Below are 141,697 nucleotides of genomic sequence, written 5' to 3' on the forward strand. Positions count from 1 at the left end.
CTTATTCTCAGAATTCTAAGGTGTGGCTCTGGGCCAGTGTGACACCTCTGTCCAGGCCCCAGTGATACTAAGGATGGGGTGCGCGCTGAAGCCATCGGGTCCCAGCTGTGACAGGGTCCCCCAGGCGGCCCCACCTTTCGCTGCATGTGGGAAACAGACAGGATTTCAAGACTTGTCCTCACTGCCTGTGGAGAGCAAGACCAGGAACTCTTGGGGGAAGGACTGCCCTCGTTCTTCCCCTTTCTTCTGTGGGGCCCTGACCAAACTCATCCAGGCTTGGGCACTTCCTGTCTCTGGCCCTCAGTTTCCTCATCTGTCAAATGATCAGCTGGGCCTTGATATGAAGCATTACACTGTGTGGCTCCAGAGGTGTCTGTGTAGCTGGTACACGCGCGGACGTCTTCTTTATTTCTCTGGTGCCCTCACCTTCTCCTTCTTAGAAGAGGCTGAGCCTCTCCCAGCTTCAGATCGCGGTGGTACCTGGGCCATCTCCAATCAAGCTCCTCAGCTGCTCTGGGAGTCTTGAGTCAGGCAAGGAGCCCCTCTGAGAGCTTCGTGAGGATGAAATGAAACAACGCATGTACAGGCCTCTGTGCTGATATAATAGAGTTGTTATGGTACCAGGGGTGGAAAGGGACTGCCCAGGTTCAAATCTCAGCTCTGCCACTAACTGGCTGTGTGACCTTGGGCACGTTCCTTGAAGCTCGGCACTTCACTCATCTCTAAACTGGGAAAGATGAAGATGATACTGTGTGGCTTAAATTGTATGTGGATTAAATGAGTTAATATGCATGGCGTCTTTGGCACATGGTAAGAGCTATGTGGGTAGTGGTATTATTACACTGTCCAGGAGGTAGTAAGTGCTCTGAGATGTGTGCTGTGCAGAATTGTAAGCAGTTTCCAAACATGCAAATGTGATTGACATGAAAAGTGAGTTTCTCCTCCGTCACCTACTCTCACACTCCAGAAGTAACCACTGAGAATAGTTCAATGGGCCACCTCCCAGATCTTTCTCTAGAAATACACAATCAGCATACATAGAGAGTGTTTCCTCTTAAAAGCATGTTATCATACATACTGTTCTGCAACTTGCTTTTTCACTCAGAGTATCATGGACAGACTTTCATGTCACAAGCTGCAGACATACAGCTGTTGTTTATGCCTCCAGCTCCCTGCGATGGACAGTTAGGCTATTTCCATTTTTTTGATTATGCAAAATGCAGCAAGCAACATCCCTCTTTAGCGTTTCTCATTCGAAAAGGAGTATCCCGAGGGGGAGGGCGGGGAGGGGAGCAAGAGCTGCTCCTTGTTGCTACCCTGGGAGGGTCGAGTCAGAGACGGTGAGGGTTCTGAGTGGTTTCATCGTGTCACCCTGGGAGGACCCCCTGCATATCCCTGAAGGAGGCAGGGGTCTGCCCGGGAGGGTCCCTCCTGGAGGTGAAGACAGCTGGGCACCTTGAGGAGAAGACGATGGGGACTCAGATGCCCCTGGAGCCCCTTTCTTATCATTTCCTTTTTTAAAATTATTGTTATTATTTAAATATTTTTATAAAAAATTTCAAGCATACAGAAAAGATGCAAGACTAGTCCAACGTATATGTATATACCTGCCATTAGATGTAATCGCTGTTGACACTTGGCCACGTGTGTTTTATCCATTTATATTATATCTCTATCTATCTCTAGCCCTATATTTTGGCTGGAACATTTCAAAGTAAGTTTTCAACGTCATGACATATCCCTCCTAAATAATTCAACATTCATCTTATAAGAATATAGACATTTTCCTACATAACCCAAAACCTAAGGAAATTAACAAACATTTCCTAATATCATCTAATAATAAACGGATTTTCAAATTTCCCACTTTGTCCTCCGTATATATACATAGTTTTACAAACAAGGCTCCAGTGAGGTGGGGCTGAGTGACAGTCCTTGGCAAATGCTGATCCTGGTGTGATGACTGGCAGTGACCAGGGCTCTGCAAAACCCGTCACTGCCCGTGTCGTGCTTTTGGGCAGATTAGAAAACAGGCCCCTTGTGGGCACAGCTCACATGCCAGTGCGCCTGGCTTAGTGGAGTCAGGTTGGATTTTAGCCCCAATTCCGACAACAGCACTTTGTGCAGTGTGCAGACTAGGCAACCGCATGTGGCGGCCCTGACTGGGAGGGGTAGTCTGGTCAGTGAGGCAGGGCAGAGAGAGATTCCAGACTGAAAACGAGCAAGGTAGTAGTTAACAGTGGGCTCCCTGCCACTCAGCAACAGCAATGACAACAGTGGCATTTAATGAACATGACTGTGTGCTGAGCCCTGAGCTGAGTGCTGTCCTGAATTCTCCTGTGTCTTCTTCACGACTTGGTGGAATCAGTGCCGGTATTATCTTCACTTTAGGGATGAGAACACAGGCTCAGAGAGGTTCAATTATTTGCTGCACTGCTCATAAGGGGCTGAATCAGGGCTCTGTCCTAGGTCTGTTGGCTCTTGGGACTGTGCCTTAAGGACGGTGGCCCATGTGGCATTGTTAAGGGCCCAGGAGCCCAATTCAGGGCCATGGCATCAGGGGTTCCGTTTAGTAGGTCTGCAGTGGGGTCTGAGCAGTTAGATTTCAAATGAGCCCCCCAACCACTCTGGGGGATCCTGGATCCTGATGTGTCACCCACCCCACGCCCGTAGGAACCACTGGGTGCAGGAGCATCTGGAAATCCAGGACCCCAGCCCTGTCTTGGCCACTGTCGGTGGCCGTTTGCTGACCTTTAGGTCCCCAAGGCAGAAATCCCACCACCTGGAGGTGCAAAGAGCATCAGGAGGCGTTGGGAATTCTGTGACTGGGGCCACAAAGGGTCCCAGTCTTGTCACTCTCCCTCCCTGGGGCATCAGACATGGGGCAGGATTGGTAGGAAAGAGGCGAGGTTGGGCATGACCTACTGAGGCGTCCAACTGTCCTGGCGACTCTGCCAGCTGAGCGGCCCCTGATCCTGAGACAGGCTGGGATCTGGGATCCTTTGCTGCAGTGCTTCCACCTGGACATACCTCTCCTCCACCAACAAAATAGAAAGAAACTGTATGGGACTAAAGATAACTGCGCACATGCACAGTTGGGGCAAATTCTGGACAAAGGATACAAAGAGACCAAAAAAACCCCAACTGCCACTTTTGAAGAGCCTGGAGCAAAAGCAGGGGGTCAGGAGCAGGAGCAGGTACTGGGCATGCCTTCTGCACAAACCCCGCTAGTGGGGTGGGCAAACCACCTAAGCCACCCCTCCCGCCGGACCCCTGGATACATCCCTACCCTCACCCCATATAAGGAACAAGCTCACCCCCCACCCGCCTCAGGGAGCGAGCCGGCGAGGGAACCTGTTGTGTGTTCTTGTTCACCCTGCTGCCGCAGGGCCCCCTAATGAAGCCTGGCCTGGACTTCTTGTCTGGCCTCTGATCAATTTCTATTGATTGGGGAAAGCCAAGAACCCTGCTTGGTAACAACAGACTGGGGAACACGACTTGCCCTGGGCTCCCCTAGAAACGGGGTGATGTTGCTGGCTCCCCTAACCCTGGCCATGACCACACCTGGGGCCTGCGGAGCCCTGGTGCTATGTGGGGGCTGAAGGCAGGGCTTCCTGAAGCCTCCAGCTCATATTCCCTAAAGGAGCAGGAGAGCCCGTAAGGGTGGGAGGGTGGGCAGATGCTGAGGTCTCCGGCCCTGATGCCACCCCGAAAGCCATCCTTCAGACAATGGACGATTTACTACCCCGCCTGCCCAGAAGTTGGCTCACAGGGCTGCGGGTTCTGACGGGCACTCCCTCCTGGCAGAACCCGTTGTTAACTTTGACGAATTTGCTACGGGGCCTCCACACGTTGGGTAGGTGCTGAGGAGGGCTGGGGTGCAGCCTTGAATAATTTCAACGCTGCACTCACCAGCCCACGACTTGCCAGGTTACCTGTTCTCCAGAACAAACATCAGAACCCCGTGCTCTCTCAATTGTCAGATAAAGTAATGTTTGGTATAACTGGGCCTCAGAGAAATCAGGCAGGGCTTCAAGGAGACCAAAAAGACACTTGGATCATGACTCCTTCTGGTTTGTTTGTTTTGGAGGGAGAGGCAATTAGTAGAATTCCTGGCTGTTGCCTGAGCTACGGGGGCGCAGGGCGAGGCAGGGGGTGCAGGGATAGCTCTTCATGGGGCCAGTGGGCGGCGTCAGACTGAGCCCTAGATCTGTGGGGAGGCGGGACCCTGAGATTCCCAGAGAGGAAACTGAGGCTCAGAGTGGTCAGGGGTGAGCCCAGGGTCACACAGTTTGAGGCAAAGCTCCTAAGTACAACTGAGTGGACAGCAGGCATCTTTCCAGGCCACCCCCTGTCCCTCTTCCTGGTGACAGAGCCCTTATTCCCCCTCCCGCCTCCCAGGCTCAGTGGTAGATGCTCAGACCTCATTGCCCAGTTTTCCTCTCTGACTGCCAGTCCGGGTGAACTGCAGTGCCTCAGGCTTCACACCCACTCCCTCACCCTACAGCAGACCCTCACTTGGCCCCTCAGGACAGGCCTGGTCTCTGCTGGGACACTGCTTGGCAATCCCTCCCTGACCCCTCCTGCTGCAGCTTCCTTGGTCCTCTTGTTCCCTCTCCCTTGCCCCAACCTCTGACATAGGCTCTCCCAAGGTCCCTGCTAATGATAATGACATGACATGACATGACATGACATGACATGACATGACATGATTTTTACTGAGACTGTACCAGGCCCTGTGCGAAGTGCTTCCAAGCCTCCTTGGGCCCTCACCCAGCCTTACGTGACGAAAAACTGTCTCTTCCTGCAGCCCAGGGGTTGGGGCTCTGACAATTTTGGAGGATCTTTTGATGGTTTTGATGGTTGGCCAAGTTGTTTCCCCTGAGAGGGAAAGAAATGAAAGTGGTCTGTATGTAAATGAGTGTGTGTGTGTGAGGGAGAGATGTGTCTTGGGCCAGGCCCAACTCCTATGCCCTATGGGAGGGGCAGGAGGACAGGAAGTGAGACCGGGTGCTCCAAGCAGGTGACCATGACCCTGGAGGGTTCCAACAAAGGGACTCTGCTTGCGATGGTTCCAGGGTTCTAACCGTGCAGGTGTGTTTTCTCCTCAACCCCTTTTTTCTCAGAGCTGATCTGGGGGGAGGAGGGGAGCACACGTGCATTTGAATCCACCGTGATCCGATTTCCTGCATCTCCCCGACTCCGCCATCCCCTAGACTTTCCGGAGTCATCCTCGTTAGCGGCCGCGTGATTCATCGTGTGAGGGGATTTAATGCCGCTCGTAAAACACTGCCTGACAATGTTTTCTTTTCCCCCCTTTCTCTCTCTCGGCCCCTCCGCTCGGCAGCCCGGTTTCTCCCCTGCATTTGGCCATATCCATAAAATAAATACATCTAGTGCACAGGAGGAAATGACCTTCGGGTCTGGGGGCCCCTTTAATGGGGCGTGAGCACTGCTGACAGCTCCAGCCTCCCGGCTTTACCCGCTCAGCATCTGAGGCTTTGCCGGGAGCCCGGGGCTTCGGGCGCCTTGCGAAGCCCTCCAGTCACCCGTTTCTCACCCGGCTTTACCTGCTGAACCTCTGCCGTGACTTCCGCTGGTTTTGTGTTTGCTTTTATTTATTTATTTTTTTAAGTAACAAAAGAGATGTATGTTTGTCCTTAAGACTGTAAACAGCAGAGACACGAAGGTCCTCACCCGCACTGTCTCAAGAGAGGCTATGGATTTCTCATTCCCTGTGTGGAGTAGAAATTGCTCGAAGTCCCTGTTGGAATCTCTACCCCAGCTGGAGGCCTGGCTTGTGACAGGCCGCTGGCAAAGGCTGAATGAATGAATGAGCTAATGAATGAATGAGCTAATGAATGAGTGAGTGAATGAGTGAATGAATGAGTGAGTGAGTGAATGAGTGAGTGAATGAATGAATGAGTGAGTGAATGAGAGAGTGAGTGGTGAAGATGTGCTGAGCAGTCTGTCCCCGCCTGGGTATTTCATCCCAGGAGGCACCTGTTCAGCCTTCCTGCTTTGGAATGTGGCCTCACCCATTCCTCTTGTGTGGCCTGGGGCAGTTGTCATTCACTTTTTGGAAATTCAGTTTTTCCATCTGCAAAATGGGCATATTGCCTGCCCAGCGCCCATCCCAGGCCTGTTACGGTCAAGGTAGAAGGCAAGAGGGAACCACTCCATGAAAGATGAGGCGTGAGGACGTCTCCGAGATGGAGCGCTGATGGGAAAATCAAGTTCAGGCCGAGCCACACAGGCTGGTGATGTTCATTATTTTAACTGCCCCCCCCCCAATCTCTCCAGATGAGGAGAAAAATGTCTGGAAATTACTCACCACACCAAGAGCGATTGCTAGGAGCTCCTTAGCTTTATTTGCAATATTTCAATATTTTTGTAACAGAAAGGTATTGAGATTCTACTTTTGTATTGCAAATATTTTAATATATTTGTATATGACTAAATAACAATAATAGTCTCCATTTACTGAACTCTGGCTCTGTAGCAGGCTGTGAGGATCATTAGGGTGCCCATTTTACAGATGAGGAAACTGAAGCCCAGAGGAGTGGGTGACTGCCCCAGGCTCATTCAGCCAGGAAGGGCTGAGGCTGAGTCTGACCCCACACACAGCTGAGCCCTGTGCGAGATTATTAGTCCCTAAGAAGACAACGATCAGAGCAGCCACTGGGCAACTGCCTCGGAAGGGCAGGATTCAGAGCGGCCCCCTCGCACAAGGGGAGAGACAGCCCGAAGACCGTGTTACCAGGGACAGAATTTATGACACCATGTCGAAGAGCAGGGGTTTGGGCATCAGAAAGACAGGTTTGTGGCCCAGCTCTGCCACTTCCTGGCTTTGTGACCTCAGGCAAGTCCCTTCACCTCTTTGGGCCTCAGTTTGCTCACGTTTGGAAGCGATGAGAAAGCACCTACCCGCCAGGCTTGTGTGGATTAAGCGTATTGTGGACATGAGAACACCGTGTAAACTGTAAAGTGCTGCTTATTCGTTCCTGAAGCGAGCATGGAGAACGCACCAGCTTTCATGCCAGGCAGGCCCTTCTCATGACAGATGAGGTCCTGGTCCCCTGAGGTGACCTACAATGCTTGGAACCAGACAATCAATGGGGAAACCAGTGAGAGTTTTCAGGGGTGATGACACGGTGGGGATGGAGGGCTGGGGGTGGAGGGCTGGGGCCGGTGGGATGGAGCCGCTTCAGAGGTTGGGCCCTGAGCGGGTGGCCGGCGAAGGCATCTCTGGGGAGGTGACATCTGACAGAGGCCCAGATGTGGGAGGTCCACGTGTGAAGCTCTTCGCGGAAGTGCCCCGGGCAGAGGGACAGCCCCAAGGATGGGAAGAGCTGGTGTGGTTGAGAGGCGAGGAAGTCCAGGGCGGTGAGAGCGGAGCGAGGGCGGGAGGCATGGCCCGAGTCGGCAGGACTCCTGAAGACTGTAGATGGCTCTTCCAGGGCTGCACATGTGACTCCTCGCCCCCGCCCGGCCGGGGGCCCATTGGGTCGGGCCTGTGTACAGGTCTCAGGAGGTGGGCATGTGTCTGAGGACGTGTGTCCTTTTCTTGAAGCAGAGATAGGCTTCCCCATGCGGCCAGGGGAGAAAGCAGGAGGGCCCTGGGTAGGGCCACTGGGGAGGCGGGAGGAGGAGGCGCCTGCCCAGAGCGCCTGGCCCTCTGGATCGGCTCCAGTGGGAAGACAAGAGGCCAGGCAGCCTTTAAGGGCAGAAATGGGACCTGGGAGCAAAGCAGGGGGATCAAGGGTCAAGAGGAGCCTGATGTTCCCAGATGTGTAGAGATGTGCACAGGACCAGAGAGGAGCCCAGAGCAAGGAGCCCAAGAGGGGTCCAGAGGGAGAGCTGAGGGGGGCCCAGGGAGGCTCTGGAACACATCTCCAAGGCAGGTTTCCAGGTGACCCCGGCAGAGGCAGGGGTTTGGACTGGTCGCTGGAGGTCCCAGATCCTCAAAAAAACCCCAGACGTCTAATGCCCAGCCACTGATCACGATCCTTAGCAAGATGGGTCTTTCCAGAAATGTCATTTTCTCCCCAGGGCAATTGGTTTGATTGGGGGGTGCCCGTGGGACATCTCATGAGGGTGGTTGGTGCCACCCACTGCCCCGCGGGGGTGGCGTCTGACAGTGTCACTCAGGATCCCTGAGCCGTTGCCTCGCCTGGAAGACAAGAGAGCAGTAGCACCCACCCACAGCTTTGCTGTGAGGCTTGAAGCACTAGTGTTTGCACAGCCCTCTGCTCAGCAGTTGGGCCAAAGTGAGGAAACAGCAGAGGCGGCTGTCCCAGTCCTGAGTCCTCCAGTCACAGGACCACGGGCTCTCAGGGTGGAAGGGAGGTCAAAGCATCCGCTCCTCCATCCTGTAACTGATCACTTCCATGGCGTCCTGCTGGGCAGTGCCAGCCTCAGCTTGATCTCCTCTGATGACAAGATGCTCACTCCCCACCCCTCAAGGCAGCTCACTGCATCTTAGGCAGGTCTGTCGGCAGTTCTTTCTGATATGGAGCCCAGCTCTAGACCCTGGGGGTCTCCTCCGTGGGTTCCAGTCCTTTCTCTTGGGAGCGCATGGAGCACACAGCACGTCTAATCCACATGCGAGTTGCAGCTATCTGGGTCTGCTCTCAGGTCCCCCCAGCCATACTCCATGAGCATGTGCCAGGCCCCCTGCTCTTCTTATCTCCCACCTCCCACCCTTCTCATTTGTCCAGATCCTTCTTCCATGCAGGGCTGAGCACAAGACTCTGGCTGCAGAAGGCAGAGAAAATACAGGAGGCTCCGGCATCCTCCGGGATGGGCTTATCTGACATCGTGACCGTTGCCAGCTCTCTCTCTCTCATCCTTTCTTTTCTCTGGGTGTCCTAAAAGCACAGGTACAGCTGTCTGAGGCATGGAGGTCTTAGCCAGAGGAGGGTCAGGCTGAGCCAGCCATGTACCCGGAGACCAGAGGAGACCCCAGCAAACCACGGGCATTTTTTTAAAACTCTTTATTGGAGTATAATTGTTTTACACTGTTGTGCCAGTTTCTGCTGTACAGCAAAGTGAATCATCTGTATTTATACATATATCCCCATATCCCCTCCCTCCCGCGACTCCTTCCCACCCTCCCTATCCCAGCCCTCTAAGTCATCACCAGCCATGGAGTTGATCTCCCTGTGTTATGCAGCAGCTTCCCACTAGCTAACTATTTTACATTAGGTAGCATATATATGTCACTGCTACTCTCTCACATCGTCTCAGCTTCCCCTTTGCCCCCCACCCCGTGTCCTCAAGTCCGTTCTCTACCTCTGCATTTTTATTCTTGCACCATGGGCATTTTTAACTGAAAACACATTTTCTTCTCTCTCATCTTTAAATGACAAAAATGAAACAAGCTCACTGTAAAATTGGGAAGCCGTTCCAAAGTGTGTAGAGTAAAAAGCAAAGCCCTTTTTCATTGCTGTTTCTCCCCAAATCTTAACCTCTGCTAACAGATGGGTGAGACTCCTTCAAGGAATTTTTCTTTCTGCAAGAAAGTAAATCTTTTTTTCCTCCCAAAGGGAGCACTACACATAGTCACCGTTCATTGATCAGGGACAGGTTTCCATGTCAGCACATAGAGTGCAAACTTATTCTTTTTTATTTTCTAAACGAAAAATGAAAAACAACTTTATTAACTGTTCTTAGAACAATGCTGTGCCCGTGGCAGCCATGTAAATAGCATAAAGTGTTTACCATGAAAAACAAATTATTTTCTATCCCACCCTCCACACTGACCCCTGCTCTGAGTTCTCTGCACCCCCAAACACACAAGGGAGGGCAGGTCACACCGTTTGGTCTAACGGCTCCCTGGCTACCCGGGGGCTTAGGGTGTGGGCGTTCCAGGCTTTGTGATGGATCTCCTGCTGGTGTCACTTAGGTTATCTTTAGCTTTTCACTTTTAAACAAGGCTGCAGTGACCCCACCGCACTGATTTATGCTTAGGCCGGCGTGGGAAGCCTTCCCAAGGGTGGACTGGCTGGGCCACAGCAGCGCCAGTTGCCAGTCGCAGTCTGGGTGCCAGTAGACCTGAGACCCTGATTCCTGGGAGGTGGCCGGGGACAGGATCACACAGGAGGGGAAAGAGCACCAGGCCAGGAGTCAGGAGGCCTGGGTTCAGAGAGAGTCACTTCCTGGCACTCGGATGGGAGGGGGCCATGGACCCCTGGGTGAGAGTCACAGGCTTACAAAGGACCTTCCGGATCAGCCTCTATCCATGACTTGTCAGGACAAGTCTCTTCGTGTGGCTTCAGGAGGGACTTGTGTCATTTTGGACCCCATCAAGTAACAGACACACTCTAGGTATTTCAGATAGAGGGACTTAATCTGGGAACTGGTTACCCAGGCTGTGTACGGGAGAGCTGAGAGGCCAAAGAGGGGTGAGGAGTCAACCCAGAGATCAGCCACCGTGGGAAACTGCCACCACCCAGGGGTGGAGGGACCAGAGGAGACAGTGGGGTGTGCAGAGCCCAGGATCCCAGGCTACCTGGTGCCAGCTGGAAGCTTACTGGGTCCAGAGGAAAAGCAGCTGCTGCCGGTGGCCCCACCTGGGACAGACTCGAACCGGGGAGGAATAGTCCAGCTTCTCTCTTCATGCACCCCACTCTTCTCCCCTAGGGTCTCGACAAGGTAGAGCCCAACTGGAAACCGGCTGGCAACACAGCCCACAGGCATCAGACCCCTGCAACACAGACAGGAATGTATTTGAGGCTGGAGGCCAAGCACTGGCCGGTGACTATTTGTGCTTAAATTCTTCAGGTGCTGGGGAGCTCACTCTTTAACTCTAGAGGTAGCAGCAACAGCCCATTTCACTGCCTGCTGAGTACGAACGTTGGCTCAGAATAAGGAAGAAATGTTTGTGACTCTCACCCTGAAGATGAGGATCTGGAGCAAGAGCCCTTTGCATAAGACGGTTGCCTCATGCCTCCTGGCTCCTTCATGCTCGCGTATCTGCCAGGAATGCCCTTCCCACCCTCCACTGCTCAGCTGACTTTCACCCACCTGATGAGATTCTGCTCTTCCAGGAAGCATCCCAGCACCCCCATCTTGGGTGATGGTACCTTGTGCCCGTGCAGATCACCTCCTGCCTCCTTCTCTATTTAGTACTGACTGCATCACATCACTCGTGAATTTCCCTGTTTGTCCACCTGATTCATTGGGGCACAGAGCTTGATGGACACGACTTTGCCACCCCAGTGCTAACCTCCTAAGTGGTTTGCATGCATTCTTTAATTTAATTCTTCCAATAATCTGAAAGTCGGTACTATTATCCCCATTTCTCAGCTGGAGAATCTGAGGTTCAGAGAGGAGAGTGTCCAAGCCCACTCAGCTCTAGGGGGCAGAGCTGGGATTTGAACCTACTTCTTTGGCTGTGAAGGCCATGTTCCATAAGCACGGGGCTGGCCCACGTGGTCTTGCCATGGTACAGCTGGGCAGCGTGGCGGAAATGCAGGGGATGCCTCCCTGGGAACGTTTTCAGTTCAGCACTGGTGACTCGTCCCCCACCCTCCGTCCAAACTCCTACGTCAGTCCCTTACAGACGAGGAAGCCGTTCCCATGGCCACTTCTCCATTCTGAAATGACCAAGAGGCCAGGCTGGGACGGCAGGTCTAACCACAGATTGACAGATGTTTCCACGTGTGGAAGTGAGGTTTGAGCCTTGACGTGTGTTTTCACGGTTCCCTTTTCACTCTCTCCCTTGGGTGATGTGTCTAGTCGTGGTCTTGATGCTCTGATGTGTTTCATGGCTATTGCACACACTCCGTAGACTGTTCTTAACAATGTCTCATTAGCAGAGCACTTTCTAGTTTGCATAGCACTTTTATACTCAGCAGCTCAGTGGATCTTCCCAGCAAACCTGGGACTTGGGCCCATTTGGTAGATGGAGGCTCAGAAAAGCTAAGAAATGACAATGACAACAGTTTGCTGCCCTTTATCGAGTCTTTTATGCCTTGATAAAGTCAAGACACTCAGTTACGCTGCACACAGTATCTCCTTTAATCTTCCAGCATCTATATGAGGTAGACAATATTATCATCCCTATTTTATTTTATTTATTTATTTATTTTTGGCTGTCCCGGCCGGTATGTGGAACTTCCCTGACCAGGGATTGAACCTGTGCCGCCTGCAGTGGAAGTGTGGAGTCTTAACCACTGGACCACCAGGGAAGTTCTCATCCCTATTTTAGAAGTAAGGCAACTGAAATTCAGAGAGGATGACTGACTTGCCCAAGGTTACACAAATCCAGACCTAGAACCCATGTTTTGATTCCTGGCTGACTGTTCTAACCAGCTCTTGAGAACAGCAGCAAAACTGAAAAAAATATATATATTACTGTATTTTAATAAATCTACAATATCATTGAACATAAAGCAGTATTTTATATACCCTAGGAAATAAAAATGCTGTCAGTTACACTAAGACACAGTACTTTATCACTTAGAATTTTTTTATTTCCTACTTAGTAAACGAGCTCTTTTAGACTTAGATGCATATCATATGTGTGTATATGTATAATACATGCATATATGTACGTGCCTACATAAAAGGAAATTATACGACAATAAATTTAGGTGAAATGAAACTAAATTTATATGAAAACAAACCTCTTCACATTCAAAATCTGACTCTGACTCAAATAGGGGCCAAGGCTCGTGCTTTCACACACAACATCATTCTCTGGGCAGGCCATCGCTGGTGAGGCAGAACCTGCTCTCTCTTTCTGTTTTTAAAAACATTTTATTGAACCAAAGCTTCCATATAATAATATGCACGAATCATAAATATATCTGATGAGTTTTTATCTATGTATGTATACATCGCGATCAGTGGTGGGTTGATGGTTAAATATCTAGGAATTTTGCAAACGTTTTTAAACACTTAGCTGCTTAAAATGAACCATAGTGGGAATATTTACGCCATGGAAATTGACAAGTGCTACAGTTCAGGGCTTCCCCCGCCCCCGCCCTCAGAGATTGGTTTCCCAGCACCTCATCGAGTGTAACCACCCTCAGGATCAAGCGAGAGGTTTCCAGCACCCTAGAAGGCCCCTCTGTGCTGTCCCTAGCCCATCTCTACCAAGGAACTTCTCTGAAGCAGCATTTCTTACAAGAATCCACAGATAGGGACTTCCCTGGTGGCACAGTGGTTAGGAATCCGCCTGCCAATGCAGGGGACACGGTTCGATCCCTGGTCTGGGAAGATCCCACATGCCTCAGAGCAGCTAAGCCCGTGTGCCACAGCTACTGAGCCTGTGCTCTAGAGACTGCGAGCCACAGCTACTGAAGCCCACATGCCTAGAGCCCGTGGTTCACAACAAAAGAAGCGACCACAATGAAAAGATGGCGCACCACAACAAAGAGTAGCCCCCGCTCGCTGCACATAGAGGAAGCCTGCGCGTAGCAACGAAGACCCAAAGTGGCCAATAAATAAACAAATTTATATATATTAAAAAAAAAAAAAGAATCCACAGATAGACTGAGAGCCAAGGGTCCTTACACTGGTTTTGCCTTTTGTGGCTCTTCCCACGTTTGATTCCCGCGTGAGGAATGTGGCTGAGCACGTCTGCTTTACCGCCTCCCCTACCCTCTACCCACAATCAGTTGGTTCCTAGAGATTAAGAGAATACTCTTCAATTGTCTCCAGGGTTTTCTTCCAAACCACAGAAACCCATACAAGAGAGCTGGGCAGGCAATAGTGACTCCATCCAGAGGACCCCTGGCCAGCAGATACTGGGAGATGCACCCTGATCTCAGAGCTATTAAAATGTGAAAAACCATGTCTCTTAGAATGGTTGAGATACAGTGTACTGTTTCTCTTTTGAACACTTTCTTTGCTGAAGCAGTTTCCTTTGAGAAGCAGCTTGTCCTGATGATTAAGCCCTGTGAAGCAGATGTGCCTCTGTTTCCTCACAGCCAGTAGTCTCACCGGTCATCCCATCCCTAAACAGGGAGCATCTATCCATTTCTCCAGGGTCAGCCAGGTGTTATTACCTCTGGCCCCGACCTGGAAAGAGAGGGAAACTGTGCCTCTGACACCAGGCTGCTTCTGGACCATCTTTTCTGGGTGCAGACGAAAGCGGGGACTTGTGCCCTCTGGGGAAAGTTCAAGGTGTTCTTTATGGAGAGCTCATCTTAGACACACCTCTGTGATGACTGTTTCAGGGTCAGTGTTGTCTTCCCTGAAGGTCCCTGGCTGTGACCTTCTGCAACTCTGTGTTCCCTCAAAGCTCAGCACGCCCCTGACACGGAGCAAGTGCCCAGGAAATATTTGAATGAATGAGCCAATGACAGACCGAGGTGTAGGGGTCGGGGAGAGACAGCATTCTGCAGCCTGCCTGACTCCCTGCCCTCAAGAAAGCCACTTCTCTGTGAAATTGACAGAAGCAACAAGGATGGCATGCATCATGGCTTTGCATGAGCTCTGAGGGGTTCGTTGAGGGCATTGATATGTGAGCCCTTTGGAGACCTTGGGACAACCCTTCCTTCTATGACTTGGTTCACGCTGCCCTACTCTAACCCTGCCTGCTGGGCTGAGGCCTGGGTCTCTGGTGGGCGGGGCATGGAGTGGCAGGGAGGATCAGACTGAGACCCACTCTGGGGCTGGGGGAGGGGGTGGCAGGAAGCAGCATCCAGAGTGAAATGGATAGGGAGCAGTGGGTTTAGATAAAACCTCAGAAGAGCAGGGAGATTGCCGTGAGTTTGCTGAAGATGCACTGATTGGGCTGGAGCACTGGGGGTCTGGTATGGACCTAGCATGTGCTTCACGAGCTGTGGGAATTTCAGAGGGAAGTGCGCGGACCCGAATATCTGGGCTCAAAGTCCCAACCCTGCCATCTCCAGTCCTCACGACTCCAGGTGGTTACTGCCTTCTCTGGGCCTCAGTTTTACCACTAAGATAATAACCCCGGTCCTGCAAACCTCCCAGTTATGGTTATGGGAATAATTAAAATGTGCTTACATGATAGTGAGTCCTTGCTCAGGGGTCAGACCCAGAGCACTGTACATGAATTAATTCAGGGCTTCTCAAAGTGTGGTCCAGGGACCAGCAGTATCAGCATCACTTGGGAACTTGTTAGACATGCGAATTCTTGGGCTCCTGCTGAATCTGAAACCCTGGGAATGTGGCCAGCAGTTTGTATTTTAACAACCTCTCCAGAAGATTGCGCTGAAATCTAAAATGTGAGAATCACAGCGTTAGCTTATTCGTCTGCTCAGCCCTCCTGTGAGGTAGGTGCTGTTATCATGAAGAGCAAAAGCCTCAGTCATGCCAGATGGTCCTCAATTTTTCCAGACTCGAAAACAGTTTTTTGAAAAAAGATATGATTCATATATCATACAATTAACACTTTTACAAAGTGTACAATCCAGTGGTTTTTAGAATATTCTCACGGTCGTGCAGCCATTACCACTAATTCCAGAATATTTTCATTGCCCCCCCAAGAAATGAGGTACCTTTTAGCACTCACTCCCCATCCCCCTTTCCTCTTAGCCCTTAGCAACCACTCATCTATTCTGTTTCTATGGACAAGAGACAACGTTAATGTCTATTCTGGACATTTCAAATAAATGGAATCATGTAATACGTGTTCTTTTGTTTCATGTAGCATAATGTTTTCAAGCTTCTTCCATGTCCTACTTGATTCCTTTTTGTGGCCAAATAGTTTATCGTATGGATAGACCACATTTTGTTTCCCCATTCACCCACTGATGGACATTTGGGTTGTTTCCACCTTTTGGCTAATGTGAATAGTGCTCTATGAACATTCACGTGCAAGTACTTGTTTGAATACTTGTTTTCAATTCTTTGAGGAATACAGCTAGGAGTAGAATTGCTGGGTCATATGGTAACTCCATGTACAACTTGCAGAGGAAATGCCAGTCTGCTTTTTCAAAGTGGCTGCCCCAGTCTACATTCTTACCAGCAGTGTATGAGGGTTCCAGTGTCTTCACATCCTTGTCAACACTTGCCATTTTCTTTCTTTTTAAAATATTTTAGCCATTCTAGTGGATATAAAGTGATATCTCATTGTGATTTTGATTTGCACTCCTTCCCCTAATGATTAGTGATGTTTAGCACCTTTTCACGTGCAGGTTGGCCACCTATATATCTTCTTGGAAGAATGCCTTTTAAGTCCTTGGTCCATTTTTGAATTGGTTTGCCTTTTTGTTGCTGAGTTTTAGGAGTTCTCTGTATATTCTGGCTTTTAATCCCTTATCAGATATGTAATCTGCAAATATTTTCTCTCATTCTGTGGGTTGCTTTTTTTACTCTCCTGGTAGTATCTTTTGATGCACAACATTTTTTATTTTGAAGAAGTCCAGCTTATCTATTTTTTTCTTTTGTTGCTTGTGCTTTGGTGTCATATATCTAAGAAGTCAGTGCTAAACTGAAGGTCATGAAGATTTAACCTCTATAAGCTTTAGTGCTTACATTTAGGTCTTTGATCCATTTCTAGTTGGTTTTTGTATATGATGTGAGGTAGGGGTCCAGCTTCATTCTTTTGCCTATGGGTATCCAGTTGTCCCAGCACCATTTGTTGAAAAGACTGGAAAGAGGCAATATTTTAAAGAAAAGTGTTCAGTAAAATACTCGTGTAGCTGATATGTGCCAGATATGGCAAAAAGTGGGGAGGTGGTGCTTGAGTGAAGGAAATTTGGGAGAAGCTGTTTCTAGTGGATTTTTGCTCCTTGAAGATTTCCTCTGCCTGGGGAGGTGCACTGTTTAGTCAAAGGTGCCAGGAATGAGGTGATATGGCTACTGGTCTCCCATCCAGGGAGACAACTTGGCAAGATCCCAGCCAATCTTCTTCTCCCCTGCTCTTTCTAGACCTGTGTTCATGAACAAGGTGTCTCCAGGAGCAAAGAAGAGTGATGCCCCTCGCTCGCTCACCTGGTGCCCATCTGCTCCCTCCTCTTTCCCTAACTGGGCCTTGGTCCAGCTGCTAGGCCCAGCACCTCTCCCATCTGGCCAAATGTGGTTCCAAAAACAACCTTAGGAGTGTTTAGATGTGTTTCCAGCCCGGACTAATGGTGCTCCTGTCCACGGCCCAGACCCAGGTTCCTGTCGGGTGGGGTGGCAACTCCTCACCTCCTGGAAGGTGATGGAAGCGTGGTTTTTCCTTTTCTCATTTTGCTTTTGGAACACAAGTATCTTTCCAAGTCTCTCTGGCCAGATGATGACAGTGCAGGCCCGCTGGCCTCCTTGTCAGAGCCAAGTGCTTTCATGTGCTGCCTCTCCTGCCCATCACCCAGATGGTTCCAGGTGTACTCATTTCCTAGGGCTGCCATAACAAAGGGCTACAAACTGGGTAGCTTAAAACAGTGGAAATATGTGCGCTCACAGGCTTGAAGACTAGAAATTTGAAAACAAGATGTTGGCAGAGTTGGTTCCTTCGGGAGGCTCTGAGGGAGAATCTGTTCCATGCTTCTCTTCCAGCTGCTGGTGGCCTCTGGTGATCCCTGGTGTCCCTTGACTTGTAGCTGCATCACTCCAATTTCCACCTTCTTCCTCACCTGAACTTCTCCCTGTGTCTCTGTCTCTGTGTCTTTTCTCCTCTTATAAGGACACCAATCATAGTAGATGAAAAGCCCATCCTACTTATCTGATGATGATGTTATGACCTCATCTTAACTAATTACATCTGCAGTGGTCATGTTTCCAAATAAGGTCACATTCTGAGGTTTCAGGAAGGATATGATTTTGGAAGGGACACTATGAAACCCAATGCACAAGGTGAGGAGTTGTGGCTCTTGGGGAGCTGGCTGGAGCTGATACAGGGAAGGAGGCTGTAGCTGACATTCTAGTTCTGTGAGCCCCTCCTGGTGCCTTTGCTTCTTCTTTTTTTTAAGAACTTTTATTGAGATACAGTTAACACACAATAAACTGCATATATTTAGAGTGTACAATTTGGTATTTTTTTTCTTATTAGTAATGTATATATGACAATCCCAATCTCCCAATTCATTCCCCCTTGACCCTCCCCGCTTTCCCCACTTGGTGTCCATATGTTTGTTCTCAACATCTGTGTCTCTATTTCTGCCTTGCAAACTGGTTGATTTGTACCATTTTTCTATATTCTGCATATATGTGTTAATATACAATATTTGTTTTTCTCTTTCTGACTCACTTCACTCTGTATGATAGTCTCTAGGTCCATCCATGTCTCTACAAATGTCCCAGTTTCACTTCTTTTTACAGTTGAGTAATATTCCATTGTATATATGTACCACATCTTTTTTATCCATTCATCTGTTGATGGACACTTAGGTTGCTTCCATGTCCTGGCTATTGTAAATAGTGCTGCAATGAACATTGGAGTGCATGTGTCTTTTTGAATTATGGTGTTCTCTGGGTATATGCCCAGTAGTGGGATTGCTGGGTCATATGGTAACTCTGTTTTTAGTTTTGCAAGGAACCTCCATACTGTTCTCCATAGTGGCTGTATCAATTTACATTCCCACCAACAGTGCAAGAGGGTTCCCTTTTCTCCACACCCTCCCCAGCATTTACTGTTTGTAGATTTTCTGGTGATGCCCATTCTGACTGGTGTGAGGTGATTCCTCATAGTAGTTTTGATTTGCATTTTTCTAATAATTAGTGATGTTGAGCAGCTTGGCCATGTGTATTGCCGGGATCAACTCGGCGACTCGAGGTGAGTGACGGGTGCCGCAAGCTTGAAGAAGACACAGACACAGACTGAAGAGAAAGATGGGACCGGGGGACTCAAGACCTCTAGGATCAAGAGCCTTGCTGATTGATCCCACGTTGCTTTTATTGAGTTCTCGGCATAGCCTAAGGGTCTAACACTCCCAGGTTAATCCCATAAACAATCAAAGGCCTCACATGACTGGGGGCAATGATCTTTGTTTGCCTCCTGGGTCCTGATTTGAGCTGGGCATGGAGAGCAAAGCAGCCCTGAGGGCAGGAGACCTATCTCAAAAGGATTAAGGGTCTGTGCCCCACCCGTGTTGGCCCCTCTGCGACTGTGCCTGTCTTAGGTTGTTCCTCCCTTGAGGAATCTTACCCGTCTCTGGCTAACCAGTTATCTTCCAGGGCCAAACACGGTGATATAAGGAAGGCTCTATGCACCACCCCTGTTGGCCCCTCTGCGGCTGTGCCTGTCTTAGGTTGTTCCTCCTCTGAGGAATCTTACCCGTCTTTGGCTAACCAGCCATCCCTCAGGACCAAACAGGGTGATATTAGTCTCCACGCCCCGCACCCTCAGCTCCTCCACTGCTCAAGCAGGACATTCTGAATCCCATCGCTCGGCCCACATACTTCAACATTTTCAATGTTTCAAAAAGGTTCCAGAATGTCTTCCCACAGTGTATGTCTTCTTTGGGGAAATGCCTGTTTAGGTCTTCTGCCCATTTTTTGATTGGGTGCCTTTGCTTCTAACAGCCTGCACCTGTGGCTCTCTTCAGAGGCCTCCCCTTGAGCCAGTAGAGCTGTTTTGCTGACACACATGTACACACACACACACACACATCCAGAAATGCCTGGGCATTTATGTCCACTGGGTGGCCTTAGCATGATAATGATTGACTGGTCCTCATGCAGGAGTATGAAAGCTTTGCTCACTTGCCTCCAGTTGGGAACAAACGCAGAGATGGAGCTGACACTCCAGAGCCCTCCACAGGTCAGGGTCAAGTTGACAAGTTCACTTTCCATGTCCAGATGCCCCCACTCTGTTCATGGCTTGCTCTGGGAGCAATTCCTTAAGAAATTCACTTTCACATGGACCCTCTTCTCAAAGTCTGCTCTCGGCAGCCCAACCTGAGACAGGTACCCATACCTTAAGCCCGCTGTGGCCAGGACTGATGCGGGAACCCATCTGCCCAGGGGAGCCACCTCACAGGGTCCCAACATTCAGTGATTTTTGGCCAGCGGAGCTTTGTAAATGGACTCGCCCTTTGGGGGCAATGAGGCGTCTCCCACACATCCTGACCAGGCCGGTCTTCCCAGCCATGCCATCTGAGATATTCTAATCTTGTCCTCTAGGGTGCTGAAAATCAGCCTGGGAGTTAGTGCCAACGGGTAGCCCTTCTTCCTCCACATGATGGGGATGACCACATTGATTGCACATTGCTGGGTGCCAACCCACGACCCAGACCTGAGTCCTTGACTCCTCTGACAGGTGACCGTAGGGAACTATGACCACGAGGCCACAGGAGCGTGTGGAGGGACAGGTATAGATGCAACACAAGTGGGCGACATGGGGCCTGGCACACCTCTTCATGGGACCTGCTTGGATTCTCTGCACCTGCTCAGTCCCAATTCCAAATATATCCAAATTATATATTTGGATATATATATCCAAATATATCATTACCATTCTATAATGGATTGCTGCTGTGCCCTCCTAATCTTATGACCTGGTGAATTGATAATACCTACTGCACAAGGGAAGCTCAGGTGGTTTAGTTGCTGAGTGTCTCATGGTCAGGCGCACAGTCCCTATTAGGATCCAGGAGAATGCCAGAAATTATTTTTCCAAAAAAAAAAAAGCAGTTCTTTGCTACAGAAAACCTGAAGCGTGTGCACTAGTGCTCTTCTAATGTGGTTTGCCAAAGACTCTGCCCAATATCCTCATCTAGCACTGTCAAAATCTTGGTCACATGGCTTAAATAACAGGATAGCTTGTGTCGCAGCCTGAACCTCTGCAGAGTTATCTCTTTCTTTGTCTCAAAAATGACAGTTTTTTTTAAAATAACAAATGTTGGTGAGGATGTGAAGAAATTGGAACCCTTATGCACCGTTGGTGGGAATGCAAAATGGTACAGCTATGGTGAAAAACAGTATGGTGGGCCAAAACAATCTTGAGAAAGGAGAACAGAGCTAGAGGTATCACAGTCCCTGATTTCAGACTATACTACAAAGCTACAGTAATCAAAATAATATGGTGCTGGCACAAAAATGGACATATGGATCAATGGAAGAGACTAGACAGCCCAGAAATAAACCCACACAGTTATGGTCAATCTACAACAAAGGAGGCAAGAATATACAATGGAGGAAAGACAGTCTCTTCAATAAGTGGTGCGGGGAAAACTGGACAGGTACATATAAAAGGATGAGATTAGAACATTTTCTCACACCATACACAAAAATAAACTAAAAATGGATTAAAGTCCTAAATGTAAGACTGGAAACCATAAAACTCCTGGAAGAAAACATACGCAAAACACTCTTTGACATAAATTGTAGCAATATTTTTTTTGATCCCTTCCTTTCCTAAGGCAAAGGAAACAAAAGCAAAAATAAACAAATGGGACCTAATTAATCCTAAAAGCTTTTGAACAGCAAAGGAAACAGTTGACAAAATGAAAAGACAACCCATAGAATGTAAGAAGATATTTGCAAATGATAAGACTGATAAAGGGTTAATAACTAAAATATATAAACAGCTCACATAATTATATTGAATTAAAAAAAACCCAATTGAAAAATGGGCAGAAGACCTGAATAGACGTTTTCCCAAAGAAGACATACAGGTGGCCAACAGGAACATGAAAAAATGCTCAATATCACTAATCATTAGGGAAATGCAAATCAAAACCACGATGAGATATCACCTCACAGCTGTCAGAATAGCTGTAATCAAAAAGACCACAAATAACAAATATTGGCAAGGATGTGAAGAAAAGGGAACCCTTGGACACTGTTGGTGGGGATGTAAATTGGTGCAGCCACGATGCAAAACAGTATCGAGGTTCCTCAAAAAACTAAAAATAAAGCTACCACACGATGCAGCAATTCACATATCTGAAGAAAATGAAAACACTCATTCAAAAAGATGCATGTGCCTCAATGTTCATAGCGGCAAAGATGCATGTGCCTCAATGTTCATAGCGGCATTATTTACAACAGCCAAGATACAGAAGCAACTTAAGTGCCCATCAACAGATGAATGGATAAAGAAGTTGCCGTATGTGTATACAATGGAACACTGCTCAGGCATAAAAAAGAATGAAATGTTGCCATTTACAACCACATGGATGGACCTGGAGAGTATTGTGCTTTGTGAAATAAGTTAGCTACAATGATATATTATACAAATCAGGGAATATAGCCAATATTTTATAATAACTTTAAATGAAATACAATCTATAAAATTTTTGAAACACTATTTTGTACATCTAAAACTAATGTAATATTGTCAATCAACTTAAAAAATATCCCTCCTCCAAGTATGGTGGCTTCTCAAAGAATTAAAAATAGAATTACTATATGATCCAGCAATTCCACTTCTGGGTATAGACTCAAAAGAATAAAAAGCGGGGTTTTGAAGATGTATTCTACACCCATGTTTACAGCAGCATTTTTCACAATAGCTAAAACATGAAAGCAATCCAAGTACCCATGAATGGATAAGCAAAATGTAATATATCCATACAATGGAACAGTATTTAACCTTAAAAAAGAAGGAAATCCTGTCATATGCTGCAACACGGACAAACCTTGAGGACATAATGCTAAGTGAAATCAGCCACCACAAAAGGACAAATGCTGCATGATTCAACGTATATGAGATACTTAGAGCAGCCAAAAAATCATAGAGACAGAAAGTAGAGTGGCGGTTGTCAGGGACATGAGGGTTATCATTTAATGGATATGGAGTTTCCATTTCGCAAGATGAAGAGAGTTATGGGGATGGGTTGTGGTGAAGGTTACACAACATTGTGAGTACATTTAATACCATTGAACTGTATACTTAAAATGGTAAAGATGGTACATTTATGTTGTATGTATTTTAGCATGCACACACATGCACACACACACACACACACACACACACACACAAAGCTGATAGCTTTCTGATTGCCTAATAAATAGGTCAGAGTAGTATTCCCAAGTGTGGAATATGCTGTTTCGAAATTCAAAGAGGCCAAAAATGGTGGGTTAAAACAAAAAGAATTTACTCTCTCAAAGTTCTGGAGGTCAGAAGTCTGCAATCAAGGTGTTGTCAGAGCTGTGCCCCCTCTGAAGGCTCCAGGGGACAAACCATTCCTTGTTTCCTCCAGCCTCTGGTAGCTCCAGACATTCCTTGGCCTGTGGCTTCTTTACTCCAATCTCTTCCTCTGTGGTTACATTGCTTCCTCCTCTGTCTGTCACTTATGAGGACATTTGTCATTGGATTTAGGATCTGCTCAGATAACCCAAGAGTATATCCTCATCTTGAGATCCTTAACTTAATTTCACCTGGAGAGACCTGTGTTCCAAATAAGGTAATATTTGCAGGTTTCGGGGATAAAGACATTGCTGGGGGACTTTTTTGCCTACTGTGTGGTGGAAGGTGCAGAGGGCAGCCACTTCTCTTAGAGGTGAAGGCGTGGCATGTCTCAGCTCCCTGGGCCTTACCATCTTCCTCAACATGTTGGACCCCTGCATCTTCGTGGGGTTTTTCTTCCACCCTCTGGCACCCCTGTTCTTGCCACTTCCTGCTCCCCAGGTTCACAGCAGCAGGGGAATGGGGCACCGGCCCAGGGAGGGGCTGTGGGTAACGTTCTGGCAGCATCCACTACTGTGTCCTTGATGCTCTAGATAGTCCAGACACCACCCGGGGCCACCAGGTTGGTTCTAGCAGCTTATGTCCGCCTCCTTCTGTGGAGAACTGCTCTCCTCCAGTAGCAGGGATCTTACCAGGGAGGTTACTCTCTTCCAGGGGGGCAGGTCAGCCACATCCGCTGCCTCGGGGCCACTCGGTGGTGCAGTTCACACTCCAGAGGCCCCTGTGAGACCAGAAGGAGGCCAGTCTCCAGCCCCAAAGTGTCACGGATTAGCTGTCTTCCCTAGCTCTGTCCTACGTCCTCCATGCCACTTCTGAAAGCCCACCCCACAAAAATCCCTGCCTCTGGATCTGCTTCTAGGTAACCTGAGCTAAGGTGCTGTGATGGGGCTCAGGCAGGGCCGGGAAGGGGTTTCTGTGGTCCCTGCTATGTAAAGGCAAATTGCTTTGGCTCTTCTCTGATGTGAGACATCATGAAGAGAGTCTGCCAGATCAATAGCTGCCTATCGGATTCCAGACACCTGTAGTGGAGGTTCAGCCACACCTGGCCAAGCTCCTGGAAGCCTGCAGTGCCCTCCTCAGACGGCCCTTCCCTGACCACCTTTTCTAATGCCGTCTTCTAACACTCTGTCTTCCTCCCTCATATTCCCCCATTTTATTTTTTTGTAGCCCTTATTCCTTTCTGAAATCATGACATATATTTATGTGTTTGTTTATGGTCTTTCTCTCCTACTAGCGCGTAAGGTCCATGGGGCTAAAGATTCTGGCTTCTTCGCAGATGCATTCCAAGCCCGCAGCATGGTAGTAGGTGCTGAACCAATACGCGTCAAATGAATAAAAGGGCTGACCCATGCTTTTTCACTTGAAACCGGCAGAAGTCAAGCAATAGGGTTTTCTACAGAGGTTTTAAAGTGGAGGCCGCCTCTGGGGGTCACCGGGGTGGGAGAAAGCAGGTCAAGGTGGGCTGTCTTCCAGGTGGTGAAAATCCCTTTGGCCCGGTGAGCCCCTCCCTGGCCGGGCTTCTTGTTGGGTCTGGCGCAGACCTCAAGGAAACATAACATTTTTAATAAAACCTCAGAGTCAATAAAGCCAAATGGTCTCGGGGGCCCCTCCTGCCGGCCCCAGCTGTTGACATTAGAAGTCAAGAGGTTGGGGACTAGCCCAATTCCCGCGTGTTTCGGGGAGACGTACGCTAGAAGGGCTGGGCCCATTTTCTATGAAAAAACAAAACAAAACAAAACTCACTGGTCCTGGAAAGGTTCCACCGCCAGCCAGAATCAAAGGTCCATTCAGAGCGACAGAACCGCTCACATTCGCCGCTAATGAAAACCAAATTTCTCGTCGCCCTGAGCGTTTCCAGGGGCTGCAACTGGAAGGGGCTGCTGTGGGCTCTTGGCTACCCCCCCTGCCGCCCAGAGGGCCCCGCTGTGTTAACACAGTTTTAGGACACTACGGGCCGCGTATTTTTCTAATTTCAGGCGTCGGTGATTTAGAACTGAGTTGTTTTCATGGAAAAAGAAATAGCACTTGTTTGAGGCAGGGAAGACTGCCCCCTCGGCTGGTCGTGCCACTGTGTGTGCCCGTCCAGGGTGAGAGAGCCCTGCTGCCAAGGGTCCAGGTCCCCCCAGGGAGGCTTCATTTGCAGGGCGTCTGTCCTCTTGAGTATGCAGGTCAGGCTAGGGGTAGCCGGAGGGGCCCGAGACGGTGATTTCTGTCTTTTGATTTCAGAAAGGTGGACGCATCGCTCTCAGACGAGGAGAAAGGTCTGTGAAGTCCGTGCCCTTCCTGCTTCTGCTCTTTTTTTTTTAAAAAGGCTTTTTCTCATGGCTTTTTCCTTTCTTCTTCCCCTTGATGGTCAGTCTTTATGTCAAAGATGAGTCATGGGGCACAAACTCAGGGGGGCAAGAAATTATACCTTTTTCCTGAAGTCAGATTAATTCTTGCTTTGAGCCCCTGATACCTTCAGCTGATGGGAAACTTAAGGTCAACTTTTTCATGTGTTGTTTTGCCCTTGTTAGAAATGAGAGGGAATTCGTTCCTTGTTCCTCAGTTTTCTCATCTGTAAAATGGTAATAATGATAGTATAGACCTCAAGGAGCTGCATTAACATGGCAAAATATTTATAATAGTGCATGGCATGCAGTGTTAGTTGTTATCTTCTTCTTCTTCTTCTTCTTCTTCTCCTCCTTCTCCTCCTCCTCCTCCTCCTCCTCCTCTTCCCCCTCCCTCTCCCCCTCCCCTTCCTCCTCCTTCTTCTTCCAAAGATAAACACACAGAGAAGGCGCAAAACCTAGCATGAGGTTATCAGGGAAGGCTACCTGGAAGAGGCGACACCTCAGCTAATGTCAAATGAGTTGGTCCAAGCATGATTTTGAACTCCTCTGCTTGGATATTTATCAAGGTCTGGAAGTTTAATACACTATACCCCTAATAAATGTGCTCATGTTAGAAAATTTGAAAAAAACACTGAAAAATATAAAGAAAACAGAAAAAAGCTAAAACCACAACCTTCCAGTGATTCCTTTTATTTCTATTTTTGTAATTACATTAATTGACATATTGTACATACAGTGTGTACCTGGATAGAAAAAATTTATTCCTGGAAAAATATTTATATATTTATAGAAAATAAAGACCTGGATGGGGGGAAAAATCTCTGAAAGTATTAACAATGGTTATCTTTGGAGAGGTGGGATTATGGGTAATTTTTCTTATGCTTTTTTTGGTAATCTGTATAATCTACCTTTTCTCCCATGACTATGTATTATTTGGTGTAATTTTAAAATGTGACTTTATATCTGTGAGTTTTTCTGTTTTGCGCATATGTTCATTTGTATTATTTGTGTTATTATTATAGATTCCACATATAAGTGATATCATACAGTATGTGTCATTCTCTGTCTGACTTATTTCACTAAGCATAATATTCTCTAACAAACTACTGGTTACCAAAGGGGAGAGGGAAGGAGGACGAACAAATTAGGGGTATGGAATTGACAGATATAAACTACTATGTATAAAAGAGGTAAGTAACAAGGATATATTGTATAGCACAAGGAATCATATCCTTTATCTTGTAATAACTTTTAATGGAGTATCATCTGCAAAAATACTGAATTACTGTGCTGTATACCTGGAACTAATATAATACTGTAAATTAACTCTACTTCAATTAAAAATTTTTGATTTTAAAATTTAATACATAGAATTTGGAAACCTCAGACTCAGGATCTTTCAACCATTACATCTTTGGGCCATGGAGGAGAGTGGGGTGGCAGGACCAGACTCTGAGCCCTGCACCCTTTAGTCTGAGAGGCTGCATATAGCTGTGGGGATGGTGAGGGGGTTGTCATGAGTCAGGACATAAGGCTTCACTAAAACCTGTGTGTGGGGGTGTAGGGACGAGGGAGAGGGCAGAGTTGTTATTTCACACGTGGCAACAACACAAACTATTATCAAGACCTCATTCTCAGTAGCTCCATCAAATGTCACGAACCCAAGAAAGCAAGAGACACTTGAACCTGAGGTTTGGGGCACTGGCTCCTTCCTGTGACTTTTTTTTTTGGCTGCATTGGGTCTTCATCTTTGTTGCAAATTGCCAGCTTTCTTTAGTTGCGTCGAGTGGGGGCTACACTTTGTTTGTGGTGAGCAGGCTTCTCAGTGCAGTGGCTTCTCTTGTTGCGGAGCACGGGCTCTAGGCGCGCGAACTTCAATAGTTGCAGCACACGGGCTCAGCAGTTGTGGCTTGCGGGCTCTAGAGCGAAGGCTCAGTAGCTGTGGCACACAGGCTTAGTTGCTCCTCAGCATGTGGGATCTACCCAGACCAGGGATCAAACATGTGTCCCCTGCATTGGCAGGCGGATTCTTAACCACTGGGCCACCAGGGAAGTCCCCTACCTGTGAGTTTTGTGCTAAAGATGCCTTAGGGAACACTTAGCTCCTCCTCTGGCCATTTTGCATAGGCTTCACCCTCCTTTGCCTGGACTATTGCAGTAGCCTATGATCAGGTCTCTGCACCCCCATGCAGTCCATATTCCATGCTGCCATGGTGACCCACCCCCCCAATGACACACACCCATCTGAATGTGCCCCTACTCCCCAGGGCTGCAGGACCAAATCCAAGCCCCTCAACTTGCCCTTCAGCCCCTGTGACCCCCTGGCCTGCTCATCTCCCATATCCCCTTGCCATTCCTCCACCTTCCCCACCGTCCTTTCCAGCTTAGACACACTGCTGTCCTCCAGGCCTCTGAATGTGTGGCTCCCTCCATCTAGAGGCCCTCCTGCTGCTTCTCTGCTGGGGAACTTCTACTCATCTTTCCATCTGTCTCACCCACACCATATAGCCAAGGTTAGCCCTCCTGTCTTCCTGTCTGTCCTGTGAGCGCCTGGGGCACAGCGGTGTCTCATTGGCCTTTCTGCTTGCTGTCTGGCACATGGGGGTGGGTCAGGCCTTGAGTCCCTGTTTGGTGAATGAGTGAGTGAACTCTGGCCGAGGCCTTGCCGACAAGCAGGCCCAAAGAGCAGAGCGAGGTATGTGGCCCAAACAGCTGCCACCCATTAGGACACCAACGAGGCCACAACTGTTCCCAGCAGCCGGCCTGGGCACAAAAGAAGGATGGCTGCAGAAAGCCGGCTCTGGGGCTGCGTCACTCCCCTTCGCTCAAGGGCTTCCTCTGGGCTGGGCTCAGGGCAGGCTCCCTCTGCGGGTGAATATAAATATATAAAACAAACAGCGTGCCTTTAGCTGCAAAACTAAAAATAGGAAGCCTGGAATCCGGCTCCCTGGGCTCCGCTAGCTGCTGGACCACACAGGTGTGGACGCGGATGTTGGGGGCATGCGGCCCCCTCACCCCCTCCTAGCTGCCCAGCCCTCGCGGGGAGGAATGGGGGGCACCCTGAGTTTCCGCAAGGAACAGTTCATTCTTTCACTCGGGTGCCCCCCGCCCCCCATCTGTTTGACAGCTCATTTCATTTACGACCCCAAAATGAACCGACCCACTGAGGTGCATTCCCCGCTCACGTGGCCAGGCTGGGTGTCTGGTGCTGCTGAGTGCTGCGCCCTGGGCCATGCTGGGGGGCCTGGCTGGCTGTGTTTATGGGGTGCAGTCTGGGGCAAGGGGCGGGGTGAGGCAGGCCTGAGGCCCTTCCCCGTAACACCAGGGCTGGCCCCGCACCGGGCAGCCCCTCACAGCACTCTCCTCCAGCCCTCACAGGTCTCCCCTCGGGCACATGTCATTATCTGGGGCCTATAGACCCCTGCCAGGACACTCGCCTCTCACAATAAAAGCCAAAGCCATCCCCATAGAAGCCCAGCACTTCCAGATCCGTCTGGGGCCACGTCACCCCTCAGGAGGTGGCAAGCTCAGCCCAGTGCCCAGGATACCACCCCTGGGAGTCCCAAGGCCTGGACCACCTCACAGCCTCTGGCCAGGCCGAATACAGGCTGTGGGGCTGGGGTGGGGCTGGTGAACCTGCAGGAACTGCCCAAACTGGACCAGCTCCTCGAGCCTTACAATGGAATTCTAGAGTCCAAGAGCTCCCAGACGCTGGAACCAAATGGCCTCCTTGCCCTGGATGGGAGGTGCAGGAGGTGGGGGGCCCGGGCCAGGGCTCCAGCAGGTTGGGGATGCTGGGCCAGGGATGTCAACTTTTCCTTCAAGCCAAGTAAACCCCTGTCCCAAAGCAGGGCCTTTGGGGATCACGGGCCCTGGGATTCTACTACATATCCGGCACACAGTAGGTGCTCGTGTAATATCTGAATAAAAAGGGAGGCTCAGAGAGGGACAGGGACCTCCCACAGCCACACAGCTAAAGAAGGAAAGAAAACCCTTCTTCCATATCAAGATATTCCCCAGGCCCTTCTGGAATGAACCTCTTGAGGTGAGGAAGTTCTTTCTAATACCTAACCTGGATTCTGGCCATAACTGAGGCAAGTCCCTTTTCCTCCTTCTCTGGAGGGGAATGTCCACTCTCCCCGCCTGCTGCCACCTGCAGGCTGATGTGGTTACTGCAGCACTACCCCTAACCGCCTGCGTGACCTCAGGCAAGTCCTGGACGTCTCTAGGCCTCAGTTTCTCTTTGGGAAGCTGGGTGTGCTGGTCTGTGCCTGCTGGGGTTAAGGTGACGGAGCTTTGAGTCAGGAGCTCTGGAAGCCACACCTCCTCTTCTATGAGCTGTGGCACCAAAGTGTGGCCGGTGGGGAGGAGCTTGAACTGGGGCTCCCTCATAACTTCCATCATTCCCTACAAAAGGGCCCAAAATAAGCACACAGACAGAAGCAGAGTGTTGGCTTATAGCTGCTACTTCAAGACCACTCCTGCTCATCGGGGCAGATGCCATCCAGAGCACACCCACAGAGAAATCCTGCAGCTCTGGCTGGGGTCCTGCTCGGAGAAGACTCTGGCGGCCCCCGGGGCAGGAGGGGTGCTGCACTGCAGGGCAGAAGGGCGGGGATCAGGGCTTAGGCTGGGGAAAGGGGAACTTCCTGTTGGGTGTTGGGTTTCAGGCAGACCAACCTAGCTGAACAGGGCAAAGTCTTGGGATTCGCTTTTGAAGTATTTTCACTCCAAAATAAGGTCTGTTTTATGAAATTTCTCCTCCACAGTTCCCAGCTGGACAGGCACGGTGGGCCAGGCCTCCTTGCTGGCAGGGTGGGGAAGGAGGCTGCCACACCAGGTCCTCACACCATCACACCCACTGCCCCCATCTTCAGCCACAAACAACTCTGCAGAGATGTAGAGCCAGATGACACCCCCTCTTTGCACCTTTGTCGCCTTATCTGCAAAATGGGGGAGCTGACGTAGCTGCTTGCTTTGCAGTGCTGATGGCTGCTAATTTACTGGTATTGCAGCAAACAGTCCCCACAGAAGGGCTCTCACCAAGGCTGCTTCATGGTCCACCTGCCTCTGCTCCCTTTCCAACTCAGCCTGGGGGATGAGCTGCAAGAGGGACCCTGCCTGTTCTGTTGACTTGTGAAACGTCATAGGCCCACCTGTGAGGGGAGAAGCGATGGTGGCTCCGTGCAGGCCTGTCTGACATTTCTCTGGGGTTCCAGCCACACTAGGGAGAGGCCTCGCCAGCTGCCCTTGCCCAGGTGGTCTCTGTGGCCATTCCTGATGGAGCTGGGTGCAAAGAGGCCAAGGCGCTGAGGGTCTCCAGAGCGGTGGGGTCAGTCCTATTCCTGCCCCCAGCCTCCTTGGCCATGGTGGGAGGGCTCCATCCTCTCCCATCCCCCAGGCACACAGCTCTAGACGTCTGGCCTTGGGATCCTTTAACACATCTCAGAGTTATATTATTGTAACAAATCAGACAAAATACTATTTTACAGTTAAATAGTATAGAAGACAGTTTACTGTACACGCACGTTGTGCATTAAAAAAAACACACCAAGCAAATTATAGTGCAAAGCAGTTTCCATTCCTCCCCACCCTCTTCCCAGCCCTGGGACGGTCTTATGGAAGATATGAGTATAGCAGGTATTAACACCTCAGCATGACAATATGTCACAACGGATCTGTACCCACCACCAACAGACTTACAGTAATATAGTACCCAAACCCCTTCGTTTCCTTGTGCTAAGTCCGTGTGTTTGCCTAGTACAACTTTAAAGCAGCCTTGTGAATAAGGACCCATTTTTACAGCCAAAGCCGTCTGTACCCACCAGGGGCCTTAAAAGAGATTCAGCACGGCTCCCACCACTTTTAGTTAGGGAGTTGGGGGGAGGGGGTCAATTTATTTCCTGGCCCTGCCCCCACTGGGGCTTGGGTATCAGGAAGGCGTAGTAGTCTGGGGAGGGGCTACAAAGTGCTGGGCACCGGGAACCCAAGGGTGCCTCCCACTGGGGCCTGGGGCCCGTCCACAACCACACAGAACAGGAGAGACTTGAGAGCAATGGATTCGTAGCTGCTTCCTGAGAAGGGGTGGAGAGACCCTCCCCCAGCTGAAGGGAGACAGCAGGATACTATTTTGAGGAGATGGAGACTTTTCCCAGTGAGGGCAGAGCAAGAGAACCTGGGAGCAAGGGGTCTGAATAAGATCACCAGAAAGACCTCCTGAGCGTGCCCCACCCCCGTGCTTATCTGGTGGATGTCACAGGGTGGGGTGGCAGGCAGGCCAAGTGCTATTACAGAGACAACTGCTGAGGAGCACTGTGCAGGGGCAATTTCCACATCTGCAGGGGCTGGGGCTGAAACAGTGATAGAAACCACGTGCTGTCCAAATGCTTTTAAGAATTTTGTCCTTTTCCACTTATGCCTTTCGAAAACGAAAAAACTCAGACATGCCTAAACCCTTGGGCAAGGCCCGTTTTCCCATCTGCAACCTGAAGGGACAATACTGCGCCTGTGAGCACAGCGGGGGCTGAGCTGAGTCTGCTGAGCCCTTCACAGCACGTGCGTTTGTGCAGCCACCGTGCTCCCCCTCACAGCGCTCCCACCTCTATGGGACACCCTTATGTCCTTGCAGACAAATGCCTGAGAGCCATGGACGTGAGATTGCAGCATCTCACCACTGCTCCCCGTGTTCTGCACCAGGTTGGCCTCTGGTGGAAGCTGGTGGGATGCTACTGAAGGAATGTGACCTCTGGAGGAGGTTTTGGGATCCTTACAATTCCACACCCTTGGAGGTGGAGGGGATATCGTTCACTATCGTGGGGCCTTTTCCTGTAAGATATTGTGTGTCTCAAAATGTCTGACAAGCTTCTTTTTCTAAAGTCAGCTTTAAAAAACTGGTTTTTTTGTTCAAGACTGTTTTGGGAACAGAATGGTTAAGATGGAGAGTTGTGTGTCAGAGGTTGGAAGGGGTGGCTGCACCTGCCCAGGAGGCTGGGGGTTGGAGGTGTACACAGCTTGGCTGGACCTAGGTGGGACAGGGATGCTGACATTTGGCCCCATGACCCCTCACCCCAAGGCTTTCTGCTAGGACCTGTCTGGTCCTGGCACTCTCTCCCAAAATGGCAATTTTGAGACCAGCCTAGGGGGAAAAGGGACCCTTCCCAGCCCCCACCGAAAGAACAGAGAGGGTAAATGCCTTGGACTGGTAAAGTGCGTGGAGGACCCGTCTGCAGGTGCCGTCCCTGGTTTTAGGGACCTGCTGCCACAGGCCAGTCTGCTCTGGGGCCTGGGACCCACAGACAGCTGGGAGGGGGTTAGGGCCTCAGCTGCTGGGAGATGTGGGGAAGCAGAGCTGGGGGGCAGGCCTGGGGGTGTCCTCATTCCTTCTGCTTGTGATTCCCTGGGGCCTCCGGAGGGGTTCCTTCCCCATCCATACCACGCGCGAGCCCCTCAGGGTGGGGGGGGGACCTTCCTGTCGTGACTCGTTTTGTAAATGCGGAGGGAGGGCTGGGCACACAGGGTGCGGGGTGTCTGAGGAAGGTGAGGTGGGGAGGTCTTTCTAGGGCCCCGTGGAGAAGAGGCCAAACCATGCGGGCAAATGCCACCTCTCTCTGGAACAGAGATGGTCTCTGTCCAAGGAGGCCTGAGCTCTGTGACAGGAGTGGGCATAGCTGGGGACAGCCAGGTCATTCCAGGGCAGGTGGCAGGAGGAGGCTACCTCTCCCACAGGGACGTGGGATGAGATAAGTAGGATCGGGCTGGGGGTGAGGTCCCAACCCCTCTGTACAAAGACGTGGCTGGACTAGATGCTCTCCAGCAGCCATCAGCTCTGGGCCCCCAGGACCGTGGACCCTGGGCCCACGACTGCCCTGAAGCGTAAGTCCCACTCGTGCCCTGAGCCTTGGAGCTGGGCCGGCCACTTATCTGGAAGGTTCTTGGGGTCCCCACCGCCACGGGAGATGTCCACTTTGACCCGGGCGGTCAGTAGGGCCGCCACACAGCCTCGTCCATGCGGCCGGGCGTGCTCAGGGCGGTGGGCGAGTTGCTGTGGCTGCCGTCGGCCTCCACGCCGTCGCTCTGGGCAGCCAGGCTGGGGTTCATGAGGTTGCCGGCAGCGACGGAGGCGGCGCTGCTGGTGCAGGAGGCCAGCATGCGGGTGGGGGAGCGCTCGCCCCCGCCGCCGCCGCCGGCCACCATGGAGAACTGGTAGGAGCCGGAGGACGCGCCGTAGTAGAGGTGGTAGGGGGACGGGTTGGCCTGGAAGGGCCCGCTCTGGTTCTGCGGGGCCCCTGAGTAGGGCGGCGGGAGGTAGGTGTGGTGGAAGCGGCCGCTGGCCGGCATGCCGGCCACGCTGAGGCTGCTGATGCCCGTGCCCGAGGGCGTGGCGCTGTAGGGGAAGGCGGCCGACATGGCCCCCGGGTAATGCATCCTGGGGTCCGGGAAGCGGCTCTCCGTGAAGGTCTGCAGTGCTGAGAAGGAGCGGTCAAACTGGCGGGGGTCGGAGAAAGGGTTCAGTTCCGAGGTGCCTGGGGGACAGCAAGGGAGATGGTCAGTCACTGCCCAACGCCACCCCCGGGACCCTTCTTCAGGAATGACCTCGGGCTCCGGTTCACAGGCCTGTTTGGGGGGACCCCGGTTCTACATCTGGCTCTGCTCCAGCCGCCCTGGGCTGCTCGGGGGGGTGGAGCCTGCTGACTGTGCATCCCGCCCCACCTGGGAAGCAGGTGCGAGCAGGTGTCCAGGCTGTAGGTGGCCAAGGGGGCCGCTGGGGCGGGCGGAGGAAGGGGAGGGCTCTCCTGGCCCCTCCTGGAATCCCCTTCACAGCCCAGCCGCACGGAGGCCCGCGAGGGAGCCACGCGGTGGGGTGTGTGGGTGCCAAGGACGGGGCCCAGCAGCCTGGGCGGGCAGCTTCCGCCCCCCTCTCCCTCCCGGTGAAGAGCTGGTGAGATCGCTGGTGAGATCGCAGTGTGGAGACAGTCTCCGACGGTCCTGCGAGACTGGGAGTTGGGCCCTGCTCTTGCAGTGAAGGAAACAGAGGCAGGGAGAGAAAGATCGATTCTCCTAACGTTGCACAGAAGGGGCTGGAGCGCATCACGAGGCCGCTGGTTTCTGCGGCCGCTGGGGTGCGCGTGCGCCTGCCTGCACCTCTCCAGGTGCGGCCCCGTTAGGTCTCGGGAGCTTCCGCCTCCGCTGTGGGGGCTGGGTCTTCAGCAGCTCGGTCCGTCCCCGCCACTCCCTGCCTCACCCTGGGCCCCTGTCTCCGGGACTGCCCTGCAGGCTGGAGCTGACTGGTGGCCAGACAAGGACCAGATGCCACGCTCACCCGTCTCCACAGCAAAGTGAGACAGCAGCCAGAGGGGCTTGGTGGCCTGGACCCTGCCCTGGTCACAGAGAGACCCAGTGTCCAGCCCAGGCCCTGCCCTGGCTCCCCCAGGAGTTTGGCTTCAAGACAAGGGTATCCCGGCCTCTGCCCTGTAATTTTGTAATCACAGACCCCCAAAACCTTAACATTCAAAGCAGCTTCAGGAATGAGTCTAAATCCATTGGTAGGAAAACCGAGACTCAGAGAGGGTGAGGCACTTGCCTAAGGGTCACACAGCACACCGGACCTAGCACAGAATCCTGGGGTTCTGAGTCCTGAGTGCCGACACATGCCTGAGGCGCAGCTGTCCCATCTTTGAGGAAGCACAGACTGGAGGTTAACTGGGTGGTCTCGAAGTGTCTTAGATACCTATCTTGGTTCTGACACTTACTAGCTATGTGTCCTTGGGGAAGTCACTTAACCTCTCTGTGCATCCGCTGTCCCACATGAAAAATGGAGACAAAACAGTTCCTAGGGATTGAATTAGTTAACACAGGTGAAATGCTTGCACTGGGCACAGAGCAGGGGCCTGTGCAGGTCTGTGCTGCGGCTGCAGCTGTGGCTCCTCCTGTCCCGGGCACCCAGGAGAACCAACCCACTCAGGGCCCTGCAAAGATGAGCCCGACGCGGGGCCTTCCCTGCACCCTGGCCAAAGGGGCGACTCTGGGCAGCAGCGGGGAGGCGGGTGAGCCCCCAGCAGCCGTCCCCAGGTGAAGTCTGTCTGTCCCCAAGCCCTCTGTCCACCAAAGACTAGGAGCCAGAGAGGACTCAGGAGGAGCCCAGCCTCTGCCCCTGGCCAGCTCCGGGTGGGCACTGCCTGAGGGGTGGCTGAGGCAGGAGCTGCAGGTACCCTCAGGCCTCGCTTCCCCAGATCTGCCTGAGGTGCTGTGTGACCTCAGAGGAGACGTGTAACTTCTCTGGGCTTTCGGGTCTTCCCAGCTCAGCTGGTGGGGGTGGGGTTTCCTCACTGGCAGGCTCTGGTCCTGGACGTGGCTCAGAGTGGGACGATGCTCCCGTGCTCTAGGTGGGGAGACGGGGGGGCAAGGGTTCGGGAGACTGTGGCCTTCTGGCACACCTGGTACCCTCCCTAACAGATCCCCAGGCTGGGCAGTGCTGCCCTAAAGCCTAGGGGGTCAGGGGAGCCTGGCTCCCCCATCTCTGAGCCCCAGGGGAGAAGCCTTGCTGGCAGCGCCTGGCACCCCGAGCACAGCCGAGCGTGAGGCGAACACCTTGCTCTGAGCCCAGGGAAGTGAGTGTTGCCCGCCTGACAGGAACCCCCTTTTCAAAACAAAGGAAGCCCAAACAAGGACCGGAGGATGTGAAGGGAGGGCTGCAGCTTGGGAAACACAAGGCTGTGCCAGGTGGGCCTGGGTACGTGTGGTCCTCGGGGGTCACGTGGGCTTCAGGCAGGCCTGCGCAGACCTGCCACCGCCCCCTCCTGCCTCCCTCCCAGGGCAGAGGAGCGGCTGCCCTCAGCACCCCCTCCGCTCCTGCCCCCTGCCCCCTACCCCCCACCCCCTCCAGCCCAGTAGCCCCAGGAAACCCGAGCTGGCCAGGCCGCTGTCGAACAGCCAATCCCAACACTGGAAGGAAATGTTTATTTTCTTCTCCAAATTGCCCCAGCTGCTGCGTGGTGGCTGAATGAGGCCTTTGAGCTGTGAGAAGCCCCCATTGTGGGCTGCCGCAGCCGGGGGGCTGGGGTACAGAGGGGTTGGGGCCTCGGCACTGCTTGCCAGTGACCAAAACTAGGGGGTCAAAGCTATTGACAGGAAACAAAGCGAAGTGGTGGTGGGATGTCCTGAGGGGGACCCCCAGGATGGAGTCCTGAAGGCAGAGATCTGTCCCACCAGGAGGGGAGGGCCAGTGAGAGGCATGCCACAAGCCTGGCCCAGATAACACCCTTCTGTGACAGCTACTTCCTTCTTCCCACTTTACAGATGAGAAAACTGAGGCTCAGAGAGGTGAAGTGACTTGCCTAAGATCACAAAGCCAGAGCCTGTACTCCTAGCCAGGTCCACCTGACTGCAAAGTTCATGCTTCTTCCTTGGTCTTGGCTGTCAAAAGTCCTTCTCCTCACTCCAAAGGGCCAGCCTGAGGACGGGGAGGCCTGGCTGGTGTGGAGGGCCACAGAAGCTGCCTGAAGTCTAGTGCTGTGCGTGGCTAGCGAGCACGCTGCTTCAGGATACAGCAGAAGGGGAAGGGCCCAGACAGGCCTGTCCCACAGGCCTGACCTCCTCTCCTCCCTGCTGCTGGGCCCGGCCCTCTGGGGCTGGACAGAGGTGGGTAGGCCTGCCTCAGCCTCCATCAGTGTTGATTCCCAACCTGTGTCCACACAACTGGAAAGAGAGTGGGCTCTCCTTCCAAGGGAGCTGCTGGACAGGATGTCACTGTCTGCCCCCATCTGCTGGGTTCCGGGGCCCCTGGCTGGACTGCAGCTCTGCCCAAGGTAGGGAGAGGCCTGGAGCATTAGGCCACTGTACCCGCACAAAGGCTGGCCTGCGGGGAACAGGGGCACGAACAGCTGCTGGGCAGGGGTGGGCAGGAGCCCAGAGGTTCTCACTGCCTCTTGAGCTCAGATGCCTCCACCCTGCAGCTCCCTGGGTTTCAAGAGTTGCTGAGTGCCTCAAACTCGACAGCGCATGGCTCAGAGCGGCTGGACCTGGGGCCTCCCCCCACCTTGGGAGCTCAGCAGGGCCAAGGCCCAGCTTCCTAGGCCCTTCTCTTCCCACCAGGGGCTGCCTCAAGTTCCCCTGCCATGGCATTGTGCCTGGCACACACGGCCACGGCTGGGGGCGGGGAGTCCCTTGACAGAGAGACCCAGGAGGGACCCCCTTGCCATGTCCTCAGAAGCACAGGAAGTTCCCAGGGACAGGTGCTGTGGACACTTTGAACCTGATCACTGATGGGCTATGCGACCCAAGGGTGGCCTTTAACCTCTTAAGCCTCAATTCACTTATCTGCTAAATGGGTTCTAACCAGGGCCTAGAGGACTGAGAAAGAATGGACACCCACTGTGCGTGACAGCGGCCACCCCTCCGGTCCCCAACCAGCACTGGTGACATGCATTCTCTGTCCCCGCCTGGCCTGAGAGTCAGCGGTACACTCAGCCTCCTGCCCCCCAACCCACTGGCCAAGAGAACCCCCAGGGCAGAGGAGATGTTCACCATCTGACCACACACAGAGCACCTGCCACGTGCCAGGCCCTGCACACCTGGGCGGCCTGCCCGGGACTGAGGCTCACATGCGCCTGCTGCATCCCTCCGGCCTCGGGGGTAGAGACTCCATCCTGGGCCTTCGCCCAGAGGCCTCCCTCCTCCTTCCTGTTTGGGAAGCGTCTCTGGGCGGGTTGGGACCTTTCTCAGGTGATGCTCTGTGTCTCTCCAGGGCTGCAACAGCACTTTACAGTTTTTTTTTTTACTTTTTTTTACGGAACACTTCATGAATTTGCGTGTCATCCTTGTGCAGGGACCATTTTAATCTTCTCTGTATCTTTCCAATTTTAGTATATGTGCTGCTGAAGGGAGCACCACCTTACAGTTTAAAGAGTTTGAGTGCAGTAACATCATCTGAATGTCACCCAGGCCTAGGCAGAGGCATCCACCACCATCTCGCCTTCAGATGAGAAAGCTGAGGCTTGGGGGGCCATGGCGTCCTCGGCAGACATGCGTCTGTCTCAGCCTCCTTGGGCAAGTCCCTGCCCAACTTTAATGGGTGTACCCGGGGACTAATGCCCATTTCCCGCAGGGGACAGGGAGCTCCTGGAGGGCAGGGGCTGTGTCTGCCCATTCATGCTGATCCCTGGGGCCAGGCACCACAGTGGCACAGGGCGGGTGGCAATAAACGTCTGCTGAGTGAACGAAGGCAAGTCCAAGCCCAGGACCCAGCAGAGCAGGCCCTCCGAGAGGACGGGTGTAGGAGCAAATGGGCACCGGGGCTCCTTCTGGACACCAGGGCGGTGCAGTCAACAACCTCGGGGTGAGCTTTTGGTCTGGAGCAGAGGGACCCCATCCAGGCCCCGCCCCCCCCGCCCACGGCAGTCCCCGCTGCGTCCTACCTTGGATGGGGGTCTGGGCCTGGTTGCTGAAGTGGCTGGTGGTGCTGAGCGAGCCGCGGGGGCTGGGCGTGCTCGGTGTTACCCGCATGCGCAGACGCTCCAGGTCCCCGAAGCGGTCGGGGAACGCCTTGGTCTGGTCCTCCAGCTTCTGCCGATGCCCTGCAGAGCATGGGAACCCGTGAGCAGCTGACTCCCGAGAGTCGCAGGGGGACAGAAATGCCTCGCTCCGCTGGGACGTTCTCCCTGGGGTCTAACCTTAGGCCTCTGCAGGGAGAACCCACAGGCCGCTACCAACCTCTTTTCTGAACAGAGCAGGGTCCGTACGTGGCCCCCTGGGGCCGCCACCATCTCACTCCTACCTTCTCACGCCACAGGCGAGGCTCAGAGAGGTTCCGGGCCACAGAGCAAGTAAGCTGTGGAGTCAAGACCTGGACTCGGGGTCCACATCAACGCCTGTGACCTGTATCTCTGTGCTACACTTTTTGGCAGAAGGGGAATCTGAGGCAACAGGCGTGGCAAAGGGGCTCAAGCAGGCGCCTGCGGGAGGCAGGGGCAGAACCCAGGGATGCTGCCGCCCTCTGCCCTCCAGCACTCGTTGCCCCCCACCATTCACATCTGCAAGAGGGATGGGAGACGGCCCCGGAACGGGAACGCCTGCTCCTCCAGCCCACAGCGACCCTGGACCCCCAGCACGTGGCTTCTCCCCTCTGGGCCTTAGACGGGAGGGGAAATTCACCAGGGTGCTGGGAAGCAGTGCGGGGCACTGCGTGAGGGGCTGGACTCCCACCTCTGTCCAGAAGCTGCAGACAGGGGACCGGCGCACCTGGCTTGGGGCATCACGCTTGGAGAAGCTGCCAGCATTTCCCAGTATCCCTCTGCCACGGCCCACACAGAAAGGACCCCAGCCTCGTCTCCAAGACCCTGGAGAAGCTGGCAGAGTCAAGGTGGCCATGCCCCTGCCTTTAAGCAGCTAGCTGAGGCCACCCTCAAGGCTTCTTGAGTGACGTCAGGCTTGCAGGGGCCACCCCCTCTCACACACACACACCCCACTTTTTCAATTACTCACTTTACATTTTACAAGCAACATGTGAATATCTACAAAAATAAAAGCATTACAGGTAAGGCTAATGGCTCCTCTGACCCACCCTAAATCCCAGCCCAGAAATCCCCATGTGATCCATCTGGAGGCCTTTCTTTCCAGCCTTTTTTTGGTTTCACGTGTATGGAAAACACGGAGCAAGTTTCTCACGGAAACTTCTTGAATGGTCTCAGCCTGGCTGTATCATCCTGTAACTTGCTCTTTCAGTAGCACACCTGGGAGGCCACCTCAGCTTTCTTACCTGGTAGATGGAGACAGTAAGCCAGCCCCAGGGAAACAAGTGCGTTCCTACAAAACCTTGGGAGCCCACCCTGGGGGCAAAGCGAGGAGTGAGAAGCAGAGGCGGGGTGGCCTTGCCAAGCCTGTGTGTCCCCCTCGTTCCTGCTCATCACGTCCCCAAGAGGCTGCCATCCACTCAGCCTCTCCTCTCAGATGGACGCTTAGCTTGTTTCCAAATTACCTCCATTATCCCCTCACATGCAGGACCCCCAGGGATGTCTCTGTTCACACACCTCCTTGTGTCAGGGGATTTCTCCAGGGCAGACACTCTAACAGACTCCTCACTGAGAGGACCGGACATTCCTGGGTTCTCCTGATCAGCCTGTCAGCTGAGGCTGGCCCAGTCCGCTCCACCCGACTCCGAGGGAGGAGGCCAGGCCGGCAGGCTGGCCTGGTCCTCTTTTAACAGACAAGAGAACTGCGGCTCAGAGAGGTGAAGAGTCTTGCCCAAGGTCACACAGCAAGGAAAGGGTCAGGGATCCTTCCTAGACTTGGGATCCTTGGAAAAGAAGTGTGGGGAGGGGCTAAAGGCGAGGGGAAGGCTTGCCTGAGTCCTGGGGTCTGCAGTGACATGAGGAAGTTTCTAGACTGACAGAGAAAGAAGGAGGAGAGAGAGGTGGGTGGAAGGTAAAATAAAACTCTTTGCCATGCTTGCTGAGGCTTGGAAAATGGCATCCTGGGGGCCTGGAAAAGTGTGAAATGACTCTTCACTGCCACTGGGAATGAGGGGACAGAGCTGGAGGCTTCAGGATGGGCCTGATTTCTGATTTTTAAAATGGGGATGCAATGGATTCTGGCACCCAAAGGCGCCCAGGCTCACGACGCACCCCTGCCACAAGCTCAAACAGGCATCTGAGAGCCCTCAGAACGGAGGGCTTGTCCTCGGAGTCACCCAAAACCAGGGAACCCACTTTCTCCTCCTCCAAGGCCCCAGGCCCGAGCCCATGGGACACTCAGCAGCCAAAATGGGGCCACTTAGCACCAGCCGGGCCCCCCCCACTGCTGCCTCCCAGGACCCTTGGCAACAGGAAAAATACGGGCTGGGGTGAATGTGGCTGGAGCTGGGGCCACAAACTCAGACGCCTAAGGGGGCCGGGCAAGTCACATAAATGAGGCACATGGGCTGGGTGGGGACTGGCGCAGACTGGAGAGGGTGAGCCTTGCAGAAGGGGGCAGTTGCCAATCCAGTCCCGCTAACTGGTGCCCTGATGGGGGTGGGCCCAGTGTTGCCAGAGCTTCCAGTTTACCAGAAGCCATAAACCTGCTTGTACCTGAAATCGCCCCTATTTTATAGGTTGGTAAGTGATTCCAATACAGAGAACAACAGCAGCAGCAGAATGACTCGACCACTTTATAGAATGTGTCCTGTTAAGGGGCTGCCAGTTCGCAGCCTCCAAGTTTGAGATTTCATTTTCTGGTTGGTTGTCTAACCTTAGCCACCGAGGACTGGCTACCGGATACCCCTCAGGCTGGGGTCTCTAGGGGAGTGCCGCAGGGCTCGGCCTCAGTCCGGACAGGCCTTGGAGGAAATGCTGTTGCCCTTGCTGCCGAGGCCACCAAAAATGGCAGGGTGATGTGGATGAGCTGGGGCACGCATGAATTCAGCACAATCTCAACAGGCAGGAAGCTGGCTGGATAGATCTGGAGACCGCAGACTGACCTGACAGCAGCTCGGGTGCAAAGGATCTGGGTGTCTTAGTCAACCACAAGCTTGAAGCGAGCCAATGGGGCTACACAAAAGCTGCTGCAAAACCTCAGGCCTTGTTGTTACCGTCACTGGTGAACAAAGTCCCGTTTCTGAGTCACACTGTGCACAACGTGTTTACAGATACTCCTGTGGGCCAGCGGAAGGAGGGCGGGGTTCACAGCCAGCCTGGGTACGAGGCTGGGCTCTGCCACCTGCAGCCTGGTAGCCTCACCCCTTTCCCCCACCCCAAGCCACAGTGTCCGCAGCATGTTGGCCTCACAGGTTGCGGTGTGGTGCCGGCCAAACAAGGTGTCTGGACGCTCTCCACCCCCCCGGGTCCCTGCCCTCTGCACGGTCACTTCTGCCCTGGCCTGTGCCACGGGAGGCAGAATTACCACCCCACATGGAGACCAGGACACTGAAACCAGGAGGGTAAGTCCTGTCTGGGACACAAAGCCAGGACAGCAGAGCCGGCGTCAGTACCCAGACCCCTGGCTCCAAGTCCAGCGTTCTTTTCCCTAACACTTCCCTTTTGGCCCCACTGTACAGACAGGACCCCTGAGGCTTCAAGATGAGCCCTATGCTAAGTGGTTGGTTTGGGACATCAATCAGGTAATGTGGTCCCGGAGCACATGCTCCTACCACATGCCACTCTGTCTTCACGTAGGGCAGACTTCCTGGAGGAGGAGTTATAACAGCACTCGGGGAACCGCTTCCTCGTTGCTGTGGAGCGCGGGAGCCACGGCCTGGGAGGGGCAAAGGGGAGCCGCGCGGCTCCCTGTGGCCAGGGCGCCCGAGAGTCTCAGAGCCACGGGGCCCTGGCCTTCATACGGGGAGCAGAACGGAACTCCCTGTGCCCGAGGAAAGAAGATGGGCCTTCAGAATAGACCTCTTTCATTCGGCTGCCCACAGTGAGAGCTGGGTGGGGGAGCCCTGGCCCAGCTCACTTGGTCACCTGGGGCCCAGCCCTTTCACGCCATGCCTTAGTTTCCCCTCTGCACACACTGCTCATCGAGGCCCCTCTAGCTTGAAAGAATCCCTGACGTAAGACTGCAAGACTCAGCCACTGGCCAGGATGAGGCCCCCAGGAGGAAGAGAGGCAGGGCTGCGTGCTCCCGGGCCTCCCATCACCTCCTCCTGCTGCTGCTCCCAGGGTTTCTCTAGTATTCTCTGCCTCCCATACTTCAACCCAAGAGCCCCGCCTCCAGGAAGCCCCCTTCTCCCAGCACTGAGACCCACGGCACCTCTGCAGGCGAACGGCAGCAGCGAGCAGGAACAGAAAGAAGAACAGTGGCTGACACGTACTGAGTGCCTCCTCCTCTCCAGTGTCTAAGCAGATGACACGCCCTGCCTTGTTTCACCTGCATTATCCCCACGAGAGGGGTCTACCCCTGTCCCTAGTTCACAGGGGAGAAAACCGAGGCTCAGTGAAGGTCAGGGACATGCTCAAGGTCACACAGAGGCACCTGGCCACCTTGGCTTCCTGGAGCCCATCCTGCAGGAAAGGAGCCTGGGTTTGGAAAGTCAGGGGCTCCAAATGGGTATTAGGGCCCAGCCCAGGCCCAGGGCCCAGAGCGGCTCTCTGCAGGGGCAGGAGGCCGGGCCTGGGAAGAAGATGAGAGGGTCTCAGTGGACTCCACCAGGAGCCCTGCCACGCTCTGAAGCTCAGTGCTGACAGTCCAGCCCTCTAATCACACCCCTGTAACCCACCACGTCCTTTCCTCCTCTGGGCCTCAGTTTCCACACCTGTCAAGTGGATAGCACACTGTCTAAGCCCTGAGTTGAGGATGAGCTGAAGGATAGGCCCCAAGCGTTTCAAAGTAGAGCACTTTGCGGGGAGGATGGGGACTGCCTGGGGAGGCCCCACCTTGGCCCTCTGGACCTGGCCCAGGCTGCCCGTCCACCTGCAGCAGCTGGGCTCAACTCACTGACAGGCCCTCTGATGTCATAGTCATTAGTGCTCCAACTCTCATTTATGACCCTCCAGGGCCCAGTGGTCCAGGCCTGTCCCTGGCAGCTCTTACCCACTGGGCCGCAGTTGTGTCACCTGTGAAGTGGAGCTCACACTCTTAACACCTGAAGGTGTGGACAGGCCTGGAGAATTAAACAGCCCACCTGGCCTGGGCACTCAAGGAAGGCGCTCTGGGTTCACAGCTCCTCAATGATCTAGACAGTGGGAGGGCCCAGGCTTGCAGGTGGTGTGAGAAGGATCAGAGTTGGAGGAGGAACACTGGGGCCCAGCCAGGCAGGTGACTCACCTGGGGGCACAGCGGCAGGAGCCTGAGGACAAGGGCTGGATTCCCGGTGGGGTTTCCCTCCCTCCATTCCCGGGGCATCGCTCATCACCGGGCCAGCACCGGGTCCCCACACCTGCCAGGCACCTAGTGCTTCGGGAAGGGAAACCCAGGGGCCAATAGGGCTGTCCCCCTGCCTTCACATTGGCCCAACACAAGTCCCCATGATAAGAGTGGCAACCACTTGAGCAGGCATGTAAGGTGTGCCAAGCACTGTGCCAGGCAGACCACGCGTATTGTCTACAAGGAAGGCTGCTACCATCACACGCATTTTGCAGATGGGAAGGTAGAGGCACGTGGTTAAGATCAAACCTGGACTGGTCAGCATGTTGCATGAAGCTCAGCTGCTGAAGTCTTGGCTTCCTAAGACCTCCAAGAGAGGAGAGCTGCGTTCCTTGGCAGTGAGGCCCGACTGGCAGGAGGCCAGCTCAGTGTCCTGCCGCAGTGGGGTGAGGGGGGCAGGAGGCCAATGGGACCAGGGAGCGGGGAGAAGCAGAGCTGGGCAGGGCCCCAGGAGCAGCGTGGGCTGCGGGCAACAGTGTGGGCCCCAACCACGGGGCCCTTCTCCCATCTGAAGCCACTTGGCCACCTTCTTGGCTGCCCAGCCCGGCCCTGATGTGGCCACAACCCAGACACAGCAGCCACTGTCCGCCCAGCCGTGGGGTGGGGCACCCGGGCCCATGGCCCGCTCTGCGGCCTGTCAGGAGATTTACACCCGGCTCTTAACAGCCGCGCGGAATCGCAGGCGGGTGCTGGGCCTGGGGTGGTCTGCCGTGAATCGGCCCCCTGTGAGCAGATGAAAGCCGGCTGGTGGCTGGGCAAGGAACTTGGCCGGCGGGGGCCAGTGGGCAGGGAGGCAAGAGGATCCCTCCCAGGGCCACAACTGGGCTTCCTGTGGCCTGGGGTTGATTAGGGGAACAGGCAGGTCTGAAGTTAACCCCTTCCCTCCTGCTGGGTGCACTCCCCCGGGGGCGTGGGGCCCTGGGAGCCAGGGGCTGGGAGCAGCTGCCTCTCCTCAAGCTGGGCATCCCTCCAATCCCCACACCTGGAGCTGAGGACGGAGCTGCGGCAGCTTTAGGGTGGCCACAGTTTAGCTGCAGGCTCAAGGTCATGTCTCCTGCTCACGCCATCTCTAGCTCCCAGCAGCCCCAGTGGCTGTGTGCTCACCTCCTTCAAGCCTCTGCTCAAATGTCACCTCTTCAGGAGGCTTCCCCTGTCTCCCTCCCCCTGTGGGTCCCACCCCTGCACTCTCCACCCCTCCCGCAGCTTAGATTTTCTTTGCAGGACTTCTCACGACCTGAAATAAAGTAGCTAATCATCTGTTTACCTCGCTTATTCATTCAACAAATATTTACTGAGCACCTACTAAATGCTCACGTCGTTGTTCCAAGGTCTACACCAGTGTCTGGCAAAGCAAAGAATGCCCGCCCCGTGGAGCACATACGGTAGTCGGGGAAAAGAAAAATAAGTGAAATAAATGAGTGAGCTATATAGCATCTTAGAAGGTGGTAAGTAAAATGAAAGCTGGGAGGTATAAGCGGGAGAGGAAGATGCCTGTGTGTGTGACTGAAACAGCATGGTCAGGGGAGGGCTCACTGAGAAGGCTTAGTAGAGACCTCAAGGTGGGAAGCAGCGAGCCATGGATCTGGGGGTGCTGGGGGAGGCGTGTCCCAGGTAGAGGGAACAGCAGTGCAAAGGCCCTGAGGCAGGAGTGTGAAGCTGCCCAATTCGAAGACTGGTCAGGAGGCCAGAGTGGCCAGAGTGGGGTAAGCGAGGAGGAGGGTGTTGGAGAGGAAGGCGAGGGGTAACGGACACAGATCAGGTTGGGCACCGTGGACCATGGTGACAACAGCACGATTTACCATCTGTCCCCACCCCAAGTGTGTGAGAGAGACCCAAGAGGGCCAGAGCCTGTCTGTTGGGTTCACTGCAGTGTCCCCGGCTTTGAGAACAGTGCCTGACACATGGTCGGTACCCAGGAAAATATTTGTTGAAATCATCCCATGTACATTTCAGGGAAGAAAGGACCCCCAGGCAAGATGCCAGAGCCACTGCCCTGTGCCTCAGGTAGCACAGAGAACCTGCATCCTGCCCTCTCCGGTACAGCACCTGCTAAGCCTGGAAGATGAGGTGAGCGGCGCCCAAACTGCGGTCCACCCCAGGCTTTCCAGGCACCACCGCCTGCCACCCTGTATTCTGGATCCTGCTCCACTGCTTCTCAACTAGCCCCTGGTGACTCTGAGGGACACCAGCACTGAGAACCTCAGAAACCGAGGCCACCCAGGCAGGAAGCCACCAAGCCAGCCTTCAAACCCCGCCGGCCACCTGGCTGCAGACCGGGCATGCTCTGCAGGGCAGCGGAGGGGAACGACCCGGCCACAGAACCCACAGCCGGGCCTCGGGGATCTGCAGGCGCCTGCTCCCCGGCTCCCAGGACCAGCCTCTACTCCCGCCTCTCCCTACAGAAGGCTCAGCCCTCACGTGGGGCCGGGGGTCACAAAGCAGGAAAAAAGCCCAGAAGGGAAACCCTGAGATAATCCATCAGGCTTGCTGGGAACCTGCTGCAGGCCTGGCAGCTGTAACTCATGCGGTGCTCACAACTCCCCAGAGCAGAAGCCACTGTCATCCCCATCTTACAGATGAGCACACTGAGCTGCGGAGGTCCTTCCAAGGCTAGTGGCCCTGGGATGCACTGAAGCTCACCCTTGGGTAAGTGGCTTTGCCTCTTGGCCTGTCTCCTCCTGGGGTTGTCAAGGATCAATTAAGAGACTCTGGGGGACTTCCTGGTGGTAGAGTGGTTAAGACTCTGTGCTTCCAAAGCAGGGGGACTCAGGTTCGATCCCTGGTTGGGGAGCTAAGGTCCCACATGCTGTGTGGTGCAACCAAAATAAAAAGAGACTCTGCACAGGGCCTGGCACACAGGGAGTGCTCGCTGACCAGCAGCGGCGGAGCTGGCCTCTGATCACTGGTAGGTGGGGAAATGGAAGTTGGGAAAGGAGGAGGATTTGTCCAAGGTTGCAGAGTGAAGGACAGGTTGGGGCTGGAAACCAGGGTGCTGGTGAGACCTGCCCTGAGGGCCGGGCACGGGGAGGAGCAAGCAGGTGCTTGGATAGGAGACCAGGAGAAGTACTACCTCCCACATCTGCTCTTTTCTATAAATGAGCCTCTCCTAAGATTTTGTTTCAAGTCACTTGAAAACCACTGATCTGGCCCGTACTGCCTCGCTTCTGACTCCAATTTCTCTCCGGGCCAGATTTCTCTCCCTTCCTCTTGTTGCCTCGACCTATGCCACCTCTTGCACCACCAGCGCACCTCAAGAAGGGGCTGTCACAGGAGAGACGAGCAGGGGAGGAGTCGATGGAGGGCTTCCAAGGGCTGAGCTGAGCTGCCACCCTCAGCCACTGGCCTCAGCCACTGGCCTCAGCCGGGGAGGGTGGGCAGCTCTGGGCTGGACAGGGCTGAACATGGAGGGTTCTGAGGGATTCCAGGCATTGGTGGGCCTCTGGGAACCTTCCCGCCAAGCTCCAGGCCCCCTGCTTGCACACCTCTACTCACTGGGTGGTTACTGTTTTGTGGAGTGGCTCCTAACTGCTCACCATCACGCTGAGCCCAACTGTGGCTCCCATTCATCCTGATTCTGCCCCTGGAGGCTTAGAGGAGGATAGCACCTCCTTTAACAGAGACCTGATACCTCTATTACTATGGCCTGGGTTTCTCAGCAGCCACCCTGCTGCTGACCAAGAAAGGTTCACCATCGACCCATGGTGATGGTGGTGGGAGTACAGTGGGGAGGCCAGGTACCAGGGATAACAGAACACCACGGATCCAAAGACTCACAAGGACCCCCCTCTGTCACAGCCAGAGGCTATTCACATGCCATTACCGATCTCCAGGCTTGCAGGCTGGGTGGTATCATCCCACTTCCTGGAGGAGGAAGCTGAGACCCAGAGAGGTCAAGAACTTGCCCAGGGTCCCTCAGCCAGGCAAGCTGGCTCAGAATCTGCTCACTGTACTGTGGACCTGTGGCTCACAAGGGCTTCCCAGCCATCATCACCTTGAGACTCTGGGGGTCACCGACCCGGTTCACAGATGACAAAACTGAGGCTAAAAAGGAAGATATGACTTGTCTAGAGTCACAGAGCCCAAGGCTAGGAGCATGGACCCATCCACATCCGATCCCAGCAGGAAGGGCCCAGCGGGAGTTTGGCCAGGGCAGGCACCAGCTGGGGGACGAATAACTTGGGCCTGATGACCAGGATCAGGAGCCTGGGGTGGGCTGGGGGAGGTGGCCCTGAGAGGCCTTCAGGCAAACTCCGCCAGGGCCAGTAGGCCCAGCTCTGAGCCTTTCCCAAGTGGCCAGGTGTCGGAATGGGTCCAGGGATTGGAGAGATGGGGAGCCAGGCCTGTCTGATTCCCAAGAAGGGAGGCCGGCCCTGGGCCAGGCCTGGGTGGCCCTCACTGGCAGTGCCCTGGCACAGCCACACCCCATTCTCAGCCTCCTGCCTCAGGCCCACTCAGCTCTGGAACTGGAATTGAAGGCTGTCTGTGGGAAGACTGGGCACCGCCCTGCACCTAGGACAGTGTGAGACCCTGGCCAGGTTCTCAACATCCCCGGGGCTGGATTCTCTCTTCCCTGGAACCCAGTGACCTTTTGGTTCAGAACCCCTTGAGACAATACTGTGAGAGGGTTTTCTAAACTGTAAAGGGCTACAGTTACAAAGAGAGTGACAGGACAGCTCTCCATACACCAGGCATGAGCACGCCATGACTGGGGGAGGCCACACAAGAGCTCTGCTCAGAGCTCGGGAAGCAGCCAGTCCAGCAGTGACCAGCTGCTTCTCTGTTTCATTCATTCATTCACTCATTCATTCGCGGAATACAGGCCTCTGGACCACTGTGGCAGCCGCCCCTCCAGTTTCCCCAATCTGAACCTGCAAACTCCGGGTCACTCAGCAGGCAGAAGCAGTGAAACCCAAACTCTCTTTGATGCTAAAAGGCACAGATCAGGGCTCCCTGCACAGAATACGTGCTCAATAAACATTTGCACAATCAAATTTGCATTCCTACTCTCAAGATGTGGGTCCTGCAGAGTGTCTGGGCTCCGTGTGACTTAAGTCACATGCTGAGATTCCAAGGAGGGGATCTGCCCTCGTGGCCAGAGCCGCTCCTGCTTCTGAGGCCTCCCTCCCTCTGCCACTGGCAGAGGAAGCTGGGCTGGAGTAGAGCAAACCCGGCTCAGCCTCCATGCGCCACCCCACCCCCCCAACCCCGCCCCTTTATCCGCTCCTCTACTCATTCTAACAATGTGGCTTCTACCCCTAATACTGATAGCCAGCCAATCACATCTACTTAAACAGCCACTAACCCCCCTCTCCGCAGTCTTTTCCATCCTTTTCCTTTCCTTAAAGGATGCAAATCCATACTCCCCCAGCCGGCCCCCCGCAGTGGGCAGTCATCCCTCGGGGAAGGGAGGGACGAGGTCAAATTGATTCTGTCCTCTCCGCGTCCCAGCTTGGCTTCCGATAGCTCTGGGCTAAGCACAGGCACGCAGCGTGTGTGTGGGGGCGGGGGGTCTGTGGAGCAGAGGACTGCAACCCCCCACAGCTCCGGAGAGCCAGGGCCATCTCTCTGACCTCAGTGCCTGCCTGTCCCCCCCGCTGGGCCCTCCTCCCGACCCAGGGGGTTCATGGCTCTGGCACTTACGTCTGGGCTCCCGGGGTCCATCCACAGTCACCTTGATGGCTCGGTGGTAGGTGGCCACTTGCGTGGGGTTGGTGAACACGGTGATGGTCAGTGTGAAACTCTTCCCTGGGGGGAGTGGGGAATAAAGGCAGGAGGTTGGCACCTGGAGCTATGCACAACCCCCTGAAACCCTCACCTTCCAGAAGGGGCAGGTCTCTCTCCTTTGAACCTGGGCAGAAGATAGGGCTCCGGATAAAATTCAAGCTGCTGGGGTTGGCATTCAAGGCCCCGGGGAGGTCTGGCACCAACTTTATCACAGGCCCCCACCCAATGCTCTGGCCACCCCCGCTTATTTCCTCCCTGCTTCTCAGCCTTTGTTTGTGCCGTTCCTTCTAACCAGAGACCTTCACGATTTTGGGGTGGGGAGCTAGGATGGGTACATATTTTTTTTTCTGAAAATAGTGATCTTTACAGAAAATTTTGAGAACACAGGAAATATAAAAAAGAAGAAAAAGAATCACCCACAGTTCCACTAGCCAGAGATGAACACTATTAACATTTGGGTGTTCTCTCCTGCAAACCTTTTTGGGCGAGGGTGTGTTTTTACACAGTTGCAATGATACTAAAATAAATATTTCCATACCCTCTTTTTTGTTCACTTAACATCACAAGCACTTATGTCATTAAAAATTCTTCACAAACTTCATTTTTAATGGCTGCAAAATATTTCAACTCATGGAAGCCTCATCTTTTATTTATGCACCTCCTTACTCTTGGGTATTTACGTTGCTGCTAATTTCTTACTGGCGTGTGCAGCTGGGGCTGAAAAAGGACTGATTTGGGAGCTGCAGACCTTTCATTTGTAGACACAACTGGTATTTCCAGAACTCTGTTCTATTTTTAGATAGACATTTGGCTTCAAAGTCTCCATTCAAAATTCCTGAGAGGGGGAAACACTTAAAATATCATTTTTGTTTTACCATTGAAAATAAAATGAAAATGACCTTCTGTTCATAAAAAGCTTTGTCTACCTCTCTGCTTATTTCCTTAGAATAGATTCCAAGAAGCGGTGAGTGATTTCGTGGCATCAGAGGATTGGGAGGATTCAGCCAAGTCTACTGTGAGGCCGTCAGCATCTTCATGGCCACGTTTATCAAGGTGGAAGATCCCCTAAACGCTCTTGACTTCACTGCCTTTGTCCTATTACCAACGAGACTGAAATTTCTTCTGTGTTTATCATCTGATTTTTTTAAGGCATTAAAAACCTTAATGGAAAAGTATGAAAGACCACGAAGCAATGATCTGTGTTGGATCAGGACAGGTGATAAGGTGCCATCAAGCTGGTTAACACTTTCCTTGACCTGTCTGCAGCAATTGGTTTCCCACTTCACTGGCCTTTACATTTCACTTTCTGACACGGAGCTGATTTGCATTTTCAGTTCTACCTCTTGTTCATGATGTCTCCTGTCATTTTATGTTTAGAAAGGTTACCTTCAATAAACACCATCCTCTCTACCTCCTACGTTGAATTCTTTGATTCTTCTGGGGGTTTACTGGTTGGGTTTTTCCTCACAGGGCCCCCCCATTTTCCCAGCACCTTTACTGAAGTGGGAGCCCCTCTCCTGCCCTGTTCTCCATTATCACCAAAGCCTCCATGCTGTTTGAGGTTGGGGAGGGGTGTGGGGGAGCTCCGCTGATCCCCAAGTCAAACTGGCCTCCTCCTGCTGTGTCTCTGAGCACCCCTATCTCCGGTCCCCAGTTACAGGCCTGGGGACTCCCCGAGGGCAGGTGCGGATGGCCCCGTGCACCTGTGTCCCCCAGGGCTGTCCTTGTACTCCCAACACCTCTCTAGGGCAGACAGGCCCGATTCCATATTCTCACTTCACAGGTGGGAGACAAAAGCTGGGTGGCTGGGTGGGGGGGTGGGGGGGGGGTGAGAAGAGATAGCTGAGCACGGCTGGTACTTGCTGATCCAGTGATGGAGTAAAAACTCCAGCCTTGGAAACAGGACAACCCAGAAGAAAAGAAAACCAGCCAGGCTGCCAGGGCCACACCAAGGACCCCAAGGGCTTCTGAGACTGGGGGACGTGGGAGGTAGGGGGACGGTAGGGGTTTAAAGTGAGGTGTGACTCGAACTGGGGACGAGTGGGGCCTCTCTGGAGGAATTTGCCAGAGCTGCCGGCTGAAGACAGGGACGGAAATGCAACCCACACCTGACCCCGGAGTTCTGGGCCAGAGAAACCAATCTGCGCCCTCACTGTCAGACCACAGGGGCATTTTCCATGGTTTCTGGAAACAGAAACTGCAGAAGATCTCGGGAAGTGCTGGCCTCTGGCTCCCTGCCCACTGCTTCCGGGGACCCTCCTTCCCCGCTACTGCTTCCCCTCACTTTGAGGTCTTTTCCCTCCTGGACCCTTTCCCCAACCAGTCAGGCCCTCTCCAGGGGTCCTTGGGCCCCTGACCCTTCCATCACCTCCTTGGTACCACAGGGCGCCAAGCCGATGGGTAGTTTAGGTGGACAGCGCAGAGCTGGATGGGCCCCCGTGCCCTGAACTCGCCAGCTCCCTGAAGTGCTCTGTTTCTCACCTCACTTCCTTCAGGTCATCACCAAAGAGTCACCTCCCTTTATCTAAGGGAGGCATTTTAAACTTGGCATCCCTCTTAGAATTGAGCGGGCTCGAAAACTGGGATAGGAAAAATAAATGACAATTGTATTGTCCCCAGCCTCTAGCTGAAATTTAGCATCTCTCTTAAGTATGAATGTAGGCAACAAACCCCAGAGGCATCAGAGTAGTCCCTGCGACCTTGTCACCAACAGATGTCACAGATATTTACATATCACATTACAGACGTTGCAGATTTCCTTAAATATCTTTTATGCTCGTCACAACTTCAAAGTCATGGTCGTCATCAGACCTGTTGCTAGATCTTGTTATTTAACAAGCTAACAAGGCAGTCTGTTTATCACAATTTTTAAAAACGTTTTCCTATGTTTTAATATGATTGGCTTTCACTGCCATCCTTTGTATTTTATTTCATTCTTTAAAAAACACTATTCGGAGACCGTCAAAGGGATCCATGGGGTGATGAAAGGTTAAGCTCGGTCTGAAGCATCACAGACCTCCCCACTCCCACTCCATCAGCTTGAGTTTCCTCCTAATGCTTATTACTTCTCATAATCCATCTGCTTATTTATTTTAGTTTGTCTCCCTTTACTAGATATAAGCTCCCTGGTGGCCAGAATTTTTGTCTTGTCCATTGCTGTGTCCCCAATCTCTAGGACAGCATCTGGCATATAGTAGGTGCTGAATAAATGTTTGTTAAATGAATTAAGGAAAGAGATTACTGCTCCCATTTTACAGATGAGAAACCTGAGACTCACAGAGGAGCAAGGAGTTGACCAGGTCACACAGTATCCAGCCAGGGCCCAGAAAGGTTAGAATGTACTGGAGCCTGCCCCTCCACACCAGCCCTCAGCATCTACTCCTGGGGAGCGAGAAGCCTCCACCCCACCAGGCAGCAAACCACAGGCCGGCCCTGAGGTCACCAGCCCATCTTAACTGCTTCCTCTCAGTTTCCAGGCCTGACGCCACCCTTTCCAGATACCCACAGGGAGGGAGGAGGGAGGAAGAGAGGGGCTGGGACCTGGGAGCAGGAGTGGGAGGGAGGGACAGGTGTCAGGTGCCACAGGAGGCAGGGGCCCCACGAACCACATGGAAAGCTGTCTCCCCGAATGCCCATCAGCTCTCTCTCTGCCTGGTGGCAAACGCATCCACCCATCTCTCCCCTCTCTTAGAGCAAGCAGCTGAGAGGACAAAAGAGGCGGGCAACTGTGCAGGAACCCCCTGCAAACATGCAATCAGCCGCGAGTCCAGGAACTGCAAATCCAGGTGCTCTCAGCAGCCCTGCAAAGGAGGGGGGAGAAGTCCTCATGTGGAAATAGCTGCTCTTTAGGGCTGAGAGTGGCCCAGGTGGTCCTGCAGGACCCGGGCTGCTGGACGGAGCAGCGTGCACAGCGGGGCCTAGCAGTGCGGCCTTGGGCAAGTCCCTGGCCCTCTGGGCCTCGTTCCTGTGGGACAAACCCCAATCCCTGGGGCTTCATGGACTGCGGGAGGGGACATCTCTGGGGAACTCTGGATTTGTTCAGTGTCGACCAAGAAGCCATCTACGCCTCCCCCACCAGCGGCCCCTAAGGCTGTACCCATACATTGGCTCCCAAATCTCTCTCCACATACTACAGTTTCTTTCTTTCTTTTTTTTTTTTTTATTTTATTATTTTTTTTGCGCACGGGCTTAGCTGCTCCGCGGCATGTGGGATCTTCCTGGAGCAGGGATTGAACCCGTGTCCTCTGCATTGGCAGGCGAATACAGTTTCTTTTTAATCAGTGCATGACAGTTCAGGAAGTCATGCTGTTTTCATCTTCACCTAGGCCAGGGGCCCCCTCCTAGACAGCATTTTGGGGATTTGTGGTGAGTGGTCCTCAAGGGGTGGGATGTCTGGGGCAGGGGGGATGCAAGTGTCTAGTGCTGCACAGGGCAATGAACTATTCACTCTTCCTGTGTATGAAAAACTTGCTTATATAGATTCTCTGAGCCATGAGCCTAACTCAGTTTTACATAAAACAAAGCAAAAGTTTTTACACTCTATTGAATTATCTATTGAATTTTCTGGGAGGGAAGACAATTCTTTTTTTTTTTTTAATTTTTGCTCAGAATTTTGCCAAGAAGTGCTCACAGCTTCAGCAAATCATGTCACTGATGGCAGTGCCACATTCAGACTTTGAGTCATGAACACCTGGCCTGTCGGGTCTGCAGTGGGGGTCACAGGGCTTCCGCTAGAGGTACAAACACCTCACAGCGTCTGTCGTCTTGCCCCAACATTTACATATTCAAATAGATATATTATTATAAGTTACTTTTCCTTTTTCTCTCCATTATAGCTATGGAATTATATAGATTTTGAAAATGCATGTAGGTGGATAGATTACATTATCTTGCATATTTCAATTGTAGGATGGTAGAGGGTGCTTTGCAAAAATTTGTTGTAGGAAGGGGTGCTGCATTTGGCAGGGCGGGGACCTTTGCTCTAATCACTGCAGGAGAATGACCTGGTTTCCACCTTCAGGCTTATCATGAGAGCTCTGGGGTGGTATTGTGTGTATGTCTTGCACGAAAAGCTATCTTCTTGGAATTAAGACAGGATCAAGGAATAAAAAGCAAGGAACAAGCATAAGTTTCCATCTGGCTTCCTAGTTCTGGCAGAAGTCAAAGAGCCAGGGAAAGGCTCTGAGTCCCAAACCCCAGCCTGTCCTGACTCCTAAAGTGGCCCAAACCGTCTGTGTCAACCACCGATTTGTCCTTCAGAGGGAATTTCCCATGGGTAGGATGGGCACAGCAGATGCGTAGCTGCATGCCACAGGACCCCGTGTCCTCCTTCCTCACTGCCAGCCACCTCCACTTCTCCCACTCAACAATTCACACCTTCTGGGTTTCCCCCACCCCCGCCCAAACCGCACCATAATCAGAGAATCAGTGACTGTCACCACTCAAAGGGACTTCAAAGATCTCCTCCAGTCCCAGGCATCTGAAGGAACAAAATCTCTAACCTGTATCCAGCTCTCAGCGTGTGCTGGCTTATACGCTAGTACCAGCTTCCTTAATGCTCACAAAACCCCCACGAGGTCGGTACCATTATTATCCCCGTTTCACAGATGAGGAAACGGAGACACAGAGAGGTTAATCCATTTGCCCAATGTCACCCAGCAAGTCACTGGCAGAGCTGGGACTGAAATCCAGGTCGGCTGGTTGTAGAGCCCAGGCTGTGTAATACCATGAGCCTTCAAGGTCTGAAAGTCTTGCCTTGGAACTCCCACTCAGGCCTCTTCTGCCTCCCAGGATCACTGAGGCTGGTGAGAGAATGGCTGTGAGGAAGGTTTATACTCAGCCCCTTACATCTCCCAGAGCCACGATCCCAGCCTCAGCCTCACCTGCTCCAAGAGCATGCTGTTACACAATGCTTTGGAAACCCATCTCCCTCCCTGCGGGCCTTGTGGGGTGGGCACAAGTCTGTGGGTATAAATACCACAAAGAAATCGTTTCAGCAGCAGAATGGCCAGGCAAGGTCTCAGTAACGCAGAGAATCACCATCTCTTCACTTTCTGTAGTTCACCTCTCAGGAGAGGGAGTAGGGTACCCCATTCCTGATGTTTTGCTGGGCTCCCAGGAGTGACCTCCCCTTCTGCTGCAGCTATAGGGGACCTCCCTCACCACTGCCATCTGGGCCAGCGGACCTGGCCACCGCTCCGCGGTCCAACTGCATCCGAGCCAGCCACCACCAACCAGTGGCGAGTGAGTCTCCATTCAGGGCTGGGGCTGGGATTAAGTTGCAAAAGGCTTGAGAGATTGGGGATGACAAAAGGGGCTTGGAGACTAATTAGGAGCAGCAATGAAAGCTTAATTCATAAAAGCAAACATTTTCCATCCATCAACCTGCAACCAGTTAAGGGCAACGTTTGAAAGAAATCTGTGCGTGGGGAAGGGAGCCAACAGGAACAGGAAATGTTTGAAAGAATGTAAACTATTTCAGTTTCATAAAAAGTAACAAGTAAACAGTTATTACATGCAAATAATGCCCTGGCTTTAATTAATGCTGAAAAGTCAAAATATGTTTGACATTTGTATGTATACACTGAACGGCTGGAGAGGAAAAAATGGTGCCCAGATGCCCGTTTCTGAGCAGGACTGGCGGCTCAGAGGGAACTAAAACCTTAAGAAGGTCTTGTTTATTGGTGATGAAAAGTACAATTCTGCCTCAGCCTCTGTCGAGACTGGAAGCAGAGGGAACCTAGCTTACTTTCTTAACAAGCTGGAGGGGCTGCCTGGTGCTTGGGAAGGACACTCCCCACTTCTCCGCAGGCTGATCTTAAAGGGCCAGAGAGCCTTAAAGTCTCCATTTCGCCGGGGCAGGGGTTCTAGAACTTCTCCACCCAGAAGTGATGATGGGTTTCAGATCCCAGCAGCCTCCCACTCAACAGCCCCTGGCAGCAGCCACAGTGGCGTCTGCTCCTGCCTTCCTTCATATCGCCCGAGGAAGATCAGACAGGCAGGGTGGCACACCAGCCTTGATTTGAGGGTGGGAGACGGCAGCCTTCAACCTATGCTTTCCAACATTCAGCATCCTGCACTGCATTTCTTTTCTAAACCACCGTGAGGCTGTAAGGCTCGAAGGACTGGCGAAACTGTGGCTTCAGGAGACCACAGCTGGCGAGAGGCAGCCTCAAAGTGTGGGGGAAACTCCACCCCAGTGGGGAGAGCGGCTGTGGTGCCTGTGCCCCAAAGACCAAAGATTTGTCTAAACCAGCCTCTGAGCATCCTGCAGAAAAAGACTGATGAGGCCCCATTTTTAACCTGTTAGTCCACTATCTTCTCCCAGCATCTTTCGGGAGACAAGGGTACTTAATTGGGAAAGAGGGGAGGTGTGAGAGGCTTCACGAGTTAGTAAACCCCAGAAACAGAAAGAAAATTGTGTCTTTTCTGGCAAAACACCCTAACTTTCCTCACATCCTCAAAAGGGTCTGTAACACCCTAAGGGGTGCCAAACTGCTGTTTTTCACAGAGCTGGGCCTGGAGACCTGTTTCTGGGGCTGCCACAGGGACCCCAAGGCCTTGCTCTTAGCTTCCTTCTCCCCGCCTTTGCCACTGCCAAAGTCGGGCTGGCACAGTCTCCCTCCCGCTCACCTCGCCCACTGCGGCCCACGAAGCGGAGGTCGTTGAACCTGGCCACCTGGTTCTTCATGACAGCCGAGGCGTTGCGCAGCTCAGCAGAGTAGTTCTCATCGTTGCCTGCCATCACTGTCACCACCGTTCCATCTGGCACGTCCCCCAGCGCCACCACCTGAGGGCATGGGGGCAGGGGGACAGCTTAGGAAGGTAGGGGAAGCAAGGGAAAGAAGGGGAGGGGCTGGGCGGGCAGCTCCCCTAGGTCCCAGGCGCACTGCGGAGTTTTCAAATGCAGGGTGGAGAAGAGGCTTAAAAACAGAGACCTGGCCCCCAATACAACAAAAATCAGAAGACAAAATCTCTACCTTCCACACCCAAGTCCTAGATTAATTGGTTAAGCCACGTCCTGAAAAACATATCCTTTCAATGAAATTAAATCTAAGTGAAAGCAGTGAATGAGCACAGGCACTCTGTCATGGGGTGCAGTTCCTCTCTTCCCTTCGGCCTGAGCAAAAGAGGAATCAGCATGCTCCTAGCAACCAAGTCTCGAAGTGAAAATAACATCAACAACAATAATAACGGCACTGCTCCCCACATTCAATTAATTCAAGAGCCCTTTGGGGTATGAGATGTGGTCCTGAAATGTGGCCCAGGCCCAGTTTATCTGCCTCTACAGAGCTTGAATTCGTTATGCAGGAAAAATGCAAAACAAAACTGATGTTTTCAGAGCAGTTGTCCAGAAAACCCCTTTAAAGTGAGAAAGGGGTTTTTGACAGCAGGAGGATGCACCTGCTGGGAATTGCAGGATGGGGTGGAGATGCCCCCCCAGCAATACAGTCTCCCCCACCCGCCACCCCGAGGACCGTGGGGAGGCAGACGCCTTTTGAAAAGGAATCAGACTGCAAAGGCAGTCACAGCCATTTAAACGTGGCCACCGCGTGCAGGCACTAGGGATCCAGATGGTAAAAATTTCAAGGAGAAAATGTTTGGGGTCTGATTAAAAAGGCCAGATTTCCTGTCAACATCCTGTCTTCTTTTAATTTCAAAGATTCCTTTTAAGCTCCAAGTGACAGTAAAACCTCCGATCTGAGGATTAAAGTCACACGGGCTTCCCCCTCCCCCTCCTCCCCGGGAGATTTTCCCCACTGGTATTTTAAGATGTCACCCGGGAGACCTCAAAGAGCCACTCATCCCTTTTTCCAATTTGGAGTCGTCTTAATGGGACCAAGGGCGGCCCCAGCTGCCAGGAGCCGCTGCTTCCAGCCACCTCGGGCACCCGCCACCCCCAGCCGCTGGCCCTTCCTGCCTTGCCCTTTCTCACGGCAGCTGTGAGAGGTTTAGGGGAAAACCAAGGCGTTTTCGTTTCATCTCGCTGCCCCCTTAAAAAAATGAAAATGAAACAGTCGCCTACTCCCCAGCAAAGAGAAAAAGCTCCTCTGAATGACTGGGGGTTGCCAGGGGTGGGAGCGCCCCCAATCTCTGCCGGACATTCGGGATCCCGGACGCAACCGTTTAGGGTTCGTTTAGGCCCCCGATCCCGGCCTAGAGCCTCTCAGTGTAAAATTTCAGAAGCGGGGGGTTGACGGTGCGAGCAGGAAGTGTTTCTGAAGCGGTGCAGGAAGAGGGGTGCTGGCAGTGGAGGGTAGGCCCTCTGCACCCTCCGCACCCTGCCTCCGGTGTCCTCGCCCTGGTCCCGGGGCTCCTCTGCCCTGCTGCCCGCGGGGCTGTGTCCGAGGGATCCGGGCTGGGGAAAAGCGAAGCCCCGTCCGCCCGTTTCCGCAGCAACACCTCTCCGCAGGTCTCCCCAAGGGTGCAGGGGGCAACCCCCCTAAAAGTCACCGGCTCGGGTGCATCCAGGAGGGAACGCCGAAGTCCCCGGGCGGAGCGCGCAACGAGGCCAAAAGCGCCCGCGGTGGCCCGGCCGCTGGGCTCTCGCCGCGGGGTCGCGGGCACGTCCCCTCCCCTCCCCTCCCTTTCCGCGGCCCGGGCTCCTGCAGCTGAGACGCCCGGAGGGAGGCGCAGGGCCGGTGTTCTCCCGCCCGGGGCCCCGCACTCACCTTGAAGGCGACGGGCAGCGTTTTGTTGCAGCGCCAGTGCGAGGGCAGCACGGAGCAGAGGAAGTTGGGGCTGTCTGTGCGCACGAGCTCGCCCGCGTGGTCCGCCAGCACGTCCACCATCGAGCGCACCTCGGGTCGGGCGCGCCCGCCGGGCCCCACGGCCGCCTGCGCGCTCAGGGCGCCGCTGTTCTCGCCCATCTTGCCGCCGCCGCCGCCGCCGCCGCCGCAGGGGAAGGCCGTGGAGGGAGGTGTGAAGCGGCGGCTGGTGCTCGGGTCTACAGGAATACGCATAACAGCGGCCGTCAGGGCACCCGGCGGGCGGCGGCGGCGGCGCGGCTCCCCCGGGGGCGGCGGGCGCGGGTGCTTCCTCGGCCGCCGCTGCCGCGAGAAGCGGGAAAACAGAAGCAGCCGGGCCGGGGCCTCAGGGCGCAGGGGGCGGCGCCCGGGGACGCCCCGCCGGGGCCCGCCCGCCGCGAGGCCTCGCCGCCCCGACGGCCGCGCAGCCGGCCTGCTAGTCCCGCATCCTGGGCGCGCGCGGCCCTTGTGCGGCCGCTCCTCGCGGCGGTGCCGGCTGCCTCGGCCGCGGCGGGGCCCGCGCGGGCTGTGCTGCCGCCGCCGCCGCCTCCCGCCCCCGCAGCCCGCTTGCGGCCGCCCCACCAACTCCGCGGCCGCAGCCCCAGAACAAATCCTCGAGAATCAAGTGGCGGCGCCGCAACCGCCCGCGCGGGGTTAGTACCCGGGGGCCCGCTAGGGCGGGGCCGGCCCGAGCGACGCGTCGCGCAGCCAATAGGAGCCCCCATCGCGGGCACCTCGGCCGCGCTCGCAAGGGAGGAACGGGGGCCGCCGAAGGCCGCCCCGCGGGGAGGGGCGGGAGGCTCCGCCCCGCAGGGAACGCCCGGGGTCGGGGGCCCCCGGCGCGAGCGCCCTGGGCTCCTCAAGAGTTCTGGGGACCCGGAGCCGAGGCTAAGGATGTGTTGGAAACGCCTGGTCCCTACGGAGCCTCCTTTGCCGCCGCCTCCCGACTCGGGGGCTGCAGCTCCTCTTTTGTCGCCCTTCCCGGCCGCCCGCAGCCAGGCCTCCCCAGCTCCAGCTGCTTTCGGCCTGTGAAGGCTGCACCCTCACCCGGGGTCCGCGGGGGCCTCCAGGCGGTGACACCGAGCGGGGAGCTGCCCCACAGTGGCTTCTCACGGCCCCTACCTGTCCCACAAATTATTTTGACCCAAGAGCCTCCAGCGCACGCGAGCTTGAGAGTGAGCCAGAGGCCTCTGCCGCTCCCAGCCCTGCGTGCCTCTCCTCCCGGCCTCGGTGGCCCCGGTGCCAACCTGGGGACAGAGGGAAGAGTGTCCCCTACGCGTCCGCATCCGCTTGGGGGCGAGTAACCCCGTTCTTCTCCGCTTTCCCCTCAAACTAACTTTCAGGATCGCGCAGGCCTCGCTGCGTCGTTCTTCGTTGTGGCGGCCCGTGGCTCTTCGAAAAATGCCGCGGGGCCTTGAAAAACGTGGGTGTTTTCCCCCTGCTTCCTCCTCCCCCGCCCCCGCGCGCCTGTAAACACGATCCTCCACAGTGGAGGAGGACGCAGTCGGTCGTGAGAGGAAAACTGTGCGGAGGACGGGGGAGTGGCTGCAAAGCTAAGGGCCCCGGATTCCAAAGGAGGGAATTTTCATTCATCATGTGGGCGCAAACGGGCCTCCGCGGGTCCACGCCCACGTCTTCCCGGGCGGTGTGCTCGGGCTGCACGGCGGGCACCGCAGACAGCTCAGGCGAGGCACCGTCTGCTCTGCGGCCCTGGGTCCTCGCTCTCACTCCGGGCCGCATGGCCCAACCACTCCTGGGCGGCGAACAGGCAAACAACCCCTCTGCCGCCTCCTAGGCCGGGCGAGCGGGCCCAGGGACAGACTACATCGAGGAGGGAACTGGAAAGATCAAGCCCCCATTCACATTCGATTATCGCCCAGATGCGCTCCCTGGAGTCTGGGGGACTAACGCGCGCAGTCTCCGCGCCGGCTGGAGATCAGGTTCGATATTCGTTGTTTCCGGCGCTCGACAGGTGCAAAACGACGGATTCCAAGCCTGGGTAGCAGAGGAGCATAGGATCCGATGGTGGCCGCAAGATCTCGCCCCGGATCTGACCCTGGCCCATCGCGCGCCATTTCGTCGTTGCCAAACGAAATCAAGCCCTGCGTCCGCTCCAGGGCTGACCGGCTCTGGCCCAACCTCGACCACCTGGAGAGCTGATCCCCACCCCTGTCGCAGCCTCACGTCAGTCCCTCGGGCCACTTATAGAGCGGGGGACCGCGAAGGCCCCTCACTGGACCTTTTTATAGAGCCTACACGTCGAAGTTGCAGATCGCCGGGTCCCAGGCCCGCTCGCTCAGGGGAGCGTTGACGCTGGCCACAGAACCAGAAGCAAGTTAGGAGCCGGCGCCTTGGCGCGTCCGACCTCTGGGAGCTGCCCGCCAGGTAGGGCCCGGGGCCAGGGAGGGCGGGCGACGCCGCGCTGCCCTGGAGCGGCTTTTGGGGCCAGGACCCGCTGCGTCTGGGGTTTGTAAATTCGATTTGTCCAGTGGTTTTGGTTTGCAGACGTGCCCTTACTTGTCTCTCCGCCTGATTTCTCCCTCTCATCTTACGGCGCGTTTACAAATGGGTTTCCGGAGAATAGGACTCTTGTGGGTCTTGGCACCTGGCACAGGACCCTGCACGACTCCAGCCCGAGGGAAGGCTCTCGCTGCCTGTGGGCGCCAGAACCAGGGACCTGGGTTGTAGACGCTTGGGGGCCCAGCCCCGGAGGTGGCCAGGGCCGCTGGGGCAGGAGCAGTTCCGGGATCCACCGCTAGTTGACGCCTGCACTCTGCCAGCCGCGGAGATGCCCAGCCGGGCGCTGCGAACAGATGTGCGCTAGATGCGGTCCCGCGTTCAGGCGCCGCCGGCCGCCTCCTACAAGCTGCCCTTTCTGGACATATCTCCTGCCCGATTCCTCACCATGCGGCCACGTATTGGACAAACCAGTGGCTTTGTGGTAGATCAGAAGCTGCCCTCTCTGCCCTCGATGGTCAAGGAGGCTCTCTGCCTTCACACCTTAGACACCTGGAGGGTTCCTGCGCCCTCAGACCTGCTGCAGAACGTTCCCTCTGGCAGACATGCACAGTACTTTCCGGTCCTGTTCCGCGGCACCGGGGTCGAGGAGCACGCACGGAGGAACAGACCAGCTCTATCCCAATTTCAACCTAAGGCCAACCTGCTTTGTCCCCACCCCAGACGGACAGACCTAGAGTCACACCTCTGTCTCTCTTTCTCTCCCTGCCTCCTCGCTTCCTGTTTTTCGAAGCACGTTGCAGTTGGAAAGCTCCCACTCCCCAACCTGGGACACCCAGACACCCTCTCCCTTCCCCATCTTGTATGGACAGCCATCTCCTCTCCTTCTTCCCTGGACCAATGGACAAAGAGCCACTCTTGAATAGCTCCTACCTAAGAGCATGCCAAGTTGTCGGCAGCAGGGAGAGGAAGCCAGGAGGTCTGGACCTACCTTGGCCCAGAGCTGGGTAAACGGGGACACAACCTGGAGCCTGCAGAGTTTGGGTTCTGGGAGCTACTCCTCCCGCCAGTGTCCTCCACCCTTGGAAGGGGATCCATGGGGTCTGAATGACCCTGTGTCGGGCATCCACCTCCTGCTGCTGGAAGATGTCTAGGAGTGCGCTCCTAGTGCATTCCTAGTAGTGAGGTGCCTGCACGTGTCTCCCCTCCCACCAGAGAGAGCTTCTGAGGGCAGGTCTGATTCCTAGGGAGTCCCAGTGCCTGGAGAGGGGTAAAGATCCCCCAACTGTGCCAGACAGTGGACATATACGCGCTGGAATACCTTCTAAGAGGTCCACTGGTTGTGGAAGGAGCTTTGGTTTGCGGTTCCACTGCCTGAGTTCTTCCACCACCTACTGTGATCTAGGGAAAATTGCTTAAAACCTCTCTGAACCTCATCTGTTTGGTCTGTAAAGTGGCGGTGATAACCGTGGTGTCCTCATAGAGTCGTGTGTAAAGTGCTTAGCACAGGCCTGGCACATAGGTGGTGCTCCATCCATGCCAGCTGGCACTGTTGTTATACTAAAAGAATAAGTCCTCATCACCCTTGTCCAGGGCCTTTGGCAAGTCCCTTCCCCTCTTTGGGCCTCGCATTTACCGTTTGTGAAATATTCAATTCTCACATTCAAAGCTTGCCTGAGTCAGAGCCTAGTCCATGGTGGTCCTGTCCCCCTTGGTTTGCCTGGAGGATGCCGGGGGGAGCTAAGGACTGTCTGTTTTGCCTGCAGGCGGAGGCAGCTTGCAGGAGGGTTTTCCAGCAACCATCACAGGGCTTCCCGTGCCTGGATTTTGAGGACTCACCTTCCCCTGGGCTCTCAGATCCTCCCTCTGGAAACCCACCGGCCCCACCACCTACCTCCCCACAGGCAGACACTTTCCTAAGTAGAAACTGGCCTCAGCCAACACTGTCAGCCCCCTACGCCTCCCCGGGGAGGTGGCCGTTCCTTTTATCCGGAGTCTCACGGGAGCCCCAGTCCAGTGAATAGCACAGAGAACAGTCATTTAGAAGCTGATGATTTCTCCCAGCCTGGCCTCCACACCCGCACTCCAGAGGGACCCATGGTGAAACCTATTTCTTGCCTAGTGCCCTGGAACCCAAGGTGGGACATTCCTGTCCCTCACTGAGCCTCATTTTCTTCTTCTGTGAATGGAGGTCATTCTAATTGCTCCATTTCACAATCTGGAGGGGGGGCATTGTGTTTCACGGTATCAGAATTACCACAATTGTTCCATGTGCAAGAATAAGAAAGAAAATGCTGCTAATTAAACAAGGGCATATCTGCATCCTGATTTCAGGTCTGTATTTATACATATGTAAGTTTTTTATGCTGCATATATATATTAAAATATACACATATAGTTAGTGAGAAAGGGTCATGAAAAACAGTAATATGGTTGAAAGATTGCTGCCTTCAGGGTTGGGAGCCTTCACCCCAGAGAATCCAGCTCTGAGGCCATCCCTCCTGGGCAGCCTCCCAGGAAGGCTACTGCTGTTGGGGCTGGAGGAGGAGGACAGGTGGCTTCTCAAATTGCAGAGGTTTTTTGTTTTTGCTTTTTTCTTTTTAGGAAAGGGCCTGTCTCTGAGGGGAGGGGAAGGGAGCTGGGGAGAGCATGGTGGGTAGGACACAGCTACAGGCTCTGCCATTGGCTGGCTGTAACTTTTGCCTGGGGTCTGCACCTCTCTGAGCATTGGTCCCCAGGACAGTAAAGTGGAAAGAGCAGTAACAGCCACGTTGGCTGAGGCACTGTGTTTGGGCTTTAAGTGCATCTTTCAATCCTCATGTGTATGTGGTAGGTGTTAACACCCGTTTAAAACGAAAAGGAACAATGCTCAAGGTTTTCTGGGCTGAGGACCACAACCACATTAAAAGCTCAATCTGTCGCAAAATTTGGGGAGGAGGCAGCCCAAATGGGTATACACATTCCTTCCCTTTCCCTCCCTCCCCGCACTGATTAAATGAAGAAATGGGAAGAGACCAGTGTACAGATATTGAAAGAGCTCAGTACAGTTAGCTGTGATGTTGGTGGGGGAGTTAGAGGCAAAAAAAATCTGTTAAACAGCCGTGGGCTTGGAAATCAGCAGACCCTTCAGACTCTGAGAAGGGGCTGCAGGGGTTGTCCGCTCCCACTGCCAGCTCTCCCTTCACCTCGGAACCAACCCGCAGGCGAGGAGGCTGACTCAGCTGTAGTCCCCAATTTACAGATAGGAACACTGAGGTCCTGAATGGGGAGAGACTTGACCTGAGTCACCAAGGAAGAAGGGAGACTTGGACAGATCTCTGGCAAGGCCAGGGGGCAGCACCGAGAGGCGCCAAAGCCTGGCAGCCAGACCTCTGCCCACCCTGCTGGAGTCCGCAGGTGGAGCCCTGAGCCAGGACCACACGGTATCCCTCCAGCACCCCCTCCCGGCTGGGTGCGACCCATGCTTCAGGGGAAATGCCCTGTCTCTCTGCAGGCCTCACTTACATCAGCCCTCTAGGCTTTGGGCTGGCTCCCTTGGTACTCCAGATGGTTTTCACTGAGACTTCGGGTGCCTCAGGAGGCACCGGCTCCCTCTTGTTCCTGCAGCCTCGGAGCTGCCCACTCCCACTCCCACCCCGCAGTAGCTCGCCTGTGAGAGGGTGCCCAGCTTTGGGAATGGGAGGGGGAGGAAGGAGGGCAGAGGGGTGGTCTCAGCACAAGCCTTGCCAGGGGAGAGGAGGTGGCCCCGTCAGCAGCCAGAGAAGTGGATTCTGGCTTCGGCTCCCACCACTGGATCTGATCTTCCTGCCACCCTCCCTGCTCCTCACTTTGATCATCCATAAAAGGGAAATAATTCTGGCAGAGTGTGTTGGCCTGTGACTAATAATTGCTGTAATTGATTGGACTCCTGCTGTGTGCTGGGAGTGCTACCCCAGTTATCACGAACCTTTGCGGTGCTTCCGCAGGTAGAGATTTTGTTGTCTCCATTTTACAGGTGGGAAAATTGAGGCTCGGAGAGTAAAGACCGTCTCCCCTCTGGACCTCAGAACCCGAGAGGTTCGAACAAGAAGGTCTCGAGGGCCTTTCTTCTTCTTTTTTTTTTTTTGGTGGGATCTTCATTCCCTGACCAGGGATTGAACCTGGGGTCACAGCTGAGTCCTAACCACTGGACCTCCAGGGAAGCCCCTTCTTTTAATATGACTCCTTGACACAGAGCACAGAGCTCTGTGTCTGCTCTGTGGGCTGGTCACAGTGCCTCCATCCACAGCAGCAGGTGGGTGCTGAGCTACTTGCTAGCAGAGGCATCAAATCAGAGGCCTCTTTTGTTGAGGGGCAGGGAGAGCACAAGAATGGTGAGAGGCACCTGGGTAACTTGGAGCCCAAGAGGGCTTCAGAGACGGATGTGGCCTTTCCCCAGGCCCCAGGATGGGGCTTCGGCTATGGCAGTCAGGGAGGGAAAGGGCGTTCTGAGTGGCTGTTGCCTCTTGCATCCCCTATAGTGGAGGAAAGACAGGAGGGTTTCTAGGTTCAAAATGTTTCCACACCTTAATCAGTTGGCAAGAATAGGAGTCCAAGAAATTGGTGTTCCAAAACCAATTTTTGGAATAGGATTGGAAACACAGGATTAGAATTCTGAGCTTTATTAATCACTGCTGACAACAGTTAAGTTCATCTAGCCTCACACTACTTTTACGGGGAGGTACAGTTATCACCCCCATTTTACAGTGAGAAAACCAAAGACAGAGAGGTTAACTAACTTGCCCAAGGACACACAGCTGGGAAACTGTGGAGCTAGGATTCTAACCAGGCAGCGTGACCCCAGAGCCCACGTTCCTGACCACCACACTCTGTACTCATGGACCAGAATCAGTTGCTTGAAGTTACAGTCATGGAATAGAATTAGAATCCTGGCAGGAGAATTGTGGGCAGGATTCAGAATTTTATAATGTCAGACTCCACAGGGCTCTGAGATATCCTATCCAAATCTCCCATTTATCAAGGGGCAGAATCAAGGCCCAGCGAGGGGAAGGGTCTCACTTAAGGTCACAGCCTGGGCCAGGGGCAGAGTCTGGAACACCCTCTCACTGCCTCCTACTGACTCTGGCCCAGGGTGCCCTTTTCTCCATGGCAGCCCCTCCTTGCCGCCCCTCACCACACCTCCCCTCCCCCCCGCCCACCCAGTGGCTCCTGGGCCCAGCCAGTCCCATTAGGGATTTTCCACCTCCCCAAAAATGTCCTAATGACTGTCAGTCCTTGTGAAGCCTTAATTAATCTCAGAGGCCGATGGCTCTGAGGAGACTGGGGGCTTTGGCCTTACGCAGATGAAGATTACGGCTGCATTTCATGTGGTGGCGGAGGAACGCCCCAGACATTCCTGCCAGCAATAAAAGCCACATGGCTTTCCAGCGTCGCCCTTGGAAAAGAAAAAAAGCGCAGCCCTTTGCGGAAAGAAATCCACTATGTGCTGTATGCATGGCATGAGATAAAAACGGGGCAGCACGAGGTGGAGAGCAGTTGGTCTTTTATGCGGCCTCCGATGGCCACCGAGAGTGGCAGGGCCCAGCAGTCGTGATCCCAGCTGCGGCCTTGGGGAGAGGGGGTGGCCCTCAGCGCGGCGGTGGAAGCCACAGGGGCAGGGCCTCAGCCCCTCAACCTGAACTGCGTTTGAGCTGCCCCAGACGTCCCACAGGCAGGGGACCCGCTTCCTGGGTCCGTGACCCGTGCAGTCACACAGGAGGGCCTTGCTCTTGGCTTTATGCTCTGCCGTCGCTGCCTTGGCATTCTTAACACTTTTTGAACAAGGGGTCCTGCATTTTTGTTTTGCACCGGGCCCCTCAAATGGTATAACCGGTCCTGCCCACAGGTCACCCCAGCAGCCAATTGCCACATATGTCCTGGCCCCTTCCATGGGCCCAGGCCTGGGGAGAGTGTTTTTTGAGCACTTATATTGTCTGAGATGAACTGGAAAACGACCTTGTGAATTGGGCAGATGTGGAAACTGAGGCTCAGAGAGGCTTCCATGAGTCGAGGAAGCCTAGATTTGGATTCAGGTCCCTCTGACTCCAAAGTGAGTGTCTGAACCACTCCCCATGCTGCAGTCTTTCCCGCTCACCATGTCCAGTGAGGGCAGTGATGCATGGTCAGGCTTTTTTATTCCCAAATAACAGAAGGGATAACTGAGCCCAGACAAGTGAAGGTGCTCACGGTCACACCCAGGCAGTGGGGAATGGGGACTCAGTCCCGGGCTGGGCAACAGTGGACCTGAGCCCGGACCCATAGGGCTGAGGAGGGGGCGTCCCGGTTTCATAGTTGTTTGTTCCACTTGTAAATGTATTAGCTTTTCTATGTGGGTCATTGCCTTGAGTCTGGCCTTGGATGTAGGGGGAGTCCTCCCCCCCACCCCTCCAGCTCTCTGTTCTAAACATCTGGAAGTCCTTCTTTATGACTTTCTGCACTCTTTCATACTCCAGTTTTCCTCTGCTACCCTCATTGGTTGGAGAAGCAGTTGTGCCTTGTACCTAGATAAACTCAAAGGAGTTCTAGTTCTCTATGAATCACAGGAAGTTGAGGCTGAATGGAACAGAAAGGCAGTCATGATTTACGACCTGGCTGCTGGCCCCAGGCGAGTTGTCCCCTTATTCCTTGTTGGGTGACCTCAGGCCAGTCCCTTCCCTCTCTGGGCCTCAGACACCCCATCAGGGAGAGAAATGTATTGGCCCACACTTGATCCCCAGGAGGACTGTCCGTCTTCAGTGTTCCAGAATTCCATGTTAATTTATGACTGGGCAAACTGAGGCCCAGGCAAGGTCAGGAACTTGCACAAGGTCACAGAGGATGCTCACTGGCAGCCGGACCCAACTCTGAGGCTCCTCCCTGATAGCCTAGCTCTTCTCTGCACAGACCCTTGGAGGGACCAACCTTGGTCTCGTCCTCCTTCCCCTGCTCCCCAGGCTCCCTTGGCCTGTCAAGCACCCTAAATGCCCAGGTCTGGAAGGCACAGCTAAGGGTCCTTGGTAGGAACTAAAGCCCCTCTTTAGGAAAAAATGTGCCTGGTGATGCTAATGTCCTTTTCTTTCAACTCACATTTAGGTTGTGTCATCATTTCCATAATAAAGGCCTCTATTCCACATGTTATAATTTGGCTAGAAAATGGGGAGGAAAGGTCAGACTCTAGGACCGAGAGGCAGGTGAGGGGTAGAGTACTGAGAAGCCAGGAGACGAGAGATCTTCCTGGACCCAAGGCACACAGGGCTCGCGCGCACACACACACCTCTTCCTATGGGCACACTCACAGCATACATGCTCATGGGCACACTCTCTCCCACACACACTTACTGGCAACTCACACACACACATCTATGTGGACAAGTCCTCACAGAGGCCAGCACTGCTAGGATGCAGCCACACAGGTAAACAGTTACGTGTATGTGTGTGCGAAGACACTCACAAGGAGACACATCTGTCCATGTCAACACGCACAGACCCATTCGTGTAGACGCAGATAGGCCTCCACAGGCCCATGTCAAGTGCACGTAGACACAGACCACCCTGCGGACAGAGCTACAAACGAACTTTAGGGCAGGTGTAGAGCTGGATTTGTTCTCTAGCTCAGCTCTGAAACTGCCGTGGAAGTTTCCACTTCTTCTTAGTTCAGGGGCATTGACTCTGTCGGTGTTGTGAGCCCAGGGCTTTCAGACACTTCCCCAGTATCTGACTGTTAACCTCCTTTCCTCCCAAAAGTTCCATGGAGGTGAGGGGAGCTGCCCTCTTTGTCCAGAAAAAGATGGCTGTAATACGAGGGTTGCACAGAGGGTCCCCAAGGCAGCCTGGGCTGGAGGGCAGAGAGTGAGCCTGGGCCCCAAAGCCCTGGGGTCCGGTGCAGGCTGAGAGGCCCTGGACATGACGCATCATCTCCTTGAGCTTCAGTCACCTCACCTATGAAACAGGGCAATTACTGCTGCTCAAAGTGGGTTGTGAAGGGGCTTCTGACATACATGGGAGCTCACCAACGCAGCTGCCACAGCCCGACCACCCCTGGAGGGCGAGCCAGACTGAGCCCCCTCTCTTAGGGCCCATGTGACACCCCCAGGGACCTCGGCCTGGGGAAGAGTATTGAAGCCATGTACTTTGATGAACAGTTAAAGCAGCTGGGAACTTTGTCCTGGGAAAGAGCAGGCCTGGGGGCTGAGAGCTCTGCTTTCTGATCTCTGAAGAGCTCATGCATGGCAGGGGACCACGTGGATGCTAGGGATGGAACTACGGCCAGTGGGTATGGGGCTCCATGTGAGGAAAAGAAGCAGAGACAGAATGAGACATTCCTCTGGAAGTAGAGAGCTCCCCATCATGGGAGGTATTCAAGTTGAGGCCAGGATATTGTAGAGGGAATTCAAGTGTTGGATGGGGCTGGAGGTTGGACCAGATATCAGTGTCCAGCCTAGGTCTGGCTCATAGTAAACATTTATTGAACAAATGAGAGAGTGAAAACAAAGCTTCATTTGTGACCTGATGGTCTGTGATGCAAGGCCTACCAGCTCTGAATTCTCACCCTGGCATCTTTACCTGCTAATGTGTGACCTTGGGCCTCCTCAAGACTCAGTCTCCTCATCTGTAAAATGGGGAGAATTGACCATCTTCCATGCTCTTCCCCCCATGTAAACTTTAGTAGTTCAATAGCTCACATCTTTTATTGCTGCCTTTCAGTTTATTCCAAAATGACTGCTCTTATAAATGGAAAATGACACTGAAAGCAGAAAGCATACAGACCAGCACAATGAAGATGAACACGAAGACCAGGAGAGTGGTTCCCTGGCCCCGCCATGGCAGGGGGAGGGAGAAGGAGGGATGTGATTGGGGAGGGGACGCTGGTGGCAGCCCTAAGATCCACTTGTGGGGTTTTTTAAAAGCTGGGTGGTGGGTGTATGTATGTCTGTTTTATTATTGTTATTTAAACAATATTTATATACACTCCCTGTTACTATCTTTTACAATAAAGTATTTTAAAAGAAAAGCAAAAGATAAAAAATATAGAAAAAGTTCTCTCTCCCCGAAACCTCTGAAAAAAGAATGGACAAAAATGTTTAAATTTGCATAGAGTTGCAAAAGTGCCTGTGGTGCATCAAAGTTGGGGAGAATTTGTTCTTGGCCAAATCACTGTTTCAGCCAGATTGTCCTGTCCACCAGCTCACTCAGCTGAGTCATCTGGTGGCCTTGAAGCCCTTCTCCTCATGGCAACCCCCATGTGGAGCATTTTGGGGTGCCCAGCCCCTGCTGAGCGTTCTCCCTACTGAACTCCTTAAATCTTACCAGTAGCTTTCCAGGTACACGTCATTGGGCCTACTTTACAGGCGGGGGACTGAAGTTCATTGGGGAAGTCTCCTGGGCCCAGCTAGGAAAGGGCAGAGCTGGGATTTGAACCAAAATCTACTGATACTGAAATTGTGCCCTGCTGTATGCAGCAGCCTCACCCTGGGGGCCAGGCCCTTCAATTATAATAACTAATGATAGCCACACTTTGTATGTATAATTTCATTTATCCTCACAGCTACCTTATGCGTTAGGTACCCTTATGATTACTTCTACTATAGCCCTAGGAAAACTGAGGCACAGAAAGGTTAATAACGTGTGCCATCAGGTGAATGTCAGAGGTGAGCTTTGAACCTAGGCAGCCTGTGCTGCCCTGCCGGGCCCGTGGGGAGCACAGACACCATGGACGCAAGACAGAGCTGTGGCCCGGGGTCCACGGATGACCCCCAGGGACCAACGGCCAGCAGGTATGGATGGCTGGGGCTGGGGGATGCAGCCATGGAGATCTGCTCGCACCGTGATGCCAGCCCTGTGCAATGAGCTGTGTCCCTCCCTCCTCGCCTAGCAGGCCTGTGGCCCTTAGGGAGGTGCTGAGGATGTGGGCAGAGCTTAACAGAAGCGAGAGCAAGCTCATAAATCCCTGCCTGCATGTCTGCGTCACAGGCTCAGACACTGGGCACTCTGTCATCAGCTGTTGGCGTGAGTTTGTCACTGGCAAGAATGTGACGTTTATCACCTGTGCATCTCTCGGTGCCCCTGAGTGGGCTTCTGGAAGGGGATCTTAGGACGTGCTCAGACCCTGGGTGGGGGCTGGGCCCTCTTACTGCCCCATCTCTGAACCTCAGTCAGATCAGGGGTGGGCTCGATGATCTGAACGTCCTTAGCTCACAGATGCCTGGCACTAACCCAGGAGCATGGGGGACGTGTTCCCAGTCCTATCCTCGGGGAGCCCTGCACTTGATGGGGGAAGCGCTGGGATGGAAAGGAAAAGGAGAAATAAGCCATGGACAGAGGAGGTGCTAGATTCATTCAGTCGACACATTTTTTGAGCACCTACTATGTTGCCAGGGGTTATTTTAGGTGCTGAGGATACAGCAATGGACACGATAGCTTTGATTCCAGCAGGGAAGGCCCAAGATAAACAAGGAGGCAAATACATAAACATGCAGATAGAGAGTGGATGGTCACTAATTCCTTAGGCAGGTCAGTGAAGGTCTCTCGGAGGAGGGGAGGTCTGAGCCAAGACCTGAATGTTGAGAAGGACTCAGGTGGAGGAAGGGAGAGGGGAGCTGGTGGGAGGGCCCACGGCGAGGCAGGACCCAGCTTCTCCCACCTGCCTTCTCCCGCCTCCTCTGCACCGGGCATGTCCATGAGTCTAAACCTTGTTTTTCCCCCTTTCTCCCTTTTTGCTTCTCCCACAATAGCCCTGAGAACCAGATGGGGTGAATTGAACAAGTCTGACCTAGAGCTGAGGAAACTGAGGCTGGAGATGGGAGGGGCTCGTATAGCATTCCTTTGTGCCCGAATACCAGGACCCCACCGGGCTTCATCTCCGGTCTGGTGCTCCTCGGGCCGGCCACACTGTCCAGCATGTTCTTCAACCTCCGAGTCCAGGCAGGCGGCAGCCAGAGTGGAGTCAGGCCATGGGCACTGCTCCTCAGGGGTCACGGGGCTGGAAACATGGGCTGCTGGGCAGGGTCCCACAGGGGCGGCGCTGGGGGCTGGGTGGGGGTCTGAAGCGGAAGGCGCCCGGCCCTGATTGGAACAAGGTGGCGGCCCTGGGAGCCCAGCCGGGCTTCATTGATCTTGCCCGGTGTTCCAGCCACCGGGCGGGGCCAGCGCCGGGCAGGCTGCCGGTTTTCCCAGGTGTGGGGACACCCTGGGGGAATGGTCTTTCATGTGGTTGTGGGGTAGGCATGCCACCCAGCACGTGGGGGAAGCCAGGGCGTCGGGGGCACACTGGCAGTGTGGGGGAGGGGGGGTCCGGAGACTTGGAATCCCACAGCCGGCCAATGTCGAGCTCCTGGAGACAAGGTCACGGACTCCAGGCTCTGACCCTGGAGAATGTCGGAATCTTTGTCATTGGAAGTCACATTTATTGCGCGCTCACTGGGTGCCAGGCACAGTGGTGAGTGCTCTGTATGGTCGAACTCCTTGCATCCTCACCTCACTCACCCCAGGAGGCTGGGTTCTATGATCCCCCCACTTACAGGTGAGGAGACTGAGTCTCCTCAGGGTTAAGTAACCTGCCTAAGGCCACACAGTTATGAGGTGTTTGTCCTAGAATATAAGATCCCTAGAATCAGAGGGTCTTAGAGTGTGGGAATCAGAGCTGGTTGACATTGGGAAGACCTTGAAGATCCTTGAGTCCAACGCCCTTTCATCCCTTTTCCTTCTCATTTTGCGATACTTCTGAGGGGAGCTTGGCCTTTGGTGTGAGTGGGTGTCAGCTCAGCAGAACAGGATGGTACTGGGGGCAGAGTTGAGGGCAGTTGAGGGCCAGGAGTGGGAAGGGGCATCACTGATTCTTCCCTTCCAATCAGCCCTATGAGCTTCTGCACCACTGCTCCCCACCCTTCCATCTGTCCTCATCTCTTTCCAGTCTCTCTCTCTCTCATCCCACTCCAGCCACACTGGCCTCCTTGCTGGTCCTCAAACACACAGTGATACCCCCACTGCAGTGTCTTTGCACACGCTGTTCCCTCTGCCTGCAAAGCCTTTATGTTCAGTCTGCATGGCTCAACTCCCCACCTCCGTCAGGTCCCTGACACCACGGTGAGAGGCCCTCTTGGAATCCCAGCAGTAGGCAGAGTAATGGCCCCCAAAGATGCCTACATCCCAACTGCTGAAACTGAATACATCACCCCACATGGCAAAAGAGACTTTGCAGATATGATGAAGGTTAAAGACTTTGAGATGGGGAGATTATTCTGGATTATCTGGGTGGGCCCAATACACCACAAGGGTCCTTACAAATGGAAGAATAAGATGGACAGTCAGAGGGAGATGTGATATGGAAAACTGATTGGGGAACCAGAGAGATGGTGGCATGAGAAGGACTTGGTCCAATGTTGCTGGCTGTAAAGACAGAGGAAGAGGCCCCTGACCAAGGAAAGCAGGTGGCCTTTAGAAGCTGGACAAGATGAGGAAATGGATTCTCCTGTAGCTTCCAGAAAGAAACACAGGCCTGCCAACCCTTGCTCTTAGTGAGACTCACATAGGCCTTCTGACCCCCCAGATCTATAAGATAATAAATGTTGCTTTAAGCTACTGCATTTGTGGTGGTTTATTATAGCAGCAACAGGAAACTAATACATCCTTCTTCCCTGATTTATAATTATTCAGCGTAGTTATCATTGCCTGATAAATTACACTTCCACTTACGAATTGTCTCCTCCCTCCCCTAGAATACTAACTCCAGGAGGGCAGAGTATTTGTTTTTGTTTGTTTGTTTGTTTTTCATTTGGTTTCTCCTTCCCAGAGTTGCCAGATTTAGCAAATAAAAATAAAGAACACCGAGTTAAATTGAATTTCAGATAAACAACAAATACTGTTTTAGTATAAAGTTGTCCCAACGATTGCAGTCATTCATTAGTTGAAATTCAACTAATTTGGGTGTCTTGTATTTTGTCTGGCAACTCTACTCCCAGTGCCTAAAAAAGTTCTTGGGGTCATACTAAGATCTTAATAAATATTGTTGAATGACTGAAATAAATGAATGAATGAACATTAAATTCTAGCTTAAAAATCCCTTTGGCTTCCAGAATTCCTACAGGATAAATAACAGCAAATAATGAAAGTAAACAGTTTCATGGCCTTCCTACATACCAGGTACCATTCTGAGTGCATTAAAATTACTAACTTACTCAGTTCTTGCAGTAACCCAGTGGGGTGATTAGCCTATTTTACAGATGAGGAAACTGAGGCACAGGAAGTTCAGTAACTTTCTCAGTTACACAGCTATCAAGTGGCAGAGCCAGGCAGTTCAGGGCCCTGGAAGATCCTGGCTTACAGAACATTCTAGCTTTACCTCCTAATATAACTTTCCCACACACAGAGAATTCTTTCTATCTAATAGACCATGGTGCCTTTGTGAAGGGTGGCTTTCCCCTTTTTTCTGAATGCAGAACTCCTGCTAATACACCAAAGCCCTGTCCTAATTCCCCTTCATTGTGAGACTGTCTCTGATGCTCCCAGGAGGACCTGGCCCCTTGTCTGAATGCATTGTAAGGACTTGCTGTTGTGTCCTTTACTCCCCCAGACTGTGGCCTCCCTAAGGACAGAACTGAGTCACTTTTAGCTCTTTGGCCAAGGAACTTAGAACTGAGCCTGGCTCTAGGGGCTTTCCAGAAGCATTTAAAGACCAATGAATGAATGAATGAATGGTGAATGAATTAACATCTTTCCCACTATGGGCCTCAGTTTTAGAGTCTATGAAAGGGGAAGAACAATCTCTAATCCCTACCCCCCACCCCCATCTCTTGAAACAGAACACATTTTTTTCTGATTATAAGAATAATACACATTCATTAAAGAAAAATTGGAAAATAATAAAATTATGCAGAAGAAAATTAAAACCACCCACAATCCTGCCACCCAGAACAATTGTTAATATTTTGGTTTTCAGCCTCTGGTATTCTTACTGTATGTATAGATTTAATTGCTTCTCTCCCTCCCCCCTCCCTCTGTCTGTCTTTCTTTTCTGATGATGGGAGCCTATAGTCCATGTTTTGAACCTGTTTTTGAAACCGACCAACATATAGTGTGCATTTCCCCATGTTGTTAACCCTCTCCCTGATGGCCGGTGAGTGACTGCACTGGTCTCATGGTGGGGGAAGGAGTATAGAAAGACCCCCCCACCTCCAGCTGGACCATCATAGTGCTCCCTTGTGGTTGGCCCTTTGGGGTGTTTCTGGGTTTCAGTTAAGACACTGCTGGGAACACCCCAGTGTGGACGTCTTAGTCTTATCCCTGATTCCTCCCCTGGGACACATTCCAGGATGGGGAGCCCCACTGTTGGGCTCTTGACACCGCCTGCCTGCTGCTCCCCAGTCTCACACCTACCATTGGCTTTGGCTTTCTGGGCTTGGCAGGAAACCAGGGGAAATTATTTGGCCTCCTGGGAAGAAAAGCCTGGTCTATATCCAATGCCTCATGGGTTCCATCCAGGCTGAAAATACCCATTTATTAGCCATTTGTCCACATTATGGTCTAAAGCTCATGATTTCCATCTCAGACACTCGGTTCCAATTGAAGCAGCCTCAAACATCCCTGAGGGTGCTCATGACCTCATGCCTGCATAGACATCACATCTGTTAATAATTCATTGACTGATCTCACCACGTACCAGGTCCTATGCATCTCTGTGCATTTCCACAATCACCCTTGCAGGTAGGGATGACCATCTCCCATCTTACAGATGACAACACTGAGGGTCTGAGAACTAAGTGGCTTGGCTGAGGTCACAGAGCAGGGAAACAGGGCATCTGGTTGGCCTGACTCAGTGTAAAGCTGACTCTTCTGCCCTCCAGGGGCTGCACCCGTGTAGACCACTGAGTCTGACTTGAAGAGCTGTGAGCCTTGTAATCTGGGGGTGCAAAGACCTAGCCCCACTGCCCCTGCTGCCTGCTACCTGATGGAGCCTAGTCCCAGCATCACTGGGAAGCAAGGAGAGAGCTCTGGCCTACAAGCTGGATGGACCAGATCCTGCCTGCTATCCTGATGCCATGTGTGCCCTCACCCTCTCCATCTGTAAAATGGGAGAGCGGGGACTCAGATGACAACCTCCTGGGCATGCGGCTGCTCTGAGCACAGCCATGGTGATATTCAGCGCTGAGTCAAAGGGAGAGAGGACTCTGTCAGACAGGCCACGTCATCAGAGGCAGCCAAGCCTAGTCCTTGGGGGGTTGGAGTGGGCAAGTCTCCGTCCTCGGCTGGGCTGGGAGGACCTGACAGCCCCAGATGGAGCCTGCCCCACCCCCAGCCCTGGCAGATGGGAGGCTATTTTTTAACCAACCCCACAGGAAGAAGAGGCCAGAAATGAGTTCGGGGGTTAACCCAGGTCTCTGGGGACCCCTTCTATTTGCATTCTCTTTCCCCCAGCAGCCAGGGAGCTGAGTGGACTTCACCTGGAGCTCCCCGGAGCCTTCCAGAGCTCCCAACAGATCACACTGCTGGAGCTGGAAGGTCCCCAAGTGGTCCCCGTGTGATAGGCAGGGAAACCGAAGCCCAGAGAGGTTGGACCAGGCCTGCCTTCCTCATCACCCTCTCTGCTGTGTGCTTCTGCCTCCTCTGCCTCGACCTTCTTGGGGTGACCCAGGGCAGGACCCGCCTGTCTTGGCCTCAGTTTCCCCACTTGTCAGATCATGAGTCCCCTGTGGGCAACTCTGAAGCATCTGCCAGCTGGAGAATCTCCTTCTGAGCTGGGCCTCCACTCTGTCCCATCAGTTCTGGGTTTCCTGTGAGGCCGCGTCCCTCTGGAAGCATCAGTGCTGTGGACAAGGGCCAGTGGCGGGTGTCTGGGGACTCCCAGGAGGAGGAAATTCCTGGCCAGAGAAGCAGGGACCAGCCTGGGTAGGGGCAAAGCCGCTTCCCCTGCGGCCTCCCTCAGACCACACCACCAGGTGTCCCTGGTCCCCACAGGCAGGGGTTCCTGAAAAGTCGGGTGTCTGTCATAGTGGGTGCGGCCTCTGATGTGTGTTTGCCTCTGTGAATGTGTGTGTTCACAAGTCCATGGTGAGGGTGGGGGAAGCATGGGGGTGGATGGGCACACAGGCCTGGGGGCCGAAGGTGGAGGTGGCACCAGACTTTGGTTGCTGGGCTGGGGAAGCTTGTGACAGAGGCCCCACCACACCCACAGATCCTACCCAGAACCCTTGGCTGGGGCTGGTCTAACCTGAAGGTGGGATGCATACGGGGGCGGGTACACACAGGGCAGGAGTTACAGGTAGGGCAGGAGTTACAGGTGGGGCAGGGCACGTGTGAGGGAGGGGGTATATGTGGGGGAGGTGTGCCTGTGGGGAATGGGATCCTGTGGGACAGGGGGCATCTGTGGGGGAGGGGTACATGTGGAGGAGGGGTACGTGTGGGGGAGGGCACAGGGCCCAAGTGCTGTCAGGGCCTCCGGGAGCTGGGACCCCAGTGAACACTTGAGGGGAGCTGACTCTGTCTTGCCTCCTTTCCGTGGTCTGTTTAAAACAACACTGTTCATAGATGACATTAACTGAGTGCCTCACATAGCATGAGCCCTGTCCTTGTGATACAAGTGATCTGAGCACAACGGAAAAGACTTGGAAAAATACAGAAAAACACCTAAAAAAGTGTTGAAGCCTGAAATCTTAGAGCCAAAGTGAATACCATGCATCTTTGAGGAGGAAGGGGTCTCTCGAGCTTCTTAATATAACCATCTTAATTCTCACACCCTGAGCATTTCACCAGGGCTGCCGGGGGAGCGAAGCATTTGAAATATGGTCTTAGTTAACTGTCTGAACTGTTGTTCTCCCCCTTGGACAGATGAGGAAACTGAGTGAAAGGGAGGCTGAATATGTCCCTCGGGGAGTACGTGGCAGAGCTAAGATTTGAACGCAGGTCTGGCTAATTTGCAAGTGCCGATCCTCCTGGGGTCCTGGGCTCGGCTCCCCTGGGAAGACTGTGTTCACTTACTCCTTCCTCCAGCGGTATTTACTGAGTACACCTAGGAGTCAGGTCTAGCTCGGCACTGGAGGCTTGGCCGTGAACAAGACAGATAAGCCCTAACTGGTGCCCCCAAATGGTCCCAAACTGAGCCCCATCCCTGACCACAGCTTGACCCTCTATGAGCTGTAGCCCAGCCTCCCTCAATCAGCAGGGGCCTCTGTGAGCTTTTCATGAGCCACAACGTGTCCAAAAGCCAAGGCCAGACGCCTGCCTCAGCAGTCCCTTGTCTGCTCAGCAGGCAGGCCATCAGGAGCCCACCCACTACCCCAGGCCCACCATTCCGAAGCACAAGCCTCCACTCAGAGCATGGGGCCACCCTGGAGTCTGAGCCAGCGTGGACTCCCCAGAAGCCTCTTTTAGCCAAAGATAAAGCTATTAAGAATGTCAAGAAGCAACCAAAGATAAAGTTATTAAGCCAAAAATAAAGTTATTAAGAATGTCAAGAGGCAACCATGGAGCATGAAACGCAAGTGTGGGGACCTCCCGAGCCTGGAGCCCTGCACCATCGCATGGGTTACAGCTCATGAGGCTGGCCCTGCCTGAGGGAGGAACCCAGTTCAGATGGGAGGGTCAGTCACCCAACATGCACCCCAGCAACAAAGCCCCTGACATACAGGGGTGCAGGGGGAGGGGGGGTGTGTCCAGCACTTGGACCCAGGAGCTGCCTTTTGTGCACTGGGCTGTGGCCAGGGGGACACCACGGCAGTGGTGAACAGAGCCTGGGGTTGAACCCCAGCTCCACCACCTACAAACTATGTAAACTTAGGCAAGTGACTTCACTTCTCTGGGCCTCACTTTCCTCCTCTGCAAAATGGGGACAAAAATACCGACTGCTTGGGGTTGTCAGAGTCAGCAGTGATGTATATCAAGTGCCAAGCCCAGTACTGGCATGAGTCAATTTCAGAGGTGACTCAGGGAGAAGGAATGTACCCCCAGACAATCAGGGGTGTCCATGAACAGGGGCAGAGGCATGTCTGTGTGCCTCTCACGCCACATGGGGGACCCAAGAAGGGAATTCCAGAGGACTGCTGCAGGATGCCCAGGTAGTAAGTAGTCTTGGGGCATGTGCTGGGTCGCACAGAACCTGCACTAGGTGGGAGGGACCCCTGGGAGAGCTGGGGGGCCCAGGGAGAGGAGCCCAGAGGGAGAGGTCCCCACCAAAGTGCTCAAAGTACTGTTATGAGAGGGATAGCAGGGGCCCCTCCCTACCAAATGAGAAAGGAGCCCTTTGCTTGTGCCATGTGTGGACTGGGCCAGCTATGGGATTTTGGCTTGGCTCCTTGGAGTGCTCTCTGAGCTCAACTTTGGCTCAAATTTTACCCCCGGTGCCTCCCCACTCCCACTGCTCTGTGCCTCAGTTTCCCCAACTATGCACTGATGGAGAGGACCACCATATATCAAGTGCCTTCTAAGTAGATCACGCACTGTGTTTTACAAACCTCCCCCTCTTGGTCCTCAAATGATTACTGGCCCATTTCTCAGAGGGGGAAACTGAAGCCCAGAAAAGGCAGTGACTCACCCAGCAAGAAACCAGCAGAGCTGTTTCTGATTGGCCAGGCTCATGGAAGTGCCACCAGTCTTTCCCAGGAAGGAGGCCAGTGGAAGCTAGGGGGTGTTCCTTTATCTGGGAAAACCTCAGGTAACTCAGAGCTAATGTGCTGTGGTGAGGTGCACAGGCTCCGGATACAGGTCTGAACCTCAGTTGGGTGAAGTGGTTTAACCTCTCTGGGCTTCGGTTTTCTCCTGGATAAAACAGGCTTCATCATAGCACTTGTTTTGTAGGGTTCTGAGGACAGAGTGAGCAAAGATGGTAGAGCACTCAGTGCCTGGCATGTAGTAAGAGCCAGTGTTGACTGCTAATATGACTATTTAAGAGCTGAGTTGTCATAATTTATATTTTTCTAGACAATTATACATTTATTAATTCCAATTTTGTACTTTCCCTTTTGTATTCGGGATTCAGCAAATTTCCCTTTCAAGTTTCATACAGTTTCCTAGGTTTCTGAAAATGTAACTCTCTGCTCCACAGCACCTGCAGCTGTGGTGGATTTAGTAGCTTTCCCTAGAGCAGCTTTTCCCAAAGTGGGCTCTTAGCACATCTGCTCCTTCAAGAAGCCAATATTCATTAGCATATCAAAGGCTCTGAAAAGTCCTGCAGCAGAACCCTCTGTGGAACACTGGTTGATACAGTCATTCTCGATCTTATTTGGTCACAGAGCCCCCTTTATTTCTTTTTTTTTTAAATTAATTTTTATTGGAATATAGCTACTTTACAGTGTTGTGTTAGTTTCAGGTGTAGAGCAAAGTGAATCAGTTATACATATACATATATCCAGTCTTTTTTAGATTCCTTTCTCATTTAGGTCACCACAGAGCGTTGAGTAGAGTTGCCTGTGGTATACAGTAGGTTCTCATTAGTTATCCATTTTATATATAGTGGTGTGTATATGTCAGTCCTAATCTCCCAATTCATTCCACCTTCCCTTCCCCCCTTGGTAACCATGTTTGTTTTCTATATCTGTGACTCTGTTTCTGCCTTGCAAATAAGTTCATCTGTACCATTTTTCTAGATTCCACATTTAAGCGATATTATACGATATTTGTCTTGCTCTGTCTGACTTACTTCACTCTGTATGACAATCTCTCGGTCTATCCGTGTTGCTGCAAATGGCATTATTTCGTTCCTTTTTATGAGCCCCCTTTATTTCTGCTCAACACCTGATAACATCTGCTGAACACACGTTAGGAGATGCCCCCCTCGTTTCCTGGTTTCTAGGAAATGGCAGAGCTGTGAGCAGCGCCCCTCACAGAGACAGGCGGTTCCACCTCTACGGAAATCATCTCCAGTAACACTCTTCCATCGCTCAGCTGGTCCCCCCTACGTTCTCATCGTCAGCATCTGATTCAGTCCCCACAGCATCCTGGCGAGGTCAGTGGCATCAGTATCCCCATCTTACAGATGAGGAAATTGAGGTTCACAGAGGTCAAGTGGCCACACAGCTAGTAAGTGGCAGATAAGGGAGGCAAACCCACAACTTCTGATTCTAAACCCTACATTCTTTCTCCTGTACACTGATAAGAAAAATAAAAGTAGATCTCATTCTGCCAGGATCAATCTTCCCTGGTGATATGCTTTTAGAAATCTACAGCCTTTTTTCCCCTATGGCATTGAATATATTACAAACTTAAATCTTCAGCAGCTTCCTTCTGCTTACAAAAGCAATCCGTGATTGTTGGCTATAAGACGTTTCAAACATTTTGAGTTGGAAAATGAAAAACTCCATAACCTCACCTCAAGAGGTAACCTGGGTTAACAATTGGGCATAGTCTCTTCTAGATCTGGATGGTCCAACGTGTGCTATTTAAATTAAAACAATTAAAATAAAATAATATTAAAAATTCAGTCCCTCAGTCACACTTGTTGTGGACCTGGGCGGGTACCTTTCAAGTGCTCAATATTGACTTGCAGTGAGTGGCTACAGTATCGGGCAGGACAGACAGAACATTTTCACCATCACAGAAAGTTCTGTTGGGCAGCATTGCTCCAGACGCTCCCAAGACGTATCCAGACACACATGTGTGATGATTATTAACATTTTTGATGAAGTTCCTGGATCTGTCATAAGTCTCTCTCCCACCCGTAAAGGGATGAGACCCTCTAGAGGCAAAAACCAGACGCAGGGACAAATAGTCTAGACAGAACTACACTGAACGGTAGCGGTTTTCTCTGGGTGTTGAGATTACAGAGTTTATTTTTAATTTCCCTGGGTCCTTCAGGTGATCTACAACCTAAAATGCAGGTGGAGTGGAGATGTCGGGTGGATTCATGTTTTCCCTAATGTTCTTGCTGGTTCTAAAAGCTTCAAGATATGCTCTTGCCCGAGGCTTCACTTATTAATATTATTTTTAAAATTGTGGAGTCGTGAAGAATGGAGGCCTTGACCAGTCGAAGGAATGAAGCTCGAAAGAAGGAAGTGCAGACAGAAGTTCATTTTCAGGCCAAGGCCCCTCCAGCCTAGGGCTGTTCTAAGCAGGGCGGGCTTCACGGGCATGCAGGCCAAGCAGTCACACAGTGTCCCCAGCTTAGAAGAGCCCCACGCTTGGTTCCATGCTCCGCAGTTGCCGTCCTGAAATTCTTAGTGATTTCTGAACAAAGGGCTCTGCATTTTCCTTTTGCACCGTGCCCTGCAAACTGTGCCGCCGGCACAGGTCCAGGGATGCTCCCCGGAATGGGTCTCATTTTGGCTGCTCTGAACCGTTGACTTGTCCTTGTCAGACCACAGACGATCCTGTCCATGGCGCACTCCACATGCCTGAGAACAGGTTTGCTTTGGTGGCTGAGATGTGTGTCTAGAGAGTGATAAAAATAGGGCTTGCAAGCGGGAGGGCCCCTGTGGTCTCTGTTCACACACTTACGTGTACCCAAGGCTCACGTCTACACTGGCCTACTTCAAAGAGCAGCCCAGTGCATCATGGGATGCTCCGCCCCACATCACTGCCCAGCTCGGATGCTGCCTGGACCTCCACTGCCTTGAAGGCCATGCCCAACCTCTAGCCCTGGCTCACCTTCCTTCCAGCCTCTTCTCCCTCAACATCACCGCAGGACTCACAGGCCCTCCCATCTCTACGCAACCCTCTCCACGTGGTCCTTCTTCCATACCATTGCCCATGCCATTAATTCTGCCTGGACCACCAATGTTCCTTTCTTCCAGGATCTACCTATCTCAGATTCCACCTATCTGGGAAGCCTTCTGGAAGTATTTGAGTAGGGCCTGAAGGTACTCTGGTTGCACAGAAGAATTGAATCACCTTGCCTGGAGGAATCAGGGAGGACTCCATGGAGGTGGTGAGCCTGGGCCTTAAAGGACAGATTTCTGCTAGGTAGAAAGGAGAGTTTTGTCAGGCTGGCTTTGATGTCAGACAGATTCTGACATGAATTTGGGCTTCGCCAGTTACTAACTACATGACTTTGGGCGAGTTACTTCCCTTTGCTGAGCCTCAGTTTCCTCATCTGTAAAATGGGGGTAATGTTGCTAACACCTACTACATGGATTAGAGATTAACTGAGTAACTGAGATGAGAACCACCACAGTGCCTGGCACACAGCAAGTCATCAACAAACATGGTGCCCTTCTCCCTTCCTCAGTATCTTCCTCCTGTGAAATGTTAGTTTCAGCACGTCACCCATCGCTCTGCAGCTGTTTGTTTATTCATCTCTGCAAGGGAGGTAGTGGTGACCAGCACATGGAGCTGTGATAAAGATTCAATGGGGGTAATGGGAGCATTTACAGAAGTCCCAGGAGGCTGATTCTACAGCGATAGGAAGGGCATAAGCCAAAGAGATGCTGGCCTTTCTCGCTGGGGCATTTTCCTGAGGCAAGCTCTTTTCACACATCACTAGGGTGTCGGCTCCAGGAGGGCAGGCACCTTTGTCTGTTTTGTCTGCTCCTGAATCCTCAGTGCCCAGGACAGTGTTTGGCATGCAGGTGGTGCTCAGTAAATGTCCATTGAATGATCAGCAGCACCAAATGGCCCACATCACACCCCAAGTCCTGGGCACTGGGAGTGGGAGAATCCAGGGAAACCAGCCCTTTCCAGGGAAACCGTCTTCAGATTGGGACCACAACACAAGCCACAAGCATTTCCCGAGCACCTGCTGTATGCACAGCTCTGCCTAGCCCAGGGCGGACCCTTGCTCCACAGCCAGATGGGGAGGGCGGGGGAGGAAGATGACAGACAGCCATCTGGGAAGAGGAAGAGAGATGAGGGGCAGCCAGTGGGGCACTGGCTGGGCAGGAGCAGGCGTATGCCTTGTTGCAACCCCTAAATTTACAAGTTACATGCTGAGTGTTTAAAAGTTTGGAAAACCTACAATCACCAGAAGAATTAGAAATAATTCCCCGCCATCATGGCATTGTGTAGCACTAACTACAGCATTTTTGTGTTTTCCTTCCAGTCTTTTTCTTAAGGTGGCCTTGCTCCCAGAAGTGCCTTCCTCTGCCCCCTGGGAAGGGATACGGCTGCTTTATAGGGGAGAACCCGGCTCAGTGCCACGAGCACCCACCACCCTCAACATGAGGCTCCTTACTCCAACCATCCTGGCCCTAATGCATCTTCCTAAGGTATAAGGGAGCCCAGAGCTGCGGGCGGGGATTCAGCAGGGCTCCCTCCATGGGGGGTGATGGGGGGGGGAGCTGCAGAACGCAGGTTCACTGAGGGAGGATGGAATGGAAGTTCTCGGGGTGTGGGCACTGCTTAGGACTGTGGGGTGTTGCTCTTTAGCCACTGGGCACCTAGGTGAGTTGAGTCTGGGACAAGGACATGACCAAATGGACCTCTCCTCTCCTCCCCACCCGCTTTCCTTTCACCCCCTTTCATTTGACCGCCCCAAGTTCTCCTTCCCTTATCACCTTCTGCTTGCTCTACATCCAGCTGCTCTTCTCCTCTTAACAAAGGTGAGTGGGTCAGTGAATTCACTGATGCTGGACCCTGCCTTCTGAAAAAGCTCGGCGGGCAACGCTTCACCGCAGAGGGGCTGAGTGCCGTGGTGGAATTTCAGTCTCCGTGTCACACAATGAAGGATGTTCTGGGGGGGGCACTGACTTCAGTCACCCCTGCGAATCATAAGTTATGGGCACCCGCCCTTTCCGCCCACACGTAAGTCTGAACCTTTTGCCAAAAACACTTTTCCCAGACGCAAAAGAAAACCCCAAAGAGGAACCTAAACCTTCACACGGCCGTGCCGCTTGGACATGAGAGTCAGGCTCCCACCAGCAAGCGTTTCAAAAAACGAGCCAGACGGCAAAGGGGAAGTGAGGGGAAAAGCTGGAACCCTCCTCGGGTTCAGTGTTGGTCCATCCATTCATTGGTTCTTTCACCCTCCATCTCCTCCCTCCTCTCAGCAAGAAGCGCTGAACCTGATCTGCTTCCAGGAGCACCCTATCCAACAGGAGGTGGGTAGCAGGGAGTGAGTGGGGAGTGAGGGTGGGGCAGGGCAATCCTGAGGCCTGGAGGGGAGGAGAGGGGAATCCAGGAAGGCTCCCCAGAGGCGTGGCCTTAGGCTGGGCTTTGAGAAGAAAGAGGCGGGTTTCTTACCTGCCCCATCCTATTTCAGAGTCAGACTCTTTTGCCCAGGAGGAGTGGGGACATTAAATAGTTATAATTTCCATAATTATGAAGGTCTTGCCTCTGCACCAAGCCCTGTATTAAGTACATAATATACATGATCTCGTTAACCCACACAACACATCTTGAGATGGCTACCGTTTGTTCTCCCCGTTATACGGATGAGAAAACTGAGTCCAGAGAGGCGAGGTGCTTTGTCCAAGGCCACACAGTGAGGAAGTGGCGGGGCCTGGCTGCAGCCTGGGCTTGTTATTAACTGAATTTCATGTTGTCTCTTCTCCAGAGAATGCCCTCTTCTCCATCCCCATCTCTGAGAGCCATTGACAAAGGGCCTGACAGTCCCTCTACAGTCTCCCCTGTGCTTACCACTCTCCAGCATTGAGAACACCAGGGGGTCAGTGTTGGAGATGGAGCAGTGGGGTGAGACGTGGGGACATCTGCCGGGAGGCAAGTGACCACACGTGGGGGTGGGACTGGGCCGAGGGGCTGGAGAAGGTGGCCCTGCTGAGTGAGCACTCACTGTAGACCACGTGCCATGTGCGGGGCTTCAGGGCATGGTCACATTCTCTCTTGCAAGGGCTCTAGCCCCATCTTACAGAGGAGGAAACAGACTCAAAGAGGTGAATTGGTGTGTTGAGTCACCCAGCTCTCTAACAGCTTAAACCTGGCCTGACTCCTCAACTACCTGTGAGGCTGGTCCCCGAGAAGCTGAGAAAAGTCGGTGTTCCTGCTGCGGAATTCAACCTCACACAAGACCACACACGTCTTTGGACCTCAGTTTCCCCATCGATTAAACCAAGGTGGAGGCACTCTGCCTGCCAGCTCCAACATTCTCCTGAATTCACTCACTGTTCCTGCTTCTTGTGGAGTCTCCAGGGATGACAAGTCTCACTCCCAGCTTGAGTGCTACAATTCCCAACCCGGCTGTGTCCCTCCAGGAGGTGCTGTTTCAAGGCGGGTGATGGAGAGCTTGGGCTCCAAATCCACTGAGGGATAAAGCCCTCCCTTCCCACCTCCCTCCGTCCCCTTTACTTCCAGCATGTAAGGCAGGCTACTGGGCACCAAGGCAGGCCGACCTCGGCCTGAAGCTTAGTCCCCAGGCCGACCTCGGCCTGAAGCTCCCAGAAGGCCAGGGCTCCCTGGTGGCTGTAGGTGGTCCCAGGGAAGACTCCTGGCAGAGGGGGTGCTTGAGCTCAGTCTTGAAGATTGGGTGAGACTCCCCAGCTGCCAGTGGGGCACTCCCTGCTTACAGCCCACGAGGAAGGGTCTGCAGATAGGGCATCCCCAGAAGACGGGAGTGGGAGCTGGTGTTGTGGCTGCCCCACTGGGACCCTGAGCCCAGAGCCCAGTTTCCCCACCTCTGGAGGGGTTTGGATGGGCTTAGAGGCGAGGCTGGGGTCAGGGGGTACTGCTGCCTCCCTGCTCTCAGAACCTTCTGGAAGGTCAGGTTTGCAGGCCCTGTTGCTCAAGGGTGTCTGACTCCTGGCCCCCCTCCCCTCCATGAGCTCCCCCCGGCTCAGGTAGCTGAGCAGGCCTCAGCTTTGAAGCAGCCACCCCAAGGCCGAGGCGTCAATGGGCTCTCTATGTGACCAGGGGGGCCGCTGGGGGCCGCCGGCCGCCGTCGTGGGCGCGGGTGAGGCCTAGACACACAGCCCCACTGTGTGGGGCCGGCTCACACCCGCCCAGACCCTGTGGCCAGTGGGGGACTCCCAGGAATGCCCTTCCCACCTTGGGGGGGGCACTTTGGACAGTCAGGGTGGTCTGGGGTGACGGGCGTGTGCAGGGCGGCCTCAGGAGCCGCCGTCAAAGGGGCCCGGCAGAGGTGGCGCCAGGCAAGCGCCAGAGTGGGTGTGGGTGGCTGGCGGTCAGTCCCTTCATCTCCTGGGGTCGTGGGGGCGGGGAGGCGGCCAAGGGCATGCTGCTCAGGGTGGCCGACCATCCAGGGGCGCCCGGGACTCAGGAGAGTCCCCTGTTCCTTGGCCGCTGCCCAGAGCTGAGCAAGAGACACCATGAGTGACCTCTCTGGTCGGGGCTGCTCCCCCGCGGCCCAGTGGCCTCTGAGTCAGACCCTCCCGGCTAGACCTGCCCAGGGCCATTCTCTTCACTCCCTGCCTCTGCACAGGCCTGCCTCACGCCTGAGAGGCTGTTTCCCATTCTTTCCAGGTGTCTTCAGGGCTGGAGCTGCCAGCCAACTGCCCCCTGCTGCTCAGAGAACTCCAGCCAGACAGGCCCGTCCCGGTCCCCTGCCAGCACCTCCGCCCGCATGGCGCCCCCAGCCATCCCAGGAGGCGCCCACGGTCATCTCATCCTTTCCTGCCTCCACACCTTTGCCCAGGCCATTCTGTCTGCCTGGGATGTCCTTTCCCTGTTTATCACCTCCTCACCCTGCAAGGCCCAGCTCCAGGAGAAATGTCCTTTCTTCCCCCAGGCTGGCCAGTGGCCCTCTCTGGTCCCCCAGCCCCCTGTTCTTTGTCCCTTATAACATTTCTCACACCCCAGTGCAATTTTCAATTTACCTGTCTCTTTCCACACCAGACCATGACCTCGTCAAGGGTGGAGAGACTGACCGAGTCACCCTTGCACCTGAGCTCCGGGCATAAGCACAGGCTCATGATAATTTAAAAAATGAAGGCATTTATTGAGCACTTACTCTATGCCAGGCACCCTGCTCATTTAATTCTCTCCAGCGCCCCATGAGGTTGGTATATTCATCATTCCCGTTTTACAGATGGGGAAACAGAGACACAGAGGTGAGGCGACTGGCCCCAGGCTCCACAGTTAGTGAGGGGCAGAGTCAGGACGTGAGCCTGGAGAGTCTGATTGCAGAGCCCAGCTTGAATCCTGGTATCTATGTCTTGATAAGATTTTGTGGAATGACTGAATAAAGGAAAACCTTAACCTCTCTGAGTCTCCCGATTCCTGCATGTGGCAGTTTAGACCCGTTTCCTCTAGTTCCTTCTCTGGAGAGGTGCCCTCCCTCAGTGTCCTGGGGAGAGTGCTTTTGCCCATGGGGGTGCAGTTTGGAGGTGCTGTGAGGGGTACCTGCTGCAAGGGGGATATCCCAGGGGGTGCAGAGAAGGACCTTGTGGGGCAGATCCAGAATAAAGTGCTGGTCCTCCAGGGGCGGTGGACGGGCCTTCGGGCATCCTCAAGGCCATTGCCCACATTTGTCAGGTGGGGAAACTGAGGCCCAGAGACCGGAAGGGACTTGCCCATAGTCAGACAGTGTATCATTAGGCCTCAGCTTCCCTATTTGTCCAAGACAGGATTCATACTCCTTCTCCTGCCTGGGAGAGACCCAGGAGAAGAGATGGGAGACAATGGAGAATTGTTCAGGGCCCGGGACACCCCAGGAGCTCCCTTTGCCCTCTCAGGGCCAGGAATTCTGCCGTCAGGTGGCCAGCTCTGTGGGTTGAGCATCACCCTCTTGTCTCCTCCTCACCCTCTACTTCAGGTGGGAATCAAACGGCTGTCCACAAACCTCTCCCCAAGCCTCTGTCACAGGAAACTGAAAGGAGTTCTGGAATCAGGAACCCAGCTTTAAAAGCTCTTGCGGGGGGTGGTGATGTCCTGACACCCTCTGGCTCCACCACCTCCTGCTGAGGAACGGGGACCTTAGGCCTGAATTCAGGGGGTCCGTGAACTCAGGTGGGAAACACGTGACATCTCTCTTTTCACTGACTTCTACTTAAAGTTTAGCATCTTTTGCCGCAGTGATTTTGTCAGCAGTGAAAATCACAGATATCCTCCAGTCTCCACAGGGCTGCCACGGATTCAGCTGAAATCCCGTGTACCCCTCATCCCCACTGCATCGCGGCCGCTACTATCTCCACTGAGGGGCCTGTGGTCACGGAGTCACAAACTTGCTTTTTTATAGTCTGATAACTGTTTTTCCACAGATGTGGGCTTTTTTCATAGTTCTCTGTATTTGGTTTTATGCATTAAAAAATGAGATTCTGAGGAGTCCCTAGGCTTCCTGGGTCCAGAAAGTTCTGCGGCTCAGGGCAGGTTAAGGCCCCTGCATGGGGCAGCACGTAGCCGAGCACCGCAAGACTCAGGCATTGGATCTCTATGGGTGCAGAATTGGCAACTGTAGCCCTGTGAGCCCCCAGAGGCAGAATTTGGGAGACAGATCCCCCGAAGTGAGTGCAATGTGGGGATAGACCTGGGCAGGAGAGAAGGGGCCAGACAATGTGGACAGAGCACGGAACTGCAGGAAAAGCCTCAGCCCTTAGACCCTGAGGCCTCCCCCGGACCCCTGCTTACAAGACCTGTGTCCACCAGGAATCACCCCGCTATGTGCACACAGCCAGCCCAAAGCCACCAGCTCTCCCTCCCCTCTCCCTCTGTGTCACCGTCCACCATCTCTAGGGCCCCATGGCATTGGGAGCCCAGCCTAGGTGGGTGGCCCTTTAGTCCTGTCTCCCAAGTTTCCTTTGTTTTCAACTCGACCTTTCTCCATCTTGCTCACGGAGGGAGAAATACAGATTACAAAGACCCAGCAAATGGTTTTTATAAACTCTTATTTTCTTGCCACAGAACTGCCTTTAATTAGCTCCGAGGACTACAAAGGGAACAGCGTTATAATAGGAGCAGCTTGAAGGAAGGAGCCCACGGCGCTCGGCTCCCAGACCTGGAGCTGCTGCTGCTCACAGTCTCAAGCAGGTTTGACAGGAGTCCCCCTGCCCCCACGGGGACAGCGACCCCCCCCCCCGCCTCTCCCCCACTCAGCCCCCATCTGCGGCTGCACAGCCTGCCTCAGCTTCTCTCCAGGGAGGAGGAACAGGTCCAAGCCTCAGACAAGCCCTCGCAGAAACCTTTGGACAATAAGCACCCAAACTGTGCCTCGGTCCCTGCCCAGAGCTGGCTGCCCAAGGACTGGCTCGCAGTTTCTGTTAGCCCGCAGATGGGCAGAGGGCAGATGGACAGTGTCAGCCGAGAAGAGGCAGCGCCAGGCCCCCAAACCCTGGAGGTCTGGATGCCACTCAGTCCCTCTATTCTGGGGGAGAACTCATCCCCGTGTACAACCCAGAGGCACTGCCCTCACACACTCTATTCCCAGCCTCAGGCAATCAGAATGTCACAGCCAGAGGGGCCTCCATTTGAGGCACAGAGAGGTTAAGTAACTTGCATAAGGCCGCTCAGCAAGGTCACCACTGAGCTGGGACTCAGACTCAGGGCCTCTTCATCCCCAGTCTCAGGTGCCACAGCCCCATCCGGGCTGCTGCTGGCAGGAGGAAGGCAGCAGGGGGTTGCCTGAGGCCCAGGCACAGCAGCGCTAAGGGCCAGACAGAGGCAAGAACAGTCTCCCCCCGAGTTCTAGCCTCAATCAGAGGCTGCAAGTGGGGGGATCCCAGGACCCTATCCTTCTTGAGGCACATAACTCAGACCTCTGGGTCCCTCTAGGCCATGAATAGAGGCGGAAGCCACCCAGAAACTCTTATTTCTCCCCGTGGCCAAGTCCACAGACCTTCCCGAGGCCTGCTCCTGCAACTCTGATCCAGTTTCAGGGCCACCCAGAGCTGCGAGAGTTCCCAACAAAAGCCTGTAGCCCCTGCCTCCCTCTGCTTCCCTCACCCCAGGGATTACTCAGAAAATGCAATGCAGAAGAAGGTCCTCGGGAAGGTCTCGGGATCCTAAGGTGTAGCCTTGCCGCCTGCCTGCTCCATGGCTCTGGTCGGAAGCTGGCCAGGTTCTGGGGGATCGGAGTATCTGAGTGTCTGGCTGAGCACAGGTGGAGAGTCTGAGCTCTCTAGGTGGTCCAGGGGCTGGGGCTGTAGGGCCCAGGAGCCCCGAGGGTGAGGCTGGAAGCCTCAGGTCACAGGGATATGCCCGTGTCCTCTCCACCCCGCGACCCTCCGAGGTCTGGCCTTTGAGGTCTTGTGGTATCCATTGTCCCCACCACGAACAGTCCCCACTAGCTGAGGATAACAGTCCACAAAGATGTTCCACTCCAAGAGACCACGGAGGCCACCAAGCCCTCTTCCCACCTCAGGCTTTCAGAAGCCAGCGGATTTAGGTAGCCAGCTCCGGGCACTTGGAGGCAGCCAGGGCTGGCAGCGAAGGGTCGCGGTCCGGGGCTTGGCCACAGCTCCCCACCCGAAAGGGTCATCGTTACTCACCGCGGATGAAGGTCGGCGAGTAGGTCGGGAAGGAATCGAAGATGCTGTTCGATGCCATGCCCCGCTCGGAGGAAGGCGAGGTTTCAGCCCTTCAGGGGGTTGGGTTGGGATTGACTTGGTTGGCTGTTGTTTTATTTTTTCCTAGCTACTTTTGAAAATAAAGAGGGGGTGGTGTTGCTTTTTGTTTGTTTTTTTCGTTTTGTCTCTTTTTTTCTCCCCCCTACTGCTATGAAAAAGAAAAAAGGAAAGAACGCGAGAGTGTGTGTGTGAGCGAGAGAGAAAAAAAATCCCCAAGGAAAGTAAGTTTCTGTTTGTACCCAAGAATTTGGATTCCCGGTCCCACAGGAATGTCTCGCCACAAATGTTCAACAGAAGCGTATGCAGAGTGTATCATTAGATGGCGGGAAGGGGCCTTCGGCAGCCAGGGCAGGAGTCGCAGGGCAGCGAGAGCAGAGCCAGCCCAGCATCAAGCGCCACGGGAATGAATGAATGAGGCTCGCCCCCAGCAGGGCTCAGCTCAGTGGGTGCGAGGGCGGCCCGGGGGTGGGAGGACCAGGAGCCAACCAGCTCCGGCGCAGGGCCCCGGAGGCGGCCGAGGGCCTGGCCTTGTGGTTCTGTGGTTGAGGGACCAGGCCTTCACCGTGTCAACCCAACCTCAGCTCACAGGATGCGAGAAGCCAGCTCGCGGCCTTGGCTCATTGGCTGGGCGGCGGTCACCTGGGCTGTGATGTCACAGCCTCTTAGAAGTTCTTGTGGCTGCCTCTCTCTCTTTTTAGAAAAAAAAAAAAAGAAAGAAAGAAAGAGAGAAAAAAAAAGGGATGGCTTTTATTTGTGGGGCTGGCCTCAGCACGCGGCCCAGAAGCAGAACTGAAAGCGGCTGGAGAGGGAGCGGCCGGGGCCGTGGTTTGGATCCTGTGGGAGACTCCTTTTTAATTAAGGCCAGTGTTGGCCCGGGCAGCTGGGAGCCCTGCAGGCCCTGCACTGGGCGCTGGGAGCCCAGATCCCCTCCAGGCCCCCCACCCTGGGCTGTGTGTGGCTGTTACCCTGCCATCATCCACCCCTGCAGCCGAGAAGAGGTGTACACGTGTGTGCCTGGGTGGCACTTCAGGGAGATTTTATGGGAGTTGGGATTAAGTACAAAGGGAAGCACATGAAGGGGCATCACCAGTGCTCACGCCAAGGCCTGTCTGCCTTTAGAAAGGCCTTCCTAGGGAAAGCTGGTGGCATGGCCTTGCCAAGGGGCACCTTGCAGAGCTCAGGTTCCAAGGCCCGCAGGGTCACTCAAGGCCCTTTGCTCATTTCGCCCACCTGTGCATCTCCGTGGGGGTCTCTGTTCCTGCCTGATGTGCCTGGGCTTTCCTGCCTCTGGGCCTTTCATCTTGCTGTCCCGTTCCCTCCCACAACACCCTCCCCCCCCGCCCCCCCCCCCCCCCCCCCACCGCGGCTCCCAGTGCCCTTTGTCGGCCCCTTTTTGAATCCTTCTATTCCCAGAGGGACTCAAAAGTAGAAAAGACGTGGAAGATGATTCAACTCCACACTTCCGTGTTCCCAGAAGCCAGGTCAGGCGCTGGGGGGAGGGTGGTGGCTTTACCATTTCCCTTGCAAGTTCTACTCTCCCATTTCATGAGCTAGACCACTGAGGCTCGGAATATGAAAGTCAGCTTGTGTGAGGCCACACAGTATTCTGAGTGGAATTAGAACATCAGCCTCTGGCTCACCAGCCTGGGCCTCAGCCATGACACACAGTGCTCTGCAGGACCTCTAAGCTAAATTCTGAGGCTTCCAAGAGCCCTCTGCAGACTGGGCACCGCCACCCGGCCTTTCCCAGCTGGGCCAAGCCCTGGCACCAACCTTGGACTCCCGGTCTTCTCTGCAGGCTGACACGGAGCAGAAGGGGCATCCCGGGGAGGAGGAACTTGTCCAAGGTCCCAGGGAGACTTGCTTCCGCCCACAGCCTCAGGGGTCACCTGGGAGCAGGATGCCCTAGGAAATTCACTGTCTGGGCCTCATCTCCATCCTGTGAAGGCTCAGTCTCCCATTCCTGAATGGCAGTTTGTTGAGGGTTGGAGGTGCGGGTGGGGGTTCTAATTTGTCCAGAGAGGAAGCAGGTTTACAATGAAAACCACAGGGCTCTGGAGTCAGATACAAGTTCCAGTCCAGCTCTGCTGAATCCCAGCTACAAAACCACAGTCCAAGTCACTTCCCTTCTCTGGGCCTCAGTTTCCTTTTCTGTAGAACGGGGATAACACATTTCTCGAAGAGACAGGCAACTGGGTGAGGGCACCACGAAGGTTGGTTTCCTTGCCTGCGTCTCAGTGATGTAATTTGGGCTCTGTTATGAGTAAGTGCAGGAAAAGACCCATCACAGTCACATAGGAGGATAGACGGCCCCTGCAAGAAACTCACTGGCTGGCCCAGCCTGGGCAGGGCTCGGGGCGTCAGCAGTACAGGTAGAGCCTGCCAAGGGGGAGGCTAAATTTGGAGCTTTTTGGAGTCTGCCATGTTGTGAAATAGATCAGAGATGAACATAATTGGAAAGACCCCTTTAATAGAAGTGGAAATTGAGGCCCCCAGAGGCACAGAGACTCACCCTAGCTCACCCGTGAGTCAGTGGAACCCGGGCCCCTGCTTCCCAGCCCAGGAGTTGTTTCCACTCTGCCGGCGCCGCCTCTAGTTTCTGATGTACCACCCTACGCACTTGGCTGTTTTTTCCACGCGTAAGAGTGGGCCCCCATAACACCTATAATTTGGTCACTCTGAGGGACTCCCCCTCCCTGGGAAGCTGAGTTCAGGCCCCGGGAAGGGGGCCCAGAGGTACGTCCGTGCGGCAGGTGGTTTACTTCCTGGGACCATGTGGCAAAGGCTTACTGGGTGACAAGTTTGGTTTTTCCCTCAAGAGGCTTATAATCTCGATGTGCCCCTTCAGAAGAGTGTGCCAGACTTTGAACGAACTCCTGGAGGCTGCCTGGGGAAGCAGAAAGAACCTTCCCGAAGCCTGACTTTGGTCCTTATGAGCTGTGAGATTGTGGGCAAAAGGCTTTTTTCTTCTGAGCCTGCTTCCTCGCCTGCAAGATGGGGCCAACAGCAGGACCCGCTTCTCAAAACTGCAAAGAAGATTAAATGAAAAAAAAATATTGTGGGCGTGTCTGGCACGTTGTAGGCGCACAGTTCCCAGGACTCCCTTTCCTGCCACTTCTGAATGTGCACCTCTCAGGATGCAGTGAGCAGTCGTGTGTCCTCTTGTTCTCCATTGGAAAAAAAAAATCCGATACCATAGAAACCTCTGAACCATTTAGATCAGGTTAATCCAAAATTTTGGTTGCAAAAGGAAATCATTAAAAAAAAAAAATAGTCATGTGCCTTTATTTTACCTTTAAACTTATAAATGTGCACCAAATGGCCTTCCCCTTGTTCTTCTGTCTTAAAGCCACCCGGAAGGCTTCTCCTACGATCTCCAGGTTTGTCCTTTAACAGTGGAAATCAAGTGTAAATATGCTTAGGAAGCAATTGAGCATCTGGACTGACTCTACTGCCCAATCTTTGACAATGCTTTACCCACACCTAATTCAGTTTATTTGTTAGCAACTTGCCTTTGCCGAATCTTTCCAAGGTATTCCACCTTGGAAAGGTTTCATAGAAATAGACCTCTCCGTTTTGCGTCATATCATGTATAATATCACAGCGTCACTAGGGAGGGTCCAATTAGGAAAAGAGAAGCCACTCTGAGTGATGGAAACCAAAGGAAGGAAGTTAGTTCAGGGATTATTAGCAACCCAGGTGACGGAAGAGCTGAGAAGCCAGAGGTGGGGAGGAGCCCCAACAGTAGCCACAGCAGGAAGCCACTGCCACCCTTTGACAAGAGGGACACGAGGAGGAGTGGTGTCACCAGGGCCCCCAGTGGAATCAGGAGCGTGGCGGGCCAGTCTTGCATTTTGCTGGAGCCATAGAGGAGGCTCAGCCACCATGAAGGGCCCCTGAGACAAAGAGTAAAGGAACTTCTCTCTTCTTCCCATCCTTCCATCTCCTCCCAGTGCCTCCTGTTGGTCGAATGGAGCTATAGCCGGCTGATGTAGTGGAATCAGACCTCTGTATTATAGAGCCAAACACGGGAGGGAGTAGATGGATCTGAGGGCAAAGGGGCCCAAGACTGGCATGGTAGCCAATGGAGTTCTGTAACCATGGAAACCCAACTGGAATGAATGGGTTTGGGAATAACCCCAACAGATGTTTGGCAATTTGACAGCTCCGTGGGCTGGTGGGACCAGAAGGTGTGGATCCCAGAGACGGATCTGCTGGCCAAAGGCATCGACTGGCATATTACACTAGAAGTACCAGTAAACCTCATGGGCCATTTACATTGGGGTCGGTTAAGAAAACACCTACTGTGAATGTTGATGAAATCCGTTTTTTTAACGTGTGCAGAACTGATATTTTTACTACAGCCTTGAGCGACTGTGACTGGGGAATCATGAGCATTGGCGGCCGGGCCTGTTGATGAACTTTACTGTTTACAAAGATGGCACAACATCTGGACCCTCCCAACAACCTGCGGGGTAGGTGTGGCTCTCTTCACTCTTCTGATAAGGAAAAGACTAAGCCCAGGAATTAACTCCAAGTGTTAGCTTCTAGGAGTCAGCACAGCCAGCTTGGACTACACAGGTAACAGATTTGAGGTGGGCAATGAGTTCAAATTCCAGCTGTCTACCAGCCAATCACAGTGCTGGGCCCAAGGAAGGTGCTGGAATGATATTTGGTATCTACTGCTGGCTGCCCAGGGGGCTGCACCTTCAGAGCTCAGCACAGACATCAAGATATCTCTTCTCCCCTTCGCAGCCAGATCCACCCCCTGCTCTACTGGGAGCTCAGGGGAGAGGATGAGGCCTGCAAACACACAGCCTGCCCAGGGCCCAGGATACCCAGGTCAAGCCAAGGGTCATTAACTAAGCACTGCCAGGTGGGAGGCACATGCCAAGGGCTGTAGACACAGGGTCTCCAGTGGTGGGCTCTCAGGACAGCCAACCATGCAAGTGGTCTTCTGCCACTTCCAGAGGGCAGTCAGAGAGGTGAGAAGACCTGCCCAAGGGCGCCCAGTTTGGAGATGGAGGAAGCAGCATCAAACCCAGCCTGCCCTCCTCCCGCTTTCTGGGCTTCTCCCCACCCTGCCCCCAGCCTCTCTCTTTCCTGTTGTTTGCTTCAAAAACTGCTCACGGTGCCCCCTTCAGAACCAAACCCCTCCCTCTCCTCTACCCTCCTGCCCCAGCCCCCTTCTCCAGGCCCTCCCCTTGCCGGACCCCTCACTGCCTTCCCTGTGTAGCTGCCATAGGCTTGGTGGCATTGAGGACAATCTTGTAACCATCTTTACTCTCAGCATCTGCTTTACCAGGGACCCCGATAGCTCCACTCACAGCCTTCCCTCCTGCCTGAAAGTCCACCATTAGTACACTTTTGGGTTTGGGTACATGGCAGTCATATGCCCTCTGTCAAAAAGGCAGATAGAAGTGGGTGGAGGAATAACAGAGCCCCCCAAAGGGGGACAAACACAGGCTGGGTTCTATCCAGCTTCCCCCCAAATGGGCTTGCTGCCTCTCTCTCTGGCCAGAGTTTCCTGCTGCTTAAAATAATAATCCACACACTCCCTCATCCCATGGCCACCTGCACACAAACCCCCCAGGCAGACAGAGCAGAGCTGGTTCTCTCCATTTTACAGCTGGGGAAACTGAGGCTCGCAGAGGCAAAGGGCCTCACATGCAGTCACAGGTGTGGTAAGAGGGAGTCAATCATGGGTCAGCTGCCACCACACCCAGCCATCCCCAGGGCACCCCTTGACTTCCCTTCTCTCCCTCAAGTCCCCTCCAGGGAAGTTGAGGTGCTGGGGCCTCAGGTCCCAGCTTTGGCACTTCCTGGCTGTGCAATGTCAGCTGCTCCTGTCCCAACCTCACTGCCCTCACCTGTAAGAGGGGGAACATCAAAAGCCCCTCTCTTCTCCTAGGGTGGGCAGGTGAGGAGGGACCCCCAGTCTGAGAGCCTGGGCGGCAGCGTGTAAGGGATGAGGGTGCTGTGTGTGGAGGGGAGGAGGGCAGGGCTGGGCGGTGGGAGGGGGCACGTGGCTGACTCACAACTTCCCAGGGTCCTTGGTGCCCCCAGCAGATTCCTGGCCTCCCACCCAGTCCCACCAAGGCCCTGCTTCCAGCAGCCCTGACTCTCCCAGGTTCTGAAGGCCAACCCCAGTCGGGGGCTGCCTGAACCTGACTGCAGGACATCCCAGGCTGCAGGACAGTGTGCTGGAGAGGTCACCCCGGCCAGAGTGTACCCTTCCTGAGCCTCTGGTCAGCTCAGAGCCCTCTCCTGTGTTCCTCTGAGACCTGGAAAGGCTTGCCTATAACATGCTTCCTCCCTCAGAGTCCCAGGCCCCTCAGGGGAAGCAAGAAAACCCCAAGCTGCCCCCCGTTTCGGCTCATAAAACGATCTTTCTCTGGGTTTTTTGGTGGAATAATCTATTTTTAGCATCAAAGAGCTCTGCCAGGGGCTTAGACCTGCTGAGGGACCGGCTCTGTGTGACCACAAACCCTGCCGGAGGTGGGCACTCCTCAGCGAGGTGGGGGTGGGGCAGGAGGGCAGCAAGGAAGGGTGCCCTCCAACCCCCCACCCCCGCCCCAGTGTTACACACTGCACACGCTGGCTCAGGGCTCCTTCCTTTCCTGTTCAGGGAGTGCCTGCTTGAGGCCAGGCTGACCCCCCCCCGCACGGCCCCCCATTTTTTCTCAGTGCTTTCTCCCCACAGACCCAATCATAAGAATCATAACAATAATCATAGACTAGCACTTCCCGATGCCAAGTACTCTTCCAAGAGCCTTGGGTAAATTAACTCAGTTCTCACAAGAATCCGATCATTTAACACACAAGGGGACTGAGTCTCAGAGAGGTTAGCTAACTCACCCAGGTTTGGCTCAGAAGGGAAGAAGCCAGGATTTGAGCTCAGACAGTCTATTTTGTCTTTAGGTTAGTCTCACGTTACCGCTGAGGAAACAGAGCCTCAGAGGAAGGAACACACGTGCTCAAAATCACCTGGCCAGCAAACAGAGGGGCCAGGATTTATGACAGGGGTGCCGACCCAGGGCCTCTGGCTTAAACCCTCACCCCAGCCTCTGGGCGTCCAGGGCATGGCACCTACGGCCGCAGTTAATTCTCCCAACAAGTGGTGTCTGTGTGTGTGTGTTGGGTGGGGGGTACTATTATTCTCCCCACCTCCCATTTTCCTGGGGAAGCTGAGGCTCCGTCAAGAAAAGGGACCCACTTGACTTTGCAGAGCTAGGAAGTGGTGGAGTCGGGATTTGAACCTGGAATTCCTGAAGCCTTTGCTAGAAGCTGCCATCTCAATCCCCACCCCACAGCCCCCAACCCCTGCTGCTTTCTTTGAGGAGGCTGGGCCCCAGGAGGAGCCTGGATAGGGTCGCAATTTTTTAAAAAATGATTTGGTCTTAATGTCCCCTCCCTCCCTTTCTCTCCCTCTCCTTCAATCAAAATGACCCCATTTGCAGGGGTGTGCCGGCCAGCAAATTTGCTGACCGAGGCAAAAGGAAAGGGGGGTGTCATTATGCGGTTGGGAAATGGTGTGGCATTTCATATGCCACCGATCTAGTATCCCAGGAATTTCTGCAGCCCTCAAGGAAATTAAAGAATTAGCCACCATCCAGGGCTGTGGCTTCCTCCTCACTGTGTGTGTGCATTTTCTTGACTTTAAATAGGATGCTCGGAGCATCTGGCAGCATTGTAGGAAGAGGGGCTGCCTGGGGTAAGGAGAAAGTCCTGACCAGTGAGGCTACAGGCCGCGGCTCAGAGAGGGGCAGGAACTTGCCCTAGGCCACACAGCTAAGGCCAAAACCTACACCACCTGACTTGTGGCCTGATGCTCTTTCCATGATGCCAGGCTCTGCAAATAATTTGCTGTGTGAAATCAGATAAGTTCTTTTTCCCTCTATGGGTCATTTTTCCTTATGTATGAAAGGAGGGGGTGAGATCATTGTCTTAGTTTGGGTTCCTCCAAAGACAGTCCTTGAACCTAAGGAATAGGTGTAAGCAGTTTATTTGGGAAATGATCTCAAGAAATAGGGGTGAGGCAATCCAAAAATGGGCAGAAGACCTAAATAGGCATTTCTCGAAAGGAGACATACGGATGGCCAAGAGGCACATGAAAAGCTGCTCAACATCACGAATTATTAGAGAAATGCAAATCAAAACTACCATGAGGTATCACCTCACACCAGTTAGAATGGGCATCATCAGAAAATCTGCAAACAGTAAATGCTGGAGAGGATGTGGAGAAAAGGGAACGCTCTTGCCCTGTTGGTGGGAATGTAAATTGATACAGCCACTATGGAGAACAGTATGGAGCTTCCTTGAAAAACTAAAAATAGAAACAGAGTTACCATATGACCCAGCAATCCCACTGCTGGGCATATACCCAGAGAACACCATGATTCAAAAAGACACATGCACTCCAATGTTCATTGCAGCACTATTTACAACAGCCAGGACATGGAAGCAACCTAAATGTCCATCAACAGTTGAATGGATAAAAAAGATGTGGTACATATATACAATAGATTACTCAGCTGTAAAAAGCAATGAAACTGGGACATTCGTAGAGACATGGATGGACCTAGAGACTGTCATACAGAGTGAAGTGAGTCAGAAAGAGAAAAACAAATATTGTATACTAACACATATATGCAGAATATAGAAAAATAGTACAAATCAACCAGTTTGCAAGGCAGAAACAGAGACACAGATGTAGAGAACAAACACATGGACACCAAGTGGGGAAAGCGGGGAGGGTTGGGGGGGATGAACTGGGAGATTGGGATACCAAATGGTACACTCTAAATATATGCAGTTTATTGTATGTTAACTGTATCTCAATAAAGTTTCCCAAAAAAAAAAAGAAAAGAAAAAAAAAAAAGAAGGAGGGGGGAGGGAGGGAGGAAGTGGCACAGGGAAGGGAAGGCTGCCCATACAGGGTGCAGGGACGGCAGCTTGCTGCTCTGACACCTGGAGCTCTACGCCCCTGGCACCCCTCTGAGGAAGTGGGTGGAACCCACACAGAACTGCTCCTCCAGGGGCCAGGGAGCTGGGGAACGTATCCACCAACTCCATCTCTCATTAGTTGAGGGTTATTCTAGGAGGAATAACTCTCCGTCAATTCTTGCTGCTCCCCTTGGGCAAAGCTTACTCAAGACCAGAAGATATTCTCAGGCCAACCTGTTCTTTAGGGCAACTGTCTATTCGGGGAGGGGACCTATGACTTCTAAGGCATCTCTTGGCTCTAATGGATAAAGATTTCTTATTTCTTATTTCATCTTCCTCAGCATCATATCAACCCTTCTGAGCTGCCATGACATCAGGGAAATGATGTGTTAGCACAGTAGATGGGCTACAAAATCCCTCCCTCACTGCCTGTCCCACAGCCTGAGCTTCTCCTATCCATGCTTCAGCATGTTGGACATTGGTTTTTAAATAGTGTCTCTCGAAACCCCTGGGGGTCAGAGCCTCAGGGTGCCCTCGAGGACAGAGGTAGCAGGGAGTTGGCTGAATGGCAGGAGAGGGACTCTGTCCTCCATCACTTTGGCCAAAGAAGTCTGCTGGGTCTTTTAATTTTTTTTAATTTTTAAAATTATTCCCTCAAAGTTATGCATGCTCATGGTTTAAACAGTCAAATGCTTCTATAAGGCACTCCTTCCTGCTCCTCAGAGAAAACGACATTCGACTTCTCTGTTTCTTTTAGTATTTACTCTATTTGTCTAAATAGCATGTTTACTAAGCTCACTGTGATTTTTCAGTTTTAGACACTATCTATTGACTTTCCACGTGAAAGAGGATTTAGCTCCTTTTACCTGGCTTTCTCCTTAACCATACACCATTTCTATCCTCCTAAGATAGTAGTTGTTTTGGTTACACGAGCTGTTGGTATTTCCTTTTTTCAACTGGGTAAATGCTTCCCCAGCTGGGTCATGTAGTATGCTCTGATCACATTTCCTTGATTGCATAGCCTTTTGTTTTCCCTGGAGTTATAATTTGTTTAGCTTTTCACTTGCATAATTTTCTGTATGCTCACCACAAATTTATTCCCAAACTCGCCACTAATTGCCCAAATCTCCTATTATGAAATTCAGTGGCATCTATTCCTTTATGGAGTCCTCTCTCCTGGAATCCCCTAACCTGCTCTAGTCTGGACTGGTTGCTCTCTAGGTCTGCTACTCAGCTATCAACATGTGATCTTTCTTCACTGTCATTCTAGGGTTCTCTTTGCCCCCTCTTACACCAGAGGCTCTGTTTTCTGGATCCTTTCTCTTTCTTGGTTTACTTCCTTTTTTTAATGGGGCACATCTTCCAGTAGCTTCCTAAGAAAGGGTGCATGTGAGGTATATTTATTGACGAGCATTTGATGACGTCTTTAGTCACACCTCATGGGTAGTTTGGCTGGGCAGAGAAATCATGGTTAAAAAAATTTTCCCTCTTCAAAGGTATTTCTCCATTGTCTTCTTGCTTCTTAGGCTGCTCTTGATAAGTCTGAAGACATTCTGATTCTTAATCTCTGAAAATAGCTTTTTTTTTCTCTCTCTGGAAGCCTTGAAAATATTCTTTGTCCCAAGTGTCCTAAAATTCCACGATTATATGTCTTTGTGTGGTTCTATTTTCACCCATTGTTCTGGACATTCCATTAATCCTATGACTTGGACTTTTATGGTGATCAATCCTGGGTAGTTTTCAGGAATTATTTCTTTGATCTTTTTTTCCCTTCCTTTTTCACTGTTCTCTTTCTGTTGAGCCTTCTAGAGTTCTAAGTTATTTGAGTCTCATAAATTCCAAAATTCTTATCCTCTCTTATTTTCTGTTTCTTTTTTTCTTTCTTTCTTTCTTTATTTTTTGGCCACGCCACATGCACGTGGAATCTTAGTTCCCTGACCAGGGATCAAACCCGTGTCCCCTGCTGTGGAAGAGCAGAGTGCTAACCACTGCACCACCAGGGAAGTCCCCATTCTGTTTCTTTGTGTTGTGCTTTTATAGTCTTATGGGGGGAGATATCTTCATCTCTTGTTTTCCACGTCTCTATTAAGTTTCTCATATTTGATATAATAATTTGAATTTGTACTTTTTGGTTTCTAATTATTATATTTTATGTCTATTCTCATTGCAGAGATGCACTACCTTCTCTTATCCCTCTGAAGACATTAATGAGAGACTTTTAAAAAAAGATTTCATCTCACTACCTAGTGTGTTTCTTTTGAGTTACTTTGTTTTTTCCATTTTCTTTTGCCTTATTTTTCCAAGACAAAATAAAGCCTTGGTAGAGGCTTTCTTCATATAGCTGATGGTTCTTGGCTGTCTGTCCTATTTAATAGTGGAGAACTAAATTCTGATCGGAAGCTCTGTGTAATTGTATGGGACTGCCTGACTCTGGACTTGATAGAGGGGTCTGACTGGGTTATTTCCTTGGTCAGTATCTTTAGATCTTTCCCTTTGGTCTGCTCAGATTCCCTCCTAATGTGCTTAGAGGGTATTGGACTGGCTGCCAGTGTTCTGGGCCAAGAGGGTTGTGAATGCATATATGTGACATTTGCTTGACCCTTCATTTTTCATGTCATACATAGCCTCTGCCTTTTACATGGCCAGTCCCCTCCTGTCCAGAGACCCTCTACTTTTTTTCCTCTCCAAAAAATAAACCTCAAATATACTCCTGAGATGGGAGAGAGAATCTGGTTCCTACAGACTTTCAAACATTCCTCTTGTTCTCAGTTCCTTCCCCACTCGCATTTCTGGATGTATCTCTTTGGCAGTTTTGCCATGTAAGAAGCTCAGTTGCTTTCTGCTTTCCTACAGCGTGTCTGTGGGGATTAAGATCACTCAGGTCTGCCAAGCCATGGCTTCTCCCACAGATGCTTTCCAGGTTCCTACACTTTGCTGCTATCTTTTCTCCTGTTCTCTCTGACCTTGTAGTCAATAACTTAAAACAACCCCCCAAACCAAAAACACACCAGCACCAACCACTTAGCCAACAACACTCTATAGATAGGAAACAGAGGTAAACGCGTGCCTTTAATCCACTTGTTTCTGTTTTCTAGATCGTGGGGAAGATTTTGATTGAAATAAGAATTCCAGATATATCTTTGTGTTTGGGAAGACTCAGCTTTAAAAGATGTGAATTTTCTTCCAAACTCATTTGTAAATTATATTAGCAATTCCAGTAAAAACCCCAACAGGATTTTTCAATAAAACTTGACAAACTATTTCTAAAGCTTATGTGGAAGAATGAATGGCCAAGAAAAGCCAAGACGATTCTTTTTTTTTTTAATGAATTTATTTATTTATTTGTTTGTTTGTTTATTTATTGGCTGCATTGGGCCTTTGTTGCTGCGCACTGGCTTTCTCTAATTGCAGCGAGTGGGGGCTACTCGTCGTTGCAGTGCTCGGGCTCCTCATTGCAGTGGCTTCTCTTGTCTCAGAGCACCGGCTCCTGGCACGTGGGCTTCAGTAGTTGCAGCACATGGGCTTGAGAGTTGTGGCTCGTGGGCTCTAGAGCGCAGGCTCAGTAGTTGTGGTGCACAGGCTTAGTTGCTCTGCGGCATATGGGATCTTCCCTGACCAGGGATCAAACCCATGTTCCCTGCATTGGTAAGTGGATTCTTAGCCACTGTGCCACAAGGGAAGTCCCAGCCAAGACAATTTTTTAAGAGGGGAGCAAGAAGGGTCACCCCACCCGATATCAGGATCTAGGATACATTATAGTCATGAAGTCAGAGAGGTACTGGCGCGAGATGACACGATTAGGCCAACGAAATAAAGAGCCCAGAAACTGACACCCCTATAAGAAGGCGTCAGTCAGGATCCTGCAGGAAACAGATGATACCCTCAAAGGCTTGACTAAGGAGCATTAAGAAAGCAGCTCTTTATGGAGGTGTGGGCAGGGTGAAGGGAGCCCCCCGATGCTCCCAGATTCTAGCAGCGATGGGAAACCATCACCCCAGTCTGCAGGGACAGGGGAGGGGAGATGGTTCAGGAATTCAACAGCTCTGGGACAGGAGGTGATTCATAGAAGGAATGCAGACACTGCCCAAACCATGGCTGGCCAGGAAGAGAAGGAACACCTCCTGCAGTGCCAGAGGGCGTGGAGACCAGGCGAGGCAGGCTGTGGACAGCAGCCTTCAGGTGCACAGGGCAGTGCAGAGAAAGGTGACAAACAGATCTGAATGGGGAGAATGGAGGGAAAACCAATACAAATGGAGATAGCCAACCATCTCCCGAGTAGTCCACTCAAAGGTCCCACAGATGATGCAAATGCCACAGCTCCCAAAGTGACTTCATCAGAACCCCCTTGTCCTTCTGCCGTGAATGGCACGGTCATCCACCCTGTCCCCAGGCTGGACTCTGGATCACTCTTCTCTCTGAATTTTCTGTTGAATTTACCTGCAAAATAATCCCCATGCTGCTTCCCGTCCGGTGGGATGAAAGCTCATCCTCCACCTATCAGCCAGGTAGGTGGAGACTCAGTCAGTACCCTGCCTACGCTTTCAACAACTTTCCATTTTCTGTAGGAAAACTGTGGTCTTTCCCTCCACCTATTCCTCCCAGCTCCAGCCTTCCAGGCCAGGTGTGTTGTCTTCACATCTCTGCGACTTTGCCCCTGCTCTAATCTCTTCCGAGAGGCCTTCCTGTTCCCTGCCCCTGCTTCCTGTGCACGGACAGCTCACTCCTCCATGAAACAGCTCCTCATCCAGGTTCCTCGCCTTCTCCATATTTCTAGCTGCTGTCAGTCCTGTGTCTGGCCCCCTCCTCCTTCTATGAGTTTTCAAAAACAGGAAGTGTGTCTCCAGATCTCAGAAGAAGCACTCTTGAAAGTTCGTTGAATGAATCCATGATCGAGCGACCAAATAAGGGATTGAGTAAAAGCCCCTCCTTTTCTGAAGTACTGAAGAAGAGAGGGCTTGGGCAGCTGAGCTTGACATTCATTTCATTTACTCAACAGCTGTGCATTGTGCACTTACTGTGTGTCACATCCTACGCCTGGTGCTAAGGACACAATGGTTAACACAGCAGGCATGATCGCTCCTCCTCATGGAACTTACGGTCTGATGGGGAAATCGACATTTGACAAGTAACGTCACAAATAACTACTTAATTTTAGCCATGGATGAAGTGACATTTTACAGAGTCAGGAGCAGGGGTGACTCAGGGGTGGGGGTGAAGTCTGTGAGGAGTGGGCCTGGTGGAGGGCAGAGCATGGGCCAGGGACCAGAGGTGAGCAAGGGGTCAGCCTGGTTTGGGCCCTGCAGAAGAAGGCCGTGGGCCAGAGGAGAGGGCAGGCTGAACAGGTAGGCTGGGACCAGCTCTGGGAGGATGTAAAGGCAATCAGAAGTGAGGAAAGTGTTGGTGAGTCTTGGGGTGGGGGTGTAATATGATCAGGTTTGCATGTTCTAAGTTTTCTCTAGAGAACTAGTTGAAGGGGGACTGAGGGCTGTGGTTGGGGTCGTCCTATGCACACAAACATGTAGTCTATAGCCCCTGTCACCAAGGACAGAGGGCAGGCTAACAGCCCTTCCCCCGCACCCCTTTCCATACGCTCTGCGGTGGCTTCCTGTTAAGGTTAGCCCTGGGGCCCCTGTCCCAACCTCCCTGAGATAAGCCTGTTTCCTCTGAACCTATTCCTAATACCTTCCATGAGGGTTTCCCCGGCAGCCCCACATTTTTGGAGAAAGGGGCAGCCTCTCGCAACACCTCACCCTAGGCCTGTCTGGCTGTTGTGGGTTGAGTGGTGAATTCCCAAAAGAGTATGTCCACCTCCTAATCTCTGGAACCTGTGAATGTGACTTTATATGCAAAAGAGTGAATATTACCTTATATGGTAATAGGAGTGATTAAATTAAGGATTTTAAGATAAGGAGATTATCTGGGGTTATCCAGGTGGGCCCCAAGCGCTGTGTCATATGTCTTAGCGGCAAAGGGAGGCCACGCGGAAAAGAGGAGGAGGGGACCGGAGTGATGTGGCCGCAAGTCAAGGAACACTGGCCCCACCGGAAGTGGGAAGAGGCCAAGGTTTCCAGAGTCTCCGGAGCGAGCTCAGCCCTGCCCACACCCTGCTTTGGGACTCCTGGCCCTCAGAAATGTGAGAGAACACGTTGCTGTTGTTTCAAGCTGCCCCGTGTGTGATTGTTTGTTTAGGCAGACCTAGAAAACTAACATGCAGCTGAGGCCCCCTTGCTGCCTGGAATCCTGGACTGGCGGCTTGGTGCTCTGTCCAAGGGTCCAATAGCACGGACCTTGCACGTGAGGCGTGACTGGGCCGGTGTGTCCAGAATGCCCAGCTGGGGCCTGCCACATGTTGTGCTGTGCTCAATACACAGTCCTCAACCGAAATGAAATGAATTTTGCACATGGAAAGGCAAGGACTTACCAACCAGGTTAAGCTGGGTTCAAATCCCCTTCTGCCAGTTGCTTCATGGCATGAGACATAACTCTCGCGTCTGTAAATGGGCGCGACAACAGCACACGTCAAGGCAGAGTGGAAAGGACCCGGGTTAAACCTGCAGCTCTGCTGTGCACCCAGGGCCAGCACCTCAACCTCTCTGAACTTTTACTACCAGTTGAAGGTCAAGAAAGCATCAGGGAATTGGATTGGGGCAACCAGTTGGCGGCCAGTTTCAGTGGGTCCCCTTGGCCCCAGGGTCAGCCCCACCGGCTCAGATTTGCCCATCAGCCCACTCTTGGCCTGTGGCCCCTCACAAGGCCCAGGACCCTCAGAAAATGGTCCTGTCCCTGGCCGGGTGGGAAGGGGCCTTCCAGGTTTCTTGAGGGGCTGAGGGGAAGTTGCCCGCCTCCATCCCCAGCCCCCACCTCATCCCTGCCCCTCATGCATGGATGTTTGAGTTTTCTCTTTGGAGAAAACAGATCAAAGAGCCTGAAGTTGCCTCAGGGTAGCGGGAGGGCTGGAGGGGAGAGCTGACTGGGGGTTCAGCTTTGTGCACTGTGTGCCCTGCACTTCGCCTTTTATACCCGACCCCTTGTGTTCACCCTCCCCTGCTGACCAAGGTCATCCTCTGTCCCCATTTGATGGGTGGGAAACTGAGGCTCAGGCCAGGTAAGTCCCTGGCCCTGCAGGTGGGGGCTGCTCCACAGCCCTGAGTGGAGCCGGGCCCTGCCCCTCTCGGGGGCCCCCTCCGAGCCTGCCCGCCTGTCCTGCTCCGGGGCTGCAACCCTCTTCCTCCTGCCTTTCTCCCCTCCCTGTAGCTACGTTCACCTCCCTCCCTAATTACAAAAGCAACACACGTTCCATGCTGAACACTTGAAAAGACCAAAGAAAAAAATTTCATAATGACCCCACGCCTCTTACTTAGAATTAAACACTGTCAGTATTTTGGTGTGTATCTGTCTCCTGAGTCAGTGTCTGTCTTTTTCTCTCTCCTTTTTTCTTTCGCCTCCCAAGTTGTCATCACCATACCTGAACGTTCATGAACCTTCGCCTCCTGGATAGATACTGTTCCACGCTGGGCATCCTTCCCCTGAATGTATGAGCTTCAGGGGGTCTGGGGACCCCTGAAAACCACACACAAAATCATGTCAAACATGGAGTTTCTGGCAAGAGGGTCCCTAGGTTTCATAAAACTCCTACAGGAGCCCAGGGCCCAAATAAAGGTTAAGACCCCCTCCTCTGCCCTCTGGTCCAGGTCAAAAATGGGAGCTGTGACTGGGAAAGGCTAGCCATTTGGGTGCCCTGGGAGATGACTGCCCCTCACTGTGGGCTCTGCGGTGCCAGAGGTGTCCTGCAGGAGGGAGCTTGATTACACTGGTGTCTGCGGGGGGAGGTCTGTGGCCCCCACGCGGCTGGGGTTTGTGAAAGTACAGATTCCCAGGCCTGCAGCTGCATCCACCCACTTCCACGTGACAACCCTCCAAAAAGGCCTCCAGCCTCACCCTCCTGTGCTTCAAAATGTTTGAAAAGTGCCCTCTGGTTTCTGAGGTGCCCTTAGCCTCGGGGAGCCCGGGAGGCGTGTCCAGCCACCTCATGTGTGGCCCCTCAGGGCAGTGAGCTGAACTGGAAGGAGAGTGGATTGCTTTCCTCCACTCACAGGTGTTTATTTAGCACCTACTGTGTGCCAGGCATGAACCTCAGTCCTAAGAGTCACAGTGAACAAAATAAGGTTTACATCCTCCTGGAGCTGGGTCTTCAGCAGGGAGACAGATGGTCAAAAGCAGCAAAGAGGGAAGTGGGTGCTGCGCCAGGTGGAATCTGTGCAATGGAGAAACTGAAGCAGGAACAGGGACAAAGAGGCAGGGAGGGGCTGGTCTAGGTGGTCGGGGAGATCTCTCAGCAGGTGACGTGTGAGCAGAGGTCCTCCCACCCACCCAGGAAACAAGGAGGTGTCACACACATTTGCTTCAGGGACGTATATTCCAGGCCGCAGGAGCAGCCAGAACGAGGCTGTACTGAGGAACAGTAAGAAGGTGCCCGGCTCCCTGTACCCACCCACCGCACAGCTCAGCTCCGCATGCCAAGGGTCAACTGAGCCAGTCCTCGGCGGAGGCCACTGGCGGTCAGGAGGCAAAGCGTGAGGTGGCTCTGGACCTAGGGTTGCCACCTTTGGGAAATAAAAATACAGAAGGCAAAATATCACTTGGGAGTGGTCGAGAGGCATTTAGGAAGCTGGCTAGAATGAGCCAAGACTAACTCTGGATTTGTGGCCTGGGGGCTGGGTGGATGGTTGCGAGGGACATCGGGGTGGGGGGTGGGGGCGGGGGAGCCTATGCAGCAGGGGGCATGGGGTGGAGTCTTCAGGAACACGGGGTGGAGCCTGTGAGGTCCAGAGAGCAGTGCGGGTGGGTCCTGTCACATCTGAGCATGTCTCCTGGAGGAGGTGTCCAGCAGGCAGGTAGAGGTACGGCTCTGGAGCCCAAAAGGAATTTGGGCATCACCTGCCCACACGTGGCCATGGGAGGGTGGGTGTGAGGAGATCCAGAGGGCAGGAAGCTGGGACACACCAGCCTGAGGGGTGGGGAGGGGGAAGTGAGCTCAGAAAGGTGACTGCGAAGGTAGAGAGGGTTCAGGCAAGAGTTTGGAAGGGAGGTGTCATGGATGGGAGTGAATGCCGCAGAGAGAATCTGAGACGTGACCGTGGATTCGGTGGGCAGGACGTTGTTGGTGATTAATCAGGTGCAATTTCAGGTGAGCGGGGTCGGGTGGCGGGGCAGCCAAAGCCAGACCGTGTTCATTGATCCACGCATCCATTCATCAATTCATTCATTGTTTCAGGCTTGGGACAAAGGAAAATGGCCTTCCAGGGGCCAGGGGCCAAGGACTGGAAGGGCTGAAGGGGTGTGGCCAGGGGACTGGGAAGGAGGGATGAGGAGGTGGGTGCCCCAGAGGAGCAGAGAGTTCTGTGGGAGACACGGCGGGGGCGGCATCTGGAAGTAGCCTTGACAGTGCGGAGAGGATGGAGGGGCAGCCTCTCCCGGAGGGCTGCAGGGAAGTGACGTACTCTGGACAGAGCAAGGTTCTGGGCAGGCGGGAGGTAAACAAAAACTCCCTAAAGTGAACCATGGCCTGGGGGGCCTGAGGGCTCCGTGGCAAGTTTGGTGTGGTGGGGAGAGGATGCAGAGGCACAGGAAACACAAGCGACCAACACGGGAGCTCTGGGCCAAAGAAGGCAGAGATGGGCTTCAGAAGTCCCAGGGCCCCCATCTGTTCCTTACCAGGGCCCCTGGAAGGTCATTTTCCTCTTTGTCCCAAGCCTGGTCCTCCCTGCCCCCCAGCTTCTAGAATCCCTATACTTTCCATCCTCCCCCATCAGAATCCACTCCCAATGAATAACCAAAATGCCTTCCCTCTGAGGCCTGGACCACAGAGTCACCCTCCTCGCTCCCCTTCCCCTGCATTCTGGTGAGCAGATACAGCAGGCATTAGGCCAGGAGGAAAGCAGCTGAGGCAGTGGGGTGCAGAAGAGAAAGATCTTCCCAGCCTCACCAGGCCAGCAACTACACTGGCACTAGGGGCCTGGCCTCCGTGTAATTCTGGGCCCTGCCACTCCGGGTGGCCCTATAATGGGCCGCCTCTACCCGTAGTTCCTACTGAGGCTACAATAGTATTTCCAAGTCAGAACAAGCAGAAGCAAGAGAGAAATCAAGACACTTCCCTTGCCTGCTCTGTCAACTCTGCACATTAAGGCACATCAGATAAGCCTCTTGTCTTGTATGTGGTCGAGGTGTCAGACGGGCCGGCTGCTGTCTGCTTCCCTCAGTGCTTCTCACTGTTCAGCTGGGCCTCCGGGAAGCCTGGGGAGGGCGTGGGCAGAGGCCACTCACTCCTGGAGCCTGGGCTGGGGTAGATTCCTCAGCGCCGTTGCAGCCCCAAGGGATGCAAAATGCCCGGTCCTCTCCTGGTCTACAATCTCCCATGGCTCCCTAGGATCCACAGCAGCACCCCCACACTCCTCAGCCTGGAGTCTGAGGCCCTCGAGGTAACCTTCTTGCTGCTTCTAATCATGCATCTTGCAGTAGCCAGGATAGGGTATGCTGTGCACTTAAAAAAAAAGAAAAATCATTGTCCACAGATTCTTCCTCCTGGACGTCCCTCCCTTCTTTCTGCCACTGTCTGAATGCTGCTTATCCTTTAGTGCCCCTCCTCCAGGAAGTTCCCAGCTGCCGACATCAGGCTTCTGTTCTTTCTGCGATTTTGTAGCCAAGATGTCAGCTTCTGCTTCTGTTTGCCCCCTGAGTGCCTGCTGGCACAGTGTGGTACGTACCATGGGCACCAGAGATTGCATTCCTTGGTTTTTCTACCCTGTTCAAGTTTAGCTCACATTTATTAAGCACGCTGGCCTTAAATTTCGCAAACTCGGCTTCCTTAAATTTATATAATGGTCTAGTGATGTTGGTACGACTGCCTCCATTTCCGTGTTAGAAACTGAGGCTCAGAGAGGTTAAGGAGCACCCCATAGTCACACAGCCAGGAAGTAACAGAGTTAAGATTGCACTGAAGCCTTCCCGAGTTCACAATCTGGGTGTTTCTACTCCATGCTTTATCCTTCCAGCTGGAACATCTTCCATCAGATGGGGTTTTAGAGAAAGTGGAGAGGAGTCATCTGCTATTTTCACATTGACTTTTATTTCAACCTACTCTTTCTTCTTTATTATGTTTTTCCTTATAACAAAAGATATTTGTGTTCAGGTCTGATTCTTAAATCCAGTGGTCTTTCTAAAATACTCTATTGCCCCTATTCCAGGTGGAATCCCTGAGTCCGAAAAAGACAGAAAGGTCACCTGGTCCATTCTCCTGCCTCCAGTCAGGACTCTTTGGGTTATTACAACTGACAGAAACCCAACTGTAATGGGTTAATATTATGTGTCAACTTGGCTAGGTGCTCGTACCCAGATATTTGGTCAAACACCAATCCAGATGTTGCTGAGAAGGTATTTTTAGATGAGATTAACATTTAAATCAATAATCTTGAAGTAAAGCAGATTGCCATCCCTAATGTGGGTGGGCCTCGTCCAATCAGTTGAGGGCCTTAAGAGAAAAAAGACTGACCTCCCCCAAGGAGGAGGGACTTCTGCCAATGGATGGGCCTTCAGACTGGGACTGCCACATCAACTCTTCCATAAGCCTCCAGTTGCTGGCCCTACGCAGATGTGGACCTGCCAGTCTCCTCAACAGAGTGAGCCCATTCTTTAAAATCTCTCTCTCTCTGTTCTGCTCTCCTCTGTGCTGGCTTCATTCTACTTTTTTTTTTTTTTTAGGTTTAGTAATACATTTTATTTTAACCCAATATATCCAAATTATGATCATTCCTACATGCAATCAATATTGGCTTCATTCTTGAGCAGGCTCTCCTCGCAAGGTACAATGAAACCTGCAATAAGTTCTAACTTATTGTCTAAGCTTAGCAAACCAAAGAGAGGGAGGGCTGCTTTTTAAATAATTTCAGCAAAACTTCTGGGGTTGACAGTCATTGGTCTACTTAGGCCGTGTGACTATTCCTGAGCCAACTGCTGAGACTCAGACTGGCCCGGGGGCCAGGTAACCCTGCCTTCTGAAGTCTGATGATGATTCTTACCTATTTGTTTGTTCCCTGCCTTGAAGCATACCCATGGAATGGAATCATTCTGAACCGGGAACTGCAGATTTGAAGAAAAAGCACCCTCATGTGAAGAAGCCTAGGGAACAGCTTCGGGGGTCGAGCCAGGCTTTAAACATTCCCTTGGGGAACAGTTTAGCTAAAATTGAAATCTCCAGGGAACTGGCTCATGACTCCTCCCTACCCTCCATGAAGCTCAGGAGTCTTTATTTCCTGCCTCTGCCCAATGCTTGAGCCAGTTCTACAGCATTTGCAAGTGGTTGTAGGCCTCCAGTGACAGGGAGCTCATTACCTATTAAGGCAGCCCATGCCTAGTTCTGGCTAGTTCTGACTGGGTGAAACCTCCTCTTTATGTTGAACTGGAGTCTGCCTCTATACCTCCACTCATCAGTTCCAGTTCTGCCCTCTCCCACCCCACCTCCCACCCCCTTGTTCCTTTCTGCCCCAGCCCAGCACTATGCTAATCCCTCATCTACACCACACCACCTCCAGGCCTCTAAGCCAGCTCGCCTATCAGCTGTTCACCAGATACTGAGTTGTTCACATTACTCACGCCCTTGTCTCTAAGATGGGCACTGTCGTTGTGAGCCTTGAGATGTGAAGGGGTTTCTTAAGGTCACCTAACTAATACAGGGCAGAGCAGGAGGACTGCTCTGCTCCAAAGCCTGTGTTATTTGCCACAAGCTATGCTGCCTTCAACTGTTTCTCAAATGATATGATTTCAAGAAATTCCTGCGATCCTTGAAGCTTTCTTCTGATTGTGGTTCAGTAGATAAAATCTTTTCAAAGTGGGATGGCCAGGACTGAGCTGTATTGATAAGGACTCTTGTAGTTCTGTATTATGGAAATCTCTCTCAAACTGGTTTAATTATTGGTTCTTACAACTGAAAATTCCAAGGAGGTATGGTTTCAGGCATGGCTGGATCCAGAAGCTCAAACAACATTATCAGGACTCAGGCTCTCTTATTCTCCTTCAGCAGCTCTCCATAATCCTATCCTGTCTTGGCTTCCGGTGATAATCATGGCAAACTCACACCGAGAATTTATTATGTGCCAAGCATCACACTAAGGGTTTTATATGTGTCATCTCATTTCAGTCTTTACAGCTACTCTGAAGGGTGGGTGCTATTATATCCCATTTAACTGATGAGGAAACCGAGGCTCAGGGAAGTTGAGTGACTTGCCCAAGGTCACACACTAGTGAGTGACTGAGCTGGGATTTGAAGCCATGATTGATTCTGGGTTCTTCACAGCCACCCAGTGCTGACTACCCCAGCAGTACTGATGACTACATCAGGCATTGTTCTAGGCAGTGGGGACACAGCCAAATGGAATGGACAAAGATCCCTGCACTTACAGACAAAAATGGAATATGTCAGATGGCAAAGAGCATTAAGAAGGAAACAGTATGCAAGATAAGAGCACTGAAAGTTACATGGGTGTCAGGAAAGGTCTCCCTGATGAGGGGACATTTGAGCAGAGGCCTGAGAGAAATGAGTGAGTGAGCTGGGCCGTTATCTGGAGGAAGAGCATTCCAGGCAGAGCAACAGCATGTGCAAAGGCCCTGAGGTGGGAATAGGCTTGACAGTGTGACTGGAGGGGCTGAGTGAGGGGAGGGTGGGAGAGGAGGAGTTGGAAAGTAACACAGGCCAGACTGGTAGGGCCTGGGGCAGGGGTGTGGTGGGGTTCCAAAATAAGGTGTCCATTGCAGCTGCCTAGCTCTGCAGAGGAGGGCTGACGTGTGGGACAGGGGCTGCCTGGAAGGCAGTGTCGGGGTAAGGGACCATGGTCTCTGGGGACCCTCCTCCAGCCTCCTCCTCTCTTTATGCTGCCAGACCTTGGAAACAGTCTTGTTGGGTGATGCAAAAGGGTCCTAATTTAGGCACTCAGGGGCCTGACTTCTCTTTCCAGCTCTCCTGCCCGCCTCTTCAGCCACTCAGGCTCCTCATTGCTTCTGAGCGTGCTCCACCTGGTCCAGCCTCTGGGCCTTTGCTCGTGCCATTTCCTCTTCCTGGAATGTCCTCCTTACCATCTCCACATATTGCAATCCTGTCAGCCTGCAAAGGGGACCGCTACTCGTTGAGATGGGCTGCTTGTGGGCCTTTCTCCTCAACTCGCCTGTGAGCTCCAGGAGGGCGGCGGGAGCATGTTGTTTTCCTGCGTCCTCATCACCTCAGCTGGGCAGGTGGGCAGGAAATGCTGGCTGAATAATAAATGATGAAGAAATAAATTATAACTGAATGATGAAAGGGAGGGGTGAGGGCTGGAAAGAGGAAGGAGAGAAGAAAGAAAGGTAGGAGGGGACAGAGGGAGGGAAGACAGCCCAGTTCGAATGTGAACTTCCTTGGGAGCCTCCCCTGATTTCCCTGTTTCAAAACCACATGTCATTTAATTTCTTAGCATCCGTCATTTCGGGATATGCCACCTCATCTCTGCTTCCTGTGATTCCACGAAATATGTCTTGCTCTCCATCTTTTCCTCCTGCCTCCTCATCCCCTTCCCACGCCCTCCCTGGCATACAGAGCATACAAAGGGCTTAATAACTACTGAATTAGAATGACTAAAAGCCTGAGAAACATACCAGTGTCCTCCCCTACCAGGAAGATGAGTATTTTTCTACTGAAAAAGGGTTAGGCTTAAACACATCTTTCTCTAGCAGGGGAACCGCAGACGTAAAGGGGAAGGGAAGAGGGTGAAGGAAAACAGGGTTCCAAGCTCTCCAAGGGAAGAAGGGGGGATATGCTGGGTGCCTGTGGTGTGCAGGTGCTTCACACAGACTCTGAGTTTACTTCCTCAGCAGCCCTGGGAGGCAGGTATTAGTCTTCTAATAGCACAAGAAGAGAAACAGGATAGAGAGTGACAAGACCACAGTCACACAGCTGTGAAGAGACATGGCTGGAACTGGACTCCACACAGTGGTGTTGTGGTGTAAACTGGCTCTCAAAACAAAAAATACAAAACCAAAAAGCCCTGATTTCTAGCGTTAGCTAATTTCTATGGTGCAAATACTCCCACCAAGGTCAATTTCAAGTTACCAACAACTGGCCTGCAAAATTCCCAAGTGTTTCACAATTACCTTCTGCAAGTTCACAGAAGCCAGCACCAGCCGGCTCCAGCGCACCCTTGAAGGTCTGTCTGACCTCCAACGAGGCTCCCTCCCACTGCCCTGGATGGGTGGTAGGGGAGGACAGGCTGGTGGAGCTGAGATGAGGGTGAGGGTGGCGCTGGAGGTGGGGGTAGCATCCTTCCCAGGCTCAGATTTCCCCTGTGCTTCTGTCGGCTTCGCTGGCTCCCTTCGCCCACTCTGCTTCCCTCCACCATCTGGGGCACCTCCTGATGCTTTCCCACACTGGGATCCCTCCCAGCTCTCTTCCTTTCTGATTCCTAGTCCTTCTGACACGTTTTCCCTCCCATTTCTACCTGCAGGTTTCTCTCTCTCTCCTCTTGACTCTCCCTCCCTCTCAGGAAACTTTTCAAAGTCGGCTTACAAAACAACACAGCGACTCACTTTACAGGTTTTTTTCCCCTGTTCTTGAGAACAGGACGTGAGAAGGCCAGGTTGAATTTCCTGTGTGAAATGATGTGTGGGGTTTCTGAGCAAAACAAGGGTCAGGCTGTGGTCCTGGAGGAGCCGATGCCAAGGTCACCTGGAATCAAGCCTCAGACAGAGTAGCCCAGGGGTTACCCAAGCCACTTCCACCCTCTCTGGAGACAGATTTTCTGGACATGTGCTGGGAGAGAGCTGGGACAGGCACGGAATATTCCATTGCACACTGCCGTTGTGCCCCATTTTTCCAAGCCCTCACCACAGGGCAGGAAGGGGCCCCGGCCAGTCCAGACTCTGCTTCAGCTCTTCCTCATGTGGGTGTGACCAGGGGCACATCACTCTGCCTCTCTGAGCCTCAGTGTCCTCATCTGTAAAATGGGATGATGGGGCCAGCTTTGGAGTCTTGCCAGTGAGAGACTAAACATAGGTAATACACCCAGAAGAATGCCTAGCAAGTAGGTGGTGCTGAGGTAACATTAGTTATCTGTCCAGTGGGGAGGAAGCGGAAGGGAGGTGTTCTATATAGATGCTAACTGAAATCTCTACCCTGCATATGGTAAAACCGTGGTTAATTGAAATTCGCTTGAAATGTCCAATAATTGGCGTGGAATCTTAGGCAGATTACTTAACCTACTCGTGCCTCAGTTTCCTAATCTGTAAAGTGGAGTTTATGATAGGACGTACCACATAGGAGTATTGCAAGGGTTAAATGAGTTAATCCATGAAAAGCGCTTAAAGCAATGCCTAGCATATACAGTAAGTGCTTAATTAGTGTCAGCTGTTTTATTGTTGTTAATTTATATATCCCTAACAGCCATGTGACAGGAGAACACTGTGACATTTCTCAGTTAAATTTAAGGAGGCCTCCGATGGGGACAATCTCCATACATTTTCCTCCCAGGCAGCATCATTCAGAGGCTCTTAAAGTCTCTGTGCTGCCCCAGCGGCCTCCCTTGCTACATGAGGTGATAACAGTCCCCACCTGATAGATGGGTGTGCGCACCCTGTGGGCAGTGCTTGGAAATGTTGGCGGTGAGTCTTTCTCTCTTTCTGGTGTCTCAGATTCCACATGCTCTGGACGTGAGGGCGTTGCCTCTCTGTACGGTATCACCACCCTGTGGTCCAGTTCCTGGTATTCTGTGGCCACGCCCCCATCTCTGGGGCTGGCATGTGACCCAGACCTGGCCACCCAGGGTTTCCCTGATTGGTCTGCAGTTGGGCATGTGACCCAAGATGGGCCAATGAGAGCCCAGCCCTCGGTCCAGGCAGAGGAATCCCAGCAAGCCCGATGGCCCTTGTCGTGTGCCCCACACTGTCCAAAGCAAGTCTGTGCATGCTTTGCTGACAATTCTCAGCATTTTTCTACTCATTTTACAGATGGAAACAGGAGTCAAAAAGCCTGATGTCTGGTCCTGGTTCTGCCACTGACTCACTCTGTGATCTTAAGGCACGTCCTCATTTATTTACTCAACTGTTAATTGAGTCAAGTGCTGGGAAGTAATAAAACCGCTAACATTTACTGAGCCCTCTTTATGCTCCCAGTGCTACTCTAGATGCTTTACAGCTGAGAGAAATGCTATTCTCATTTTACAGGTAGGAAAACTGAGGCACTGAAAGCTCACACAGCCGATTCCTGGGAGAGCTGCAATTTGAGCCCAGGAGTCTGATTCACGCTCCATGCCCTTAAGCTGCTAACTGTACCACCTCTGCTGAGCCAGGGGGAGTTTGCCCCTGTCTTCATGGAGCAAGGGTAATGGCTCTTGGACCCTCTCTCCAGTTTCCTGTTTGGTTTTGGTTTCAAGGAGGCAGAATGGGCTGGGTCCCCAGTCTGGGAATCCCAGCTCTGACCTCACTCACCTGTGACTGTGGGGTCTTGGCTCCCCTCTGAGACTCACTTTTGCTCTATCAATGAGGTGTGTTCTCAAAGAAGATGGTTCATACTCCTTCCACCTTCTGGGAATAGCTGGGCTCTTAGCGCCTCTCTGCCTCCCACTCCTGCCCCATGCAGTCCGTTCCTCCCATCCCTAAACCCTGTTTGTCCTCTGGGAACTCACTCAGAAACATTGGGTTGTATATGTATCTCCTGGCGTCCCTCCCCTAATGAGGGGAGACAGACAGCTGGGGCAGGCAGGATTCAAAGGTCCCGGGCTGGTATAGAATCACTGCCCACCAGCCATGCAAGCCTGTCTGGCCTGGCAAGAGCAGGGCTGTTTCTATGGATCCGTGCTGTCAGCATGAGGAAAGCAGCTGTTTCCTCCAAATCTGAAATCGATGGGACTCAGCCTAGCGGATGGGGGCAGAGGGTTTGGAGCCAGGAAATTGTTCTCCTTGAGTTTCGGAAACACTTTGCTTGGGGGGTCAGCTGCCATGGGTGGGACTGCAGAACATGCTGGGAAGCCCCAGTCTCCATGGAGGGGAAGAGGCCTAGCCCAAGGGGCACCTTCCGGGCTCAGGGCTAACCTCGATACTTTTTGGTGCTTTAACTCATTGCTGTTCCCCTCTAGCCCTAGACTTTGAACCTGAAGAATAGGCTGGTGGTATATGTTTGACAACTCTGGACTGGGGTCATCAATCTGGTTCTAGCCTCTGCTCTGACGTTGACCTGCTGTGTAGCCTTGGGCAAGTTTCTGTCCCTCTCTGGGCTTCAGTCTCCCAGGGGTCAAAGGAGGAGGTCAGACCAATGATCAGCAAGGATAGTCCCGCTCTGCTGTCACTGATGGTGGGGACAGTATTGCCTGCTGTCTGGGCATGTGGCACTACCCAGGGAGAGCTCATGGAGTGGGCATGGTCCTTGTAAGTGCATAATGGCCCGTTTCACAGCCTGGCCCCTGCCGTTTCCGAGGGTCAATTACTGTTGCCTTTCCACCCACTCCTACCCTATGCTGGCAGGTTCCCTTCAAAAGCCCTCATGATACTCACCCCCACCTTCTGCCCCACCCCACCCCTGGGGCCGGTCCCTATCTCCTAAGGAGGTTGTAGCTTCCCCTGGGGTCAGGGACTGGGCCCTGGGCCTTTGTTTCTCTGTGAGGGTGGGGCTGGCCCCCAGGAAGGGGACCTCAGGAGCTGGGCCTGCAGACAGGGTCCTTATGATGGCTTCCAGAGCTGAGCTCCAGTATTTGCTGGGCAAGGAACACTGGGCTGATGGTCTAAGCCCCGAACATACCCTGGTTTCTGGCCCTCGGTGCCCATACCTGCAAAAGGGGTGCACTTAGCTGGGGCAGCTCTGAGGCCCCTCCAGGCTGATCTCACATGCTGCTCTCTCTCTGTTTTCTCCGCGTTTGCCTGACTCTCCTCCCTTCCCTCCTTTCTCCCCTCCCTGCTGCCACGCTGCTCCTCTGTATCCCACCTGCAGCATCCTCATGGCCTCCCCTCTCCCGGGTGCCACTCTGTCCTTTAAGGTGAATCTTCAAAAGCACGTGTCTGATCAGACCCTACCCTGCTCAGCAACCTCCCTGGTTCCTTGTTGACCAAGACATAGAAGTCCAGTCAAGGCTCCGTGTGTGCTCCTCCCCGCCCTCTTGTCTCTTCTCATTCCCCTCCCCCTCCCCGTCCCCACCATGCCCCCAGCTCTCCAGCCATAACACACTGCTCCTGCTTGTCAAGTAGGGCCAGGGCTTCCCCACCTTCCCTCCCTTTTCCTTCTGTCAAAGCCCACCCATTCTTTTTTTTCTTTTTGCTGTGTGCGGGCTTTCTTTTTAGTTGCGGTGAGTGGGGGCTACTCTTCGTTGTAGTGCGCGGGTTCCTCATTGCCGTGGCTTCTCTTGTTGTGGAACATGGGCTCTAGGTGCATGGGCTTCAGTAGTTGCAGCACATGGGCTCAATAGTTGTGGCTCACGGGCTCTAAAGCGCAGGCTCAATAGTTGTGGTGCACAGGCTTCGTTGCTCCGCGGCATGTGGGATCTTCCTGGAGCAGGGATCGAACCTGTGTCCCCTGCATTGGCAGGCGGATTCTCATCCACTGCGTCACCTAGGAAGCCCGAAGCCCACCCGTTCTTCAGGAGCTGCACATAGGTCGTGTCAGCCATGGTTCCTGCTGTTCAGAGCTCCCGCGGCCCTGGCTACCGCCTCTCCTGCCCGCAGGCCTGACTCAGATTTGAGGAGGCCCCCACAACAGGGCATCCCTGCATGCCACTGTGGCTGCCTCCCAAATCCTGGGAGACCACGAGGACCCCCGAGGACAGGACCTAGGTCTTCTCATCCCTGTCCTCGGGGGCTTATTTAATACTGAAGAAAAGTAGCTTCTTAATACCAATGTGTTCCTTGGAACTGGACTGGGGTGCCCTTTGGCGGGAGAGCATGGGTAGTCTGTTTGGATCTGGACTGGTTAAACAGGAATGAGCTGGATGGGGAGGATTTATCCTAAACCAGGTAGATTTAAGTCGAGTTAGATGGGCTACCCAGTCTGGGTGAGGCTGGATTATCTGGGCTCAGCTGGATTAAATGGAGTTAACTGGATTGGGCCAGTTAGTGGAGTGGAATTGGTTTTGTTGGACTGGACTAGTTTGGGGAAATGGACTGTTTAGTTGAATTGTGTTGGATTGGGAGAGCTGGGGTGGCTTGATGTGGGTAAAGTGAATTGGTTTAGGATAGTTGAGCTGGGCTATTGGGTTGGCTTTGTTCACTTGGGTTGGGTGAGTTGGGTTGGTTTGGACTGACTTAGTTGGATTTGGCTGGTTCGTTTGATTCAGCTAGGTTAGCTGGGTTGGGCTGCTAAGTTGAATCTTAGTTGGGGCTGCTGTAAGAGAATGCCTTAGACTGGGTGGCTTAAACAATAAGCATTGATTTCTCACAGGTCTGAGGCTGGAAGCCCAAGATCAAGGTGCCAGCATGGTTAGGTTCTTGGTGAAGGCCCTCTTCCTGGTTTACAAATGGCCATTTTCTCTTCAGAGCCTCACAAGGTAGAGAGAGAGCTCTGCTTTCTTCATCCCCTTATAAGGGCACTCATCCCATCATGAGGGCTCCACCTTCATGACCTAATTGTCCTCCAAAGGCCCCACCTCCAGATATCACCACATTGGGGATTTGGGCATCAACAGTTGAATCTGGGGGGGACGCAGACATTCGGTCCATCGCAAGTTGGGGTGGTTGATTTGGGATGGGTCAGTTGAGTTGGGCTAATTAGTTAAGTACACTGGATTATGTGGGTGGGGCAGGGCTACTTGAGCTGGTCTCGTTGACTGCATTAGGCTTGGTTACATGGGTTGAGCTCATTACTTGGGTGGGGTTAGTTGGTTGGAGGATTGGTTTGGGTTGGCGTGGGCAAGGTTAGTTGGGTAGAGCTCGTGGGATGGGATAGGTCACTTGGGTTTCTGGACCTGGGCTGGCTTAGACAGGTTGGGTTGCTTGGCTTGTCTGGTTTGGGATAGGCTAATGTGGCGGGCTGGGTGGTAGGCTGGCCTGGTCTGGCCTGGGTTCTAGCTGGTGGGGTGTAGCCACAGGGCTCTGAGTTCTGCTCCGTCTCCAGCTCTGAGCCAGCGTGGCTCGGGGGGGGTGGGGGGGGGGTGGGCGCCTGGGCCACAAATAGCTGTGGGGAACACAAACAGTTTGGTCTTCAAAGACCTCAGTGGTGGCGGCTGTAACTTTCCACACGGCCCCAGCAAGCACGCCTCTAGGCCTTGTGTTCAGGCCCAGCTGCTGCTTCCTCTGTGAGCAAACCGCAATGTGGGGGGCGGGAGAGAGGGGAGCATGGGGGCTCCGAGCCCCTCCTTGCCAGGCATCCCCCAGCTTACACGCCAGGTGCTCTCTGCTGGGAAGACAGAGATTGACCCCATGGCGGGGAGCATCCCCTCCCTACAGGGAGCCCGCACGGCTTGCACCAGGCCCGGCAGGGGAGGGTGAGACCAAGAAGGACCACAGGGAGGCAGGAGCCAAGGTGGTGTGATGGTTAAACTAGAGGCCTGGGAGATCTCGGGGTGCCTGGGACTGGCTCCTGCGCAGCTGTGGTGGGAGTTGGGCTAGAATTCACTCATCCGTGCATGCATTCATTCCAAAAATTATTTCTTGAGCGCTAGGTACAAAGGCCTGGCAGGCAGGAGTCAGAGGAAGGCGTTTTGGTGATGGCTTCAAAGACAGACTTAGGCTGGGTCACCCCGCTGACCCCTGTTTTCTTACTCTCTCCACTCAGTCCCCACCCCGTTCTCCTTTGAAGGCACCCACCATGAAGAGCTCAGAGCCCTCCTGTGCCCAGACGAGATACGCCTGTGGGCAGACAGACACACGGTGGCGGCCAAGCCCGGGCAGCGGGGCCTGGCACTCGCGGCCCGGTAACCACCCCCGCCCCCCGGCTTCCCTGCCTCTGGACTTGCACCGCACCCCACCTTCCCACCCACGCCGGCCGAGCTGAAAGCAGAGCATCTAAACCAAGGCACCTCAGAGGTGGTCAAACCTAGAGTTGAGGAAATTGGGGCCCAGAGTCGGGGAGTGACTTACCTGGGACACAGCACGTCAGAGGCAGAACAAGGGCCCCCGTGCAGATGTCCTGCTTCCCCACGCCAGGAGCAGCCACGTGGCTCAGTGGGAAGTCCTGTGTTTGTGATTCCCACCTCCCTGGGCCCGCTGTTTACCTCTGGGTGGCCTTGCACGAGTGTCACGGTCTCTCAGCCTCTCTTCCCTCTAGGGTGATGGTCCTCCGCCCTGGGGGACTTTGCCCCTCGGGAACATTTGCAAATGTCTAGAGACATTTTTGGTTGTCACCACTGGGGGTCACAACTCGTAGGCAGAGCCCAGGGATGCTTACAGACATTCTCCAAGCACAGGACAGCCCCTCACCAGGAGAAGGAGCCGGTCCCATGCGTCAGTAGTGCTGGCATCGAGCAGCTCTGTTCCACGGTGACCAACTGTCCCAGTTCACTTACCAGCCTCCTTTCTCCTGGGGGTCCTTGCTCCAGCGTTTCTGTGCTCTGTGCCTGGTCCATCCTCCCCAGGTGCCCAGGCTCAGCTCCTCCAGGAGGCCTCTCTGATGGGTCCCTCCAGAGAGAACTCTCGCTCCTCAGCTTCCCGCCAACTCATTGCTGGTCCCGCGTAGCAGAGCGCTGCCCATCCGGTTAGTTGTCAGGTGTTCTGAGGTTAAAGGTCTTTCTTCTTTCCAGGTAGCTCAACTTATTACCCTGGAATTAACTGATTCCCTGCTCACGCCCCAACGAGAGAGTGCTCCCCCCGTGCAGGGCCGTGCCGGGTGTGCGTCTGCACCCCACGTCCAGCTCAGGGCCTGACACAGAGGGGACAAATGTCTGCTGGAGTCACTCCATCAGGTGCCAGGCTCCACTGTCTACAAGTCCTGGAGACTTGTCTTCTCTCCCTGTCACCCATCTCCCCCATCATACCCAGCATGGGACTGGGACCCAGCAGAGGCCCACCCAGACCTGGATTCTCTCAGCCTTGAGAAATGTCAGGATTGAAGTCATAATGTGGCATGAGGTTCTCAGTACACTGAGTGACAAGGCTGGTTACAGAGCGTATGTGGGTGTGAGCTCATCTTGGTAAATTACATTCATGTGAAGGACATGCTTTCCTGATGTAAAAATGTACTTTGGCTCTTGGGGGCAGAGGTGACATTGGCAGGGCCTGGCCCCTTCTCTGCTGTGTAAACTTGGGGAAGTTTTTAAACTTGTTTGAGCCTCAGTTTCCATATCTGTAAAGTGGGTTAGGAGAGTGGCTCCCTTCCTGGGGAGTCAGGAGACTCTAGTGAGCTAACGCTAAAAAGGGTCCGCACGTAGTCAGTGCCCAGTGGGCGTCACCGCTCTGTTCTTACAACTCTGAGGACAGGGTGTAAACCTTTCCTTTTCCATTCTGCCCCTCACCCTAAGCTCCCCACAACAACAGAGAGAGGCTTCTGCACCCCAACAGAGACCCGGCTCTAAGCCCTCGTGGTCTCTCGTTTGTCCTTGCCAAAGGACAAGCCTACGGGGCTGTAGGCTTGTCCTTTGGCACCTCGAAGAGGCCACCTAGGACCTCCAGAGCATCTACCCTGGTTCTCCCTCCCTGCACCCCATGACAGCCTCTGCCTGCTGTGCCCACCAAGAGAAAAGGCCAGCCTTTCCGCACAGGCGCGGATGGGGCAGGGTGGTTTTATTTACTCTTTGCCAATGCTGGTTTCTCTGTCCCCGAGGTGAAGTCCTGCTGGTTGACCATGTTTCCTGCCTGGGTTTTCCCTACCTGGCATGTCTTTTAGCCACCCCACCCTGGACCCCCTCACCCTTGCCGCAAGCTCTCCCTCCATGTCCCCTCCTTGGCCACCGGAAGTCAAACTCAGGAGCCTCCACGGCCCCTCAGCTTCTTCCTTAGCAGAAAGCTGGCACCTGCGGGCAGCTGGCTCAGCCCAGGTTACCCTTTGGTCCTGGTGAGGACAGCCGCAGACTACACACTGGTCAGCTTTACAGAACACAGCAGAGCCACTGTCCTTCCAGGTCCAGCCAGGCAACTCGATCTCCAAAGAGATGCCCTCTGCTTCCTGCTTCTGCCATGGTTAGAGAAGAGCATCCTGAACTTGGCTTGGTGGCAGGGACCCGACTTAAACTCCCTGACTTTTGGCTTTGATGACTCAGGAAGAAACAGAGCCACACCCCGCTCTGTGGTGAACTGTCCTCCCAAACATGGTTTTTTTTTCCAAATTTCAGTCATTCTGGTAACAACTTCAAGACGTTTCTTACTCTAAATTCATATCGCACATAATATTCCTTACTTTGTATGTTTTTAAAAATGTGTTCACTGTTTTTACTTAATTCAATTTAGCTTCATCCTGAGAAATCTTATCTGTGGAGTCATAGGTTTGATTGACTAGAGACTTTCCACTCTAAAATATATGAAATAACCACAAAAATAGCAAATTCTGGTTGGTGCACCATCTATAGCACAGTCCTTGGAGAGCAATTAGCATGGTTACCCCTAAGGGGGATCCCCGAGCCCATCTCTTATCAGACCCCTGAGATGGCACAGCCTGGCCCCTTCTGAGCCAGGAACACTGAACGCGAGTTAATGTCATGAGAATTGATTGGGAGCCAAACTCCCTTCTGCCCAGCCGCTGTGAGTACCCAGAGGAGTTGCTACAATGTCCAGCTTGGCTTAGTTCAGGAAGCATGACAAATAATGATAACCCATGTATTAGCACAGCACTTTACAGGTTGCAGAGCCCATTCTCAAGTCCTAGGCTCACCGTGAGCAGCCTAAGGCCATGTGACCGACAAGGACGGGGCTGAGGTTGATGGTCAAATTCACAGAACATTATTGCAGGAAAGGCCCAAGGGCTGTCCGGTCTCTGAGGTGTTTTTAGGTGGCTGTTGGTGGGCACGGACTCCAGGGTGAGCCTGGCGTGCCCTCTCCTATCTGCCTTGATGCCTCTGATTCCCATCGGTTAGGTGCCGGAGGGTCTTTAACACTCTTGTTCTTGCCAGCCTCCCATCTAGACAGAGTCTCAAGAGCCCGGAGACCGTAGTATCCAGCTGGAGTTTCAGACCATTCTCAGATGGCCTGCAAGAGTCCCACACAGGCCCCGTATAATCCCACATCCTCGCGTGTGAGCAGAACCTGTGAATATGAGTTAATCAAAGGAAGTTTATATTGGGTGGGCCTGACCTAATCAGAGGAACCTTTCAAAGACGGTGAAGCGCCAAGAAGTGACTTCTGCTGGCCTGGGAGACAGCAGACAGCCACTTGTGAACTGCACATGGGAGGCCACATGGTAAGGAACTGCGGGCGGTCTCTAGGAGCTGAGGGCTGTCCACGAGCAAGAAAGCAAACAGTCCCACAGCTATGGTGAACTGATTTTTGACACCACCAGTGTGTTTCGAAGAGGAGCCTGGGTCCCAGTGGGATTTTAGTTCTGCCAACACCTTGAGGAGAGGAACCAGCTAACCTGTGCCTGGGATCCTGACCTATAGGAACTGAGACAATCAATTTTGGTTGAGTTAAGCTGATATACTTATTAAACAACAATAGGAAAGTAATATAATCTTTTTGCTTTCCTTATATTTATTTTGTAGTTACTTGATGTTGGTTTTCTATTTAGAGTGGAGATATAAGATTTTCTTAAATTAAAAAAATTAAATTAATTCAATCTTTTCAAAAAATTAAATTAATTCAATTTAAAAAGTCAGTGTGGCAGATTAAAAAGTAGCCTAAATTCTTTGACACTCATATCGTCAACAAGTAGGCTTTATGTTCCTTCCCTTTGAAACTGGGTGGGCCTGTGTCTGCTTCCATCACTAGAATATGATGAAAGTGACGTGATGTGACTTCAGTGTTAGGTCATGAAAGGCCATGCAGCTTCTGCCTGGTTCTCCTGGGACCCTGCTGTTTGAGAAGCCAGCTTTCGTGAAAGGCATCTGACTATCCTGAGGCCCCCATGCTAAAGAGGCCACACGGGGCTGCTCCAGTCGCCAGCACAGCTGAGCTCCGAATCCACAGCCGGTATGGGCAGCCGGCTTTGGGAGGAAGCCCGCTCGGATGTCCAGCCCAGTCAAGCCCTCAGATGAGCGCAGCCCCAGCAGGCACCTGACTGCAACTGCGTCAGAGACCCCAAGCGAGAGATACCCGGCCAAGCACTTCCTGACCACAGCATCATGAGCGAAACAAAATTGCTGCTTTAAGCTGTTGCGTTTTAAGGTGATTTGTTATGCAGCAGTAGCAACTGGAACAATTAGTGACACACTCATGTGGTTCCAAAATCAAAAAGTTCAAGTTTGTCTGGGGTCAGCTGTGACTGAGGCCTGCCCAGAGGCTGGGGCTTTGATGGGAGGTGGAGAAGCCCCTCCACCGCCATCTCCACCCACAGCCTCACCAGTGATAGACATTTGCTGAGAACCTGCTGCCTGCTGAGTAGTCAGCAAAGCCAGGCTGTCAGCGGGGCATCTATGGACCTTATCATTATTTAATAACGAAGGACTTAAGCACTTAATATATACCAGACACCATTCTAAGTATTTGAGAGTGTTGACATCTCCTCAAAGCCAATGCATGCTATTACCTCTCTTTTCAGATAGGGAATCGAGGCTCAGAGAAGTGAGGTGACTTGCAGGAAGGTGGCAGAGGCAGGGCTGGAACCCCGGCTTTTTTGGAGCCCAGAGCCCGAATCCACCACCCTGTCCTGCCTCCTCAAGGAACAGCGACAGAGAGGACACTCCAGGCGGGGAAACTGCAGGAGCAAAGGCTTGGAGGCTGGAATGTGATTCCTGGAGCCTGGGGAAGGTGAAGAGGAAGAGTGGGAGGAAGAGTAGGGCTTGAATGCCCACTCAGGACGTCTGCATGAGGCTGTGATGTGTATGGAGGTGCCCGAATCATCAGAGTCTGGTTCTCCTTTCTGGGTCCCCCTCCCCTCCTTCCCCTTTCTCTTTCCCTCCTGGAGTCTCCCCTTCTTTGCAGAAATGTAATTTTTTCAATGTAAATAAGCTCACACACACACACACACACACATACACACACACACAATATATATGTAAAACTTAAAAAAACACAACCAAGGTTAATGTCTTTAATCAAAGTTGCACCCACACCCCCTCCACCCCTCAGCCCCCAGCAAAGGAGGTATTTCAGTTTGCCAAATGCACAGGGAAGCAGGAGCTGTGTTTGGTTTCAAGCTCATGATCACTCTGGCCCTGAAGGCCTTTGCGACAGTCAGGCTTGCTTGCGAGCAACAGCCTTCCTGGCAGCCTGAGACACGTGGCCCTGGAGGAGGGGGCTCAAGCGCTGGGGCCAGGAGGCTGAGCCCTCAGGACAGAGCAGAGTGGAGTCCCTTCTCCACCCCCACAGTCCCAGGCCCCGCCCCCACTCTGCTAGGAGGCACAAATGAGCCTCCTCTGTTTGAACTGGGGGGGTCCTTTGATTTCCTGTGCAGGCAGGCCCAGAGAGGGGGAGGGGGAGGGACTTGTCCAAGGTCACGCTGTCAGAGCCTGTGACTTAGACCCTCCAACCCAGGGCTCTTTCTCTGCACTGGGTTTCTTCATGCTTAGGGATAAAGGGTCATTGGAAGAGAGAGACATGTGCCGAGCCCAGGAGCTGGGGAGATAATGGTGGGGTTTCAGGCTGGGCCACCCAGCTTTCTTCATGTGGGGGTTCACACCACCAGGCATTGGTCCAGATCAGGCCAGCCTTGAATGGAACCCCTCTGATACATTTGAGGAGGATGGGTGGACGAGAGCGAGGGAGGGAGAAAAGAGGCTTATCTGGCCTGGGAAAGCCCCTAGAGAGCCGATGTGGGAGAGCCAGACTTCCAGAAAGACGTCTGAGGCTCCAGAGGAGCACTGGACAGGGAGTCCGTGGCCCAGGGTCCGGTGAGAGGAGGCCACTGCTTCCACTGTGAGCTTAGACATTCATTTCATTTACTCACTGAGTATTTGCTGAGGATCTGTGTGCCTGGCTCCCTGCTGGGAAAGGAGAGAGGGAAAAATTGCAGCCAACCTGCTCCGTTACAGGAGCTCACAGTTCAGCAGGGAAGAGAACATATGGGAATATCAGTAAAATGTAAAGTTTGACCAGGACAAGGAGGCAAAATAGAGGGGGAGGGCTGTGGGGGTTGGGGTGGGAGGGAAAGCTGATCAGGTGAGACATGGAAAGGGCGTCCCAGGTACAGGCACCACAGGGACAAAGGCCTGGCGGTGCGGAATATGGGGTCGTGCGTGGTCTTGCTTAGCTGGAATACAGTCCTAGGGAGGGAAATAACATTTGGAAAGTGTGCTTGGAGCAGGTCAGAGTGGATCTTGAATGACCAGCTAAAGATTTTGGATTTTATTCTTTAGGCAACAGGAACCACTGAAGGTTTTTGAGCGAGGACACGGCAATAAACCTGTGAAGCAGGAAGAGGCACCTTTTGAAATGCCCCCTTGCTTCTTTAGAGCTCAGCTTCTTTATCAGTAGATTGAGGGAATTGGACTAGTTTAGAGACGGCAGATACCTGGCACACATAATATTACTTCCCCGTCTGCATCTGTAACAGACATCAATAGTCAATCGCCGCACTTTCTCCTGTTGAGCTCAGTTTCAGCTCCTTATCACCACAGCTAGTCTCTCTGATCACATGGAACTGGCCTAAAGGATGCACTGGTTGACCACCTCTCAACAAGGTGGTGATGGTGATGCTAATTGCAATGAAGACAGCAGCACTTTTCACCTCACAGAAGAGCTTTTGTCCCATCTTGCTTTCTGATTACTATTACCGGCTGCAGAGAGACAGGGAGGCTTGCACAAAGCCACTCAGCTTTCTGCAAAATCCTCTCTCAGGCTTCCATCCCAGCACCAAGGGCTTGACCCCACTTCTCAGTTAAATCCCACTGTCCTCCCAGCCCAGATGAAGGGGGCTGATTTAGGGGCACCTTTAGCCTTGCCACTGTCCCCAGAGCTGCTGGGGGCTCTCTCCCAGCCCCAGCCACAGCCCCGGTGGTCCTAGACGCAGAGTGTGAGGAGCTTCTGGAATTGCTGGCACAAGACAAACGCCCAGTTAGTTAGAAAAACATGTGGCTTACTCTTCCCTCTCCAGCCCCCTCCAGCAGCCACCACCTTCTAATTCAATTTCCCTTGAAAAACAATGGTTTCAGTGAAGGGGGAAACAAGATTTTCCGAAACTTCGTAAAGTTTTGCAAAATAATTACCCCCTAAACTGGCAGACTCCCTCCCCTTTCCTCCTTGCACAAACACCTCTTGGACAGTTTCACAGACCTCAAATCCCAGCTGGATTTGCCCCTCACCGCCCCCAGAAGTTTCCCACCCCAGATCAGATCCTGGGCATTAGCTGGGCATTAGCTGGGCATTAGCTGGCACGGGGCCCTTGGGGATCATTGCCCTTCCTCCTGATTGCCCTCCTCCTCTTTCAGTGAAGACTGGTCTGGGAGGAGAGGAAGGAGGAGGGGGTCTGGCTGTCCCCCGGGCCTGGCCCAGCAAGAGGCAAACCCATGGTGGCAGCTGCCTGAGCTGGCTCCACCATCATGGTGCCCCGGCTGTTCCCGCAGAAGGGAACCGAGCACGAGACAGGGGAAGGAGTCTGCCGGAGGTCTCAGCCCGATGCAGCGGAGGACAGAGCCAAGATTGGACTCTGGACCCCAGACTGTTCGTCCCAGCTGCCTCTCCTGGAATCTTTGGGTACGCCTCTACCGATGGGCCTGATTCCTGGCAGGCCTCCTGGGAATGCAGCTTCTTGGTTGGTCACCCCCCACCCTGGGGTCCTTGCCAGCCCATTGGGCAAAATACGGATTCTCCTTCCTGCTCCACTTCCTCAAGGGAGCTCTCTGAGGGGCCTGGGGCGGCCCAGCTGCAGTGTCTGCCTCTGCTGATCGCTAGTGGGCTGTGGACCACCCCTCCGTCACACACATTGGCAGGCAGCCAGCCAACCACATCCTAACTGCTGGCCAGGGTCCACCCGCCTGGGCCAGAAGCTTCTCTTTGCTGTACCCTTTCCACTGGCATGCCTTCTGCCCTGTCCTGATGCCCGCCCCTGGGTACTTGTTGATCCCCAGATGACCCTGAGCAGTGGGCACCAGCTCCCATCCCAAGTTCTCCCCTCACTGACCCCTTTCAGGGGCCCCACCCATGTGGTGCGTAGTTTCGCCCTTTTAATGCTCCTCCCAAGATGGTCCCCTCTGCCTCTCCCCAGAAAGGCTGCCCCTGCTGGGGCATCCCGCCAAGCGTCCTGCTTGGCTTAGCTTCCTGACAGCCTTGACTCTGCTTCCTACCAGCTCCCATCCTAAATCTCCTTCTTTTTCTACTTCTACTAATTCTAGCTCTCCCAGAGTGAGGCTTGGTTCTGGGCAGAGACTCTGGGATGGGAAGAGCAGCTTTTGCTCTGAGGACACAACCAGGTGCTGCAATGACAGATTTTGGTGCAGAGCCACCTGCCCCATGACCTTTGCTGTGCAGCAGGTTTAAGGAGCTGAATAGGAAGGGTCCTGGGCAGTGGGACAGCTGAAGGCAACTTCTGCTTGCTACCTGCACCAACAGCAACTTCCGGCTGAAAGGACCCTAAAGGTGTCCAACAGTGGACCCAGTTTCCAAGCTGGCCCCAATGATCCTCACCTTCTGGTATCCACCCCCTTGTGAAGTCTCCACCCACATCAGGCAGGGCTGACTTGTGCAGCCAATAGCCTATTGAAGAAACGATGGAGTATGACTTCTGAGCCTTGGTCATAAAAGACATTACTACTTCTGCCTTACTCTCTGGGATCACGGAGTGAAGCTGGCCGCCATATTTTGGGGATACACAGTCAGCCACGGAGAGGCCCACATGACAAGCCCTGCCAACAGCCGGCACCAATCTGCCAGTCATGCGAGTGAGTCACCTTGGGAGGGCATCCTCCAGCCCCAGTCAAGCCTTCAGGTCAGTGCAGCCCAAGCTGACAGGGTTGCAACATCAGGAGAGACCTCGAGCCAGAAATGCCAGCTAAACTGCTCTCCCATGCCTGGCCTGTAGAAATTGCAACATAATGAAAGTTGATTGTTTAAGCCACTAAGTTTTCAGTAATATTTTATAACGCAAAAGATAATATACCAGCCAACCCCCTGCCACCAGAACTCTCCTGCAGCCTTTCACTGGAGCCATTTGCACAGCTTTGTAAGAAAAATTATCCAAAACTTGGAAATAGACAAAGAAAGGGCAACACGTCTTTTCAACTTCACATTGAAGCACTGTGCATCAGGTGGGCACTGCCCATTCCCTTGTGGGCCGATCCGATAGTGCTGGCCTCACCTGCCGGACTGCTGGTTACAGAAGGATGGGGACTGCCTTTGCTTCGTCCTATAGTTTGTCCCCCAGGACTAACGCCAGGACTGGTGCCATGGACCCTCAGAACCCATGGGGCCCTGTACCTGCCACTGAGAGGTGCTAGGGAGAATTTGCTGAGCAAGTAAGTAAGGGTTGCATCACACATGATGGCAGAATGCCAAGATAACCCTAAATCACTGGGCTCGAGGTCCATTGCTCCTTCTGCAGCCCCGAGTATGCAGTGGGGTGAAACTGTTTCTTATTAAGCTCGATGGGAATGCCTTGGCCTCTCGCACACCCACGAGCCATGACTCAGGTTCTGTGAAGTACAATCAAATGCTCCCTCTTTTTCTCTCTAAAGAGAGCAGCTTACTAGCCGCAAGAGACCTCTTGACGCCCACTCACACCTCAGCTCAGCCCGAGGTTTTTCTTTATTTAAAAAAATGTGTATATCACAATAGAGGTTAAATGCTCATTGAAAAAAAAGTAAAACGCTACTGAAGTGTGGTGAGTATGAAGTGGAAATCCTGCCATCCCACTCCCAGAAGTAGCTGCTGCTAATAGCTAAGTGCATACCATCTACACGGGTATAATGATTGCAGCTTATATGGGGCTGACTCTGCACCAGGCTGCTTTATAAATTAAGTGTCACCATAGCCCCATAGGCGGGGACTTGGTTTCCATCCCCATTTCATTGATGGGGAAAGTCAAACACAGGGAGGTTGAGTAAATTTCCCAAGGTCACACAGCCAGTAAGTGGCAGAGCTGGGATTTGATTCCAGGCGGCAGGCTGGAGAGTGGGGGCTTGATCCAGAGACCTCTCGAATTTATGCAGGTGTCTACACTGAGGTCTTAAGGAACAGCTGTTCATATACGGAGTCTGGACTTGAACCTCAACTCTGCTCCTTGCTAGTTCTGTGACCTTGAGCAACTTACTCAACCTCTCTTTGCCTCAGCTTTTTCTTTGTGAAGTGGGGACCACGGTAGTTCTGGATGGCTGTGAGTTAGTGGGTGGACAGTACTTGGAGCAGACCTTGGCACATGGTACATGCTCAGGCCACGTCGCAGCCATCACTGTCGCCCGCACCAGGCCTGCAATATTCTCTGGCCACAAGGATGCACACTTCTGGCTCTCCTGCCACAAGGTCCAGCGCAGGCAGTGATGCCCCACCTCCTCCTCTTCCCTGACGGCCCAGACATGGGCCCAGACTTTCTAAATTCTAGCAGGTGGTACCATGCAGCTCTACAACAGCTGTCAGCGTGTGGCACCCACCGCAAGCCAGGAGCCCTGCTGGGGCCTTTCTGCACATTTCGGTCGACTGGTTCAGAGCTGGGGAGCCTGACGGTTCTGAGCGCAAATCCAGGCTGTGGCGCTTCCTGCTGCTGCCCTTGGGGCAAGTGGCTTTACCATACTGAGTATAGCACAGGCCTGCAGTGAACGAAACAGGTCTCGTTTCTCTTCTGGGAACGGGGACGGTGTGCACACTGATGGAGCTGCGGACCCGCCGAGGCGATGCTCCCCATGCAGGGCCAGGCGCCCACCTTGTAATCTGCAAGATGTCTGCTGTGAGCACAGCCTCAATTTCTCCTCACCACAGCTTCACAGGTTAGACAGATGAGGAAACTGAGGCTTACCGAAAGCGGTGATTTGTCCAAAGCCGTGTTTCTGGCATTCAGTGAGCTCAAGCAGGAGCCCAGGGCTGCTGGTTCTGAGGTGGCCGCCCCCAGCCCTATCTCCCACCCCGGGACCAGTAGCCTCCTCCGCACTCTGGGATAGGTCCCGCCTCCAGCCCCCATCCTCCCCTCACACCAGGCACCTCCTGCCATGGCTATAACACCCCAGCCCACAGGGACACTGGGGGCAGTGGGGAGGGGGTGGGGAGCCAGAGACTGCAAGAGGGAGAGGCCCAGATGGGCCGAAGGGGTTCTGGACTCCCCAGATCCTGGAACTGGAGAAGCAGACCTTCTTGAGATGGTCAGGTGCCCACCTCTGTCCAACCCTCTTTGAATAGGCCAGAATCACCTTGCTCTGTCAGCCATGGGCCCTCCAGTTCCTGCTTGCACAGCCACCAATAAGGAGCTCCCTGCCTCCTGAGGCCCCCACTGCACCCCAGGGAGGCCCTGGCTCAGGGGATCACACAAGAATATGGCCGCAGGGGCTCGGGCAGGCTGTGTCAGTTCCAGGAAAGCCCACTGCATCCTCCCCTGGGACCCGGGGACACATGCCAGCTGAGGCCCACTTCCCAGAACCGTCATCCTGCTCTTTCCACACTAGCTTACCCAGTCTTTCCTCTGCATGTGGCAGAACTTTACGCAACCAGGTTATTTAATCCTCCAACAGCCTTTTGCAGGGAAGGCTAGGACGAGCCCCCAATGGAGAAACTGAGGCATAGAGCTGCGAAGAGGCCAAGACATGCACAGTGGTGAGTGACAGAGCTAGACACCAACCCCTATGCTCTGGTGAGATGTCAGAGCCAGAAGGCCCCTCACACATGCCCTGATGGGGGCCCTCAACCCTGGCTGTTCTGTTGAATCACCTGGGGTGGACTTAAATGGTGCCCACCCCAGAATCTTAACTAAGTGCGTGTTTTAAAAGATCCCCAGTGCAGCCAGAGTTGAGCGTCTGATGAACTCAAGTCCCTCACTTTATAAGTGGGGTGACAAAGGCTCAGAGAGGCCAAGCCACTTGTCCAAAGTCACACAGCAAATTGGTTCCACTAGAACTGGGTCTTGGTATCCCTCAACCCAGCAGGACTCTGAATCTGTCCAAGGTTGATTCTAAATGAACTAACTGCATTTGATTGGTCAATGTACTGCCCACCCCCATCTACCCAAGCCCACCCCTGGCCACAGCTGCCTCGCCCCCAGCCTAATTTCTTCTCCAGATTGTCTGATTCCTCTGAATTCAGAAGCAGAGGAAAAATCCACCAGGGGAAATGGTGACAGGTGTGGGGTCACTTCGCCTGTGTCTGTGGGTTTGTCTTCCTCTTACCTCTCGTGAGATGGGCTGGAGGGTAAAGAGAACAGTGTTCCTTGTAGAACGCAGAGGGGCCAGACTTCCGCAAAGATGCAGGGACGAGGGGGGGCTGAGCATGAGGCTGCCGCACCCTGGGGGGGCCCCTGGCCTGGGCTGCTGGGAGTGAGGCTGGCGGCACAGCGGGGATACAGGACTTGGTACCTGCCAGCCAGGCTCAAATCTCACCTCTTTCATTTGCTGGTTGAGTGAATGTAGCCTTAAACTGCCCCCCGCCAGTGGACACCCCCCAACAAGATGGGGTCGGTGGTCGTGTGGCCCTGACAGGATTAGATGAGACCAGATGTGCGGGGGTGGGGGTGGGGGTCCGCAGGCAAGCGTAGCCCCTGCTGTGGTCATGAGCCGCCTCTCAGGCCAGGTGTGTGCTTGCACCTCACTGTGCAACCCTGGGCAAGTCCCTTCTTATCCTGAAGCCTCAATTTGCTGGTCTATAAAGTGGGGAAAGTGTGATTTCTAGGTCCCTTCCTACCCAGTCCTTGAGGATTGGTTTCTCACTGTCTTCAGAGGGTGCGGTAGTCATGAGTAGACAAGGTGGAGAGCAACACCTGGAATCTGACCCTGATCCTTTTGGCAAAGCCAAGGCCAGTGGTGCCTATTGCCCCCACACAGGAAAGGCTGGAGGGGCACCTTCCCTTGGGACACAGCTTGGAGGCTCAGGCTGGCTTCTCCTGCCCCTGCTACTCACTATCTCCCTGGCCTAGTGCAGCCAGTCTAAGACTCCCGTTTGTTGACCACCGACTCCAGGTCAGGCCCCACGATGTGAGATGACTTGCTCAAAGTCTCAGTGGCAGGGTGGAGCCTGCCACTCAGGCCCATGTGGCCCTGAAGCTCTGCCCTTTGCCCCACACTGCCCTGCTTTGTTAAAATAGTGCGAATGTTACCTTTTATAAAGGCCTCAATAGGCTCTTAGACGTTTATGGCAACTGGTTGGAAGAATAGGCTCAGGAGCCAAACTATCAGGGTTCAAATCCTGTCTCTGCCCTTTGCTGTGTGACCCAGTGCACGTTACTTAACCTCTCTGGGCCTCAGTTTTTGTACGTATAAAATGCGTTAACGACCTATTTCCAAGGAGAACAGTATGGAAAGGGAGAGGTTTGAGAGTGGGGAGAGTAACTTTAGAGTAGAGAAACCTGACAAACACTACCTCGGCTAGTGGTTAAGGTCAACATCAACAGTGATAGGTCATGTGGGTAGTACGTGCCCTTTATATGATGTGATGAAAATGGCACTTTACCTGTATGACCTTCCTCCCCAAATCCCATAATTCCAGTCTAATCATGAGAAAAACATCAGAGAAATTCCAACTGAGGGACATTCTACAAAATACCTGACCAGCACCAGTAATCCTTGAAACTGTCAAGATCATGAAAGAAAGAAGAAAGAAAGAAAGAAAGAAAGAAAGAAAGAAAGAAAGAAAGAAAGAAAGAAGGAAAGAAAGAAAGAAAGAAAGAAAGAAAGAAAGAAAGAAGAAAGAAAGAAAGAAAGAAAGAAAGAAAGAAAGAAAGAAAGAAAGAAAGAAAGAAAGAAAGAAAGAAAGAAAGAAGAAAGAAAGAAAGGAAGGAAGGAAGGAAGGAAGAAAGAGAAGAAGAAGGTAGGAAGGAAGAAAGAAAGAAAGAAAAGAAGAAAGAAAGAAAGAAAGAAAGGAAGGAAGGAAGAAAAAAAGAAAGAAAGAAGAAAGAAAGAGAAAGAAAGGAAGAAAGAAAGAAAGAGAAAGAAAGAAGGAAAGAAAGAAGAAAGAAAGAAAGGAAGAAAGAAAAATTTGGAGAATCTGTCAGAACCCAGAGGAGCCTAAGGAAACACAACAACTAAATGTAACATGGTGTCCTGGGTGGGATCCTGCAACAGAAAAAAGACATCAGGGAAAAATGATGCAAATCTGAATAAAGTATGAACATTAATTAATAACATCAATTCATTCACTGTAACAAAGGCACCACACTAACGTCAGATGTGAATAACAGGGAAACGGGGTATATGTGTAGGGCATATGGGAACACTTTGCATTAGCTTCTCAATTTTTCTGTAAATCTGAAACGCTTCTAAAAACTAAAGCTTATTTTTCTTAAATAGGATTAATAATAGTTGCTACCTCATGGGGTAGTTGGAAGGATAAAATGAGTCAATGCATGGAAATTCCTTTGAACAGTACCTGGTACATACAAAGTCCTCAAGAAGGGCCGGCCGTTATTATTATCTCTGCGTTAGTGTGGGGACGTGGGGCACAGCAACCCAAGGGAGGTGGATCAGCAGATCATTTCAGCCGAGATCTGCTCCCCACCACCAGGGAGAACCGTTTCTCCTGTGATTCTGAGACGGCAGGTCTGGGCATTTTCATGGCTGGGTGTGCTTGCCTCACCTTGTCCCGCTCAGCCCGGGAGTGTGCCCCTTGGGCCCAGTGTTGGCAGAGGAGCTGGAGGAGGTGGTGTGTGGCGTGGGTATGGCCCAGTCTCGAAGCTGGCGGGCCTGGCAAACCTAGCCCTGTCCCTGCTGGCTGGTGACCTTGAGCAAGTGAACGCACCTGTCTGAGCCTCCACTTACCTGCCCATAAAATGGGGGTATTTGCCTCAACCTCACGTGGCTTGGCTTGGTGGTAAGTACCAAGAAACAGGAATAGTTCAGGGACAGGGGTGGGTTTGGGGATCAGACCCGTCCTGAATGGGAACGATGCCCTCGCAGTCCATGGCTCAGCATCCCCACACCCAGCCCTGCAGAACTGCCCTTCTCCCGGCCTCCAGATGGTTCTTCTCCCCATCATGGGAGAGAGATTGGGCTCTGAGCACAGGTGACCCCAGAACTTAGGGGCAGTGGCTTTTCTGGTCTGATAGGAGGCAAGTCAGGAGAGGGAAGGGGCCTGACTGCCACCTGCTTCTCTCCAGAGGAAAGGGGTGTGGTTATCCTGCAGGGGTGGGGGCGGGGTAGCCAGGTGTTCCCACCACCTGCACACCTGGAGCCAGGCAGTGGTGAGTGTGAAGGGGAACTGCATGGTGGGGAGAGCCCCCGTCTCCTGCCCCCAGAGCCCTCAGAGCCCAGCTTCTCACCTCTGTCCCAACACAGCACAGCCCCTACCACTCTACCATTAGCAACCCAGGTCTTTGGGGCTTGAAGTCTATTTGGTCTTCCGTAGTCAGTTCATTGCCTTGGACTCCTCAGCCTTGACCCCAGCCACAGACCAAGCCCTGATTCCTGACACACAGGGCCGGCCACACACCGTACCCCGACCCTGGTCTCAGATGGACCCATAACCACAGCCACAGCGTGCTGACCCCAGACAGCCATGTCAGAGACATAGATGTGGGTTCTGGAAGAGCCCAGGGTGCTCACTCCCCGAGGCTGGCCTGCTGGGCCAGCGGTGTCATCCCCAAAGGTGAAGGCCATCCATGTGGCTCCAGGCAAACCTGGACACGCACCACAAAGCCCCCGGCTGGTCCTCAGGAGGTGTGGTTGTAACCAGGCCCCGCACCACCCACTGTGCGACCCTGGACACCTCCCACCCTCCTTGGCCTCAGTTTCCCCTCTGCCCTACAAAGGAGGAATAGATCATCTCTGAGGGCTTTCCCAGCTCTGACGGTTGGTGATTCAGCAGACACGAAACGCTCTTGTGGGCATGTTTCCAGGCTTTTCCCAGCTCTCACTTCCCTAGTACAACTCCCCTCCACGCTGCCTTCTCGGCCCCAGTCTCACAGCCCAGTGGTTAGAAACAGCCCTCAGGGCCACCCAGACCTGGCCTCAAGACCCAATTGCCACATCCTAGCTGGGGGACCTAAGCAAATTTCTTAGCCTCTTAAAGCCTCAGTCCACTCATCTGTGAAATGGGGATGCTGGGTGTTGGGAAGACTTGTGTAGGCAACGTGTGGGAAGCTTTTGGTGCAGAGCCTGACATGAGGAAAGGGTCAGCAGGGCAGAGCCAAACAGATCACTCTTGCCCAGGCTTCCTGGGCTTTACTTGGCTCCAGTGGTGATAAGATATTTTAAGACCCTTTTCTTCCCTTTCTCAGTGGGGAAACGGAGGCCTAGAGAGGGCAAGCTCCTGGCTAGCAGAGTGGGAGCTGCAGAGCCCCGTGTCCCCCGCCCCCCACCTTTCTTCTGCACTCCATGGAAGCCTCCAGAATCCATCACCACCCTCTCTGAGCCTCAGTTTCCTCCTCTGTAAGAGGAGGGAGAGGGACGAGTGGGACCCCTGCCCCCCACTCTGACAGCTTCGCCTGCCCAACTTCTGAAGGGGGCAGGAGCGTGCTGGGGTGGGAGGTTATGGCTGGATGGCAGGCCTTGAGAAACCTCTGGAATGTGAGCTTGAAAGTTTGGGGCTCATTTTTGCTACAAGGGCCCCCCTTCTCCCCTCCTTTCTTTTCATGACTTTTCACCAACTGTTTCTTCCCTTAATCCAAACCATTGTTTTTCCAGGGTGACATTTAAATTGAAGCCACATGGCTCTCCCGATACACACCCCCTTGCCAAATGGAAACGTGTTCTGGGGAAACAGTGACGACCCTGTTGAAGGGGGTTCTGATCGCTCCGTGGGGACCACCAGGCAATGGGAAGACTTGGGGGGCTTCAAGCTGGCCTGACTGGGGTGCGCTGAGAAGTTTCTAGGCCCAAATGTGGCTCAGACAGAGAGCTGGGGATGGGCCACAGTTTTACAATTGAGAGGGCAAGAGCCCTTTCCTGAGTCCAGGGTCTCCATCTCCTAAGCTGCGGGCATATGAGATGGTGCCCAGGCCCCTGAGGCTTATTTTGTAGTTGGGAGGATCACAAGGTCAGCCCCGCAAGATTTGGCCATTTAGGTGGTTGAAGCATGACAGCAGTGTGGCCTAGTGGGTAAGACATCTGGAAGTGGAGTCTGTTTCATGTCTGACTCTCAGTCTCTTGCTGTGTGACCCTGGACAAGTTCCTTAACGTCTCTGAGCTTCCGTTTCCTCATCAGTAAAATGGAGCACTGCCAGACCTCTCTCTTGGTAAAGTGCCAAGTACCTGCTGCACAGTGCAGCTCGCAAAAGCAGCTCGGGGACGTGCAGAAGTGAAAGGGAGTCTCACAGAGGAAGGAGGGAGATGCCAGGCATGGTATCAAGGGAGGAGGCAGAGAGCAGGAGGGGTAGGGCCAGGGAGGCAGGGAAATCTAGGCATCCGGCTCCTGAAGGCCCTGGAGTGGAGGGTCACAGGACTCTGGAAGGGGCAGGCTGTTCTATTGCGGGTAGTAGGGGTGGTGGAGGTAGGGAGCGTGGGGGGGACCTACAGGGGGAGGAGGCCTAGCCAGTCCCCAGGGGCCGCTCTTCAGGGGCTTCCCCGGGCCTGGCCTCTGTTTTGCATAGTCTGGCTCTCCCAGGTGGGCCCATTACTTGGAGTCTCTGGGGAAGGGCGAGGTCAGGAGAGCAAGGGGCACCCTCCCACTCCACCCCCACACACAAAGAATTAACCACATAAGGCCTGGACACCTGTGGGTTGAGCACACTCACACACATAGGCCCAGGCGTCCAGGCACACAGACGAAGACATACATGCAAATACACACGCGCTAGACCCGTATGCAAAACACGGACCCAGACAGGCCCATGCACCAGCACACATTTCCACACTGGCTCCAACCTGCAGACAGGAGTGTACGTGCACACACACAGACACACGCATGTGCACACACATGCGTGCTGCGAGAGGACTGCTCTCTCTCTCACCCTTTACTCCCACCACGCACACAAGCGGGGCATTCGCCACGCAGCAGGTGCTTACGTCAGGCCCTGGACACAGAGATACGGTCCCCACTCCTGGAACTCACACAGCAGTGAGAAAAAAAATCAGTAGTGCTTGTTGAAGTAGAGTGCCCTTCACACAGGTGATTTTGTTCATTTCATCCTCACAGCAACCTTCTGGAGTTGGGGTATCTGCCCGACATGAAATGGGGGCCCGGAGAGGGCGTGGCCTGCCAAGGTCCCAGAGCTTGTGAGGTTGG

The 141,697-nt window shown here is 53.1% G+C and overlaps 1 protein-coding gene and 1 non-coding gene across 2 annotated transcripts; both read right to left on the bottom strand.

Moving 5' to 3' along the window:
- Nucleotides 1-30,884: 30,884 nt before the first annotated feature.
- On the bottom strand, nt 30,885-92,843 carry RUNX3 (RUNX family transcription factor 3). The gene is made up of 6 exons (XM_057713014.1): nt 92,378-92,843; nt 59,601-59,875; nt 57,562-57,718; nt 49,846-49,950; nt 38,784-38,942; nt 30,885-33,893 (listed from the first exon to the last, which is right to left on the bottom strand). Exons 1-6 carry the CDS (start codon nt 92,433-92,435, stop codon nt 33,349-33,351), a joined length of 1,299 nt encoding a protein of 432 aa, XP_057568997.1. The 5' UTR covers nt 92,436-92,843; the 3' UTR covers nt 30,885-33,348.
- LOC130842633 (U6 spliceosomal RNA) lies at nt 38,150-38,256 on the bottom strand. Its single transcript, XR_009050499.1, has one exon. It is a non-coding gene; the product is annotated as a U6 spliceosomal RNA (small nuclear RNA).
- Nucleotides 92,844-141,697: the final 48,854 nt, after the last annotated feature.

This window comes from Hippopotamus amphibius, chromosome 1 (assembly GCF_030028045.1).
Source record: "Hippopotamus amphibius kiboko isolate mHipAmp2 chromosome 1, mHipAmp2.hap2, whole genome shotgun sequence".
NCBI lineage: Eukaryota > Metazoa > Chordata > Mammalia > Artiodactyla > Hippopotamidae > Hippopotamus > Hippopotamus amphibius.

Excerpts from the sequence above, each read along its gene's own strand:
- RUNX3 (XM_057713014.1), bottom strand. The coding sequence starts at position 92,435 with ATGGCATCGAACAGCATCTTCGATTCCTTCCCGACCTACTCGCCGACC. Across the intron at positions 59,876-92,377 it reads CTCGCCGACCTTCATCCGCG|ACCCGAGCACCAGCCGCCGC; the intron begins GTGAGTAACGAT and ends GTATTCCTGTAG. Across the intron at positions 33,894-38,783 it reads GGCCCAGACCCCCATCCAAG|GCACCTCGGAACTGAACCCT; the intron begins GTAGGACGCAGC and ends GCTGTCCCCCAG.